This window comes from Chelonoidis abingdonii, chromosome 7 (assembly GCF_003597395.2).
Source record: "Chelonoidis abingdonii isolate Lonesome George chromosome 7, CheloAbing_2.0, whole genome shotgun sequence".
In the NCBI taxonomy this organism is placed as follows: Eukaryota; Metazoa; Chordata; order Testudines; family Testudinidae; genus Chelonoidis; species Chelonoidis abingdonii.
In genome coordinates, this window is record NC_133775.1 from 104,052,921 (window position 1) to 104,179,727 (window position 126,807).

The 126,807-nt window shown below is 43.6% G+C and overlaps 4 protein-coding genes across 11 annotated transcripts in view; 1 reads left to right on the forward strand and 3 right to left on the reverse strand.

The window, feature by feature from the left end:
* The window catches only part of MGAT4B (alpha-1,3-mannosyl-glycoprotein 4-beta-N-acetylglucosaminyltransferase B), a 122,788-nt gene extending 93,488 nt beyond the window's left edge, over positions 1 to 29,300 (reverse strand). For all 3 annotated transcript variants that reach the window (XM_032772261.2, XM_032772259.2, XM_032772258.2), the window contains exon 1: positions 29,138 to 29,300. In XM_032772261.2, the coding sequence (XP_032628152.1) occupies positions 29,138 to 29,234 (97 nt within the window). In that variant the 5' untranslated portion in view covers positions 29,235 to 29,300. The remainder of the gene's footprint in view (positions 1 to 29,137) is intronic.
* A 15,087-nt stretch (positions 29,301 to 44,387) lies between these two features.
* On the forward strand, positions 44,388 to 53,207 carry SQSTM1 (sequestosome 1). Of its 4 annotated transcripts, none has more exons than XM_032772255.1 (8): positions 44,388 to 44,671; positions 47,508 to 47,603; positions 49,458 to 49,702; positions 49,870 to 50,038; positions 50,306 to 50,389; positions 51,270 to 51,517; positions 51,823 to 52,030; positions 52,904 to 53,207. In XM_032772255.1, exons 1-8 carry the CDS (start codon positions 44,491 to 44,493, stop codon positions 53,059 to 53,061), a joined length of 1,389 nt encoding a protein of 462 aa, XP_032628146.1. In that variant the 5' UTR covers positions 44,388 to 44,490; the 3' UTR covers positions 53,062 to 53,207. The 4 variants fall into 4 exon arrangements, with proteins under 4 accessions (XP_032628146.1, XP_032628148.1, XP_074924263.1 ...); XM_032772257.2 differs by having other exon boundaries at positions 49,458 to 49,576; XM_075068162.1 differs by having other exon boundaries at positions 49,473 to 49,576.
* MRNIP (MRN complex interacting protein) lies at positions 51,608 to 62,564 on the reverse strand. Its single transcript, XM_032772262.2, has 7 exons — positions 62,430 to 62,564; positions 59,362 to 59,421; positions 59,164 to 59,261; positions 57,960 to 58,032; positions 57,430 to 57,569; positions 57,077 to 57,179; positions 51,608 to 55,272 (listed from the first exon to the last, which is right to left on the reverse strand). The coding sequence occupies exons 1-7, from the start codon at positions 62,487 to 62,489 to the stop codon at positions 54,598 to 54,600; spliced, it is 1,209 nt and encodes a 402-aa protein (XP_032628153.1). The 5' UTR covers positions 62,490 to 62,564; the 3' UTR covers positions 51,608 to 54,597.
* Positions 62,565 to 65,859: 3,295 nt separating this feature from the next.
* On the reverse strand, positions 65,860 to 111,548 carry TBC1D9B (TBC1 domain family member 9B). 3 transcript variants are annotated; one of them, XM_032772254.2, is made up of 22 exons: positions 111,275 to 111,548; positions 105,854 to 105,964; positions 99,900 to 100,018; positions 97,310 to 97,538; positions 96,346 to 96,604; positions 95,253 to 95,460; positions 92,781 to 92,993; positions 91,319 to 91,480; positions 90,323 to 90,473; positions 89,601 to 89,815; positions 88,669 to 88,786; positions 87,415 to 87,700; positions 85,395 to 85,524; positions 79,732 to 79,830; positions 78,739 to 78,807; positions 77,678 to 77,918; positions 77,312 to 77,377; positions 76,418 to 76,489; positions 75,949 to 75,999; positions 73,370 to 73,423; positions 69,202 to 69,308; positions 65,860 to 68,579 (listed from the first exon to the last, which is right to left on the reverse strand). In XM_032772254.2, exons 1-22 carry the CDS (start codon positions 111,390 to 111,392, stop codon positions 67,881 to 67,883), a joined length of 3,777 nt encoding a protein of 1,258 aa, XP_032628145.1. In that variant the 5' UTR covers positions 111,393 to 111,548; the 3' UTR covers positions 65,860 to 67,880. The 3 variants fall into 3 exon arrangements, with proteins under 3 accessions (XP_032628145.1, XP_032628144.1, XP_032628142.1); XM_032772253.2 differs by lacking the exon at positions 75,949 to 75,999 and adding an exon at positions 104,820 to 104,880 and having other exon boundaries at positions 111,275 to 111,489; XM_032772251.2 differs by lacking the exon at positions 75,949 to 75,999.
* Between the last annotated feature and the right edge of the window lie 15,259 nt (positions 111,549 to 126,807).

Here is a 126,807-nt window from a genome sequence, read left to right on the forward strand (position 1 = left end):
AGCCTTTGCCTCACCCCACTCTCCAGTCATCAGTGAATTCACCCATTTCCCTTTCTTGTCTACACTTCCAGTCAATTCTAGAAGTTTCCTGATAAGTCTAGTAGGCCTAATAAGAGCCCTGCTACCTCATTACTTTCCTTTTAACTTTTTAGAATGAAGTTTGTATTCAGAGTGAAATTACAACCCTATGCTTCTAGCAGCTAAAGTCTTTCAAACACTGTTATGCTCATGTAAGTACTCCAGCATGACAAAGATATTCAAAAGAATGAAAAAAAACCTTTAAGCAGCCCAGGGAAAACCTCTGGTTCATTAAGACATAAAAACCAAGAACAAAGAACTGAGCAACACACATTTTGCTCTGATGATGCAAAACTTAAGATGTGTGCATCAATGCAGTGAAGTCCAGTGAAGAGGGCACTAGAATGGAAGTTGGCAGATTAAGTTTTATTTCCAATTCAGTCACAGATCTGCTACATTTCCCTGGTCACGTAACATCTCCTCTCTCTGCCTCTGTTTCCCCTTCCAAACCTTGTTAGTCTTATTTACAGTATTTAGATTAGAAATTCTTCAGGGTTGAGACTTACTTTTTTTAACACCGTGTGTACCTACAGCTCCTAGCACAATAGAGCACTCGTTGTTAGTTACTGTGATACACAAATAAGAAGGCTGCTATCTTTGGTTCTGATGTTTTAAGGAGAATGAACTGCAAAAGATGGAGAGTCTTGATTAAGAAATCCCTCATATAGAATGTTTACCTTAGATTCCAGCAGTAAACACTGTCCAGTTGATCTTAACTGCCATTAAGGACTACAGGGTCATCATCTTACCTGACCATTGAAGATCACCACCAACACCTTGAACTGTATCTGGAAGTTAACAAGTAGCCAATACAATGACTCACCTTGGACCAAACCACTCAGCGGCTGGGCAGCTAGCTGTGCTAGGTGGAGCTACTATGCTCTACAGCAGAACCTCAGTTACGAAGACCAGAGTTACGAATTGAGCAGTAAACCACACCTCATTTGGAACTGGAAGTACAAAATCAGGCAGCAGCAAAACACACCACAAAACACAAATACAGTGCAGTACTTTGTTAAATATAAACTACTTACAAATAAAGGGAAAGCAGCATTTTTCTTCTGCATAGTAAAGTTTCAAAGCTGTATTAAGTCAATGCTCAATTGTAAACTTTTGAAAGATCAACCATATTTGTTCAGAGTTACAAACATTTCAGAGTTATAAAAACCTCCATTCCCAACATGTTCGTAACTCTGAGGTTCTCTGTAGATAGATTTCAAGGCTAGCCCTAAATAGAGAATATTATAACAGTCTAGGCTGCTAACTCAAGACTATTAAAGAGAAACTGTTAGGTAATTTAGGGTCAAAAACATAGGCTTTGCTTAAAGATTTACAACACAGTATTAAGAGATACACTGGAATTTCTTTTTAATTAAATGAAGTTTAAACAAAGTCTGCTTAGATTTAAAACAGTCCCCTTTAATGTTAGTACCTCAGCACATCAGGTACTATGCATGTGCTGGAATCCACACTGCTAAACTGACTAGCCTAATACAAATTGTTCAACAGAGAATTCATAAGGCAGACCAAAAGAATGGTGAGAAATACATTACATGTTTAAAAAAAATCATTTTTAATACTATAGGAAGTTAACAGATATGCTTTTGTGGACAGGGACTGTGGCTTTCTATTTGGAAAGCACTTCTGCTTTAGATGCAGTCACAATCTAAATAATGACATAAAAAGCTAGATTAATAGAACGTTAAGATTACAAGTCAAACACTCAGAAGTTTGGAAATGGCAGAACTAAGGCTGCTTGTGCAACCTTGTGCCTATGCATTATGATACATTCTGTAGTTGCACCATCACGTATTGTTTAGTCCACAGGACTCCAGCTTCATTCATTGCATTGGGTGGGTGGAACTCACAGATGAGTAGCTACTCAATATTTTATTTCATCTTCATTGTTCAGCGAGCAATCCCATGCCTTATTTTCTGCACACTATTAAACCCTCCTCTGAATGCTGAATTTTTAAATTCTTCATAGTCTCTTCTATGATGCTCATCACCGTAGCATCTGAGTGCTTTGCAAATATTAATGAATTTTGGGTGCCCAATTTGAGATGCCGATTGTCTGATTTTTCAGAGAATTTAGCATTTTATAAGATATTACTGATTCAGAAAATAGCTTTCATGGATTCAGTTGCACTGTGAGTGATTAGCACTTCAGCGAATCAGACTATAGCTGCCTCAAGATTGATGCCCAGAAAATGAAGAACTTACAGATTGCATCAATCTGCAAAAAGTTTAGGTGACTTGCCCAGCTTGACATAGGAACTCTATGGCAGGTATACAATCCTGTTCTCTAGGGCAACATTCAAATGCCTTAACTACAAGAATGTCCTCTCTCTTCCTGCAATTCCCTGCCACGTTCCTACTCACCTTACAGCTTCAGCAACAAAATCAAGCAGGAGTCCTACAGACAACAGTCCCATCAACTACACAACCCTGATAAACTCTCTGAGCACAGTCCACCCTGTGCAATAAATGAGGCAGGGGTCCTTTGGAAAAAAATAATGTGATTACGTAATTAAAGAGTGTTCATATACCTTAAAGTTACAAGCAGCTCTTCAACTACAAGTTTTTACTCTTTTTTTTTTTTTTAATAATCACAGCAATCAAAGATACAAAGAAGGTTTCCAAAACTGGCCTATATGAAATCCACATCACCTAATTTTAATCTCCTGTAGAAAAGAGGACTAGGATAGAGATATCCATCTCTGACTACTCACTGCCAAACCTCTGAGCAATGCACCAATAGTGCCAAAAATGTAACCTCAACTCTACAGATCAATTGCTTTATTTGAGTAATTATTTCTTCAACCTTTGTTTAGACAAGGAAGAAACAAACTGACTCAAAAACTTTGGCTTTGCATGACCCATCCTCAATACAAAGATAAGACATACATGACAAGAACATATTCAGATTAATTGGGACCAACAAGCAAGGGTAATGCAGATGGTCACCAAGGAAAGAGATACAGATCCTGAAGGGAAAATACCCCATTTTAGAAAAAATAAACAGTTAGATCCTGAAAGTATCTTGACAGTTTAACTTTCTATATACTTGAAAGTTGTGTCAAAGCAAGAGCAACCTACTAGAAGGCCACAAGTTAATGCAGCTGAGATAATTATTTGGATCCCTCTTTATCCCATTAGTGGGTTTTATCCATGCCCTGGAATACTATAAGCGGATTCCTCAACTATTATTTGCCCTCTGTTGTTTCAATCCCAATTGGAATTATCTTTATACTCTGGTATCAAGAAAAGATTACACACTTTCCAAGACTAGCTGCAGTGCCCTCTTTTCTGAGATTCCTTTATCGCCTGGGTTCCAAATAATTATCTCAGCTGTATTAACTTGTGGCCTTCTAGTAGGCTGCTCTTGCTTTGACACAACTTTCAGAGATCCATGACACTGAGTACTCAGCTCTATGCAGCCTTGGAGGCAGACCAAACCTGTCAAAGGCAGGGAAGGTGTGGCTCTACCTCCGAGAAACCACCACTTCAGACCCTTCCATAGCCGAGGAAAAACTAAACACTTTATAGCAGTAAGGAAAATTAAGCATTAAGACTAAATAGAACAATCTTTCTACAGAGCAAGGAATGCAATGAACAACAAATGTCGAGTGCCTATTAATGATTAAATATATTTTCCCAATTAACAATGCATTCGGGGTTCTGTGGCCTTCCTTAGTCCAAGAAAGAAATTTTTCAGGTGAGTCATGATTACATTTTCCTATTCTTATTTGTAATGAGGTCCACAGATCCATGTATGATGAACTGGGAATGTTCTTTGAATGCTGAGTGGGAAGTGTTGGCCTGGGAAGGTTGCAGGGGGAGTTTTGCTGGGACTGTCTACATTGGGGATGGGAGACTTTCCTTAAGGGAGGATACCTGAGCACGGAACATGAGAACCCAGGAAGGGGGTTGGAGGCCAGGTGACACCTCTGCCTGGGAAACTGGACAAAGGGTGGGGGAGGAGCCGGAGGAGGCTGAGTGAGAGATTGGAGGGAGTTTCAGTTTGGAGCTGGCTGGGAGAATGGAGGGGAGCTCAGATAGGCCCATCTGGGGGGCCAGGGAGGCCAGAGCTGCACTGGGAGACCAGAGCCCTAACTGAGAGGGTCCTGTTGTCTGTACCTGCAAGGCCTGTCTTGCACTGTGTTCATGTCATCTAAATAAACCTTCTGAATCACTGGCTGGCTGAGAGTCATGGTGAATCGCAGGACGCCAGGAGTGCGGGGCCTTGACTTCCCCCTACTCTGTGACACCATGACACTGGGATTTTTATAGCAGTATCCATTCAGGGGGAGATCTATATAAAGATACTATGGACAGATGCAAAAAGGGATAACCCTTTCCTAATAATTACTGAGATGCTACAGCAAAGAGCATCCATCTGCTGAAGGCAGCATCAGATGATGACTGGATGTGCAGCTTGTAGAGTTCTGAAGGTGGTATGATCAGATGTCTGCTTTACTGATTTTCTTGTATAAGGCATATAATCTTTCTGCCCATTAGGCTGACACGGCTCTGTGGGAGTTAGCTGTGATACTGAAAGATGGAGTTAGGCTTTTTGATTTGTGTCAGACAATATCTCTGAGCCACACAAAAATGGAGGATTTCAAACCCTTTTTTTCTCCCTTTGACACTGGATGAAGCACAAATAAGCCATTTTCTATCTGACCTGAGCTGGGTGGTGAATATACATTTTGAGGGTTCTGCAGACATCCCAAGTACAGCAATCCACAATTTTTCTTTGGGACTGGACAGAAGGATGGAAGAACAGTTTCCTGTGCTCTGCGGAAGATGCAGTTAATCTTGAGTATGAAGGCAGGGTCAATTCTGAATACCACTTTAGCATTATGGAACATACAGTATGGAGGTTCCAGGAAAAGAACTCCCAACACAAACACCCTGTGAACAGACCTGATTTCCCCTCCTGCTCCCCGCTTCCTTTCGCGGCCCCCCCCGGCAGGAAAAGGAAAAAAAAAAGGTATTTAGCAGTTAGAAAGTAAAGAGGCATCCTCACAGGTGGTTCAAATGGAGGGCCTGTTATGGCAGATAAAATCCCATAAAAGAAATGTATGCATGAAAGAAATGTATGCATGTTGGTTGGGAGGTTATAGAAGAGAAGCTGCTCTCATAAGAAAAATGCTGCATTATCTGGGCAGATAAAATTCATTCTTATCTACTGCACAAAGGATGCTTGACCTTTGAGAGTCTGAACTGCCAAGCCTAACCGGAGTCCATTTTGAAGATATTCAAGAATTGGTGATATCATTGCAGATGGGACGGGGAGGGTGGGGGCGAACCCTTGTCCTGGCACTAATGTTCACAGCTCAACCAGGCCACGGAATATGCTGAGTTAGTAGACTCATTTCTGGAAGCTAAAACTGTGGCTATTACCTCTCTGAACAACCTCTTTGGTTTAAGAGGCTCTGTTCAAAACAAGGCAGCTAGGCTCAGAGTATCTGGATTTTGATGCATGACTGGTCCTTGTGATACAATATCTCTTCTAGAAGGAAAAGCAGATGGAGCTCTTTGCACCCTGTCAAGGAGATCAGAGAATCCAGGCTTCCTTGGCCAGAACAGGGATACAAGAATTACAAGTGCTGCTTCTCTCCTGACCTTCTCTAGCATTCTGGTGAGGAGAAGAAATGGGAGGAAAGACTAAGAGCACATTCTGGCCATCTTTGAAACAAGGAATCTATTGCATTGCCTCTGTGATCTCACCAGCAAGAGAGTAACATTGACACCGTGTGATTCAGGTGAAAAGTGAACACGTCTAATTAAACACTTTTTTGTGTACTTCCCATTCTGGATGATCTAACTTTTGCCTGCTGAGCCAATCAGCCGTAACATTCAGTTTTGCTTTAGATGTAAAGAATGAAAACTGACTACAGATCCTCCTTTATCCAAGTCATCAGAAGGTCGGTTTCTCTTTGAAGGACTGTAGATCTTGTTCTCTACGTCTGTTGACATATGACCCAGATGAGGTGCTGTCTGTCATGATCAGCACTTGAAGCAAGTCAAAGCTCTGCTCCCATATCTGGCCAATGTAGGCATTCTGTTACGATGCCATTGTAAAACCACCAAAAAGCTATGATTGACTATACACAGTACGTGTATAACACTGCATCGCCTGTGTTGACCTTAACAGTCCTTCAGTCACTGTCCCATAATGGCCCCAATCTCTACAATAGTGACTGCTCTGGTCACAATTTTGAGCTCCACTGCCTATGGGTCAGAGACCAGAACCCTGCCCCCCACCCTTTTAAAAACGCCATGTGTTTTTTAAATACCTGCTCCACCTCAATGAGCACACCTACCTCCTTACCTTTGTTGTTTGTGTCCAACAACCATGCTGGCTCCACACAAATTATTACTATCCCACAAAACACTGAGACAATACCCAAAAGGGCATTGTGCCAGATGGCAGCATGTGGCACATCGGGATACCTATGATGGTGCACCACACTATTTACATCAAAGCAAGCCTCCTGGTAAGTGTGCACAATCCTGATCCAAGCAGCCAAGTACGCACATGCACAACTGATATAAAAAATTCAGCAGCCGTATGCAGACACAGCTTGAATAACCAGATGTTTGTAGCACAGATATGTTCTGAGCCTTGTCTGCCATGCTGCACTCTGCATCAGTGAGCCGGGAGCAGAGAGAGTCCTAGCAACTGAAGAGAAAGGGAATTCTCTCTACCAATAAAGGCAGACCCTGAGAGTCTGGAGATTTCAAATTTTTTCTTCCCCTCTTGTTTTTCTTTTTTAAATTTGATCTGCAGCAGGGAGGTGCTGATCAACATTCCTACAGCTGGAGAGGGAACAAAATCTAGCTGTTTCTCCAGAGGTAAAGCCTCTGATTTACAAGTCTGGTTTGCCTTCAAGGCTGCATAAAGAAGAGTGCCCAACATCATGGATCTATGGACCTCATTCTGAATAAGAAAGTGATAACACCAAGATAATTCAACACTCAACAAAATCCCCTGCTTCAGGACCTAAGAGACCTGTAGCAATCAGGAAGAGATTCCTCACCCAACTACTTTAACACACAAATGACAAGGTCTCTAGTACAGAGATTAAGTGTTGTTCCAGGTACTGGCCTCTGCATGAGACAGTATGTTCATTCTGCTATCCTAATGACAGATCTCATCTCGCTACGGCTATGCACTGCAGGAAAAACTAGAAGGCAAAACTAAAGTATGTGTAATAGTGAGGAAAGTGTTCCTGAACAACAGGGGGGGAAAAAAAAAAGATCTGTCTTTTTCTCCATCAGAATTATTAGAAACTTGAGAAGTTATGTATGAGACCTCATTTTAACAAGCACAAGTCCTTAAATGATATGCTTTACAGCTCTGCAACTGCTTCCATGGGAGAGCTGTCTTACATAGCTGTATTTACACCATGTTATAAAGACAGGAGATATAGGGATAGCTGGAACCAGTTCTTTTAACTCCCAGTGAAGGATTTTCCATTTCTCAGTTTTCCCTGAAAGCAAGATATGTCACTACTCTAACACACTTCTTTGATAACATACAAATATTGCAGAATATTTCTCATCTCTCCCCCCTTCAAATAAAGATGCTATGCTGCTTCATAACCACCACATATCTGCAGTCCATTTCACAGATTTACCCCATGAGTCTCAACCAGCAAACAATTCTTCAAAGGACAGAAGGTAGAACATTTAAAAAAAAACCAAACCAATTAATCAGCATTTATTCCCCCTCTTATTTTGGTTGTATAGAATCTAGCCATTCCTACTGATAAAAATGTTAGAAAATCTGTCTCTAATTTTGTGTTCCGTTTTAAGATGAAGATACCAACAATAGTTGTTATTCTCTCAAGACATAAGAGCTTTTTAAGATGCCAAATATTCACAAGTAACTAGTTCTAACGATGCAGTACAGCTTCCATTCTGTCAGGAAAACACACCAAGATACTTGTAAAATAAGTAAGTGGAATTTGATCTCTTAAATCATTATTTTCAGAATTAGCAAATAATTAACAAGGCCATAGGAAACCTTATCAACAGCCAAGGTAAAAAGATTGTTTAATCACAAAATAAACACAAGACAGTTAATGCTTGCCACGCAAATGACAAATAATCTAAACACTTCTAGTGACTCTAGATATTTTAGCAACTCACTGGAGAGGTACTTTTAAAAGTAATAAATGAATCGAGTAAGACAGCAGGCAGGGCAGAACCAGATATTAATGGTACACAAACTGACCTATAAGCAGCAAACCCAAAGTCCATACTCTTGTTATGTTCCCTCCCTAAACACCACACTCAACCCTCATCAGCTTTTGCCTATTATCACGCTCAGCCAGAATAGCTACTTCATGTAAGTTTACTGGAACAATAAAGCAGACAAGATTTTAAAGATACAAACCAAGAAGTCTGCACTTCCAATTTTTTTTTCTAAAGAGGATTAACAGAGTAAAGTAAAATACCTGTTTCCAGATATCTGCAAATGTATCTGCCATTAGCACCAAATGACTTCTGTCATTTGCTGGAAGTGCTATTCCCTCGCCCCCACTATTTATCTCAGTCACAATCATGGAGTTATGGGAAACCCTACTCCTCAGAGCCACCTGTCATTCTATAAGCTGGGATGTAGTGCCAGCACCCCACACTCCCTGGCCCAGTTTCATCATGTACATAAAGACCCCCTGCTCTTCACTGACATCAGAGCTTTCTCACAAAGGCAAACTCAATCAGCTGAGCTTTTGTAGAGGTTTGCTCAAAGTTAACAATGTATTCAATATCAGATGTAACTAGCCATCTGTGCACTGAAGCAACATTAAGTTCACTATAGATCAGGTGTGTCCATCTCTGATGAGAATCCCTTGACGGAGTTAAGTTATCTATTTGTATTGCGGCAGGGCTCCATTTTGCTGGGCCCTGTACAAAGACAATCCTAGACAGGAGAAGATTACATTCTAAATGTAAGACAAGACACAAAAAGTGAATACAGGCAGTTGGACGGTTTGGGCACATCAACCATCCCACTATACTCCATAGTCCTTGCGTCAGCTGTTGATGCTCCTCACCATCGTGGCGTTAAGAGTGCATAGCTGATACTACGCAGTGACTTAAACACCCATAAAGAGGATGAGTCAACTGGATTCAGGATTTCACAGCTACCGCAACGGCTATCCCAAGAGGTTGATAGCTCCACTCTTGTTTGAGCATTTGGGTTGGGACTGGAGTCAGAGATTGGACAATGTATATTCGTGTCACAAACGGGCTGTTACCTCCTTCAGTTTAAGGGTGAGGAGCACTCATCAGTTGGAGCAATTGACCTGTTTTGTTAGACTGCCCTAGGAAACTAATGGACCATGAATGTTTCCAGAGGGATCTGAAAGAGAATGCTGCCCTGCCAGCAGCCTATCAATGGTTTGGTGGAATTTTTTAATGCTCTTTGTATTCAGCCATTGATAAGGTGCACACATCCCCGACCATGCACGCTCCATTCCCCCCCCCCCTTCCTGGCTTGACCCTCAAAAGATCATCTTAATTTATGGATGGCCTATGACAATTGAAACATGAAGGAAGACTGCTGAAGTACTGGGGGCAGAAATCTCAGAGCAAAGCTGATTGAGACAAATTCTTTCATTACAGTTCTGCAGGAGGCACAGAAGTGCTTAACTGACTCTCCCCACAGCATCTGCAGAGACTCAATCAGCAGCTTTGTTTTGGGGCTGGCACATAGCACAGGCAGCAAGGATTGGCTACGCATGGTGCCCAAATCAAGTTCCTCCCATTGGGAAGACACTTTGCAAATAAGTAACATTGTTCCTGAAGAGTCACCTGCTTCCATGGGGATGGAGGGAAATATTTTAAGGGGATCAGTGTCATCTTTGCCTGAACCTTACCTAACGTCACTCACTAAGTACTGAGAGTGTTGTACACTCTTTCCAGCCTGTACTTGGGAAGCCTCGTGTCCTTCCTGGCTGCTGAAGAATCATGGGGAAAAACTTGGCTCATTGCTGGAGGAGTCTAGGAGTACATATCTACTGCAGCTGGATGTGTAATTTCCAGCTCGGGTAGAGGTACACATGCTAGCTTTGATCAAGCGAGTGTGCTACAAAACAGCAGTGGAGGTGTAACAGAATGGGCAGCGGCACAGGCCAGCTGTCCAAATACTTATCCAGGATCTGGCACCAAACTGAACTCAGACGGCTAGCTCATGCTGCCACCTGCGCCCCCATGGCTACACTGCTAGTTTTAGCATACTCACTCAGTCAAAGCTAGCATATATACATCTATTTGTGCTGGAAATTACAGCTCCAGCTGAAGTGCACATGTACCCCGAGTGGTATCTAGGCTTCAAATCCATCACAAACTTACTAGCTGGAAGAGGATACAAAAGATAGAGCTCTTGTAAGCGTCTAGAAAGCAATCCTAACACACTTCTCTTTCCCAGAGACAAAGGCTGGGATTAATGTCACTCTTGGGCAGTGTTCCATCCTCACAACATTTTTGGTATGATTTATGGGCTAACAGGTTTATTTCGCTATTAAGTGTCTGGTAAAGTTTCTAGAGTGAGTGAGTAGATGAGAGTGGGTAGGATGATGAGTGAGGGAAAGATTATTGTAATAAATTCAACAAAACAGAGTGATTTTGTGGAGCAGAAGTGGGACAACAAGGGAAATGGAGGGAAGGAGATGGCAGGAGGAGTACAAGGATGGTGGGAGAGAGAAGCAAAGAGGAAACGGACACCAAAGACAGCTCCGGAAAAAAAACATACTTTGATCTGTGGCAGGAAAATTAGCAGAGTTGAGGCAGGAAAAGGATGGAGCTCAAACAAAAGCAAGGAAGTTCAAGTAAGCAGGAACAGTCACACAGATGGTGGCAAAAATACTGTTCAGATTTCACCAATATATTAGCTGAACAGTTCGACAAGTACGTTTGTACGTAGTGTTCACGCATCTCTATGAGAGAGTCAAATACTGCTCAGCAAATACATGTGGAAAACACGGAATAAGATATTAAAGAAATACATCTTCTGCTATTAGTAGTATATAATACATCTTTAAAAACATAATAGAAAGTCAATGACAAATGTTACATTCAATACATTGTACAATTGTTTTATTCTTTAAAACTGCAGGGGATTGTAGGACTGCTCTGTTTCACTCTCTTGAGCAGGAGTCAGGAAAATTTTCCAAGCCACATACGAGTACTGAGAGGATGAGCTGATATTGGTACAGCGCTATGTATGCACTAGGTCAGGGTGGGCAAGCTTTTTGGCCTGAGGGCTGCATCTGGGTATGGAAATTGTATGGCGGACCATGAATGCTCATGCAATTAACAATTCATGTTCAAACAGGGACAACACAAGTTTGTTTCAAAATCAACACTATTAAATAATTCTGTTGAACAATGCAGTATTAGAAAATTACATTACTGGGCTGTTTGTTGATTTTACCACACAATGTTGCTCCTGTCTGAACACAAATTGTATATTAGCTTGGATTGGTCAGGCATCAACTTCCAGTCATTGAAACTCATTGAGAGTCACCAGCCCCTTGCTCTCAGAAATCTCCTCCCATACAGGTCGCAACAGCCCACAATCAAGGCGCCTCTGGGTGCTAGGAAAGTCACCTAAGCCAACAAACAGTAGACACCTGGGCTAGCACATTCTAGGCTCTGGTTGCATATGAGGTGCATTTGGGTTGTGCAGCCGGAGTAACACGTGTGTTCTCACACCCGTAACACAGGAGCACTGGGCAGCTGGAGCAGGGCAGCCCCTGACCCCGCTTCCCGGCAGGCGGGTGGAGGGGGCCAAGCGCCCGATCCCACTCTCCAGCTGGAGTGCCAGGCAGGCAGAGTGCGAGCACCAGAGTGGGGCAATGGAGCTCAAGGGACGGATTAAAAGGCATGACAGGCCAGATGTGGCCCGTGGGCCATAGCTTGCCCATCCCTGCTCTAAGTACTGTATCAACCTGCCTATTTCAAGCAAGGCATCTCACATTGCTGCTATTGCTTCTATGAACACATATAACAGCATTTAAAGGTTGTGCAAATTCCTTGGTGCCATTAGCCCTCACAGCAAATATATCAAGACCTGAAACTCTTCAGAGTTGCAACAAGTAATTTACACAGTACAAAGGTATGACAATTTGGGGACTATATCTGTACAACTTATGCATTCTGGTTAGTATTGTGAAGTTTTTCTTATGAAAATTGCTGTATCACGGCATACGGATAGTCAGCTGAACCAGTGACAGAAGGCTGTTCATGTCCACCTACAAACACTGGGTGTCACACTGTCCCAGTACAAATCTCCAGGTCAGATCTTAGTTTCGGAAAGCTCTTAGCACTACAGAGACCTCTAGAACAGCAATTTCAAGGCAACATTTTGACTGGTGATTCATAAAGTCTGGAGAACAAATTTGAGAAATGCAGGTAACTTATCTTCTGCTATGCCTACTCTGTAGCTGAAATCATGCTGGCCATCCCTTCCCTGTTCCTTATGGTCAAGGTAACCATGGTAGGACTTAGCAGCAAAACAGCAATGCTTAACCAGGTGCTAATACAATGGACAGGGACCAAAAGCAATGACCAGGCTTGATTATGCGAGGAGACTGGAGAAGGTTTCATATATTAGAATTAATGCCCAAATCTACTCATATGAATTTTTTTTTGTGTTAATTTTGCCCACTGTAAGATATTTTACTTCTATTGAAGTGTGTTCTCCTCTTCAGAGCATTGACCGTCTTTTTCTGTTTGTACAGTGCCTAGCACAACAAGGCAGCCGATACCACAATAATCCTATTTTATCTGATCCTACTATGAAGTCACAATGCTGCCTTTGTGACAGCACAGTCATTTCTATAGCAATACACTGATGTCATAAGAACATAAGAATAGCCATACTGGGTCAGACCAAAGGTCCACCTAGCCCAGTATCCTGTCCTCTGACAGTGGCCAATGGCAGATGCCCCAAGGGAATGAACAGATAGGATATCATAATAAAGCTAACAGAAAACGACTGCTTAAGTAGATTTTTTTGTTCTATGGACATTCTCGCTTCAAGTCTGAGGCCTGGTACAAGTTGTCTTTTAATGGCAGTTTAAAAAGACATCAAACTGACCTTTTTAATAAATTTTTTTGTTCTTGTCATATACAAAAACCACAATGGGGCAGAAAATAAATTGCATTTGCCTCTGTTAAAAAGAAATTGGAACAGGAATCTATAATACATCGTTTGGGGTTTTTTTAAATTTAAGAGTTGTGTTTGGTAACTTCTGGGTACCCTTGTCTCTAACAATACAGTTAACCTTCCAGCCCCAGTTGAAAGCTCCCTTTGTTTATTTTAACAGTTTCCATAATTTTTTAATCTGATCAGTAACTTCTGTCTATGCAACAACCTTATTGCCCCTCACCAAGCCCAACTGACCTAGTGGACTTCTATTTGTTAAAAAGTGAAATGCAAAACTAACTGACCTTAACAAATAGCAGCTTAAAAAAAAATTAAAACCGTGGTTTTCCAATACCTCCACGTACATAGCATGTCACCAAGGGATACCAGCAAAGAAACTGCAGTCGACTGCAATGGAACTCAAAGGGTAAGCAGTTGTTTTTGATGCTACACCTGTAATAAAGTTCCTGTCCAATGTTTTGGTGTCTGCTCAGACACCAAATTCCAGAAATGAGCTTTCTAGAATACCCTAGAGTTTGTTTACCCTTGAATTTAAACATCTAACCGACTCTCACATTTACCTCGCCAGACATACAATGGTGAAAACATTTGGCAGCTACTACTTAAGGATTAAAGTTTAGCATTTAAAGCAAAAGAAAGCTCAACATGTTCGCAATGCAACCGTTTAGGCTGCTGCCCATTATTAACTTCCCCTGTTGCCTGTAATGGAAAAAGTGTATAACAGGTTACGTCTTTTTTTCTGTAGTGGTTCTGCCAATTGGTGTTCTGATTTCCTAATGATCTTGCCCATTCTCATTCCAAAAAACTTTGCAGTTCCAGTCCTTTTGTCTGCATTGTAACTCTAAGATTCAGCAGCTTGAATTCTCATCTTAACGTGTAAAGTGGTGCATTGCCTTATCATATTCGCCTCTCCAGGGAAGAAAAAAATACACACCACACCTTTCCTTTTACTTCTATCCAAGACAAGGGCTGGAGGGATAGGACTGTTGATGGAAAAAAAAAAAAAAAAAATAAAAAAAAAAAGACGGAAAGTGGATATTGCATCAAGTTTCCAAAATTTGTTATTGGTGACATCATACTGGGTTTGAAGGATGGGTTTGTGATCACTTATACTTACAACACATTTTCTTCTAAAAGCCTCTGTGTAGTAACAATGCCAATGGTTCAATGTCCGCCTATGGAGAGTTTGCTAGATATGAAGGTGGGACCACTATAAACAGATCTTCTCTCCCCCATCTCCATTCAATTATCTTTCTGATCCGTCAGTGCCAGCTTCTAAAGGGGAAAATTCACCACACTTTCTTGCGCTCTTGTCTTCCTCATGGCATTATGCTGCGCACACCTCCACAGCAGGAATTATTAGCTATTCATCCATCTACAATAAAAATCCACAACTTGTAATGGGATGTGTCTTCACATTTATACCATTCTTCCTTCCCTCTCTGACCAGTCTCTTCTGTGATGGAAACTGCAGTGTGGGGAAATAAGAGGGCGGGGGGAAAGACGCCAACCCTATAATTAGCTCTCTCCTCCTTCCCAGAATCAGGTGTATACTTTACACAATATGCAAGAAAAGTGGTAGGAGAAGAAGCCTTTCAAAATATTGTCTATTCACAGGAAGAGAAGGGGGAAGATAGAATATACAAAAAATGCTATTTTCTTCTCCCACATCTTTAAAAAAAAGAAAAACACAAAAAAAACATACCTGCTTTCCCCTTCAAACACACAGACACTGTTTTAGCCCATTTCTATCTTAGTTCGCTAACACTCCAGAACAGCTCAACTACACTCTCATTTTGCAGAAGAGGATTATGAAGATTTTTAATTTTTAACAAGAAGTGTCTCCAGGGAATTGTGTGCCACCACACAGATTTACTGCATCTTGGAACTCATTTCATATCAAAGCCAAGGCAAAACTCCTGTACAGGAACCCCTCTGCAGTTTCAAAATCTCCAACTTCTACAGGTTTCAGCTTGAAATTAATTCCTCTACACAGCACTGATTTTCTATAGCTGAAAAAAATACTGCAGAAAAAGAGGAACTGAGTAATCTTATCCCCACAAGTTTTACATTTCTTATCATCCTTTCCCTCATCCTCCCCACTCCCATGTTCCTTCTCATTGCTTATTACTCCACCTGCTGCATCTCATCTTACGCCAGGTTTACACTCAAAAGTTAAGCCGAACGTCACTCAGGGATGTGAAAAATCCACAACCCCTGAGTGATGTAGTTAAGCTGACCTAACTCTTGGTGTAGACAGCATTAGGTTGATGGAAGAATTCTTCTATCAACCTAGCTATTGCCTCTCGGAGAGGTGGATTAACAATGCCAACAGAAGAATCCCTCCTGTCACTGGAGTGACTGTCTACACTGAAGCACTGCAGCTGTATCCGTTCAAGTATAGACAAGCCCTTAAAACCCTTTCAAGGCCCCCCAAGAACTACTGTAATGCAAATACTAAGTTATACCATAGAATTGGTATTTGCCATATTTTCCTTACTTAAGTATTTAGATTAACTGAAGGTTTTACTATGAAGAGAATTGGTGCAAAGGTTAAAAAAAATCACTTTGTAATGAACTGTGGTAAATTCAATGGACAAACAAAAGTCTATCTGCAGCAACGTACTGACAGGGTGGATTCATTTAAATTAAAGTGATTTAAATCACCACGTGTAAGGCTTCAATTTAAATCGCCCATTTAATCAACTTTCCATTTATATTTCAGTTATCTTTTAATGAGGTGTATTTTCACTGCTTAATATCCAAAACATGCTGATTTACAACTAATGAGAGCCTTTACACTGGGTTCGGTGCATCTTTTTGCTACATAGGAAGGTATGCTAGGACTATATACATTTGTTTAAGCAATTATAGATCATAATATTTTCAGAGTCTTATTAATTGTAGCTTTTTAGTATGTTAGAAAACGGTGAATGAGATATTGCTTATTTAGTAGATAACTTTTTCCTTATGATTTGTGTCAAGCCGCATTAGGACGGTAACAGGATATAAAATTAATTTTCTTAAACAAACCAAACAAATATTATAGATACATAAATTTCTCTTATCAAAATATGTTTCACATTTACAATTAAATGGTTTATTAAACAGAAGGATTAACTGTAGTCAGTGAACTAAACTGATGATTTCAGTTCAGCCTGGGGAAAATATTTAAATATGCCTAAGTGAAAGTGACCGGAGCTTAAGTTCCTACTCACCTAATTCTCTTAAAAATGAGTCTCCAAAGTTACTTGGGGTGACTGTTGTGCCATATTTATAGAGCTGTGGCCTCAAAAGTTAGATATTTGTCTCCTGATTCTGTCTTTATATAAAACAGCAGCCTTTAATGCAAAGTTTTTGACAGAGGCTCATGGATTCACCATTTATTATTTAAATGTTTTAAGAGATTATAATAAATTTAGGCCTTAACACATTTTGTATTAAATTCAGATTTTATTTTGAACAGATTTTTAAAAAGAAAAAAAACTCTGATTTAAATAAAATCAAAGAATCCGATTTAAATTAAAAATCCAATTTCCTTGACTACTTTTTTTTTTTTAAATCAATTTTCATCCACTCTGCCCACTAGTAGTAACATTTTGGGATAGATCAATCATTTACCACATTTTATTACTAAAGCAGTTAGTTCACAGCTCTGCAGACTTCAAAGCCTTCTGCAGATGACTGGTAGCATTACTTTAATGTAAAACAAATCCATTGTTTGCTAGCTGAAACCAAGTAAATAGTCAATGTCTGTTCAGATATAAGCATAATTCAATGTTTTCTTTTAAATGAATCCAATTGAATCAAATGAAAGAGAAATTGGCCCACTCATAGTATACAAGTACAGGGAAAATACTAAATATATCTTGGTCAGTTTATTACCTCCTTTCTGTATGTTATGATCTTTCCACCTGAGATACATTCCTGGCCCCTATCATCACAGTATCTGAGTGCCTCAATATTTGTTCTCACAATACGCCTGTGAGATAACACTGCCCTATTTTCCCTTTTACAGATAGGGAACTGCGGCACAGAGATACTAAGTGACTTATCCAGAAAATCTGGGACAGAGCAGGGAATTCAGTACAGGTACCCTAATCATTGGACCATCCTTCCTTGCCCCAAAAATTCTCAAGCTCATCAGAATATCACTATAGGAGTAATAGCTGTACCTATAATTCATACAAAAAGGTGTAAACAAAGTACAAACAAGAACGTCCAACTTAAAAACAGAACAAGTTACAGAAGTATAGCTGACCCCAAACAGAGAGGGATCCATTCTGATCAGTGTGTGTGAACGCCACAATGTTGCACATAGTGTTGTTGTAGCCATGCTGGTCCCAGGATATTAGAGAGGCAAGGTGCTTGAGACAGTATTTGGACCAACTTCTATTAGTGGGAGAGACAAGCTTTAGAGCTTACAAAAAGTTCCTCTTCAGGTCTTCTCAGACTGCAATGTATCAGTCCGAGGCTAAGTGTCATCAAATTGTATGCAAAACAATGTGCAAATTCTGCTGCACTCAAGCTATCAATCACATGAGTTATGATAAGCAACATACCATGCAAGAGATGGTTGTCTGACCTGCTCACGCACAGCTTGTTTGTCATGCATTTGAATTATATCCTTCTGCATTCTGCAGTCTCCAGGAAGGAGTTGGCCTCTAGCAGATAATCAGTATGGACCTGGCTCTCTGGGATTTTAGAACCAGGCTTTTGTGTTGCCGTTGTTGTTCTGTGGAACCATTTACATTGGTGAACTCTCAGGCTGTGTCTACACCAGTTTCAAGTGGGATAAAGCTACACCAGTACGAGTCTTAATTTATCCTGTCTACATTGTAGGTTGCACTGGTGCAGCTACACCTGTGATTGGCCAACAACTGTAATTGGGGCAAATCCCCAGCACAGACAAGGCCTCAGAAGAGCATTCACAATTTACATGAAAGGAAACACACACAGGAAATGAGGAAAGTCCTGCATATTGGAATAAGAGATATACCCCCTTATTTAGCGGTACAGCAAGCTCTGATCCTCCTGCCTGTAGAGAAAAGACTGGCTTGCATATTTATACAGAGACTGTCACAGACTGTCATTTTCTTTAGGGACTGAAGCGGCACCCAGAGAGCCTTATTTTTCAGAATCACCTACCAAGCAAGCACTTCAAAACCATACAAGTGTGACATCTAAATCCAGCTTTAGTCAAGTAAACACCATTTCCCCCTCCAACACTGTCTCTAAGCCTGCTCCACTGCAACCTCATTAGAAAGTTACAGTTGGAATCATTGCAATGTTTGTGATACAGTAAGCCAAGCTGCAATACCAATGGTATCAATTAACATCTAACCTCATGAGAGATCCTCTTCACTTTAAGCTTATGGACCACATAGACAGTCACTCAAAAGACCAAGACAGAAGCTGAAAAGGGTCATTATTGGGCGTCAAGTAATTTTGTTTTAAAAATTACTGAAATATTTCACTTAGAGAAACAAGAAATGGAAGACCAACTGCTTCATTCAGTGCCAACTCAGGTGTGTGGCTCCCACTATTTAGTCACAAAGATTCTTTCATATACCTTAAGGCAGCGTTTCTCAACCTTTTTGATACCAGGGACCAGTTTGCTGCCTTCCTAAACTGCACCAGGGAAATCTCAGGGCCCGGCACCTCTCCATGGACCGGTTATTGAGAAACACTGCCTTACGGGACACTATGATCAAGACCACCGAAAATAATCGCAATAATTAACCAGAGATTTATTATTAAATAAAGCAAAAGAAAATATTAAACACCACAAATGATAAACTTGCTACTTGCATTACAATCTCTTCTACATGTCTATGATGCGTTTTTAACAAGTGTTCTCTTCTCTCTGTAAACTAAGAACAAAATATATTCTTTCCCAAAATTATTGTGAATCCATTCGTGAATATGTCCTTACATAAATAAGGGGGTTTACGGATGGGCAAAAGAGCTTTGTTTCAGGGCAGGTGAACCTGTTGGTTATTGCCAACTATAAACTGGCTGGTGATTATTAAAATAAGCAATCTTACTATATCTTAGGTAAACAGGAGAAAATATTTAAATCAGTTATTAGAAGAAGCCTTTTAAGGAGTTGTCTTGAGACAGGCCAATTAACCAATACTAAGAATCTTAAATCCAATTAAATCCCACTACTTCTTTATCAATATTTACCCCCCATCTCCTCTCCAGGAATATATGGTTTAACCACCTAGGGCAGGGGTAGGCAAACTGCGGCACGCGAGCTGATTTTCAGTGGCACTCACACTGCCTGGCTCCTGGCCACCGGTCCAGGGGGCTCTACATTCTAATTTAATTTTACATGAAGCTTCTTAAACATTTTAAAAACCTTATTTACTTTACATACAACAATAGTTTAGTTAGATATTATAGACTTATAGAAAGAGACCTTCTAAAAACATTAAAACGTATGACTGGCACGCAAAACCTTAAATTAGAGGGAATAAATGAAGACTTGGCACACCACTTCTGAAAGGCTGCCAACCCCTGACCTAGGGACTAACAGGAAAAACTGTTAGTCTTAAGTTATTTCAGTATTTCAATATTCCAACAAAATCATTATAAGAATGTTAAATCTAAGCACTTGGCACCATCTCAGTTAACTTCCTCTCATCAATCCACATTAAAGTGGTGAGAAGGATTACTTGGATTGTTTTCTTCTTGAGTCTTCTCTGATTTTCTTATCTGTCTGAGGCAGCTTACCTGTAGAGATGGACAGGATGAGTTGTGGAGTGCTTGCTGTCTAAGCAGAGTAGCAGGGGCTGTGAATATGGGGTGCTCATTTCAGAGTCTTTTATACCCTTCTCTTTATTTTCATTAAATTATAGGAAAAAACACCTCTTTCATGCTTGTTTGGATTCAAGTTGGTTGCTGTCATTCTTATAATTGGCTCCATACCTTTGGGATTGTGTTAATAACATTTTCAGCTCCTGAATATTCAGTTGGTTTAATTAATATGCAACATTTCTTTAACTGCTTTTGTTCTTCTTGTGGCAGGAAAGATTCAGATAACTTTGAAACTTTGTTTCAGCTCCTTTTTATTCAGTCCATTTTCTTCTGAGATATTGTTTCAAGTTTATTAGAGTTTTACAGGAAATTAAATACTGTTTTTAAAATGTCCAAACATTCCTGTTTTTCATAGAACAGGTTTTAGCTCTCAAAACTGTCTTAAAATTAAATACTATAACTCTTAGAATGTATTTAGCCTCAGTTGTTGACTCTATGGGTATACCTGCACTGCAATGTAAACCCAGAGTTAGTAGAACTTGAGTTAGCAGACCCTGGGTTTGTTAACTAGATCTTGAGTATCTATACTTATTTGCAACCCCAAGTTAGGAATTGTTGAATGGATTCCCAACCTGGGGCTCCAGCACCTACACTACATTATGCAGGCCTGAGTCCTGCCACCCATATCCCAAACTTCCTACCTTCTCCCAAAATGTGGCCACCTTAGCCTTTTGTTCATGGTGCAATGAGAGAAAACTTGACTGTCCACCAAACTTGACTATCCAGAGGACAAATAAAGACAGCCCATGGGATAGTGGGATACTTTTGGGTTTTGGCAGACTCCCAGAGCAAGAATGCAGTGGGGCTGTGTCTACACTGCAAAACAATAGGGCTTGAATCCTGGATCTCAGCTTGACTCAGGCTCAGGCCTTCCACCCCTGTGGACACCTGGGACCTAGGGTCCAAGCCCTGGGTTAGCACGATTTGTGTGTAGATGAAGGGGTATTAGGCTTGAGCCTGAGTTCAAACTCTTGGCTTACACTGCAGTGTACACATACCCTACATCAGTGGTTTTCAAACTTGTTTTTCTGACGATCCAGCTGAAGCAAACTGTTGATGCCTGCGACCAAACAGAGCTGGGGATGAGGGGTTTGGAGTGTGGGAGAGGCTCAGGACTAGGGTAGAGGGTTGGGGTACACAGGTGAGGGCTGCAAGGTGAGGCCGGGAATGAGGGGATCAGGGTGTGGGAAGGTGCTCTGGGCTGGGGCAGAGGGTTGAGGTGCGGAAGAGGGTCAGGGCTCTGGACTGGGGGTACAGGCTCTGGGTTGGGCCAGGGGTGAGAGGTTTGGGGTGGGGCTCAGGGCTCGGGCAGGAGATTGGGGCATGGGCTTACCTCTGATGGCTCCCGGTCAGCGGCGCAGCCGGGGTGCTGAGGAAGGCTTCCTGCCTGTCCTGGCATCGCGGACCGTGCTGCACCCTGGAAACGGCCAGCAGTAGGTCCAGCTCCTAGGCAGAGATGAGTAAGCAGCTCCACGTGACTCCCGCATGCAGGCACCACCCCCCAGCTCCCACTGGCCAGTGCCCAGAGCCAGTGCTTGGGGTGGATGCAGCGCTCGGAGTCTTGTGGCCCCCCCCTAGGAGCTGGACCTGCTGTTGGCTGTTTCCGGGGCTCAGTGCGGTGTCAGAACAGGTAGGGACTAGCCTGCCTTAGACAGGCAGCACCACCATCAAGACTTTTAAAGGCTCGGTCAGGGGTGCTGACCAGAGCTGCCGTGACCCAGTCCCTTCCATTCTGTGACCCAGTTCTGGGTCGCGACCCATGGTTTGAAAACCACTACTCTACATAATTTTTTAACAATGACTTTCTTGCCTTCCCACCTTCTGTGAGGGTTTGCTTGCACACTGATGATAGTTAATTAATTCCACATTAACACAAATAGCCTATATTTAATTGACTTCTTACCTTAAAAATTAAGTCTAGCATCAAATGATTCTGCTGTATGTGTACAAAAACATCTTGCCATTCATATAACAATATCAGGCAATTATTATATGAAGGCTTGCAGTTATATACATATTAAAAGAAGCTTATGCCATCCTAAGCATTTGAGAAACAAAGGTTTTTACCCTTAAATGAAACACAAGTTGGAAGTAACCAGCTCTGTTAAATGTTTTCCACCACAAATGTTCTACAAGTTTGAAGAATAAAGACTTCAGGGTGTTTACAAAAGAAGTCCATTTTTAATTAGAATATTTCTAGAATTCTTTGTGTGGGTTTAAACTCCAGTTTTTCTTGGGGGGAAAAAAAGGGGGAGGAGGAAATTGGTTTAGGACTACCTGACTTCTAGATTTATTGCTTGGATAATATAACCATGCATTCCTTTCACAATCATGTTTCTTCCTAAAAAAGTGTTCACTTGGTTAGTCTGCTTGATGTTTGTTTGTATTTGGAAGACAGAAGCAGAAACCTTCTGGAATTTCTTTGATTAGCTTGTCGCAGCAGGTCCGGGGGGGGGGGGGGGGGGGGGGGGAGAAGCGCAGCAGTATTAAAGGACTGCCATGGCATAGGCTTTAATGTCCCTGCCTCTTTTGCGCCCCTCCCCGCAGCCTCCGACAGGAGGGGGGGCGCAAAGGGAGCAGTTGCCCTGGGGCCGATTTAAAAGGGCCTTGGGCTTTGGATGCTGCTTCAGCAGCAGCATCTGGCGCCCTGCACCCCTTAAATCAACACAGGAGTCCCGAGCAGCATTAGCCAGGCAACCTGGAAGGGCTGGTTGGGGGATCTGGCCCCCCCAGCCCTACCCCTTTTGCCCGAGGCCCTGTCCCTTCTGGGAGCAGAGGCTCTCCCCTGGCCCATACCAGTAAGTGCCCTGACTTACATTACAAAATGATAAAGCCAGGAGTGAAAGTAATTAGCTAAACGTGAAATTTTCTATTTCTAAACATTCTAGCTACAGTAGAACTTTAGAGTTATGAACACTTCGGGAACAGAGGTTCTTCATAACTCTAAAATGTTCATTAATTCTGAACAAAACATTATGGTTGTTCTTTCAAAAGTTTACAACTGAACACTGATTAAAATACAACTTTGAAACTACTATGCAGAAGAAAAATGCTGTTTTTAACCATCTTAATTTAAATCAAATAAGCACAGAAACAGTTTCTTTATCTTCTCAACTTTTTTAAAAAATTTCCCCCTTTTTTAGTAGTTTACATTTAGCACAATAATACACAGTTATTTGCACCCCTCCCCCCACCTTTTTTTGTCTCTGCTCCCTGATTGTGTTCTTCTGGTTCCAAACGAGGTGTGTTGTTCACTGGGTGGTTCATAACTCTGGTGTTCTACTCTATAATATTCTGGTATCTATACCTTAATATTCAGTAAAGCAGCAAACAAGTTTATAACAACTTTAAAAAGTTATAATGCAAAAATATTAACAAATGTATCAATATTGAGGTCTCCTCCCAGTAGGATCCTTGACTGGCTCTTGAAAGTCAGGATCAGGAATTAAATACTCCACGAAGCTTTACACTATTTTTCCTAATTGCATCATTGGTGTAAGTGATGCTCAACAGACACCCCTCAAGAAAGAAACTTCAACAACATGCAGGAGTTCCAGCTTTAACAGAGTGGACCAACAAGCTGCTGGAGGAAAGTCTATTAAAAACCACCCATGTTTTCAATTACCTCCGTACACTGTCCTTCTAGAGCAGAGTTTTGGTTCTCCACACACCTCATCTGAAGGCTTACTGCCATTGCCCATGCTTTACCTATTAACTGAAGTAATGATCATTACTGGAATTATCAGAAAGTGACCTAAATATTATTCCTCTTCCCATCACACAGCCTGACACTTCTGTTACTCTAGGATTTAGCCTTAGCCAACAAGGGCGGTCGGTAGGAATAAAGATCCCTTAATCAGCAAAGAAGTGGGAATACTAATCCTGTATGTAAAGGTAATTCTTTATGTGTATTTCTTAAATTTATTTTCAAAATACATTTTCAGCGTTTACATAGGAGAAGTGATTCTCACCATATGTGGCACTGTAAAAGATGGATACTAATTGCTGTGAAAGCATTCTGTGGATATGTCCAAACTTTCAATTTCTAAAAATACCACAAAAGCCTGAAATGAGGATGCTAGACAACTCTACAAGCACTAAATCAAAAAGTAATTTCTTTTCATCATAACAGTAAAAGTAACAGAGAAGTTAGAATTTAGTCTTACATAGAGAATTTGTGCACACACATTGGGCATGCAACCCCAGTCCAAAACTGCATGACTACTCTCTCCTCCAGGAGAGGATGAAAGGATGCCCCTAAGAGATCACCATAAATGCTTCTTTCATTATACACTAGGGCAGAGGTTCCCAAACTGCGGGCTATGGCCCAACGGTGGTCTGCTGGCACAACCATAGGTGAAGTTTGGGGAGGCAACATCCCCTTCCAAACCATGTACATTGATAGTAGGAAGGGACAATTTAGAAGTTCAGCCACCGCCCCCCCGAACAGCATGAGTCATGGCTCCACCTCAGGAAGTCACGCTCCCACCCACAGGGCACCTGGTACCACCCTATCTGACTGGGAAACAGACAGTGCCAAGGAGCTGGATGTCAGCCCCCTGCTGGTGGAGTGGTGGTTGTCAATGGCCCCCACTCATGGCCAGAGGAGACCAGCACCCCGGCACAGGAGGGGAAAGCGGAGCCAACAGGTGCAGGGCGAGGAGAAGGGGCCAACCCTGAGAGGCAGCAGCTCCCAGGCCGGCTGGAGGGTTTGTCTCTGCTCCGAGATGCTGCACCCCACGATCTGTGGCTTTCCGGCCTCCTGGAGTATCAACCCCACAGCCCCCCAGGAACTGGGGCTCTGCAGTGCCACTCTGTTTTTGCCTGGACAATGCTGTATTTGGGACCATCATAGGTAATGGCCAGGCCCAACCCGAGCACCTGCCTCTACCTGGCACTGGCGGCCACCGAGTCCTTCCCCCATTGCCAGGCAGGGGGTGCCTGTGAGGTGTGCCAGGGTGCTGGGTGGATGACTGGGGGAGGCCTTCCAGGTGATGAGCTCAAGGCACTCAGAAGGTTGCTGAGGTGGAGGATGTTGAGGGGGATGGCTATGGCATCTGCCTGGCCCCTTTGTCCTATTATTGGCCCTGGTCCCAGCTAAGTGTGGACACACAAATGCCATTGCAATAGCAGGAAAGCTGCTGCATAGACACGCACTGAACCCTATTACATGTAATCAGCTGGTGGCCATGACACTACTGAGTAACAAAATCACAGTTCTAGCTGGAGCATCAACAGGTCACTAGAGATGGTTGTTCCAAAACAGCACTGAGATACCACAGAACCTCAGAGTTATGAGCCCTCAGGAACAGAGGTTGTTTGTAACTCTGAACAAAAAGCTGCGGTTGTTCTTTCAACAACTAAACATTGACTTAATACAGTTTTGAAACTTTACTATGCAGAAAAAGTGCTGCTTTCCCTTTTTTTTTTTTTTTTTTTTTTGTAAGTAGTTTACATTTCACACAGTACTGTAGCATATTTGCTTTTGTTTGTTTTGTCTCTGCTGCTGCCTGATTGTGTACTTCCAGTTCCAAATGAGGTGTGTGGTTGACTGGTCAGTTCATAACTCTGGTGTTCGTAACTCTGAGGTTCCACTGTACTTTTATGTCTCTTGTGTGGTCAGTTTAGCACCTTATCAAGGACTGGGAAAGAAGGAAAAAGCAGGCACCCTTTTAACATGCCACGACATAAACTAAAACAGTGTCAAGGCTAAATGTATTATCCTAGGGTGACCAGATGTCCAGATTTTATAGGGACAGTCCTGAATATAGAGGCTTTTTCTTATATAGGCACCTATTACCCCTCATCCCCAGTCCAGATAGGAAGTGTAAAAATTCAGTCACCTTATATTATCCTTAAATGAAAGGTAGAATACTGCAGAAAACACCTGCTTCCTTAAACTTAGCAACCACACTTCAGGAAACTCCAGTTACTAATTAGCCATTCTGCTCATACAGTGAGGTGTTTGAGGTTCTTTTAAAATAGCGATCATCATCTGTGTCCATCACAGAAAAGCAGCTTTCCAGACCATTCCTGTACACATACATATACGGGCAAGTTACCCCAGGGTTTGGCATTTTTGGTTGAAAGAATATAACAAAGCAAGTCATGCATTTTTAAAGGGGAAATCTCAAAAGTAATATTCAGACAATGAGACAGTTATAAACACTTCTGCCCTAAAATCATTCTCAACAATCTTGCTATCTGAAGCTCTGTAGGGAGGTGGATATAATGGGATTTAAACCATGCTAGAAACAGTTTGCAGAACCTTTTAGTTGATGAGTAATGCGGAAAAACAGAATAACGTTTCATAAAAAGCCAAAATCAATTTTACAACAATAAAAAAGAATCATCGTTTAAATGGAGGATGAGAGGGAGCAGGGCAACCATTACCTTAGACAGACAGACAGTGCAGACTTAAGGGCTTTTAGAAGAGCAGAGTCACTAACTGAACAAAGGGTCAACTGAGTAAGGAAGGTGCAGTACTCACTAACTAACTCAAAACCAGAGACAGACAGATGCAATTCAGAAGCAATTACAGTAATTTTTCACTAGCCAAGTAAAAAACAAGACTTCGCAGCTGTAACTGACAGGCTGGGGAAAGGTGGCTACTACCTTGTTAGAAAAAAGTAAGGCCAAGCTTCACAGGAGAATCTCTCGTATATGTGTGACTGGAGGCAGAGGGGGGTCCTGTGGTAAATGGAATCTAACTTAAAAGCAGGACCCTGTGTATTCTGCAGTATTGTACTCCATCAGCTAAGCTTTAATTTTTTTAAGTTATATTTCTAGCCCTTATACTCAAGAAAATGTTCTACATTTGACTGGAGCTGGACATCAACAATGTATTACCTGACTGGATTTTAAAACAATCTGAAATATGTGTTCAAAGAGAAAGTGAATAGGGTGTTAATTTTGAAACCTAGTGATGACAATGTAAGTGACTAATACTATTAACTATTTCACTGCTGATCATTTTAGCAAACATTCAGCTAGTGTGCTTATCCCAAACTGCTTCCCGCACCTTTCCACACGCCAAAAGCTCCAGATGTCTCTTTTCCATTTCCAAAATCTCCAGCTTCCCCCCAACCATTTAAACAATATAGTTACGTGTGCTCAATGCAAATTTCAGCACACTTGAAATTAAATATTTAAGGGAAGTGTAAAATAAATTTAATTTGATATCATATTTAATAACACAGGGATTACTGCACTGGTTTTATTATTCATTTTCATATTTAATTCAATACAAAACTCCTTTTTTAAATTTTCTGCAGCTGCTGCAGTATCTACAGTCTGCTGCACTGGAGTGCTGTGAAACTCAAGGGCCTTGCCACAGAATTTAGGTCATGCTTGCCACAGAGCACATACCGCCTTGGTAAAGATGTCCTCATTTGTTGATCCAGGTCCTGACCAACAGGCATTTGCTTTACATCACTTTGCAAAGACTCCTCTCATCAAATCAGCTCCACAGAGCTAGCTCTGCATCCACTTTCCTCAGCCCGCGAATTGTGGCCATGATGGGGAGCAGAAACGTTTGAAAAAGGGGCAAGCCATGACTGAAAAATACTTACATGCTACAACGAAAAAGAAATCCCCAGACCAGCTAACCCACAGATGGACATACTCAGAACTCGGCTACAGGAGAAATAAAGCAGCTCAAGGTGATGACAAGGTAGCAAGGCAAAGGAAAATCTACTCTCCAGCCAAGGCTACTCAGGAATGAAAGAATTAAGTACAGTCTATGATAACGGGTTCCCAGCCAGTTCAGGAAGCTATCAGTTTACCAGACTAAGAACTTGGCTGTACCAAGCATTAACTGCTGCTTGTCATTCAGAACGTGGGATCTAACCCCAAACAGGAGATTTTGCTATTCGAAACACCAGTCTTATCCTTACAGGTCAGAGCACACTTAAACAATGGGAAGTTCATAATGGGGGAGAACAAGAGTTTAGTTCAGAGGGGAGGAAGGGGAACCTACAGCAGGGGTTCTCAACCTTTTTCTTTCTCAGCCCCCCCTCCCCCCATGCTATTTAAAAACTCTATGGCCCACCTGTGCCACAGCTATTTTTCTGCACATAAAAGCAAGGGCCCGTGTTGAAGAGTAGTAATCAGGGCAATTGCCCAGGGGCCCCCGCACAGCTAAGTTGCTCAGGCTTCAGTATCAGCCCCGAGTGGCAAGGCTCGGGGCTCCGGGCTTCAGCTTTCTGCCCTGGACCCCAGCAAGTGTAATGCCGACCCTGCTTGGCAGACCCCCTGAAATCAGCTCACGGCCCCCCAGCAGGTCCTGGACCCTTGGTGGAGAACCACTGACCCAGGGTACCAGTTTAAAAAGCCTGAATTATCATTGGTTGGGAAGCATTGGCCCACCGGATACACCTTTAGAGCTCAATTGTAGGCTGCGGAATTGGTTGCAAACAAAGAATAAACTTCCGGCTGAAGAAGGAATCCCGAGAGAGGAAAGCATCCTGGAATGTGTACGCATACAGCACTGTATCTAGGGGATGCCTGGGTACCCCTGGGGAGGGCAGAGAGGGAACTTCATACTCTGCAGCAGAAAGAAGAGGACTGGCACAGCTGAACACATAGGGGGTAAAAGGAAGGCTGGCAGTTCCAGAGAGCTATTCAGTGCCCAGGTCCCTCTTGCCTTTCTGCCTGATCCATACCCCAAGAACTGGGGAGGGATCTAGGATGCACACCCTGGAGAAAGGAAATACTTGCCAGCCCCTTACTCCTGAGGAGGAGAATGGGTGGTCGGGCCGGAGGAGATCCTTAGACATCCCTTCACTGCAGAAGAGGGCTTGCAAGGGGCTGGCTGCCTTAGGAGGAGTAAGGGAGGCGCGGGGGGGACCCTGGTACTGGGTGCCAGGCTGGAGGGGCAGGAGCTTGGGGAGGGTCCCCCGGCCAGTAACTTGGGGGCTGGGTGCCCAGAGAGTGGCGGGGGAGGGCTCAAGGTCTGCGGTCACTGAAGGCCCTGCCCACGGGTGCAAGGCGAGGGGCCAGACCCCCCCAGCAGAGGAGGGACCCCGGCAATGCCCGGCCGCCCCTTACCTTTGTGCCCGCTGAAGGCCCCGTACCAGGAGAGCGAGAGCAGGGCGCAGAGGCAGCCGAGCAGCAGGGTGAGGAAGGTGCCATTGCGGAGCCTCATCTCCTCCTCCGCGGCGATGGGGGAGGCCGCATGTCCCGGGCGCGGCGCGGCCTCAGCCTCCCGGGCCCCGGCCCCGGCGAGGAGCGGAGGCAGACGCGGGGCCGGAAGGGAACTCGCTCCTCTCCTCCGCCTTCGCCCGCTTGCCCTCATGCACTGGCCGCGCCCGGCCGGGCCGCCAGCTCCAGCGGGATGGGGCTGCCGCGCGCGGCCCCCGAGCAGGGAGGGGCGGCCGCCGGGGAGGAAGGGGCGGGATGGCACCGAGTTAAAGGAGCCGCGCACATGCTGCGGCGGGCGGACGTGCAAGGAAGGGGCCAGTGTGCGTTGTGCAAGGGCGCCGCGCGCTTTCCGGAACAGGTGGCGGCGTATTCACGTGTGCACGCGCAGCAGGGCCTCGTGAGTGTGCCAGGGCGTGCTCGTGTAAACGGGGCCCTGTGCTTGTGCAAGCTCCTGGGCTCATGCGTGCGAGGGCAACCTTGCTGATGTGTGTAATAATTGTGCACGGATCTACTTGCAGATGTGTGTGTGTTCCTAAACACAATGAACAGCGGGATGGTAACTTCTAACACTGCCCCACAAAGGCAGCAAAGCCCTTGGCCGTTGCGATACCTAATCACAGCAAGGCAGGTGAATGAAGGGGGAGCGACTGGCTTTGGGGATTTACTTCATTCTGAATAACGAAAACAAGAATAATATTAAATACAGAGCGTCTTCTCCCATGCAAACGGGCTTCCCTGCAATAATCCCATTTGGGCAGGTGCGGCCTCTACACATTTCGCTGCCCCAAGCAGGACGGCAGGCGCTCTGCCGGTTGCCGGTCCCGCAGCTCCACCTAAGCCGCGCGGGCCAGCGGACCCTCCGAAGGCACGCCTGGGGGAGTCCCTCCCGGCGACCGGCAGAGCCCCCGCTTAGCGTGCTGGGGTTGGACCCCCTGCATTTGGGGTATTCTCTCTCATCCTTTTATGATTAATTCTAAATATGATTTCTCGTATTAAGTAATGAAACATTGGATGATACTGCTAACTCTTATTCATTAGTCGCTGTCCTGTTTGTTTTTCCTTTGATGATTTATATAATAGTGGCTTTTTAATAGCTGTATGAATTATATTCACTCTGCAATAGCCTTTTAACACTTACATTATAATATAAAAAGGAAAATTATGAAACCCCAAACAATGAAAGCAAATATATCACAGCTAGCGAGTAAATAAAACATAATCTAAGTTGCAAGCATCTTATTTACTGCCTTAAATCCTTTATAGTGCCTCATTCTTCATCTTATTAGTATATTTCAGTATGTCAATATTTGTACGTGGTGCAGCTTTAACATCGATGTAGTTTTTCAGCATATGAAGCTGGGGATATTATATTCAAAAGTGTAGCCTTACTTTTCATTAGAGAACGCGAAGCATGCTCACTTTTGTGGCAACTAAAACGTGCTACATGTTGTGGGGGGGGGACAGGGTTATATCCTACAGATTTTGCAGCCCCACTGTATACGGAAAAGACTGCATCATCTACAATAAATTGCCCCCTCAATTCATCTTGAGAACATGTTCTCGATAGAAAAGCTTTCAGAGTGAGGGGATTATTTTTTGTAGTACTTAGAAGTTTGTGGAAATATTTTACGGGACAAAATTTAAAGCGTCATATTAGGGTGGGAAATTTTTATAACAACACAGACATACGTTTAGCTGGAATAGTGCTAGTAGCAGCAACCTATACAAGAAAAATACTGTATCATTAGTAAAAGAACAGGATCCTTGTGGCACCTTAGAGACTAACAAATTTATTTTCAGCATAAGCTTTCGTGGCTACAGCTCACTTCTATGCACCGATGAAGTGAGCTGAGCTCACGAAAGCTTATGCTGAAATAAATTTGTTAGTCTCTAAGGTGTCACAAGGACTCCTGTTCTTTTTGCGGATACACCTGTATCATTAGTATACATCTGATAGCCTCACAGTGGCTCCTACCTGCTAGCAGAAGGCAAAGAAGAGACATTAAAGTAAAAAGACTGCACCATTGGTTGCATTCTATGTTAGTCTGAAGAAGCAGCCTTACAAAAACCAGCATGGATTTTCCCTCTTCCTGATATTTCTCAAGTTTGATTGAAGACACAAAATGCAGTGCAATGGAAGTGATGTGTCCGGACGGCCTGCACTGGGTTCAGCCAAGCCAGCAGCGCCACCTGCTGTTCCCACCATGGCTTTGAGCACCAGAGGGAGACAAGAGAGTGAGTGGTGTTTGTGGAGTCACTGACTATTCTATTTCGGAAACGGAAGTTAAGAGGTGGCCTTGCGCTACCTGGCTATGCTGATGGATGGGGAGTGAGGACGAGACGGAGAGAATGTCTGTGGGCTCTTTTGTAAGGAAGTGGCTTTTAATTAAAACCCCATTATCAAACATTCCCAACACTTAAGGGATTTGGAATCTAAATCCAGATCTAAAATTGAATTTTGCTGCTGATCCCCATCTCTGTAATGGGTCAAACCAAAACCCTGGATCCAGACAGCCCCAAAATTTGTCAGAGAAAGGGGGTATCAAAATACAGATTTCAGATCTGAACTATATATCTCTCTCTGGTCCTTCTCTAGATTTATATTCACAAAGCACTGGTGACACAACACACATTTGTTCCCACTGGGATGAAGGAGAGGAAATGAAGGAACAATGTGCAATAAAGACAGCACAATATATAACAGTTCAGTCCTGTGTTTTCCAACAGGTTTAGTTCTCAAGTCTAATGTTCTAATTTTGTAATGTTATTTTCCAGCATAGGAAACACTAAATATTCCAGAGAAGTAGGATTAAATCCTCTATGTCATAACCTAATTTATCACCCCTCCCACCCACACACCCTTATCATCCAAAGCACATTTCTGAGTGCTTTCTCTAGCTTTCTCCATAGCTCATTGCACTTAGTATAAAAATGAAAATATGCTGCAGCAGTGCAGAACAAAACAGCCTGTCATTGACAAAGGCCCTGCACACCAGAAATATGTTTTATTTCAGGAAGAATAACTAAATCATTATAAATAAATATGCCAAGGATTTAAGAAGGCAGTGTTTGACAACAAAGTGGGGGGGGGGGTAGATTGGCTGTCTTTGTTATGGAGCATGATGGAATATCTGCACTTATTCATGACATTCTGCACTGGTTTATAGTTGTTCCATAACTGGAATTGGAATTATGTCACAAGAAGCTGGCGCTCAGTCACAACAATTCCCCAAAGGTACACAATATGGTCATGAAATTTTCATCATGGGAGCATTGCTACACTTGGACAGATTCTCAAAAAATATATTTGATTAAAATTTTATGAGATGGTTATGTACTGGTTTTTCCCCATATTTCCTTTCCCAACATTGACTTTTACCAAGATATTTCTGTGTAAATGGAGCTTCCCTATTTCTAAACTACTGATTCCTCAACAGGTACTCTGTGATGTGCTTATTTACACAGTGATAAAACTATCATTCCATAGTCCTTACTGAGGCCTTGTCTACTACGCCTTTCTAGCCAAACACCTTTGTGTAGATATAACTGAGTCAGTGTGTTTTGGACTGGTGCAGTTTACCCTAGTTTAAAATTTACCTGATTCCCCTAGCCTGATTCCGTGAGCCACTCCAAACCCCACTTTGCCTCCAGCATTTATAATGGTGTTAAGTATATAACAAGCTGTTTTTAATTTATAAGAGGGTCACACTCAGAGCTTGCTATATGAAAGGGAGCCCCCCTCCCTCCAGCGCTCTCTCCCCCATCCTCACTTTCACCGGGCTGGGGCGGGGGTTGAGGTGGGCTCCGGCTAGGGGTACAGGATCTGGGGTGGGGCCAGAAATGAGTGGTTTGGGATAGAGGAGGGGGCTCCAGGGTTTGGACTGCAGGAGGGGACTCGGCTGGGGCAGGGGGTTGGGATTCAGGAGGGGGTGTGGTGTGCAAGCTCTGGGAGGGAGTTTCGGTGTGGGAGGGGGTTTGGGGCTGGGGCAGGGGTTGGGATGAGGGAGGGGTTCAGGGTGCAGGCTCCGTTGGGTGGTGCTTACCTCAGGCGGATCCAGGAAGCAGCCAGCATGTCTGGCTCCTAGGCAGAGGGCAGGCCACGGGGCTCTGCATGCTGCCTGCACCGCCCTGCAGGTGCCACCCTTGCGGTCCCATTGGCCACAGTTCAGGAGTTGCAGAGCTGGTGCTTGGGGCGGGGCCGCACACAGAGCCCCTGTGCCTAGGGCCAGACATGCTGGCTGCTTCCAAGAGCCAGGGCAGGCAGGGTAGGGAGCCTGCCTTAGCCCCGCTGCACCACCAATCAGACTTTTAGCCGCCTGGTTAGCACACACCAGGGTCCCTTCGACTAGGCGTTCTGGTCAAAACTGGACGCTGGCAACCTACCTGACAAGGTGTTTTCAGTTGCAGGCTGGGTCTGAAATGATTCTGTATTGCCAATCCCAAGTGTTCAGAATCAGAGACTGGCTTAAAAATCATGCTGATTTTTAAAAATTATTATTTTTATCTGCCTTTAGGAGTTTGAGCCTTTGCAGTTCATATTTCAAGCTTTTCTCTTAATTCACGAGAGTTTAATCTTCCTTTAAGAAAAATTAAAGCTGATTGTCTCATATAATCACTGCTTCAGGAGCATGAGGGAAAGGCTTTAAGAAAACACCAATACTGCAAGACTCATGATAAAATTGCAAGAGTTGGCAACACTGCTTTACTCCCCCTGTGTTTTGACAGGCTAAGCCTGGTCTCACTATGGTTTAAGCCGAATTAGCAGTGTTAAACCGATTTAACCTGCACCTGTCACACGACGAGGCCTTTATATCGATACAAAAGGCTCTTTAAACGGTTTCTGTACTCCTCCTCGAGACGAGTAGCGCTGAAATCGGTATTGCCATGTTGGATTAGAGTTAGTGTTGCCGCAAATGCAGGTATTGGGCTCCGGCGGTATCCCACAGTGCACCATTGTGACTGCTCTGGAGCAATCTGAACTCGGATGAACTGGCCAGTAGACACGAAAGCCCGCAAACTTTTGAATTTCATTTCCTGGTTGCCCAGCGTGGAGCTCTGATCAGCACGGTGACAATGCAGTCCCAATCCAAAAGAGCTCCAGCATGGACCGTACGGGAGATACTGGATCTGATCACTGTATGAGGAGACAAATCTGTTCTATCAGAGCTCCGTTACAGAAGACGAAATGACAAAGCATTTGAAAAAATCTCCAGGCTATGATACAGCGTCCACAGCACAGTGCTGCGTGACAAGCATAGGAAGACAAGAATCAAAAGGACGCTCATGGAGGGGGGAGGGACTGAGGCTTGAGCTATCCCCCAGTTCCCGCGGTCTCCAAAAGCATTTGCTTCTTGGCTGACTCCCAATGCCTGAAGAGTCAAAACATTGTCACCAGTATTCAGGGAATATGTCGTCAATTATTCCCCCCCTCCCGCTCAAGAGGAAAAAATCATTTCTCGCCACTTTTCAATGTCACCGTATGTCTACTGGATGCTGCTGGTAGACAGGGTGCTGCAGCACTAAACAGCAGCATGCTCTCCCCTCCCTTCCCGGTGGAGACGGTACAGTACAAATCTGATCGCGTCCTCGTCATCATCCCATGAGTGCTCCTGGCTGGCCTCGGTGGGTCGGCCGGGGGCGCCTGGATAAAAATGGAATGACTCCCTGTTATTCCTGGCAGACGGTACAAAATGCTGGGTAACCGTCCTCATCATAGCAGCTGGAGCTGACGAGCTCCATCGCCCCCCCCCTTTCGTGTCTAAAGAAAGATTCTGTACTCCCTGGACTATCATGCAGCGGGAGCTGCGTTCCTCCCCCCCACTCTTTAATGTCCTGCCTGGACTTCATAGCAGCTGGGGCTGCCTCCTTCCTTATCTCGCTAAAAGTCAGTGTTTCTTATTCCGCTTATTATTTATCACACAACGGGGACACTGCCACAGTAGCCCAGGAGGGGTGTGGGAGGAGGAAGCAACGGTGGGGTTGTTGCAGGGCACCCCTAGAATGGCATGCAGCTCATCATTTCTGTGATCTCTGGGCTCTGACCCGAGCAGCTGTGCTCTCTGGCTCTCTAGTGACTTGCCCATACTCTAGGCAGGACTGACTCTATTTCTAGACAAAACATAAGGAAAAGACCGGGGAGTCATTCCCATTTTCATCTATGCGCCCCGGCCGACCTCAGCGAGGCCAGCCAGGAGCACCTGACGCAGCAGACGTACAAAGGTTGATACCGTCTATCACCATTTCCCAATTGCAAACGGTACAAATTGATTGAAACCGTCATCATCGCCAAATTACAATGGCAGGAAGTCCAATAGTGGTAATCGTCTCCGCTACCTTACAAAGGCAAATGAATGCTGCTGTGTAGCACTGCAATACTGCCTCTGTCAGCGCATCCAGTACACATACGTGACAGTGACAAAAGGCAACACGGCTCCATGTTGTCGCCATGCTATGGTGTCTCCAGGGCAATCCAGGGAGGAAAGGCACAATGATTGTCTGCCATTGCTTTTCACGGAGGAGTGTGACATTTACCCAGAATCACTCGCGACACTGTTTCTGCACCATCATGCATTGGGATCCCAACCCAGAATTCCAATGGGTGGGGAGATTGTGGGGAACTATGGGATAGCTACGGGATAGCTACCCACAGTGCAACGCTCCAGAAATCAACGCTAGCCTCGGTACATGGATGCACCCCGCCGAATTATTGTGCTTTGTGTGGCCGCGTGCACTCGACTTTATACAATCTGTTTTACAAAACCAGTTTATGTAAAATCTGAATAATCCTGTAGTGTAGACATACCCTAAGTGTTGTTGACCTGCATTGTATGGTATAAATCCCATCCACTTATTCAGGCCTTTATGAGGGAAAAGTGTGATTATGGAAATTATAAAGACCTATATCCTGGGCTGAGACCGTAATTATTTGTCTATTAGTAATGTTTGTGTATATACCCACAGAACAGGTAATAGGTGAATTTTACAAAAGTAAAAATAAACAGATTAGATATGATGCACTAAATAGTATTAAGTATTTTTTCTTGATCTCTCAGATGGCAACAAAATCTCAAGTGACATGTGCACGAGCAGACCTTACCTGCTTTCTTCCCATCAAGTTTTCTCCCTTGGCCCTAGCTAAACATATTTACTGCTTCCTGTTTACCAGGTTTAACGTGTATATTTAAATACAGGAGACAGGACCTGATATGGCTTAAGGTTTCAACTATTTTCTGAAGGTGAAAACGCTGCTGCTGGTGTGTGATTGCTGGCTATACCAGCTGTTATGATTTCACATGATAGGTTGAAGGTATCTGCATGGCATTGTTGTCTCGCAGAACAGAACAAGTCAAAAATTGTAGGTATTTGGTATGAGATTAGCTCTTATCACATTCTTGTAAAGCACATTTCACTAAATGGCAGTGTGGACTGGATTTGAACTTGCAACACAGAGATGACAGAATTCAGGAGTTAATGTCTCAATTGTCTTACAAGAGCAATCTTTATTCACTAGAATAGTACCAATGAAGTCAGTGGAATGACTCAGGTAAGTAAGCATCATGTGTGTGAATAAGGTATTCAGGATCAGGCTTCTTTTTTTTAGCCTTGTTTACAAACAAACAAAATCAGTTTCAATATATTAATTTGCTCATCGGCAGTAAAGAAAATGGGTCAAATTAATTCTTTGTGTAACTGTCCCGGCTGATTTAAATATAATAAAAATGACCATATGAACAGACAAAAACAGACCAAATAATTTAAAAATCTGATTACTATTGGTCAACAGCTTGGCAAACAACTTGAGGTTATAACCTTCTAGTTTCAAGTCCTTTACAAATTATGTTGCTTTTCCAGGCAATAGCTACCCTTTGCCATGTTCATCCATCATTGATTTACTCTCAGTAGACATTAGATGCCATTTCCTTTAACTAAGATTAAATGCCTTTGCGAAAATGACATCAAATGTGCACTGCAAAGCCACATTGATCAGGACATATTTCCATATTAAATTTTTCATAAAACTCTGCCAAACACACCTGCAGGGACTTCAGTGACTACATGTATCTGGGCTGCTTGCTTGACATAGAATGATCATTCTATTAAACTTACCTATTCTCAGAACCCACTAAATCAGTGGTTCTCAAACTTTTGTACTGGTGGAGCGAGCAGCGGTGGGGCCTTGGGGCAGGGCAAGGGTGTTCAGTTTTGTGATTAGAAAGCTGGCAACCCTATTGTCAGCAGCCAAGAGAGGTTTAAATCTAGAGGCTGTTATAAAGGTATCATACAAATTAGGGATGGAAAAGATCTATTAAATCTAGAGATAGATTTGAGCAGCAATTTATATCCAGAGTTTAACTTCCTCAAACCTCAGAGGCTTTTGGGTCCCTCCCTGGTTTTGCTTTGGCTCATCCCCTATTCCAGTTCAGGGCTGTTCCAGCCAGTTTATTTGCTATTGTATAACTTTCCCATGACAAGTGACCTCACTTCCTGTTTATTTTGCATGTCAGTGTGCTTGAGAGGCGGGTTCCACAGACTGTTTTACCACTGTATAAAGGTTCTTGAATGATCTTTAGAAAAGCAAAAACAATATTGTAAATAAGGCACTTAAAACTAGCCACATTTGAATTCTTTAATTTAAGGAGATGACCACAGGTAACATTTCCTAAAGGACACACTTTGGGGGGTGTGTGTGTGTGTGTATATATATATATTTTTTTTTCTAGCTCTCTGGTTCTTAAGTTCTTATATTTGTATAACACTAAGAGTGTGCAAGGTGTGTGGTGTCCTCCCCATGCACATTCTTTTGTATCTTCTCCTATGTAGCGTGACAAAAATATCTCCCAGAAGCTTTGTGCTTAAAAACATTTTATGATACTCCAATTAAAACTGGTGAAATGTCAGGATTCTGATGACATGTCCCATGTAAGAATCCTGACATTTCACAGCTAACCTTCAGGATAGGTTTACCTCAAAATATGAAAATAAGGCTGGCTGCCCCCTGTGACCTTGAGAGAGAGAGAAAATCCTTCTACATCCAGTCTTACATAGAGATTTTTTTCTGATTATGGCCATTTACCTGTAGGACCCCAGAAGGCATGCAGAAGCAGGAGATCACTGCATGAGACCTGACACTGATAAGAAGAAAGCAGGAAGAAGAGCTCTGACACAACCCAACCTAACACAGCAGTGAGTAAACGTTTCAGAACTAAACTCCCTGCTATCCCAGCCTGAAATGTTCTCTCTGTGAAATTCTGAATACTCTAGGATTAGGAGAAAGGACTGCCTCCCCCCAGGGAGCACGGTAATTATTTCTTAGACACAGGAGCTGAAGAACTCTGATTCCAGCCTGGATTCTGCAGGCTACAAATCATCCTATACTGACTTGCTCTTGTGCCAATGATGAAGCAAAATGTCTGTGTGTATGTCTGTGGGAGGGGAATGTTAGATCACTGATCCCAAACATTATCTAATCCCCAGTCTATACCTCCCTCCCCAACCTTGGGGAGAAAGGAAAGTGATCATCACGGGACTCAGCTGAGTCACAGGCATCTGACTGAGTGCCTTTAAGTAGTCCAAGAGGGTCCCTCGGGGGGGTTCCAGAAGGCCGACAGAAAATTGTGGGAAGATTTTATGTGTATATATTTCAAAGTTAGAAAAACTCTAGAGGAGCATATTGACATAAAGAAGAAACACAGTGACTCAGCCTAGGTAGTTTTTGGCTTCATGCACAGTTCCTGCTGCAGCTGATCTCAACTCTACTTCCAAGCTACCTGCAGTTCCCACATTTGAAGACCCCCTTCCCCCCATTAAACTAAGGTAGGTGGAACTGGTACCCCAAACACTAGCTCAACACCATGCAGAATACATCATGTCATCATCCTTTTGTGCACATAAACCCTTTGGGGCAGAATTGTTTTGATACAAGAGTCCCTGCTCAGCTGAAAAAGTATCATTATTCCAGGAGCACAAGCATTCTTTGTAGTGCTTTGCAAAGGAGAGATAGTACCTGAGCCAAGGAGTTTATAGTTTTGTACAGACATAAACAAAACAGTCTGGACACACACAGTACATGGCGAATGAGCCTGTGGCATAGAAATTGACTGGTCACTTTAAAAAAGGCTTCCCAGCAGAAGGCAGTTTTTAAGCAGGATTTGAGGGAAGAAAAGAGGAAGACTATAGGAAAGCTGAAACACTTTTTTTGAAATGCTGAGCCCCTTCTCTCCTTCACATAGCTCCAGAATTGTAGATTTTCGTGGAATCAGACAGTGATCCTCCTCGAATGGGAAATCAGTAGTCAGAGCAGTCTTTTACAAAGGCTTCTACACAAAACAAGTCTATCACAAAATTCTGTCCTATTAACCCCCTTCTTGTACACATATATACTGTGCTTTACTCATCATCTGATTGACTGTAACCTCTTTAAGACTTTTAAAAGCTCTCTCTGTCTCTTTTTTTGTTTTCTGTTAGAGTTAATGCTTGTTCAAAAATTAAAACTGCAGCAATTTTCAGGGCAGGTGTCAACCTTATTTAATTACACTTTCTTCCTGGGCTTCCCCACTGAAAGCTTTCATGATAGAAATGCCAAAAATAGCATTCATAAGCAAACATAAGAAAAACTATCAAAGCTCATATGAACCCTAAGATCTCCAGGCCAACTTTAGCCATGTGTTACCCCAAAAGCTCAAGGAAAAAATATGCAAGCTGTGAAGCCAGAAATGTAAGGCCAAGGTTAATCATAGATGCATAAACATAAGATCTTTTCCATTTTTATCATAATTCAGTCTAGTCCCAATGCAGGATTGTTCCCTAAAAAAAACCTTCTAAATAAGTTTCCATATTTCAGAGATACAATCAAAAAGTCCCCAAACCTTAACATTTTCCTGTCTCTGCCCAAACATGAAAAAGACCCTAGAAGGGTCACTACTTTAAAAGCTCTTTGGAAGTTGTTCAGTTAAATAACCATATGAAGTGGACAGGCAGAACAAGACAAATGTTAGATGAAGCCCAGTTAAACTTCCAAAAAGATTTAATCTCTCTCACATCCACCTATTTTTCTGAAACACTCTTTTCTTCTCCAAAAAGATGAGAATAGTCTAGAGGGAGAGAGGACCTTCTATTATAGAGAACATGAAGATTATTCACAGTAATAAGTGAATGTGTCAAACTCAGTTTAGATTCTTAGATGTCATCTTGTTAGCTGTGAAGTTGTCCACATATACACTTCTGTTCCTGTGGCAACACTTAAGTGCAGGGAAAGGGAGCTTTAGCTGGGTCAGATTCCCTATGAGAAGCTCTGCAGACTTTGAGGAGAAAGGACAGTGATATGGGACACAGGTGAATTACAGACAGATAAGATAGGCAAATAACAGTACCCTTTATGAGGCCCCAGAGTGCAAATTCTAAATACTTGCCTTTGTTGTCATGTTTCAGCTAGGAAACTTCTGGAAGGAGCATGATGTCATAAACAGAAGACCTAGCATGACTCAATACACACCAATCAGGATAGGCAAACTTCCTCTGGCTTTTGGCCACCTTTCATATTTGCTAACTGAGTTAAAGTTCACACTAGCCAAATTTAGGTTTGCTTTTTGGTGCAGCTCTTGCTTTTTATGGATGTATAAATTAATCTGGGAGACTGGAGCAACAGTATTTAGCACATCTGTGAGAGGGATGGAGAAGTCCTTACATCCCAAAAGAACTCTATAGGACAAATATTTGTGGTGGGTGAATAGGAATGGAATACACCTCTCTTTCACTTGTCTAAATACTACCCATGTTTTTAATACCAAAAATTGTTAGTGCTTCTGTGTCTGAGGCCAGGTTAGTGCCAATAGAAAGTGAACTGATGTTCTAAGATCATTTTCTAGTAGGGGCAAAGGTCCACCTTCACAAATAACACTAATTGGCGCCACTGGCAATGTCAGCACAGAGACAAAGGACAGAAAGTACATATAGGCCTAGAGGTGAGCCTGCCAGGACATGACTGAGGTATGCTGGCAAAGACAGTGTGAGGAGGGGGATCTTTGTATTGCTGGTGGATATGTTGTATCTATTTTGTGGATAAACAGAAGACTTCAGTCTTCTGTAATGTCAACTCAATAACTTTCACCAACATTTTGAAATAATCCCAAATTTAAATGAGATGAAAAAAAGGGAGGGCTAGTGGATTATGTCTCTGTTTTGACCACAAACCCTTTCATGTTTAGGATCATTAGCCCTATGTACCTGTGTTTACAAACCTAGTAAAATGTTTTATTACAGACACAGCACTATTTACCTGCTCTTGTGTTTAAACAGTAACTCATCACTTCAAGCCAGATCAATGGCCATAAAACATTATTACCAAGCAACTCAAGTGGTTCTTCCGAAGGCAAAAAGGAGCAAATCTGTCTACTATAAAAATATATACTTAAAAAAAAGTCATAATTAATTTAAAATCAACTTGTGTCTTCAAACATTTCATTGATTAATTGGGGAGGCTGAATATACTGTTGAGTCTTTTTTTTTTAATTTCTTCATTCTAAAAAAGAAATAAATCTTTCTCTTAACTTTAAAGAGCATTTAATTCATGACAAGGCCACTCAAGATTTCCCATTAGGTTAAGTATGTGTCACTAAAAATCAGGGAAGCAGGCCCTTAAGGCGAAACAAAATTAACACCAACTGGGTACCTAAAACTCATTGATCCATCTTTAATTATACTTGGAAGGTTCAGACAGCTTCTTCTGCCAGCTGGAGTCTTATCTGACCTCATTAAAGATCCTGTCAACTGTATCTGATCTGCAAATATTGCTGCCAACAAACTTGGAAAGCTTGCAAACATCCTTCTTGATGTCAGCAAGCAGCTATTTTTAGTTCCCAAAAATCCAGATCCAGGAGAGATGATTAGAACAATTACTTAGCTACATTTACTAAGAGGAGAGCAGGTATATGTTACCTATTGAATCTGAGGCAGATCTTGTTTATTAACACATTCACCTTATCAAAGAGTATGGATTTTGGAGCCCCATTCCACTAACCACTCCGTCCTGCCTATCACTGCTCAGTAACATTATGGAAGCAACACAACCAGTCAGGGCTAAAGGGTCTCAGATGCCATGTCTACCATAGAGTGAGGTACAGTAACACTACTATGTCTCAGTGCTGAAAGTCCTGGGATATCATACTGTGGCATAGCAGAAGTTATGCAGGCAGTCATGTCTCCACACCAGAGGTTCTTGGATGCTGTGTTGTAAAATGACAGAAGCATCGATTTCATTTTCATTCCTCAGTGTTGAAATGAATGATGCACAGATATTGTTTTATTTAACTAACCAAGTTTAAAACCACTGACAAGACTCAGATATCAAAACCAACTGGCAGCTGCTGGAGGGTGCTGAAGATTTGTTAAATCACTTTCAGGTGAACTGAATCATATTTCCATTACACTGAGACCTGAAAGACATTAAATATTATCTGTAGTCACTCATTCATTTGAAGCTCTTATACAGAGCTTTAGAGTTTTATATTTTGATTAAAAGAACCGAACATCCTCTTGCTTGTCTCCTACACTTGGAACCATTCATTCTTTTGTGCTGGGAGACAGATTTCCTCAGCACATCTATTGCCAAAAGTGGACTAGTTGAAATCTGAAGGTAGCATGGAGTTAAATAGCCCTGTTAAAGCAGAATCAAGTAAAAAGAAACTGCTGGCTTTGTTGAGAAGAGACAAAAAAGACTGGGATCTGGAAAGAGAATAAAAGGAAGAAAGATAAGAGAAAACCAGAAAAAGGAGAACACACAAGAGGCGTACAAGGATAAAAAGGCACTGAAGGAAGAATAATATGAATACAGTTCTAATGTACAGATTTCTGTATCTTGCAACTTGCCTCACTCCCTGTTGGTATTCAAAACACTTCAGGGAGGGGCAAGAGTCCAACACACAGCAGAATCGGTATTATATTACTTTTTGGGGCCAGCACCATGGATTAAATAGCAAACACAAACTGTCCTTCATTATAACAATCTCCTGTTTCGTCAACAATAGACTTAGGATGGATGGTTAGTAATTTGTACTAAAACAAGTAAAACAATAAGATAGCGTCACAAAAGGTAAACGAATAGTGTAAAGAGTGAGGCATACATTAGGTGTTTAAAATACATTTTTCAGAGCAGTACCATGTCTATATTGTATTTGTATATTACCGAGCACAATGGGGCCCCAGTCCTGACCGGATTCTTTGGATGCTGCCAGAACACAAATACTGTATTAACTCTTGTTATTGATGTTGTAGATAAAAACTTCTTTTTCTAAAATATTGTTTTAAATCTAATTGCATCTTTCTAAATTGTGCTTTAGACTCAATGGGCCAAATTCATCCCCACTATACCTGTATTACAGAAGGATAAACTATTGGTCTTAGTGTGAACATCAGTTTAATTCAGTCCCAAGTCCTGTGGTCTTTCTGACCACCTATGGAGCCACTTGCAAGCAAGACCTTCTGTGTTACCTATTGCTCTGGGGGAGGGCCTGAACCCCACCCAAAACATCAGGTGGGCTTGGGCAGCTAGTGCCAGGCAGGCCTTCCTCACCTCGATCTTCTCTGACTGGAGCAGAGGGGAAAGTGCAGAGTCACGGTTACCTATGGCTTTGACAAGGCGAGTTCCCTGCGGGCTGTCACCACCCACTCGGGATAGGGTATCACTTCCTCCCAGTACCCAGAGCGAAATACTTCCCTCTCCTCAGCCCCCAGCCCCCATGCCAGGCTCTAGCAGCCTGTCCTCCCCTACTCTCTTTTCACTCGCCAGCCCCCTCCCCTGCCCCAGTCTCCAGAGTCCAGACCCCTCCGACCTAGACCCTCGTCTGCTCAGGCTCCCGAGTCCAGACTCCTCCGATCTAGACCCTCGTCTGCTCAGGCTCCCGAGTCCAGACCCCTCCGATCTAGACCCCCGTCTGCTCAGGCTCCCGAGTCCAGACCCCTCCGATCTAGACCCTCGTCTCCTCAGGCGTCAGACCCCCCCCCCCCCCCCCGGGCCGGCTCCTCAGGTTCAAGCCCTGGAGCCGAGCCCGGGCGCTGAGAAGGTGCCCGAGTCGCGCTGGGTCCCGCCCTGCCTTCCCCCTAGCGGGGCTGAGGGGTGGGGACTTTCCCGGCTCAGGCCCGGCCTCCCGCCACCGGGGTATAAGGCGGCTGGAGGGAGCTCACGGCTCCGAGCCGCGCTCTCGACACAGGTTCAGCAGCTGCTGCCGCCTCCCCGCCGCCAATTCGTGCTGCGCCACAGCCCCGCCATGGCCGCGCTGACGGTGAAGGCCTACCTGCTGGGCAAGGAGGAGACGGTCCGCGAGATCCGCCGCTTCGCCCTCGCGCCGCCCGCCCGCTACCAGGCCGTCCGCGACAAGATCTGCGAGATCTTCCCTGGGCTGCTGCGGGCCGGCGCGGCCCCCGGCGCCTTCCAGATGAATTACAAGGGTGAGCGCCCCGCGGGGGTGACCGGCGCTGGGGGGGGTGTCTCCAGGGGAGTGTCGGGGGTGGATCCTAGTGACCGAGGCCCGGGGTCTCCGGTGTGGTGACAGGAGGCGACGGAGGGACACCTGAAGGGTTCGTCTTGGGGCCGCCGCTGCCCGGAGCGGGCTGCTTCCGCGCTCCGGGCTGGGCCCGCCGAACTACCCTGAGCGCGGGAGGCTTGTCTCGAGACCGCTGAGGTCTCTGATGGGGGCAGAAAGGCCTTTATTTCCCCCCCCCCCCCCGTTTGGTCCCACCTTAGCGAGTGCTTGTGAGAGAACAGTAACCCCGGGGGCTCAGCTGACTCGCTGGCGTGACTTCGGGTATGTCTACACTCCACTCCCCGCGGCGGCTCAGCTGATCTTAGGCCCGGGGCGTGGCTTGTCAGGCTCTGTTTTCAGCAGAGATCGCACGCGCAGTAACGAAACTTCACAGGCTTCTTGACAAACGAGCGGTTTGTAAGTTCTAATCTCGGTTCCCTGTCTCAGAGAGGACGGGAGGACACCACTGTATGTCACTAGGAGCTTGATATAATTTCTATCTGATACGAGCTGCCCCCCCTGAAGGAAAACAGGCACATCAGATGGCTCTTGGGACAGTGCTTTGTGCCACAGTCTTGCCTTAAGAGCTGAACTTCCTTACGCAAGTTCCATAAGCTTTTTTTGTACCTGTGTAAATGCTTAAGGCTTGGTATGGTGGCCAGATGTCCTGATTTTATAGGGACAGTCCTGATTTTTTTGGGTCTTTCTTATGTAGATTCCTGTTACCTCCCACCCTCTGTCCTGACTTTTCACACTTGTCTGGTCACACTAAGGCTTGGTCTACACTACAAACGTATGTCCTTATAACTGCATTGCTCAGGGGTGTGGATTTCCACCCCTGAGGCACTTGGTTATACTGATCTGACACTCCATCCCTTCCCCATGTGTGGACAGCCTTATGTGGACTGTTGACATAGCTACCATTTCTCAGGGAGGTGGATTAACCGTGCTGATGGGAATATAGTAGCGTCTTCACTAAAGTGCTGCAATGGCATAGCTGCACTGTTTTAGCACTGTGAGTGAAGACCAGCCTTAGAAGGAAAGTACATAAAATGAGACTTGTCTTAGCTCAAATACAGAAGGAAAAGATCTTGCTGCTGTTCTGTCAACCCTTCACTAACATGAATTGAAGTTCAGTTCACACAGTATCCTTCTCACACTTTATCAGTGTCTTTAGTCTCTAGACCAGCTCTTAGCAAGTTGGCAAAACATTGAGGAGACTTGCCCACTTCTCTCTGAGATATCAAACTTCCTTTAAAGTATTATTCATACAGGGACTTTATGCTGATCAAAGAGCAACATATATTTCAGTGCTAACTATTTAGTTCTTAAGTATCTTACACTCAGAAGCCTGTTTTCTTCAGATGATTAACTTGTTTATTGTGAAATTGCTTCCTTGTAAGATTTTTCTCCGTTCCCACCACTGCCAGTTCTTAAGAACACATACAGTTCTGCAACCTAGCTTCTTCCTGAGAGTTGCTGCTGTGGCAATGTAGTACTGCAGACACAATGAGAGTTATTTAAATACAACTATTGCTGCAGTGTGTGTCTTTAAAACTATACCAGTGTGGTGGGTGTGTAAACAGAAGATACTTCTGTAGTTCGTTTGGTACGGTACTCTCAAGTAGGGAGGCAGGGTGGGTGAGGTAATACCTTTCATTGGACCAACTTCTGTTGGTGACAGAGCTTTTGAAAGCTTGTGTGTCTCACCAACAGAAGTTGGTCCTTATAACCTGGGACTGACTTGGCTACAACAGTATATAGTCAAGTAGGTCAAACTTTAGGTCTAAGCACAGTAAAAGCTGTTTTATTTGGCACTTTATCAACCAGAAAGCTCTATAAACCGTCATTTCTGATCTTCATTGAAAGTCTAGTTTATAGTCCGGTTGACTCCATACCTGGTTCCATGTGGCGCCACAGAAGCAGCGACATATCTCCGCTGCTCTTAGACAGAGGAGCGGCCACAAGGGGTTTGGAGTGCAGGAGGGAGCACAGGCTCTGAGAGGGAGTTCGAGTGCAGGAAGGGGCTTGGGGCAAGAGGTTGGGGCATAAGAAGGGCTTTGGGGTGCTGGATTCAGGCAGTGCTCACCTTGGGTGATTGCCCACAAGTGACATGTCCTGGCTGCTCCTAGGCAGAGGTGTGGCTAGGCAGCTCTGCACAGAGCCCCTGTCCTGAGCACTGGCTCTTCAGTGCCCATTAGCTGGGACCCATGGCCCATGAGAGTTGTGGGGTGGCACCTATGGGCAGAGGCAGAGCTGCCTACTGTGCCTCCGCCTAGGAGCGGAAAGAATAGGCTGCTGCTTGTGGGGAGCCCCCCAAGGTGAGTGTGGCCTGGATCCAGCACCCCAGAGTTCCTCCTGCACCCCAATCTCCTGCCCCAAGCTGCCTCCTGCCCCCAAACTCCCTCCCTCTTAGTTAACTGAAATTTTTGATTTACTAGTACCCCCGCATTTCCCCAACATGACAGATAACAAAGCTTTTACTGGAACTGGTTTTACTGTCCTCTTTTGCCTAATCTGGGCTCTGAGAGTAAGAACCAAGGGCCATTGGTGAGGTGAGGGTAGATAATCAACACTTTTATTCCCTCTTTACTTTAAAAGATTCTAACATTCAAAGCAGTGTGGTGTTGCTTGATTGTTAGTATCCATTCTTAGCAAAATACTAAAGACTACTGAGCATAAGTCACTGTATGAAAACAAGGTTTACCTGCATCTCTTTCTGATTATCACTTCTATCCAGTTTATTAATCTGTTTTCTCCAGATGAAGATGGAGACATGATTGCCTTCTCCAGTGATGAAGAACTCAAGATGGCATTGCCATATGTGAAGGATGGCATTTTTCGTATTTACATCAAAGGTAACATTTTGGTCTTGACAGCTTCTATACCACCGCCAAGAGACGCATGGTTGGCCTTGTGCTTCTGTCATGAGTTACTGAGTATGGCAGAGGTAGTACTCAGAGCTCACCCTTCCTCGGGTACTCTGTATCACACACTGGCTGCTTCAGGAGCAATAGGCAAGGAACCATGCTTGCCCTCCTTTGCTACAAGGATGGCACAGTGATATGGGTCCCTTGAGGGTAAGGTTAACAAAGCATAAAGGGTGTTTATGGGCTTGGAGGAACTCTATTCCATTTTGCTGAGCAGGGAATAAACTAGCAAATCCACTGTCAGATTCTACTGTACTACAAAATTCACACTATTGGATAGTTACTTTAAGAAAAAAATAACATGGCTGGACCTTCGCTAGCACTATCCACCAGTGAGAAGGGGTGTTAGGTTTCATTCTTAATCATGAGTCATTCAGTACTCCTCTCTGGTTTTTACTAGCATTTTAACATACCTCATAGTAGCACTCTGATGGTTAGTCAGTGCTCACATAGCTTCAAAGACTTGACACGTGCACAGTTTGCAGATTTACAGATCACTGCTTCTAGTCCCTCCCATCCTATCTGTTAAACCTGCTTGTTTTCTCTTACTTCTCTGGAAAGTGTTTATATTGATGTTTGCATGATGCCTGCAACAATGGGGCACAAACTTGATGGATCTCTGTAGTGGCAATGGTACAAGTTAAGGAATGGAATAGACTGGAAGTTATAAGGCTGATGAAGTGGGGGGAAATAGTTACCCACTCTCAGCCTTAATGTAAACACAATCTGTTTCTCAAGCAGAGGTATGGGGTGTGAAACTACTTCCTTAATGCACAACTTAGTTCTGAGGACCAGTCCTCTAATGATTCTTGCACTGGACTGATGAGCAAAACTGTAAAAATCCAATCTGGAAAAGCTGGCCCATAACACTTGAGGGGCATTGCTGACATTTGGCTCTGATTTTAAGAGCGGGACACTAGCAATTGCAATATATTCAAAGCACTCCTCTTATTTTAAGACTCTTGCGTGTTTGTTTTAATACCCATTCACATGAGAACTAGTTAGGAGCTATTGACTAGACTGGTCTCAATATCATACTCTGATCCAGATCTATGCTGGCTTTTTCTTGCATATGACTTTAGAGGCAGTATCTTGACTAATGTAGGAAGAGGAAAAATACCAAAAAAAATTGCTCTTACAGACTTGAGGTTGTGGTATGCAGCAAAAGTTGAGGGCAAGAGTATCAATTCTTGTCTAAGCCAAACCTCTAATGCAGTAGTCTAAGATGGAGCTCTAAAAATTTGCCAGACTCGGGAGGGAATCGCATAACCTGCTAAAACTAGGACTACACTTAAATTTTAAAAGCAGCGCTCTTGCCTGAGTGCAGATAAGCTAATGGAAAGATTAAAGCAAATGGAGAACTTTCCACTACTCTAAAAATAATGACTTGAAGACTGATGCCTTATACCTCCCAATTAAATTAATTGGGAATGTGACTCAAACAAATGCTCATCTATTTCAGAGGTAGTAATCCCCTAAAATCCAGTTTGTTTCTGTAACCTCTAAACAGTATAGTAAGTAACATGCATACACACTAATGCCGGGATTCTTAAACTAGCATAGTGCAGACAGCTCCTTCCATCACTTTCCACTTAGAATCCTATTCAATATGATTCCTGTGCATAAGTAGGCATCATGGGCACCTCTGATTAGTAAGGCTTCAGTGACAGAAGCTAGAGCGTGCACATTATGTACTAAAATACATGAATAGAAACTTCCAACCCATCATATTCCTTTAAATACTTAAAATGGCAATCTGCCTGTTTCCTTTGCACTATAAAGGCATTTCCTTTTTAGAGAAAAAGGAGTGCAGACGTGAGCACCGTTCACAGTGCAACCAGGAGCGTCCCCCCAATGTGGTGCACCCCAATGTGATCTGTGATGGCTGTGAAGGACCAGTGGTAGGTGCTCGATTCAAATGCACTATTTGCCCAGACTATGACCTATGCAGCACCTGTGAGGGGAAAGGCATCCACAAGGAGCACAACATGATCATGTTTCAAAGCCCGCTGCCTAATCCATTTGAGGTGAGCAAAACTAACTTCTAGCATGGGGCAAGGCTGGTCTAGAGGGGAATCTGTAGAGGACAGCTAAATGTAAAACTGTAGATGGCAGACAGCGTATCTTGTGGCTTATACTTAAAATAGTCTGTCTAAATATGTGGACTCATGTAACTTTCTTCCCTCCCCCGCAGTGGTTTCCTAGAGGTCGCTGGCTTCGTAAGATGAGACATGGGGTTCCACCCTTTGCATGGATACATGGCTGGGGGCACCCTGGCCCTGCCACTCCTTGTGGAAACTCTGAGCAGGACTCTGGGCAGGCACAAGGCAGTGCTGCACCCGAAAATCCAAACCCTGAGCAAGGTAAGGATGGAATGACTTGGTCAAAGTATTCAAGGTAGAATAACTGATCGCTTTCGGCAGCACATATACTAAAAATGGAGTCTTAAGTTTTTTATACTTTTTATGTATTTTTAAACTAGATTTGCTGAAACGTAATGACTCTTGAAGGTGGGGGTATGATTGGATTGTCTGGTAGAATTACCAAAATTCCTCTTTGAACTTGGAAAGAATAGATGCACAATGTACTCTTAATTTTTGTTAACATGTAGTGATTTTTTTCTTTTAAAGACGCCTTTAACAGTCAGCCGCAGGACAATGTCACCTTTTTAAAGAATGTTGGGGAGAGTGTTGCAGCCATGCTGAGTCCTCTTGGTAAGTGACTTTTTTTCAATCTGCTATCCCAAATCCAGCATTTTACCATAGCTTGTATTAACAGGATCAGTAGCCTAATTCTGCCTCACAGGAGACCTGAGCCATTTCTGGCCACTCCACTTCTCCTTCACTGAGATGTGGTCTGTTCTCCAACAAACATACTAGAGACATTGAGTGTCATTCTTCAGACTGAAGCAAAAGATGAGGCATATGCTACTTTACTGTGGAATGTCAGTATTTAACTGGGAAGAATCAGTGGTGACTCATCTGGCTCTTGTGAGTGTAAATAGTACCCTCCGTCATCCTCTAAATCAGGGGTAGACAACCAGTGGCACGCGAGCTGATTTTTCACTGGCCCTCTCACTGCCCAGGTCCTGGCTGCTGGTCCAGGGAGCTCAGCATTTTAATTTAATTTAAGCTTCTTAAACACTTTAAAAACCTTATTTACTTTACATACAATAGTTTAGTGTTTAGAAGGTCTTTTGAAAAATCTAATATATAATGTATTACTGGCACACACAACCTTAAAGTGAATAACTGAAGACTCAGCACACCACCTCTGAAAGGTGGCCAACCCCTGCTCTAAATGTAGTGAGCAGCACTTTGACATGAGGAGATAAAGCATGTGTACAACAGTATACATGAAAATGTGCACCGAGTTGGTGCTCAATTTGGCACCAAGTGCTAGACTTCTACCTTGAAGTATCCCGGAAGGGATGTGAAGTTGTAGATGAAAACAGAACGGTCTCCTCTCCTCTCTCTCCATTCCCCCTCCCCATTTAAAATAACTCGGATTAATGTGAGATCACTGAAGGAACTTCCAGGACTGTACGCTGGAGACAAGTGTACTGACTCTTCTCCCCCTCAACTGTTTTCCTAGGCATTGAAGTAGATATTGATGTGGAACATGGGGGACAAAAAAGCAAAGTGACTCCCCCTTGTCCAAGTTCACAGAACAGTGATTCTGAGCCTGGAGGCAGTTCCACTAGCCAGAATGGCCAGACCCTGCCAGAAGGGAGTAGTAAAGAACCTCTCACTGAGAGAGAAGATTCTATTACCGAGCAGATGCAGGAGATGGTGATAGAGCCTCCTTCCACAGATATGGAAGACAGCAATTTCTTGTTGCAGGTATGTAAATTCCTTTACTAGATGAGACATGACAAGTTCCTTTTTGCTGTTAGGCACAGTTTATAGTAGTAAGAACCAGTTAAGGCTAAGTAGCATCATTGGAATGGATTTTAATAGCACAAATCAGTGTAGATAGACCTGGGAGTAGCTACTTCTTTTGGGATCTTAGCATTCAAACCCATAAACTCCTCTCACTAAGGGAAAGGAATGAACCTGTTTCATGTTGATGGTAGATAGGATGCAGGCTCTGCTATTACTCTGGAGAATTGTGCAAGACATTGGCTCCTTTTTCTTTATACTTACAGGAACAGGGTGAATCCAGTAGTTCTGCAGGGGGTGATGAGGACTGGACCCACTTAACTTCAAAAGAAGTGGATCCCTCCACAGGTGAACTGCAGTCTCTCCAAATTCCAGAGATACAGGGTCCTAGCTCTTTAGACCCATTTCAGGTTCCCCCTAGACCAGGACCTACAGGACTGCGAGAAGCTGCACTCTATCCGCATCTCCCACCAGGTGAGTAGCTGTATTTTGGTCAACCACTTGTCCCTTTCCAATGAAGCCTAATCTTTCTTGGGTTGCTAGCAGAAAGACCTTAACACTGTCCATCATATGGGTTGTAAGAACAGAGCAGAAAACCTTGTCTATGGCTAAACTACATCTAAGACTACTTTGTTGCCATCTCTTGCAGCATTTCATTGGAGTGGTGGTAGAAGCTAGTTAACTTCAGGGTGTGTGTTTCTGTATTGCCCTGGATGACATGGAGCTTGTCACTTTCACCTCATTTCAGTTTGTATGAAAAATTGCTAGTCAAACTGACCACTGCTGTCAGATGTACTAAATAAAATTGGAAAACACCCAAGATTTATGGGGAATTAGTCAATTACATTTGGGGCCGGGGGCGGGGGGTGCAAGTAAAAGACTCTTAGGAAGGATATTCCACCACTAACTATAAGCAGTTAGCTAATTAAACTATGGTTCATTCAGCCAACTTGAAAAAAGCAGTCAATTAACAAAGCAAGGACAGCATTTCTTAAGGGCAGAGACATTAAGGAGCAGTTCAGAAGAGTAAGATCACCCTTTCTAGAGTGAGCCAGTAATGGAATCTGGGCCATAATAGCTACTGCCTGATTTCCAGCATCTTCACATGAAGAATGGCTAGAGTCAAGTTTGATCGTGCATTTACAATAAGGCATGTGCTGTTGAACTACATGCCATCAAGAATTAAGTTCTGGAGGAAACCAGGTGAAAGGATATAGCCTTGATCAGTAACTAGCTGTACAATACAGTATGATTGCTGTTATGTGGGTACAGAACAAGTTCCATCAGCTTCTTGTTGTGTTTTGTTAAACTGTAATCCCACTCTGTACTCAACTCTTGATTTAACAGAAGCAGACCCCCGCCTGATTGAATCTCTGTCTCAGATGCTCTCCATGGGTTTCTCTGATGATGGTGGATGGCTGACCCGTCTCCTACAGGCAAAGAAATATGACATTGGGGCAGCACTTGATACTATCCAGTATTCCAAGCAACCACCTCGTTCCTAATGGCATTTGTATAGGCTAGAGCACTCTTCTGTGAACTGATGAAAAATTGAACAGCAGTTCTACACTGATGCATGTCTCCCTATCAGAGGTGTCACTGTCTGTCTATTTCCATGTGGGGGGGGGGAATAAAGACAGGAAATATTTTATTTGTTTGTGAAATATCATATTACTCAACTTCAAAATCGGCATGGTAACCTAGCCACTCCAGGGACAAAGTGCAACACACTAATACATCTTGGCTGGAATTTAGTTTAGGAAGAATACCTAACCTGGAAGAACTCAATGTCTTGGGCAAAGTAAAGAAGTTAATCAATGGTCTCTAGAAGCTGTGACTGTTGCTGAGACAGGAACTGAGTCTCATGCTACAGCAACTATTCTGTACCTACAGCAGTGCTGGGTGCTTGATCTAATTGTAGATAAGGAGTGGTGGACAAGAGTTCTAGAAGAGAGTAGGATTAACTTCTCTTTAGAGAGTAGACAAGTGTGGTAGCACCTACTCCAGAACATGCAGCAGCCCTGGATTAGCAGAAGCTTACACTTAGGAGGCTGTCTCATACACAGAGATCCCTAGACTACCCAGCTTCAGCTCTCAGGGCTCTAGCAACCCTCTACCTTAGTGTATCTGTTTAACACAAGTATCAGAGGAGGGTTCTTGCCTTATTTTGCCAGCAACTCAATAGCACCTACTAGTCCTGAAGCAAATTCCAAGCCCTTGGAGAGAATAGCTACACTTCCCACTCACTTAATAAATTCCTCGCTCCCCCCTAGGAATGACTAGCTTGAATCATGTCTGCCCTACAATTAAAACAGTCAATGCAGGAGTGAGGGCTCCTACTTGAGTTGTAGAGAAGTGTGGTAGAACCTGAGGCTGTTTCTGCACACACGTTCTCTTTGTTAATTTGTAATGGAAGAGCAGCAATTGGGGTAATAACACAGAAGCACTTACTTCATGTGTCTCTGGAATTAACTTTTCAAAACATTAGATTGCCTATACAAGAGGGGAGAAACACCCAGGCCTCCCTCAGCAGGGACTAGCAGTGCACTTAGTGAAGTACTGGCTCTCCTAAGCAACACTACAGCCAGTGACAGTTATGCAGCAGCAGGGCTTTGCCTCTGGCAGTATGGGGAAAAGCACAGCTAATGCTTATGGCTAGGCAAGAGCCCACCTTTCAACTTCCTCCTCAAACACACCTGCTAGGAGCATACAAGGCACTACTAGAGGAACCTATTATATTGAAAACAAAATCTGTTTGTTACTTGTGAACAGTAAAACCGCACAGTAATTGCTCTGAACAGTCAGTTACCTGAAAGGAAAAAATCTCAGGTCAGTTTTTCTTCTTCAAACAGAAATGTCAGAGAAAGGTCATGGATATTTCCCTCAGGAAATTCATTCCATGTTAATTCTAACTTTGGAAGAAGGTGAGGAATTGAGATTCTGTCCTTCCCAGTAACATTCAATAGGCAGCTATAGTTGTTAAACTAGGGACATCAACAGGGACCGGGGCAAGAAAGTCAAAGTGCAGAGCCTGGAACTTTTCAAAGATCATCATCAAAATCATCATCTGTGCAAAAGAAGCTGCTACTTGGAGCAGTACGACGCTGAGACACCCCACTAGAGCTAGCAAAAGGATCTGTAGAAGTAAAGGTCACAGCATCCTTGGATAAATAGTTTGCTGGCATCACAGTGCCTGCCAAGCATAAGCTGCCTTCATTGTTCTCTGCAACACCAGACCCTGCCCTACTCAGGCAGTCCTTATATTTTCCAGAAAGCATACCCCCAGTAACTGCATGGCTGACATCAAAGGCAGTCTGCCCCCTGGCAGCCAGTGTGGTGCTATGAAGCTTTGAAGCATATTTCTGTGCAGTTTGCTTACTGTTGGTGAAGCTCTTTTCAGTTTGGGCACCTGGGCCTGGAGATTCAGAATCTTCCTTCTGCTGTGGATATTCATCCGGCATTAGAAAGTTTCCTGCAGAGGCCCTCTGTGTATCTAACTTCCAACTGCTCTTCTGTGCTGCAGGGGTTATGTTACCATTATTACAGCTGCTGGGAGACGGGAGAAATTTTTCCCACTTGGACATGGAGACATTAGCTGACTCTGGAGTTTGTGTATTCTCAGGTACCCAAAACTCATTGATAGCAGGAACCACAACACGGTTACATATATAATCTCCACCGTCCTGGTCAGCTACCGTTGTTGAATCTTTCCTGCTCTGTAACAAGAAAACAAAAGGGCTGTGCTTGCTGGTGCTAAAGCCTAACTACAGTGAGCCTGGTGAACACAGAACTGACAAGTAGTAATCCTGTTCTTCCAACCAGCCTCACTACTATTCCTCATCACTTCACTTTCCAGTGAGAGGTGAAATTGGTACAGAGCCAGCTATTCTGACGTATGGTGAAAAAGAACAGTCATGAAGCAGAACCCACTCTGCCCAGGTCAGCTCTACTGTCCAAAGAATAGGAGGTGTTTTGAAATTGTGTTTCACTAGAGGTTGAGTATATCCAAATATTTCATTTCACTTACACAAAGATCATAAAAATACACATCACTTAATTAGTCACCAGCATATAATCCTAAATATGCAGATGAAAGGGGAACCCTGCTGGTTTGATTTCCTGACCTCTATTGGGCTGTCTCTGCATTATCTTTCTAGGTATTCATCTTGCCCCATCACTGTAGTATCTGAGTGCCTCTCAATCTTTAATGTATTTACCCTCATAATATCCCCAGGGTCAGGGCACTGCTATTATCCCCATTTTACAGCTGGAGAACAAGGACACTAAGTGACTTACCCCAAGGTACCATAGGAAGTCTAGCGGAGCAGGACACTGAACCTGGGTCTCCCATCTCCAGCCTCTTTCTCCTCCCCTCAACGAGGAAATAAGCTGCACCTGGTAAACTGGGGTCCACACTAGCAGTTATGCTGATTTCATTATTTTGCTTAAAAAAAATTCACATTGCTAACTAAAATATACTGGTATAAAATTGTTTACAACCAGGGCTCAGACTGGGAAAGCTCAGAAAACCAGGATATCTGGTGTTTGGGTGTAGCTCAGCAACTCTTCTTTAGCCAGCTGTCCAGGGTGCAGTTTCATCCAATCCCTGGTTTGAAAATGGAGGCCTGCTTGTAAGAATTATGGGCTGGAGGTTGGCTCTTTATTTACCAAAGTTGTATTTCACTTCTCTCAACCAGAGGACAAATGAAACTGAACTAAGAAAGGGGCAGAGTAAAGAATTATTTGTGAAATCTCTTCACTGACTGCATATTCGGCAAACTTGATATTTGTTATCACCACCCTCTCTCTGACTGACTCCTGTACAACAGGGCCAGAGCCACCCACTATACTGTTACTGCTTGATACAACAAGCAGTCACTGCCCAATTGTGGCAAGATCAAGGAAAGCATGATACCAGGAGCAGTGAGGAAGGCCAGCCAAGTCCAGTGCTAGCCTGGGAACTTGGAGACGCAGATTCAATTCCATGTTCCACCACAGACTTCCTGTGTAACCTTGGGCAAGTCACCTAGTCTCTCAGTTCCCCATTTGTAAACTGGGGATGGTTAGCACATCCCCATTCCGAACAAGGGATAAATACATAAGGTTGTGAAGTGCTAGGATACTTACATGTCCCCCCCATTACCATAATATACAAGGTCAATAGGGTAAAGTCAGTAGAGTAGCTGACCTAACAGGAGATTTTGACAGCAGCCCTACGCTATAGCCAACTTACTGGTGAGGAGCATGCAATCACTGCATGCTGTACTGACAGGAGAGTCAGGCAGAGGGGGTTAGTTTACACAAAAACAGCACTATATTTGACTAACTATAACCTTCAGAGATAAACTACTGTCATGCAGATTTAGTCCTCTTGCTTCCTCCCCTCCCCTGAAACAGATGGTTACAAGGAAGGGTGAGGGAAAGGACAGGAAATGACTTACAACAACCTTTGAATGAAGCACATACACAAGCCCAAAGAAAATAATTTAGAGGTAGGAAGCATTTGCTGCAACAAAATACCTCAAAGGTTTTGACTTTCTTGGCTTGGCCAGGGAGCCCATAAATTCTCTTTTCCTCAAAGCACTCCTGAGCATTGTTGTGGCAGAAGCTGGTCTTGCGTTTCCTAGTGGGGGAGCAGAAGATGGGAATTTATAGAGATGTTAGATTAGCTCAGATGGGAAATGTCATAGATTAAAAAAGTGCAGATCTGCCAAGAGGTGAGGTTTTCATCCCCAAGTACCCAACATTCCTCAGATCAGTTTGGATTGGTCACTGCAGCCTCAGCTAAGTTCAGTGAACATGCCCAAAATACTGCCCAACAAATCCTCACCACCAAGCTAAAATAAGCATTATGGAAAAAGTTATTTTTGCACCTTTGTTCTTCCACAATGCTGCTTTTATGGGAGTACATCTGCTCTCTGTCTGTATACACCTCCTCCTCCTGATCTTCACTGTCCTTGTGCAGATACTTATTCCACCGGCTGACCAAGGGAATGAATTCCATGTCTTCTTCCTACAGTGTTGAAGATGACTCAGAATGATTCCTCCAAGGAGCCCCCACAGGTGGAGTCACCACAAAGATACTAAAAGCCCTAACTTTCATTGGCTTCAATAAGAATTGAGTATGCTCAGCACTTCACGGGAAGAGATCCCAAACTGAGCTCTATTAGTGGTTATGTTCCAAAACATCATCATGGAGCAGAGCTTCCACACATCTTTTTCCATTCACACACTGTCCTGGAGCCTCCCCACTCACAGGCTAGTTTCTCCATTTGTTTTATAGCTTGCACACAGCCTTCAGAACAATGTAGAGGAGCACTGGGCACTGCACTACATGGCACCCTCTTTGCTACTTCACAGTTGATTTAGGTTTGTAGATACCATATGTCTCATAGTGTCTTACCTGCCTGCCCACGTTTTCGTCCTGTGGAACCCCTGTGTTCTCTCTGTCATTATTCACTGGTTCCTCTAGACACCTACAAATAAAAGAGTTGGTCTAGGGTTCCTAGGACTTATATCTATATGCACCTAACCATTAGCACCAAGGACAGAGAGCAGGAACAAAAATATGTGGGAAAACAAGTCCACAGACCAGCAGATGCGAACAATAGGATTTGCCAGTGGAAACCGTAAAGCCTGTTTCCCAGATATTTGCAAGTGGACTGGGTGGTTGGCGGAAGGACTCCTTTCTCCTACCCAGTCAGAGTAGTAAGGCTCCTTTACAACTGTCAATGCTCAAATGACCCATTTATTTTTAATCATCATGAGTGATACGGGAGTGTGTCTTTCAGGGCAGCCTGCTTAACCCCACAGATTCTACACTAATCAGGGAAAAAGTCAAATTCTTCTTAGAGCCCATTGAGATCGGAAATCGTTTCCTCCCCACACAGAAAAATATAGAAAAGCCTAATGCTGAAGCACTACACATCCTTCAGCTAGTTTTGACTACTGCAAACTAGCAGAAGGTTCTACTGACAGCTAGGAAGTTTGAGATCAGTCTCCCACAACTGAATTCTATGGTGATGGAAACAAAACCAGTCAGATTTTCCAGCACAGTGGCTATTACACCCAAGCTGCTGACATTAAACAAATCTCTCAGCACTAGCAGTAGGGAATACCCACTGATTCTTAATGGAAACTACTTGAATTCCAACACTGCAAATGAGGTAGCGATTTTCATTTAGCCTCCCAACCTGACAGTACTGGGACTCACCCGTGCACTATTCCAACACTGCTTAACAGCGTCGGCAATAGGTCACCACTCCCACAGTCCGTCAGGAAGTAAACAAGAAGGGCCAGTTTCAAAGATCATCCACTGCATTTTTGCATGTGAACTATGTAAACACAATTTGTGCAATTTATCAACTGAACTTACCCAACAGGACTTCTAGTAAAAACACAAGGTTAGGACAATATGTTCCATGGATCATTTGCCCCTAAGATCTGCTTGACACAACTGTGCTCCACATCTTTGCAACTGTAAAAATATCACTCCCTCCAGAGATCAGCGTAGGTAGTTTCCATTGAGAGGTCTGATATGTTGAGTGCATTCATTGAGACTTGCATATTAAAATAAAGGAACAGTTAAGAAATACTCAATACTCTACCAAGATGTTTCCTCAGCTGCCACCTCCATCCCAGCCCGTAGCAAGTTTAATTTTTGGACATGGCGTCTACAGTCAGACCCAGAGCCTTGGCCATAGGCCTGAAAAGGAAATTAAGACAGAGATGAAGGCTGAGATGCTGGAGAGAAGACCTCGTGCCAGCTCTAGCATGACACAAAGAAACAGTTTCCCTACACTCACCTTTAGCAGCATCTGCTTCTCACCACACACTTTGCAGCTCCATTTTCTGCTCTTTTTAACCTAAGAGAATGATTTGAGGAGAGCAATCAGCACTGAGTGTAATAGCAGGGATATGCCATTCGCCTTCAGGCCCCAACTGCCCAGCACATAGGGAGACATCACCCACCCGTACTGCTCCAGGCCAACACTGGCTGCTGCGGCTTGTCTCCCTTCAGGCGGTCAGATCCCTGAGCGCCTGCAGATCTCTGAGGCCAGAGCACCCCTATAGAACCCCCTTGGCCAGAGCCGCTGCAGGACACCCCCAAGACCTCAACCCCACACCCTAACGCTCCTGGAACCCAAGACCTCACCACCCCCCAGGCCAGAGTCCCATGCAGGACCCCCACGCCAAGATCTCTCCCTCCCCCAAGCACCAATGCCTGGAGGAATTCCGCTCCACTGCGAACACGCAGAATTCACATTCCCTGCAGATTTTTTTCTTGCCTCTGCAGAAAATACATTATGTTGGAGAGGCACTGCAGTTACACCTTTCTCCCACCAGTGGCTGCTCTGGCACCAGAACAGAGGGGAGCTGGCTCACCAGCCATTGCAGCCAGCAGGCAACAGGGAGAAGAGGCTACATTCCTCACAGCGCTCTGCATGCGGGACCAGGTCAGGAGGCATGGGATATGGGGTGGGCAGACAGAGGGGGGCACACAGGGCTGCTGGGAGGGTCACAGACTGGGGTTCAGATGGGTTAGTGCAGGAGGATAGACTGGAATGGGGGGCTGAATAGGTGCAGGCCACAAGGGAACGGGGGCGGCTCAGTGGGGTTGCAGGGACACAAGGGGACGGGAGTAGCTGAGCAGAGCTGAGTGACACAAGGGGCATCTTGAGTAAGTGTGCAGGGACACATGGGGATGGGGGCGGATGTGCCTGACTGAAAGAGAGGCTAGGGGTCAGCCAGAGTTGCATGGGGGAGGCTCCCAACTCCCTAACAATCCCCCACCCAAAAACCCCAGCTGTTCTATACTTCTTCCACCCACACCCAACAACTCTCCAGGTTCACTCCTAGGATCCTTCCCAGCAATTACTTCCCTCTTCCTCAGCTCCTCCATTACCCTGACTTCCCCAAGCCTTTGTACTGCTTCTGAGGGTGCAGTAAATAAGCTACTGTATTGTAGTTTAAAATAATTATTACTCAAAATCTACAACCCTAATTATTGCACTTAACTCACACAATTAACTCAAAAAGATTGAGATTAATCACAGTTTTAATCGCATTGTTAAACAACAGAATATCAATTTAAATTTATTAAATGTTTTTAGATGTTTTTCTATAAAATATATTGATTTCAATTAGAACACACAATACAAAGTATACAGTGATCACTTTATATTATTTTATTACAAAGATTTGCACTATAAAAAAGATAAAACGAAATAGTATTTTTCAATTAATCTAAGACAATATCATAATGCAATTTACAAATGTTTTGGTTAGGTAACTGTACTCAAAAACAAAACAATGTAAAACTTTATAGCCTACAAGTTTACTCAGTTCTACTTCTTGTTCAATCAATCACTAAGACAGACAAGTTTATTACATTTACGGGCGATAATGCTGCCAGTTTCTTATTTACAATGTCACCTGAAAGTGAGAACAGGCCTTCGCATGGCATTGTGTAGCCAGCACCACAACGTATTTACGTGCCAGATATGCTAAACATTCGTATGCCCCTTCAGGTTTGAGCCAGTGTTCCAGAGGACATGCTTCCATGCTGATGATGCTCGTTAAAAAAATAACGCGTTAATTAAATCTCTGACTGAACTCCTTGTGGGAGTTGTATTTCTCCAGTTCCATTTTACCCGCATTCTGCCATATATTTCAAGTTATAGTAGTCTTGGATGATGACTCAGCACACATTGTTCATTTTAAGAACACTTTCACTGCATATTTGACAAAATGCAAAGAAGGTACAATGTGAGATTTCTAAAGATAGCTACAGCACTGCTTTGGATCGTTATAGAAACCCCTCATTAGCATGGACGCATGTCCTCTAGAATGGTGGTTGAAGCATGAAGGGACATATGAATCTTTAACTCATCTGGCATGTAAATATCTTGCGACGCCGACTACAACAGTGCCATGAGAACATCTGTTCTTACTTTCAGGTGACATTGTAAACACGAAGCAGTAGCACTATCTCCTGACAATGGGAGAGGATAGTTCAGTGGTTTGAGCATTGGCCTGCTAAAGCCAGGATTGTGAGTTCAATCCTTGAGGGGGCCACTTAGGGATCTGGGGCAAAAATCAGTACTTGGTCCTGGTAATGAAGGCAGGGGGCTGGACTGTATGACCTTTCACGGTCCCTTCCAGTTCTCTGAAATAGGTCTATTTAAACAAATGTGTTTATCTGAGTAACTGATTGAACAAGTTGTAGGACTGAGTGGACTTGTAGGCTATAAAATTTTACATTGTTTTACTTATGTATAGTTATTTTTTGTACATAAGTGTATATTTGTAAGTTCAACCTTCACGATAAAGAAATTGTATTGCAGTACTTGTATGAGCTGAAATGAAAAATACTATTTCTTTTGTTTATAGCACAAATTGTAATAAAAAATAAATATGAAATGAGCACTGTACACTTTGTTTTCTGTTTTGTAATTGAAATCAATATCTGAAAACATCCAAAAAGTTAAACGCAACGGTGTTCTATCCCTATTTAACATGGTTAACCACAATTAATTTTTTTAATCATGTGACTAACCGTGATTATTTAAGTTGTTCGACAATCCTAGTATTAATATACCTAGTGTGGAATCTGTTAAAAAACATTTTTTTCGTTGTCTGTATTGTTACGGACAAACTTGCTGACAGGTATTTTGAAATGAATTACCTGATTAACTGAAACTCGTCTGATTGCACTGTACAAGTTTTACAAACAAAACATGTAATTTTATAAGGTTGTGTGCAGAATTTTAAATTTTGGGGGGGGGATTCCCCCAGGAGTAAGGACCGACCCCTGATCTCAGCCCCCACCCCCCACTAGAACCCTCCGCAGGACCCCCTCAAACCGTCCCACCTGGTGGACCTGGAAGGTGCCGCAGGAGAAGCACCTCAGCACCTGGAACCGTTGCCCCATCCTGTGGAGCGGCCCCCTCCAGCGCGCGCCGAACCGCCCCCAGCACCCGCCGTTCGCTCCCGGCTTCCGGTCACACACACTACTTCCGGTGGAGAGAGCGTCCCCCTGCCAGCTGGGCGCTCTGTGGTCCAGTCCTCCAACCCCGCCCCCTGGCGGCGGCGCGGAGGAGAGGGCTGAGCTCGGCTCCCCAGCGCTGTTCTGTTTGTACTCGTCTGTCTCCCCGCTTTACTGCCATGCCGCCCAGTGGCTGACTGAGGGACTGCAGCTAAACACCAGCTTGAAAGCAGGGTCGTTTTCACTGCTCAGGTCTATGCCGTTTGTAAAACTGCCTCTTGATGCTTCTACCTCCTTCAGAGCACGGATATGTGAATCAGAGCAGCTGGCTGCTCCAGGCCCCCGTGTCTGTTCGCCTCTTCCCCGCTCCTGCTGCCCTGCATGCTTTCTCCTTCCTTCCCCTGCCATGGCTCTTACCCACTCCCCTTCCTTGCCATGCCTTTCTGCTCAGCACATCCTCCAAACTGAACTCCACTCTAATGTTTGCCATCGCTCTGCCTTTTAATCTATTTTCACTGGACACTCTTTGGGGCAGGGACTGTTTAACTTTGTACAGGGCCTAGCACTAACTGGCCCTATTCTAGGTTAGCCCTAAATTCTACCATTCTGTAATCAATCAGATACCTTTGGTACCTCACAAGAAGCCTTCCCCAACTCAGGCTTCAAGGTTCATCCAGAAATTTTAGTGTTCACAAGCAAGCAGATCTTTCATTTGCTTTTGGGTATATAATGTGAGACACTGGGTATCAAGTGCTTGGCTAAATGGATTCTCTCTTCATCCATTTAGTTCAGGGGTCGGCAACCTTTCAGAAGTGCTGTGCCAAATCTTCATTTATTCACTCTGATTTAAGGTTTGGCGTGCCAGTAATACATTTTAACATTTTTAGAAGGTCCTTCTATAAGGCTATAATATATAACTAAACTATTTGTTGCATGTAAAGTAAATATGTTTTTTAAAACATTTAAGAAGCTTTATTTAAAATTAAATTAAAATGCAGAGTTCCCCAGACCAGTGGCCAGGATGTGGGCAGTTTGAGTGCCACTGAAAATCGGCATGCGTGCCATAGGTTGCCTACTCCTGATTTAGTTTGTAATTAGGCAGTATTCCATGCAGTTCAGTGTTGATGAATCCAATGACCTCTAGATGTTTGGTTACTTTATGGGATTAAGCAGTACAATTTTCTTCCTAAAAGCAGTTCTTAAAACTGCTTTTCTTTACTATTAGCACAGCTCCTTGACTTTTCAAATGCAGTTGTCAGTAGTAAAGTAAGTTTATTTGCTATTTTTTTTAGTATTTGTACTGCTGCAGCATCTTGAAACCCATCATAGAGCAGCACCCCAACATTAATTTCCTTCATATCCCAGCATGTCTCTCCTCCAGGCCGGTTGGTTGGTAGGTGTAAATTTTACAAGAATTCCCAGATCTGCTTTTTTAATCAATTCTCCACCCAAGCTCTTCCTCACTCCCAGCTTTTTTGAAGACAACCACTTGTGGGTGTTTCAATGCTATTTCCCCTCCTCACTATGTAATGACCTCTATTACTCATGAGCACACTAGGAGTTTAAATGCTCAGAATCTGTGTACCCAGAAAGTGTTTGTTTCATAGAAGCAGCTGACATTTTAAAGATTTTAATGAGAAAAAAAATATTCAGGATTTTAAGCTCTTCTATTCCCCCATTTCAGATCACACAGGAGTACACCTTGGTCAATCAAATCCTTAAATATAGATATAGGCAACAAGGAATCTTTCTATAGTACTTACAAGGAGTTATTACTAGAATTTCCAGTTTTAGGAGAAAACCCAGCAGGAGTGGGCTGGAGGGCCCATAAGGCCACCCAGAGTTGCTGGCAACTTATTTCATGTGACTTTGGAAGTTGTTTTTTTTTTTTGTTTTTTTGTTTTTTTTAATGTAAGGGGGCTGAAGGGCAGGAGAGAAACTTTTTTTTTATTTCTAAAAATCAGCCATAAATTTGCCTAAGTATCAAAAAGCGTCCAAAAACCTTTTTGCACAGAATCTCTGACCTATTCAAATAGAAAATCAACAAGTTCTGCCTTGATCTCTCCTCTCTGCCTCTTCTGTCTGTCTTGCATCAGGCCCTTTCCTCATCCCTTGATTGCTGCCATCTCCTCCTCTCTGTGTTTGATACCAGTTATATTTTTCCTAAGTCCATTCAAAATGCTGCTGGCTCTTCTCTTTGACCAGACTTTCCTGGCTTGCTAGCTCTACTGTATTAGATATTCTTGCCTTTATCATGTAGCCCACCCTATCAGATCTAAAGTACTGAGCTGTCAATTACCCCATCTTTGCTCTTGCATTGATGCCAACATCAATTGCCCATGCATCTTTAAGGCACCTCCATACTTTCTTCTACGCCACTAGCTGTGTATTGAAAATCTTCCCATCAAAACATGTGAACTTTATCCTCTTAAGTCCCTCCTTAAAACCTACTTCTGCCCTAAAACATATAAATCACTGCTGGCTGACTTAGGCAAGTGCAAACTGCAACTTTTGTGTTTCTGCTCTTCATGTTATCACGTCCTCCCAACCCACCCCATCCTATTTGTTTGTTCTGTTCACCTTCTGAAGTATGTCCAAGACCTAGACTTGTGAGTTTTCTGGGACAGGGACCATCGTTTGTAACTTGTCCGTACAGTGTCTGGCACAATACAGTGCATCTCTTATACCTGATGGTGGTTCCTTGGAGTTGTAAAATAATCACCCCCTAAATTGTATCGTCTGGATTATTTGCCAAAATTCTTGGTGTATGCTTAACTCAAAAAGCTTGCTTCCATGTGGAAACATCTGATGTATTAATATTCCTAAGTCAATAAAAACCAAAAACAAATATTTAAGTTGTTCCGTGCCCCAGGACTGCTGTAATAGTTGGCAAAGGCTTTTCCACAGAAGCCTCAGACCATGAAAGGTGACCACTGCAATCCAGAGACAAGGGACATGTTTTTGCATCCCCATAGCGATTAATCTGTGTGCAACTGCAGTCTCCTGGCACTGTGAGGGAGATGGGAATTGTGTGGAAGGGATAGGGAGAGAAAAGTGAAACCCTTCTCACACTGGGACTCTCCTCCCACCCCCAGGAGGCTCCTTTGAGTCAGAACATGTACACTGCAATTTTATAGCTCCACAGCCCGAGACCCCTGAGCCCGAGTCAGCTGACATGGGCCAGCCATTGGGTCTACTGCCTTGGGCAACAATCACAGACATACAACCTAGCTATGGAGTGAGGAAAAATAATATGCTCAGACATCCTGAGAGTAAGCAGTGTTCAGCTGATAAAATGAAAGCCAGTCCAGGGCTCTGTGTGTATTCTGGTTCATTTATTGAGCACATGACAGATCAGACATAGACCATGTAAAATCACATGTATTATCTGTACTTAAAAAAAATTACAATAAATTACTGAAGAATTAGTAAAAGCAATTTTACTAGAGCTGCTCTCCAGAGGTACATGACAGAGGAGGCAGAGACTTAAGAAATAATCATGTGAATGTGAATACAGAGAGACCACCACAAAAGGAAGTAACACTGAACATTGCATAAAATGGTACCTTACTAGGGAACATCCATAAGCTGGCTCCAGTCTTTGTCATCCCCATCTGTTCTGAACATCAGCCTGAGGCACCAATGTGGATCACCCTCAGTACTGGCTCTGCACCAGCCACATGCCAACATTCTCGCTCTCTGCCAGTGAAGCACACGCCACTGGAACACAGATGCTTTTGTAATGAGATGAACATGTCTGTATGAAAAGAAATGATAATACTTCCTGGGAGGCGAGACCCTCCCACAGGGTGGTTACCATTCCCAAATGGAGCACCTACTTTCCGCTGGTCCACAGTTAATTTGCAGAGAGTAATCTGTAGCTGCACTCCCTCCAGCTGTATAAGCTTTTAAACTTGCAGGTGAGCTAGTCTGTTCAGATTTCAGCTATCAGAGTGATGGCTGAGAGGAGAACACCACAACCTTCCTCCCGCTTCTGCTTTACTTTTCAGGACTGAGGTGTAAACAGCTCTTTGAACTCCTGTTGTACAGGCAACCTGGAGATGCACAAGCTCCTGGAAAGCACTGTACTTCAGAGAGGCTACAAGGAACAGTCACAAGTGGCACCAGGTGCTCATGTAAGTTTTCTGCCTCATACAGATCAGATCTGCTGTGGTCCTGTCCATAGTGAGAAACTGATCTGCTAAGGTTCTACTAAGGGATACATTTGCTCTGTGATAATTGAGTAATTGACATGGGCTCTGTAAACCTGGATCATACATTGATATTCGACTGATTTATGACAAATTTACTATGGATCTTATTAAAAATTGGATCCATCACTAGTATATTAAAATGAAGTAAATAATTTCCTGGCAATATAATTACATAGATATTTTTCTTTTAAAAGCTAATGGCTGTGATGACAGAAAGGTTGTGAACAAACTAATGTCAGAAGCAACAAGAGTAAAAAAAAACAGATCTGTCTACCAACAGCTTGTAACAACTAGGCTCCAATAAGTTGATTTCCAGTTCAGGACTTCCCTCCTCACTGTATCCATGATTTAACCCCTTGGCAGACCCAACATCTATTACACCACTACTGCTTCTTATGCATCAATGTCAAGGAGCTTGTGGCTTCAGACACAATTCAAAACCACCAATTTCTTACGTCAAAGTGTTAAAAACAGAGGCTTAGAAAACATGAAACTTTCTTGTAAAATGCTGAAAAACCACATGCTACTAGGATGGCAAATCACATCCAATAGAAGCCTCCAGATCTGAGAAACTGCTGCATTCAAATCTCCGGATGCTGGGATCAGTGGGACACAATTGCAATACAAGGTACAGCACAGTATCTAAGAACCTAATAAGACTATTTTGTAGGCCAAGAACCTAGAGCACTTAGACATACTGCTTAGATCACAGAGTGGCAGCCAAAGACGTACAGAGTTTCAAGCTGGGCTGCATCTTTTGTACAAAACTACCCAGGAACCTACAGCAAATGAGGGCAGGGCATGGAGTGGATATTTTTGAAATAAAAGTTAATTAAAAAAAGATACCCAGAGGCAGACATGCATAATTTACAGTGGTAATTGGAAGCCTTAGGGGCTATTAGGTTCTAATAGCTTTCATGCTCTTGAGAATGTAACTTAATTCCACCAAGCAGGGTCTCCAGAGAGGTGTCTATGTTAAACAGCCACTGTGACAAGCCACTTATTCAGCAGAATCTACTGCAGTTGTTGTGTAGTTATTGGTCTTGGTAAAAAACTCCTGCCATCTGCCCAATGTCTATAGCCTCACCCTTTATCATCTGAGACATTACTGCTTTCCTTGAGTTCAGCCTGACACTGAGGAGGAGAGATCATAGTCACTGGACGAGCTGAACTGCCTCTCTACTTTCTTCTGCTCCTTTATCTTCAGGCCAATGTCAACCTTCTTCTCAAAGTAGTTTACCAGGGCTGTCTCTGTAAGCATGGAAGCCAAGACCTGCTCAAAGGAGATAGACCAGTCAGTGTCAATGGTGCTGCCATATCTTGCACCTGAACTGCTAGCTTCACAACCAACCAGGACTGTGTCATCTGCAATATCTTCACACTGCAAGGAACCAGTGCTGACCATGGAGTAGGAAGACATGGACATATCGTCTTTGGTTTCATCATCTGACAAGAGCTGTATAGGAGATCCTGGTCCTTCTCCACCATCCCCATCTCCTGGAGTTTGTTTTTCCTGCTGGGTTTTTCCAGCCTGGATATTGCCAGAAGCTGTGTCTCCTGGGTCAGCTTGGGGTTGCTGCTCCACTGCTGAATTTTGACCGTGTTCAGACATTGGTGACTCCTCTTCACTCATAGCATCCTGGGTATTATTTGCTTTGCAGTCATCGGTCTTCTTCATGGGTCTGTTGGAGAACTTTTTTCCAACCTCCCCAATTCGTAGGAGGAGGCTGGCTACAGTGGCAATGGCATGATACAGCTCTTGCTCCACTGGGTCCTCACTGAACATGTTGTAAAGGGTCTTGCATAACTCTATAAACTGCTCCTTTAAAAACAGAAAATGAAACCACAGGTTAGACTATGAAACCTCCACTAATTCTACAATGGTGGATGAAACTATGAGCCACCTAGTAAGAAACAATGACCCCTATTAGAGATCATCCTGTATTAGATCATGCCCTCCAAGTAGCAGCTTATGTTTTCATGAGGCGCGACACTTACTAATATGCAGTCCAATATTTTGCATAGTGCTCCATCTTCTAAAGTGAGTGGAAACCCTAGGCAGTGCATAAATCAGGGGAATGGCACTGAGGGGATGTTTGACATACACTGCACTAGAGGGGAGCCTTTGTTTAGAGTTCTAATAGGAGAAGGAGGGTTAAATGCACCTGATTTTCACCACTGGAAATATATGTCTTAAGTTTGAAACAAAATTAGTTTAGTTTATAAGTAAAATCTCAAACTAGTCCCCCATCGGATGCACGTCCGTATAATAGAACCACTAGAGTCTGACATTATTAGAACTCTAAATATTGAAACAAAAAGCACTGCTGCAAGTAAGCATTAAAGTGTATTGGCAGAACTCCGAGCCTGCTGTATATCCTGCCTTACTCCATCCCTGCTGTTAAATCGCTCAACTGGAAACACATTCTCAGTTCACTTCCTACCTGGTTCATTCTGGGGAGATCCTTGATGGTTTCTTTCTTGGAATACTTTTCCTTGGCCCACATTTGCAGGTAGTATCTGTAATCCTGGGGGCTGGTACCCTTCTCTTCTGCAAGGCAAAGCCAGATCATTAGAGTCAGGGGTTTAATGGACCGAGATGCCAAACCAACCTAGTTTCCTTCTCTGACAAGGTTACTGACCTAGTGGATGGGGGAGAAGCAGCAGATATGATATACCTTGATTTTAGTAAGGCTTTTGACACTATTCCACATGACATTCTCATAAGCAAAGTAGGGAAATGCAGCCTAGATGAAATTACTATAAGGTGGGGGCACAACTGGTGTAATACTGTACTCAAAGAGTAGCTCTCAATGGTTTCCTGTCAAACTGGTGAGACATATCTAGTTCAGTCCCACAGGTGGGCCCAGTACTATTCAATATTTTCATGACGGTATTGGATAATGGCGTGGAGCGTATGCTTATCAAATTTGCTTATGACACCAATCTTGCAAACACTTTACAGGATAGGATTACAATTCAACACAACCTTGACAAATTGGAGAATTGGTCCAAAATCAACAAGATGAAATTTAAAGCAGCCAAGTGCAAAGTACTACACTTAGCAAGGAAAAGCAAAGTGTCCAAATACAAAATGGGGAATAATTGAGTAGGTGCTAGTCCTGCTGAAAAGGATCTGGGGGTTACAGTGGATTGCAAATTGAATGAGAGTAAATAATGTGATGCAGCTGTAGAAAAGGCGGACATCATTCTTGCAGACAACAGGAGTGTCATATGTAAGACAGGAGATAACTGTCCTGCTCTACTTGGCACTGGTAGCCTCAGCTGGAATACTGTGTCCAATTCTGGGGGCCGCACTTCGGGAAAGATGTGGACAAACTGGAGAGAGGACAAATATGATAAAAAGTTTAGAAAACCTGATTTATGAGGAAAGGTTAAAAAAACTGAGCGTTTGAAAAAAGAAGACTGAGTGGAGCCCTGATAACCGTTTTCAAATATGTTAAGGCCTAAAAAAACGTTGACCAATCCATGTTCACTGAAGGATGGACAAAAAGTAATCAGTTTAATCTGCAGCAAGGGAGATTTAGGTTAGAGATTAGGAAAAATGTTCTAATTATAAGGGTAGTTAAGCACTGGAAAAGGCTTCCAAGGGACGTTGTAGATTCACTGGAAGTTTTTAAGAACAGGTTGGACACACACGTGTCAGGCATTGTCTAGGTTTACTTGGTCGTGCCTCAGTGCAAGGGGGCTGAACTCAATGACCTCTTGACTTCCCTTCCAGCCCTACATTTCCATGATTTTGGCCTGGTCTACACTACGTGTTTAAACTGAATTTAGCAGCGTTAAACCGAATTAACCCTGTACCCGTCCACACAACGAAGCCCTTTATATCAATATAAAGGGCTCTTGAAACCAATTTCTGTACTCCTTCCCGACGAGGGGAGTAGCGCTGAAATCAGTATTGCCATGTCAGACTAGGGTTAGTGTGGCCGCAATTCGACGGTATTGGCCTCCGGGCGGTATCCCACAGTGCACCATTGTGACTGCTCTGGAAAGCAATCTGAACTCAGATGCACTGGCCAAGTTGACAGGAAAAGCCCCGTGAACTTTTGAATTTCATTTCCTGTTTGCCCAACGTGGAGCTCTGATCAGCACGGGTGGCGATGCAGTCCCAAATCCAAAAAGAGCTCCAGCATGGACTGTACGGGAGATACTGGATCTGATCACTGTATGGGGAGACAAATCTATTCTATCTAGAGCTCCGTTACAGAAGACGAATGACAAAGCATTTGAAAAAAATCTCCAGGCTTATAGACAGAGGGCCACAGCACGGAGGCTCAGCACAGTGCTGTGTGACAAGCGTAACGGAAAGCCAAAGAATCAAATGGACGGTTCACTCATGGAAGGGAGGGGGTACGGGGGGGGGGGGGGGGGGGGGGGGGGCCAAACAAGACTTGAGGACCTGGGGGGGGGGGGGGGGCCAGCTATTCCACATCCCACAGTCCGAGTTCTCCAAAAGCATTTCCTTCTTGGCTGAGCTTCCAATGCCCTGAAAGCTCAAAAACATTATCCGGGGTGGTTCAACAGGTGTATCTATCTCATCATTTGCCTCCTCCTTCCCCGTAGACACGATGAAGGGACAAAAAATACAGTTTGCACGACCAATTTTTTCAATGTCACCCATTATGTCTACTGCATGCTGCTGGTAGCGGACGCAGTTACTACGGGCTGAACGGAGCAGCATCCCCTCCCTATCCTTTCCTGATGGCACGACGGTGCAAAATGGTGGAAAAACCGTCATCATCATCCTGTGAGTGCTCCTGGCTGGCTTGCAGTGGAGGTCGGCCGGGGGCGCCTGGGTAAAAAAATGGGAATGACTTCTGGGTCATTCCCAGACAGATGGACTACAAAGGCTTGGTAACCGTCCTCATCATAGCAAGCTGGAGGCTGCAGCTCCCATGCAGCCCACCACCCGCCTTCAGTGTCCTTAAAGAAAAAGATTCTGTACTTCCCTGGAACTAGGTCATAGCAAGTTGGGAGGCTACGTTCCTCTTCCCACCGACCCTTTAATGTCCTGGCCTGGACTATCATAGCAGCTGAAGGCTCCTCCACCATCATTTTATCTCACTAATGTTCAATGTTTCTTATTCCTGCATCTTTATTTACTTTCATCACACAAATGGGGGACACTGCTTACGGCTAGGCCCAGGATGGCTTTCGGGAGGAGCGAAGCAACCAGAGTAGGGAGTTGATTGCAAGGGAAGACCCCTTCCTAGCAGTGGCATGGCAGCTCATTCAATTCTCTGCTGGCAGGATCTCTTGGGGCTCTGAACCTGCGAAGCAGCTGTGCTCACTCTGGTTCTACTAGTACACATGCCCCATATTCTATGGCATGGACTGGACCTATTCTTTACGACAAAACATAAAGAAGAAGAATGACGGGGGGAGTCAATCCCATTCATATTTTGTCGCATTTTTGCCTCCATGCGGCCCTGAACTTAGACCCCGACAGTGAGGCGCATCTATTCTATCTAGGCTCCGTTACAGAGACGAATGACAAAGCATTTGAAAAAATCTCCAGGCTGTGATAGACAGAGGCCACAGCATGGATCCAGCCAGTGCTGTGTGACAAGCTAACGGAAAGCCAAAGAATCAAATGGACGTTCATGGAGGAGGGAGGAGCGCTGAGGTACCTCCATGCTATTCACAAGTCCCCGTAGTCTCCAAAAAGCATTTCCATTCTGGCTAGCTCCAACCTCTGTCAGCAGCATCCAGTACACATACGGTGGCAGTGACAAAAGGCAAAACAGGCTCCATGGTTGCCATGCTATGGCGTCTCCCAGGGCAATCCAGGGGAAAAAGGGCGCGAAATGATTGTCTGCCGTTGCTTTCACGGAGGAAGGATTGAGTGACGACATTTACCCAGAATCACCCGCGACACTGTTTTTGCACCGCCATGCATTGGGATCTCAACCCAGAATTCCAGTAGGCAGAGGAGACTGCGGGAACTATGGGATAGCTACAGGATAACTACCCACAGTGCAACGCTCCGGAAATCGATGCTAGTCTCAGTACATGGAGTCACACCGCCGAATTAATGTGCTCAGTGTGGCTGCGTGCACTCAACTTTATACAATCTGTTTTACAAAACCAGTTTATGTAAAATCGGAATAATCCCGTAGTGTAGACATAACCTCTGTGTTGGCAAGAATACTGTTTTAGAGGGTTTCACTGACAAGACTCGGGAGATGAGACCTACAGGAAAGGGCACTCTGCTTGTAGACAGTTTTTCTGATGTGATGCAGAGGAGCACAACTAACACTGCTGCAATCAGCTTGGGAGTTATGAAATAAACACTGCTCTTCCGTAAATGTTGCAGTTCTGCAGTTCATGGCTGGTGAGTTAAGGCCTCCCTAGCACATCAAGACCCTTTCAGGAAGGATGTCACAATACCAGAATCAGCAAGGCATAAAAATTCCCTTGACCACATTACACTGTGCCTCTTTCCATGAGCAAAGTCTTGAGAGGTTTCCCATGCTAAGGTAAAGGGGTAGGAGTTAAAAAACTTGACATTACATGTATGACAAAACTGGGAAATGCCAGGGAGGCTACTACTTGTCCATATAAGGGAATAGTTAGTTAGTTAGTTACCTTTTTCTTTGGAATCCTCATTTCTCCCTCCTCTGTCTTCCTGAGCAGTTGCTTCTAAACAAACATTGATATTAGAAAAGTGACTCAGCGAATATCCTATTTACTGCACAGTATGCAATGAATACAAGACAGCTTACATGTCCACTATGGTACTCGACTGAGCACTTTTAATAAAATTAGGGCTAGTTTTCCTACACCATTCCCCTACAGCAGACAGCAGGACTGAAAGAGCCACAACTTGAAAAATCTACTTGCACACAATAAGTAGGAAGCTTTTCCAAGTGAGTATCAAGTTTGCAGAATGTGAGTTTACATTTTACAAAGTTCATAAGCCTGATGGTTCCAAAGGTTACTTGTTACTCTTATTGGGAAAGCGAAGTCCTTGGGTTGTGTGAGGTGTCTCCTAAAATTTCCAAGCCTTATGACATTGTCTAAAATAGCAGTTTTCTTAATTTTTTCCACCGGTGCAGCTCAACAGGTGGTAGATGTGACGCTGGCAGACTAGGTGCCAGTTCATGCCAAGGTCCCTGGTTTCAGCTGAACACTGACAAATACATAACTAGAACCAGTCTGGCTCACCCATGTGTTAGTGAGTTAAAATAGGCCTTAGTTATAAAAATATGTTTAGACTTTATGGAATGCTTGTAAACTGCTGCATGCATTAATCTCACTTATAATATCTATATCCTATGTCATAAGATAATACATACGTAACTGTAAATTACCAGTCAGGAGAGAAGCAATACCAAGTGTGAAATACAAGCTTGCAACAGGAGGTGTTATCTCCTGTCCAACAAAAGAAGGCCCATAAACACTAGACAAACCACTGTGGAACATCAGAGGACAAAATACTGTTGATTGCTCTCCTCATCCCCAGCTGAAGAGTACACATGCAACTGAATTCCTCCTAACAGCTAAACTTGCAATGTGAAGCAGAAGCGGGGGGAAGCAATAAAAGGTGGTAAAAAGGAGCAACCGTATCTTTTATGCTGCTTAGACTCTGAGGGAGCAAGTACTAGTAAGCATAAGCAAAAGATCCCCAGTGCTTGGCCTGGGTGAGCCCTACGAGACATATAGAACTTGCATATTATAGAAGCTTCAGTTATCTTTTGAAACAGTGGAACTCATTTGTGTGAACGTGTTTACCTGCTTTAACCTTGTAAATAACTTTCGTTTCCTTCTCCTAGTTAATAAATCCTTAGATGGTTTATTACAGGATTGGCTACAAGTGTTGTCTTTGGTGTGAGATCTAAGGTGCAACTGACCTGAGGTAACTGACTGGTCCTTTAGGACTGGGAATAACCTGAATATTGCTGTAGTACTTGGTGTAAGGGACCATCTATCACAAAGGTAAGCTTACCTGGGTGGCAAGATAGAGCAGACTGTCTGTGACTCCAGGTTAAGGCTGTATAGTGCTTGAGGAGTTCACACTTGATAATAGGTTAGTGAAATCTAAGTGCAGAACTCACAACCAATTTGGGGTTTCTGCCCTGCTTCTTAACAGTTTGCCCTGAGCTTGTTATTCATGTGCTTGAGCTACCACAGGACAGCTTGACATTAGCAATGGTAGAAGTTTGAAGAAAAGTGTTAGCATATACACAGCCTGTGAATGAATAGGGGTGAGCAGGGGCAGGAAAGGAAAGAGGGAGAAGGAGAGACTGATGGGAAAAGTGGGCAAAGAGAAATATGGTACAAAGGGATAGGTAAGAAAAGAGCACAATATGGGGAAAGGAAGAGAGAGAGATAAGAATGAGATGAAATAGACATGGAAGTTAATTAAGCCCCATGATCTATTATAGGAAAGAAAAAGTGGAATGAGACACGGGAAAGGAAAGAAGATACAACAAAAGAAAGAGAAATTAAATACACAAAGATGATGGAACATTATTAGATAAATATATTATTCAAATGTCAGCAATGTTATTTGAGTAATTTATTTGACATAGTTATTCAACCAGCTCTGTAGAGGGTCATACCTTATTTGGCTAATAAATTAGTAAAATTTATCAAATAATATACTTAATCCTTTTATTCTGCTATTTGATCAGCCATAGTAGTAAGTTAATTTTAAAAAGCGTATTAAATAGAAAGTTGATTGACAGTGCTATAGCACACATTAAATAGTAAGCAAATCTTTTTTCCTTTAAGCTGAAAGGCTCTGGAGACGGCCTGGTGAAGGCACTGGTATCTTTACATTGGCTAGTAGACTTCGTTCTCAGTCTAGTAGGTATCAGGTAAATTTTTCAATGTCTGGGAATAGCCATTACCAAATTCCACTGGGGGAACTATAGGTCAAACTTTTTCTCAAGGCCAAAGCCTCTAATTAAAATTAGTCATCTTTGGTTATAACAGAGATGTAACGCAGCTGACAGAATAAAGACAGATACTGAAAGGCATCTAAAATGCACCTGAGGCCAACAAACAAAGTGCTAGGTATAGCATTGCATGTATAGAGGGAGTGCAAGTGGAAAGCAGCAATAAAATAATTTCATAGTATTTTAAATGGAGCTTCAGTGCTGGCAGATTATTTTAGCATAATAACAAAGAGCTCAGTGTGTGCACAAACCCTACAGACTGACCTTGAGACTCACAGTGCAAGAAGAAATCCAGCTCTGAGACAAAAGGAGATACTGGAGCAGCAGAGAGAGAGGGTTTGAGGGCAGCGTAAATCCAACGGAAAACAGAGAGAGTGGGCCAGACACAGAGACACACATAAAGGAGGGAAAGGGAAAAAAAAAAAAAAAAAGACACAGTGAGACTCCCTGAACTTGGAAACAGGAAAGACAGGTTGGTAAAAGCAGATAGCATCATTAATGATCCTAACTCAGCAGTCTCTGTGAGAGTGTTTCACAGCACGCTGAATTCTCTTCTAGAAAAGCAGAGATTAAACAGCACATCAACTGACTCATCTCCCCCACGTAACAATGAGAAGCAACCCTAAACACTTCTACTGATCAACTCTGCTTTGGAGGGTCACCATTCAAACTGCACAGACTTGTGCAACACTTGAAGCCTTCATCTCTTAGGTTAGAGCAGGTGTTATGTTACCTTCTGTCGAGATATCCTCTGTGAAATAACTTGTGGCCTCCAGAGCAGACTCAGCCTCTTCTGAGATCAGAGCTGTACATGCAGAGAGAGAGATGATCAGGTTACTGAGGCACCTCCCCCTTCCCATTTGCCATCATGTAACATCCCTGTGGAAACTATAGCAATTACTTACATTGATAATTCAGATATATTAATGTTTTGGGTTTTTTTAAATATTTAGCTGTCCTTCAGTGCAATTTAGTAGCTAGAAATGAGGCTGGTTATGTAACTAGCTTTCTGCAGATCATCCACAAATTCTTCATAAATCAGTTTGAGAACTACTGAGGTAGGATATCCACTCATTCCCCTCAGTAGGTGGAAATAAACAAAAAAGCTTTATTGAAATATCTAGCAAAACACATAAGGATCCTCTTCAGCCAGTGTGATAGCTACCATTGGGCGTCTGAAAGCCAGGGCCGGCTTTAGGCCTATTCCACCAATTCCCCTGAATCGGGCCTCGCACCCAAGAGGGCCCCGCACCCAGTGAGAATCCCTTCCCTGGCTAGAGGTGCCTTTTTAATTTTTACTCACCAGGCGGCGCTTTGGGTCTTCAGCGGCACTTCGGCGGCAGGTCCTTTGCTTGCTCCAGGTCTTTGGCAGCGGGTCCTTCACTTGCTCTGGGTCTTCGGCACCACTGAAGACCTGGAGCGAGTGAAGGACCCGCCACCGAAGGGCCGCCGAAGACTCAGAACACCGCCTGGTAAGTACAAGTCCCACGTGTTTTTTTACATGTGTGTTTTTTTTGGGTTTTTTTAAGTTAGCCCTGCTGGGGCCCTGTTGAAACAGTTTGAACTGGGCCCCGCACTTCCTAAAGCCGGCCCTGTCTGAGACAAGGAGGGAGAAGAGATCACTCACCTGGAGGCAGGTGCAATTTGTAAAGTAGTTTAAGCTTCTCAGTCAGGTCACCATGGTACATCCCACCTGTGTGGGAAAGGATGAGATAAACAGCCTTTAGTGTTAAGAGTCACTGATAGCTGACAGGATCCACCAAACAGACCCCTAGAGTTTCCCATACAAGCAAGGGGAAGCTGAAAAGTTCTGCAGCTACAGCTCCTGTACAGAATGAAATCTGTGCTGTGTTTAGCAAGAAGGCATTTCTCATTCTGTAATGACATTGTACTCCCTCCTGGATGAATTCCATTGTCTCTCTACGGCTATGTGCTTGCAACAGTGGAAAACTTTGCTAAAACATTCCACAGCATCTCTAGAAAAGACACTTACTCATCCCTGTAACAAACTCCTTGAAGTTAATGAGAGAGTCCCTGTTCTCATCTAGAAGCCGGAACATTCGCCCTGCCAGCACAGGTGTGTGGAGGCCACAGGACCAGAGGGTTAGACTGTCAAACAGCTCTCTGAACTGCTCCAGGTCAATGCGATACTGCTCCAGGTAGGGCAAGCTCTGATCTCGGTGGGCGGCTGCAGTGCGGCTGCTCCCCCAATAACAGCTTGTCAAGTGTTTTGCCTTTGAGGGGAAAGGGTTAATAGGTCAAACCATTAATAGTTACACAAACCTTCATGCTTAGAGACTCAGTTATACCTCACAGACAAAGACACTGCGTAGCCAGAGAAGAAACTTTTGCTCATACATCTATTTTTCTCCACCCCTTATTTATTCCTAAGGTCATGCGTGGTCATGGCTGAACTCTGAGAAATGAAGGAAGAGGATTTGATCAAACTAGAAAAAGACTAATTTCAAGGAGAACAAAAGGCACTATCAGATTTGGATGAAGACTCAGGCAGAGATTTGAGTACACAAGACTTGTCACAAATCGAGAATGAAAGTTTTATGAATAAGTCATACCATCTTACTTTGGTAAATACATCTTGCAACTGAGTACTTCAAAGGCATCACAAACATTGAGTCTGATTGCTCTCTGAGGTAGGGAACTATCATCCCATTTCTAAATATGGGCTGAGGCACAGAAGGGTTAAGTGACTTGCCCAAGATATCAGAGCAAGTCAGTGCCGGAGCTAGGAATCAAATCAAGGATGTCTGAATCCCAGTCTCCTACTCCAGCCACTAAACATTCCTTTCCAACATTGCCAGCATCTCTCCCTGAGGAATATCATTTAAATGCTGTCAACAGTCTTCCATCATCTTTGTAAAAAAATAATCAGACATACTAGAGCCAGTAGCCAGAGCCCCACTTCTGCTTCTGACAGATCAGATTCTGGATAGAAACACAATGCTATTACTTCCCCATCCACTCAATCTTGAATATCTTTCTGTGTATCAGAGGCAGAGTGACTAGGACACATTCTTCCGCATGCCAGGTTCCTACCTTGAACACCATATAAAGCTCTTCTAGTTCTTCCATCGAAAAACCAATGTCACCAGATATAGCTCGGACCTAAAGTAAGAGAGAGAAACAGAATGAACATTTCTTTATTGCTCCTAAATTGTAAAATTTATTCACTTATTATATGAAACAATATTTTTTATACCATGAAAAAAGGCAAAGAGACTTGACTAAGGTACAGGGGAGGAAGGAGTGTTGTGATTTTGAACTGAAGGAAAACAGTCTCACATCTCTGAGTTGCTACGACAGGAAGATGCCAGCAACTGCTAACACAGAAAACAGCTGTACCCGCCTTGAATAAGGAGGGTAAACACAATAAAAAGCTGCTCAAAGTGTTAAATGTTTCCTGCTCTGACTGCACTGTAATTGGAAGTGAGAACAAGCAACACATCACCTCAGTGCCTTTGTTTCACTTTGTGGCTTTCCAATGCACCTATTATCAGACATCTATATCGGGTGCTACAGTGAGAGGGGCAAAGGAAACAGGTTTCACAACTTGCACAAACAGAAGAGTAAAGTGGCAGTAAGATGCAGATGCTTCTCCTCTGCCCCAGTCCTCTGTGGGTTCCCAACATCATAGTACACACTTTGGGTGGGAAGGACATTAGTATCTGCCATCTTGCAACCCTCAAAGAACCAAGATGAAAAGTAACAAATACAGGCAGCTCTAACCAGTGGAAAGTGTTACAAGGCCTGTTGTGGTTCACACTGGCAATGATTTGCCTATAATTCTACCAGGATCATGTCTTAGTACTTCAACTGTTTCCTCTGCTCTTCAACCCAACTTGTTAGACTAGATCAAAGAGAGAGAAATTGAAGTTATTCAAGTCACCAGATACATTTTCCACATTAACCATCATCCCTTTAGTCACCACATCCTGGGTTTGCTACAGAGCAGATTTTCAGAGGACTCAAAGCAAAATCTGCTGCATTAACATGCCAACTGGTAGCTCATTTAATCTGGGTGTTACATACCACACTCCTCTTGGCTGTGTCCTCCAGGGACTGGATCACCTTCAATCTTTGCTTAAAGCGCATCTGCTCAATGTCATCTGCCCTCAAGTTGCTGAATTTCTATAGTAAGGAAGGAAAACAAGTGGGTTACCCCCATCTACCCAGGAGACAAGTCTCATATTCAGTGACATATTAATAGACAGCCTCCGTGCTGTTGAGGAGGAAGAAAGGTCCAGGGAAACAGAGCAGTCAATGGGAGCAGAGGGAAACCTTCCCATAGTTGGGACCCTCCTTCCAGATGGGGCTGGGGTTGCCTGTCGGACTGAGGTTACCTCTCCGGGGGGAGGGAACTCCAGTTGCCAGGAAAAGGCAGGTGTTAGTAATGGGAGATTCGATCATTAGAAACACAGATAGCTGGGTTTGTGATGACCGGGAGAACCATATAGTGACTTGCCTGCCTGGTGCAAAGATTGCGGATCTCTTGAGGCATCTAGACAGACTTATGTGTAGTGCTGGGGAGGAGCCGGTGATCGTGATACATGTAGGTACCAATGACATAGGGAAGGGTAGGAGAGATGTCCTGGAAGCCAAATTTACGCTGCTAGGGAGGAGACTGAAATCCAGGACCTCTATGGTGGCATTCTCAGAAATGCTCCCAGTTCCACGCTCAGGGCCAGGTAGGCAGGCAGAGCTTCAGAGTCTCAATGCGTGGAAGACGATGGTGTGAGGGAGGGGTTTACGTTTCATTAGAACTAGAGGAAACTTTTGGGAATGGGGGAGCCTATACAGGGCTCACCTAAACAAGGGGACAACCAGACTGCTGGCACGAAAACATTAAAAAGGTTTGTAGAGCAGTTTTAAACTAGGAGATGGGAAAGCGACGCTGCAGAGGAGCATGGGAGTCGGACACAAGACTTCTCTTAGGGGAGAGTCTGACAATAGGTGAATTCAGGTTATTAAGTCCAGGAACAGAGGACGGAGAGGATAATGTAAGGGCCGGATCAGATGAAACAGTCACATAAAAATCTGCACATCAGATAAGGGCAGACAAATAAAACAGGGACAAGTTTATTAAAGTGCTTGTACACAAATGCTAGAGTCTAAAAAAATAAGATGTGTGAACTAGAGTGCCTTGGTGATAAAGGAGGATATTGATATAATAGGCATCACAGAAAACCTGGTGGATGAGGACAATCATGGGACACAATCATCCGGAGGTTACAAATTATACCGAATAGGAAGAACAGGGTTCGTGCAGGGGAGGAGTGGCACTATATGTGAAAGAAAATGTTAGAATTCAATTGAAGGTTAAAATCTTAACGCGAATCACATATTCCATAGAATCGCCGTTGTGGATAGAAATTCATGGCTCTAATTAAAAATATAACATAGGGACTATTATCGCCCACCACCTGACCAGGACAGTAATAGTTGAGATGAACTGCTAAGGGAAGAATTAAGAGAGGCTTATCAAAATTAAGAAGCCCAATAATAGTGGGGATTTTCAATTATTCCCTATATGACTCGGGAACATTTCACTTCAGGATAAGAAATGAGAGATAACATTTTTCTCATACTTTAAATGACTGCTTCATGGCAAGCACTGGTACTGGGAAACCCTGAGAGGCAACTCTAGAATTTAATCCTGAGTGGAGCCAGGAGCTGGTCCAAGAGGTAACTATAGCAGAACCGCTTGAAATAGTGCGACCATAATACAACAGCATTCAACATCCTGTGGGGGAAGAACACCTCAACAGCCCAACACTGTGGCATGTAATTTTCAAAGAGGGACATACAAAAATGAGGGAGTTAGTTAAAAAAAGGTTAATAAAGGTACAGTGACTAAGTGAAAATCCCTGCAAGTTGCATGGGCCCTTTTTAAAACACCAATAATAGAGGCCCAACTTTCAATGTATATACCCCAATTAAGAAATACAGTAAAAGGACTTAAAAAAAGAGCCACTGTGCTTAACAACCATGTAAAGAGCGTGAGAGGATAAAAGACTTTCCTTTAAAAAGTTGGAAGTTCAAATCCTGTGAGGTAAATAGAAAAAGGAGCACAACACCTGCCAGCGATTAAGTGCACAAGAGTGTTAATAAGAAAAGCCAAAGAGGAGTTTGAAAGAATAGCTAGCCAAAAACTCCAAAAGTAATAATGAAATGTTTTTAAGTACATCAGAGCAGGAAGCCTGCTAACAAGCCAGTGGGGTCCCCTTGTATAACGATCGAAATACAAAAAGGAGTCGCTTAAGCGATTAAATCATTGTGGAGAAACTTCAATGGATTCTTTTCGCTTCGCAGTCTTCACGGCTGAGGATGTTAGGGAGATTCCCTAAACCTGAGCCGGCTTTTGTCGGTGACACTCTGAGGAACTGGTTCCACAGATTGAAGTGTCATAGAGGAGGTTTGGAATAATTGATAAACTCAACAATTAACAAAGTCACAGCAACCAGATTTGGCATTTTCACCACCAAGAGTTCTGAAAGAACTCAAATGTGAAGTGCGGAACATTAACTGGTTTGTAACCTGTCCTATTAAATCGGCTTTGGAAACCCAATGACGGGAAGTTTAGCTAATGTTAACGCCAAATTTATTTTAAAAAAGGGCTTCTAGGGTGATTCCGCAATCTACAGACCGGTAAGTCTAACGTCCGGTACAGCGGCAAATTAGTCAAACAATAGTTAAGAATTAAAATGTCAGACACATAGAAAACATAACTGTTGAGCAATAGTCAACATGGTTCTGTAAAGGGACATGTCTTTACTGAATCTATTAGAGTTCTTTGAAGGGGTCAACAAACATGGGAGCAAGGGCGATCTGGTGGACACAGTGTACTAGATTTCCAGAAGCCTTTGACAAAGGTCGCCTCACCAAGGCTCTTACGTAAATTAAGCCTGTCATGGGATAAAGGGAAGGTCCCTTTTCATTGGACTGAGAACTGAGTTCAAAAGCAGGGACCAAGGGGGAAGGAATTAATGGTAAATTTCTCAGAATGAAAGGGGTAACTAGTGAGTGTCCCCAGGGGTCAGTCTTAGGACACATCCTATTCGATTTATTTCATAATATGATCTGGAGAAAGGGGCTAAAACATGAGTTGGCAAAGTTTGCAGACGATACTAAACTACTTAAGATTAGTGTAAGACCAAAAGCAGATTGTTGAAAAACTTCAAAAGATCTCACAAAAACTAGTGGATTTGCGGCAACAAAATGGCAAATGAAAATTAATGTGGATAAATGGTAAAAGTAACGCACATTGGAACAATAACCCCAACTCTATACATACAATTATGATGGGGGCTAATTTAGCTTACAACGAGTCAGGGAAAGATTTGGCATCAATCTGGATAGTTCTTCTGAAGAATATCCATGCAGTGTGCAGAGGCGGTTTTCAAAAAAGAGAACAGGATTGTTAGGAATCATTAAAAGAGAGATAGAGAATAAGACAGAGAATATTTATTGCCCTGTATAAAATCCATGGTATCCCACATCTCTAAATACTGTGTACAGATGTTGCGCATCCTCACCTCAAAATGATATTCTTAGCACTAGAAAGAGTTCAGAAAAGGGCACTAAAATGATTGGGGTTTGGAAGGGTCCCATATATGAGAAAGAATTAAAGAGGCCAGGGCCTCTTCAGCTTGGAAAGAGGGAGACTAAGGGGGGATATGATAGAGGTATAATAAAATTCAAGAGATGATGTAGGAAAGTGGATAAGGAAAAAGTTATTACTTTTCCCATACACAGAAACTAGAAGGTCAACCAAAATGAAATTAATAGGTAGAGGTTAAAACAAATATAAGGAAGTTCTTCTTCATACAGTGCACAGTGCAACTTGTTGGAACTCCTTACCTGAGGAGGTTGTGAAGGCGTGGGACTATTACAATGTTTAAAAGGGAACTGGATAAATTCATGGTGGCTAAGTCCATAAATGGCTATTAGCCAGGAAGGGTAAAGAATGGTGTCCCTAGCCTCTGTTCATCAGAGGATGGAGATGGATGGCAGGAGAGAGATCACTTGATCATTGCCTGTTAGCTTCACTCCCTCTGGGGCACCTGGCATTGGCCACTGTCGATAGACAGATACTGGGCTAGATGGACCTTTGATCTGACCTGGTACTGCCGTTCTCATGACATATTGTTCAGCAAATCAGGAATCACCTTAGAAGTGGCCTGAAAGGGAAAAAATGCCTTTTTGTCAATAGAGATGGTCTGCTAAGACTCTTTTGTTAGTGGTGGGTGGGAAGTATAAGAACATGTGATGAGATGTGCTAGGAGTCATTAGGAATCCATGTTCAAATTGAGTGATGTACCTGTAAGGAGGCCGGGCTTTTTCTCAACAGCACTAATCAGACAAGTAAAATGATTTGGATGCTGCTGCTTTAACAAGGAATGAAAAAGAAGGAATGGACAGTCAGAAAGAGTAGTGCTTTGAAGGAAGAGAGTGCAATGACAGAAACAGAATTTCCTTGAGCAGACAAACAGGCACAAGTTAGTGAGAAACCGAGATTAGAAAGCAACGTAAGGTGCATGGGAAGAATAGCATAAGGATGAGCTGAAGAGAGAGGAAACGGACAATGACAGAAGACAGAGAGAAAGAGAGCAGCAGAGAAAAGAAATCCACCTGAAAAACTAAGTCTTTTCCCAATTTTCCTCATTGCATTGAGGGAGAAGACGTGTCAAGTGTGCACTGATGACTGCCCTGGTAATTAAACATAAAAATAAGCTATTTTCTCCCATGTAAATATACTGTTGTCATCATCCATGAAGAGTTACTTCTGGAAAAAGTGTAGTTGGGAACCAGGGAGAACTCCTCCTATTTCTGTAATATGGCATATTGCATTCATGGCTGCTGCTGCCACCACTCCCAGGTTAGGATACTCCAGGTCATCTAGTTTTCATCACAACACAGACACCGCAGAATAGGATTCATGGGCATGCCAAACCTGGCACTGTGAGTTTGGTGCAGATACATTACTCACAACTCTCCAAAAGTTTATCCCCCAAATATTCCTTTTTCATTCCAATATTCAGTAATTAAGTTACCTCCACAATTACCTGGCATTGGCTAACCCCATATGCAAAATAACAGTCTAAAGCTTTTCTCCACAGAGTGGAGGGAATCTCTGACCTATCAGCTTTAGTAGGCACTGAGAATCAATTTTCAATTTTAGTTAGCATGGTTGGTGAGATTTCATGGAATCTGAAAAGAAGAACAACAGAGTTGAAGTCCCCTCATATTTAACATGAAGACTAGTGGCCCTCTCCTCCATTCCTTGCATAATCCATATTCCTAGGCTTTGTCTACACCACAGGGAAAATTCGATCTAAGCTCCGCAATTTGAGTTATGTGAATAGCGTAATTCAAATCAACATAGCTTAGATCTACTTACTGCAGGGTCCACACTAAGTGATGTCAACAGGAGAGCATCTCCCGTCAACTCCCCCTGTTCTTCTTGATCCAGTGGAGTACAGGAGTCACCAGGAGTGCAATCTGTGGTTGATTTAGTGGGTCTTCGCTGGACCCGCTAAATCGACCGCCAATGCATCGATCGCTGCAGCGTCAATCCTCTGTTAAGTGTAGACAAGCCCCTTGTAAAGCCAATGAGTCTTGGCTACACAAGGAATTCAGGACTGGGCCTTATGAGGCAAAGATCACTCAAGTAAAATATTAATCTCGCCACTGACCTCATAAGATGTTCTGATGAGTTCAAAGATGTCAATTTCAAGCGGTGGCTCATCTCCACTTGTGAGTAAGGCATGAAGGTGTGGAATAGGTGGGGAAATACTTTGTCGATTAATTACATTGTCTAGGTACCTGTGAGGATAAACAAAGAACAAAGGCAGGGCTCTAGGTTAACACAATCTCAAGAATTAACAAAAAAGCAAGAAAGATCTTAAACATACTACTTCCACTTCCTTTGGACAGTCAATCTCATTGGCTGGAATAATTTATTTCTTCCCAGCTAGCCTGCCTAGCTCCACTAATATCTCTTTCACTCTAGTACAATCAGTTTTCATTTCATTCTTCAGAGCACCTGTTTTTAATGAAGTTTCAGAAAAATAAGGTGCAGGTGGTGGCATGTTTGGAATTGTTCAACATTTCACTTTGCTACAGGAAGCCTTCTTACATTTGCTACATTACAGAAAGATTTGCCTCACCAGGTTTAGGAGACTCCTTCCATTAGAAGCTGTTACTGACAGTGAATCAGTATTCTCCCTAGATTTGGTACTAGCAACCCTTCAGATTTCAAACTCAAGCTAGACAACAGGGATGTATCAAGACAGGATATATATATGTATCAAGACAGGATATATATTTGGGAAATATGATGGAACTCTTCAGACTTTAGCTTTCTATCATGAGACCCCATTTTTTGGATGCAGTAGAAGGAAGTCAACTGAATGCTTTTGGATTCCTGAGGGTAGGACAGAATGGGTCTTTCTTTGTGGTGTGATGCTGTATGATTGAATATGACTATTTATATAATTGATATTGCCACTGTTATACAACTGCAACAAATCTTGTACAAAGTATGTCATGTAAGGTATCGATGGAAAAATTATGATTTGCTAAGTTATGATTATCCTGTTTACATGCAAGTATCATTTTTGTATCTGAAGTTATGAATATTGGCTATGTATTGGCATCATACATATGTGTTATATTCCTGGGTAACACCCACCAGGTAAAACTTACATTAAGGCCAAACAGCCATGTATTGATGGCCCATCAAGGACATGTAGCTCTCTCAATGGGCCACAGAAGAAATTCACTCTGCCCAGGTAGCTCTTTCTGTGGACACCTCAGCAAGAATACAGGCAATGGTTACCCTCTGAGAGTCATCAAGCCATGTAATGACATACGATATGCTCATGTGACCCTGGACTCCATCTTAGACCAGTAACTTTCCACAAACAGAGAGTGTAAATTTCCAGGCACATGGCAAAGGAGATCAAAGACCCCTAAACTATTTCCATTTTGCCTCTTTCCTGCCTTGATTCTCTGGACTGTGGATTTACAACTAAAAGGAGCATTTTGAACTATGGACTGAAGACCTTCCAATCTTTCAGAAGTTATCAGAGAAATTTTACAAACCAGCAGTCTATTCCATCACTGCTACAAACCTGATATAAGGATTTTGCAATTATTTGTATGTATAAGATCAATTAATGTTAAAAACTCTTTTTCTCTTTTATTATTAAACCTTTAGTTTTAGTTAATAAAGGATTGGCATCAGTGTGATTATTGAGTTGAAAGATCTGAGTTATATATTGACCTGGCTAAATGGCTGATTTCTTGGGACTAGAAGAATCCTGTATTTGATTAAATTGGTTTTCATTAACTACTCATCAGATGGTGTCTGGGTGGGGAGATAAGGAATGGAATGCCTAAGGAGGCTGAATTTTTGACTTCCTGTTAACGAGCGTGGTGAGACAGAAGTTTACTTTTATTACTGGATTGGTATTATCTAATGTTAGAATAACCTGCGGTTTCGGGTGAGTCTGCCTTATTTCTCAGTTTGTCCTGAATTTGGCATCCTCAGCTGTGACCCACTGAGACACAGTGACATCTAGTAAAGACAGTTCGAACTGCTAAGCAATGAAGATTATGAGAGCATGAAAAATATTAAGGATTTTACACCAGAGTGGAAGGGCGAGTACCCCTGCCGTTCATTTAACTATAAAGAAGAGTAATGAGGGCTACCTGCCCAGGACAGTCATGGCTTCGCCTTCATCACAGCAGTTTAGCAGCTTCTCCATGTTGGCATCCAGGATGGCCAGAGACACCTGCAAGATAAGCTTGATACCCTCGTAGAAGAAGCAGTCAACAATGACCACAGCACTCTCAAAGGGCATGACGCTGAGGAAGAGAGTGAGGAACCAGGAGAGAGAAATGGTGGAAATCACTCCCAGCTCCTGCATCTTCTCTGACAGCTGTGGAAGGTAGTCTCGCGTGAGCTCCTCAAAAATGCCTTGGTCCACTAATGCACCTGAAAAGACAAGGGGGAAGTGACAATTTGGTATCACAGGACTGAGCACAAGGTAATGTAAATCTATGCTAGTTGGATAAATATTGATTCTAGTCACAAACCAGCCAGTTTTCAACAGAACTGAAATCAAGTAAGGTTTGGTCATATGTATTTCCTGGTTCCCTCTTTAATATAACTGAAGAATTCTGCATACACATGTGAATATCACGTGATCTGCTACTGTAAAGCCTGAGTGAGCAAGTCATTAATTGAGCTGTATACACCACCAGACAAAAGAGCGGTGGGGTGAATGATTATTATTCTAAAAAATAATGTCATAAAGCAGAGAGATTAAAATTGAAGAACTGTGTGGGACAATCGCCTACAGCACATACTTTAGTGCTTTATCCAGTCTAATTTTAGAAGTGCCAAGCAATGGGGTTCCGCAACTTCCCTTGGGAGATTATTCTACAACCGAATTGATCTCACAATGAGAAAGTATTTGATAGGCTATTTTCTTTTTCTAATTTCATCCCATCATTCCTATTTATACCCCCATGTACCAACCTAAATAACTCCTGCCACCATTCCTTTGTGTTTACACCCTTCAAATACTTGGTAGACTGTTATGGCCTTCCCCACCCTCTAATCATACACACATTTAGCTCTCTTAAATCTTTCCCTGTAGTCTAGCCCTCCAGCTCCCTCCCGTTTCTGATTCTCTTTTCTGTCTTCCCTCCAATTAATAGCTGTCTGGTCCTGAATGGTTAAGAACTGAATTATCCCAGGGAGAATAACTGGATATTTAGAATTTGCAGGAAATTCTTTATACATCACTAATGAGGACAAAGCTTTCGTCGGCTCATGTCCCACACTCTTTCAAATGCGCTGTGTTTAATGGTCTGTAAATAAATATGACTGTCTTTCTTTCCTGCTGATTGTATAGTAGAAAGAAATGCCAGCCCCCATGATGAATTTGACAGACTCACCAACTACCCTGGAGTTGTAGTAATCTGGCAGCATTCGCTCACACAAGGCCACCAGGAGCCAGAAAGCCTCTTCCTCATTGCAGTACAGCAACAGTACCGATGTCACGATGTTCATGGCCTACAAGCAGGTAGAGCGACACAAACATGCATGGAAAGGAAAATACCACATTAGCTGAGGATGTTCAGGAAGGTAGTGGGATACTATAAATGTGAGATAAATGTGGTTAAAATACTATGCTCCTATGGATAAGGTAGGGGACTGAGAGTCAAAAGATCTATTTCTGTTTCCAGCTAAGCACTCTAGACCTCAGCTCCTGCAGCGGTGAAATGGGGATAACTCCACGCATCCTTGTAAAGCACCTTGATCCATGGATGCAAAGTATTAGTATTAATTAACCAGGTTACTAAAAACCTGAAAATGGTATTTATACTGAAAATGCAGAGAACAGAGCAGTGTGAAGGGGGCTGTAAATATCCAAAGGATACACAAAACTATTCAGTTTCTACATACTCTGGATATTCTATAGCAGTTTACAAATTAATGAATTTGATGCAGGCTGTGTACAGTCAATACAGCTGTTTTCATAATCTCAGCCAGTTCTCATGGACTACTTAGGAAACTAGAAGGTGCTTTTACTGAGCGAGGGAAAGTTAGCCAGGACACTGGGCCTCTCCCCAGTCTAACAGTCACTGGAGATAGGGCCTCTCCCCATTAGCTCACAGTCACTGGAGATAGGCTGAACAAAGTGATTTATCATCACATCCAAAGGACACTTAAAGTTTTACAATACAGCAGCCTCTGCCTTATTGCTAGAGTACAAGAGCATCATCAAGGAGGATCCCAAATTCCAGTATGAAACGTCTTTAAAATGGGGGTTTGGCTCTCAGTAATGTCCAAAATGTGGGGTGGCTAATTTATACTCCCTTCTTACCTGACAGTACCCGATTGTGGGGTTTCGGAATGCGTAAGCTGTCAGGACCCTCCGAAGGGCAGCGATCCCCAACTCATTCTGAAAGGCAGGGTGCTCTGGCATGGAACGGTGCAGGTCTCGCTCAATTTCCTCTGTGGCAAGGCTGTATTTCCCCATTGACTTTTCCACTAGCTCTGCATAGTACCCAGGAAGCGTCACCATCTCATTCCAGGCCCCTACAATGACAAAAGCATTGCTTCACTCGCTTGTTCCCAAAGTTTCAGTGAAGGGGCAGATAGGGGATGGTACACAGACTCAGATGAATACAAGCAGATCTCAAGGTTCAGAAACAAATCTGCAGTTAAATCAGATAATTCCCCAGCTTCTGAAAGTCACAATCCTGACAAAGATTACTATGTATAACCTGGGAGAAGAGGGAATTTAGAATATCCTGTCATTATACTGTCATTCAATCCTAGCAGGCAACAGATCATAATCTCTTCAAAAGCACCTGCTGGTATATTGCATACAAATTGTGAGAGAAATTGGGTCTCTCAAAAGCTTCATGCAGATGGAGTACACCTGGGAGTACATGATTAACTTAGAAATAAATGTGATCCATTTAGATATGACCATTTAACTCTCCCAACCTCGGAAATTTTCAGAAGGCCTGATATTTGTTAACTGCAGAAGGGCTACCCGTTAACTGGGAACTGTCTTGAGTGTACAGTAGAGCCTTTTACCTGAGAACAAGAGCCACAACTCTCCACGAAGATTCTCTGGGATCCCTTTTAATACCAGTTCACGGGTCTTGACTGTGCGATACATACACATTCCTCGCCCATACTCAAAGAAATGAATATTCCATGACTCTTCCTTCATCTTCTCCTTTGCCTAAAAGGGAAAAACAAAAAGAGCCATTTGGATTGATTACAGCATTTTCATCAAGTTCACCTAAAGAATGGGAGGTTTCATAATACTCAAGCCTGTACTGACAAAGAAAATACAGTGCCACATCTAAACTGTTCCTTCTTTCTTACTCTATGATGTGCTACATTCACTATGTACATAATTTATGAACAATTGATCATCTGTATCAAATTTCTAAGTATTCACTGCCAAAATGTGCAAGCAGGTTGAAACGTGACATTGACACAGCTTTTACTTGAATAAAGAGAGGCACCAGCTGAGGAGGTGATGGATGGCACTGCAGTCATGATACACTGCCCTTCATCTCAAAGATCTGATTTTAAAAAGATCACAAGTGAAATGAGTTTGGTGGCCTCAATCAACATTTAATGTCTCATCTACAACACAAACGTAACCAACTCAGGCCGTTCTCTTACTACATGGTTAAAATTACCATGTCCCCGTACCCAGGCTAAAGCTCTTGGAAATCTCAAGTGAAAGCGAAACTGACTCAATGTGTACTTGTCAATATCGCAAAAGCACAAGAATTTAGCACAACTGGCAGTCTTTGCTCAAGTGGCCCACGACTGGAAAATCAAGATAGTGCCTGGGTTACAGCTAAGATGCATTTCCAGAGCTGTATGGGAGCCTAGCAATGGAACTGCAGCTGGTGACACAGGTCAGTGGGGAGATGCACTGATGGAGCTTTGGAGTATAGAATGAAGAACAAGGAAGCTTTCACTATCCCTGCCTGATCTAGTCAGCACTTCACTTTAACACCAAACTCATTGCAATAGTTATTTTGCATTATATGTAAGCAGCCTGCATACCCCTTTGGGTCCCAAGAGCTCCTCGGAGTCTCTCCTGAAGAGTTTGAGTAGCCCCTGGGAGGCCGTTGGCACCTCCCCTGTACAGAAGCTGACCAACTGGTTGGTGAGAGTAGAGGTTGGGCTGACTGCAGGTGGACTGCAGGAAGAGAGCTCTGGAAACTCCTGAAGAACAAAAATATATAATCTGAAAAAAAGCATAATAAGCTTCTACTGTTTATTTTGCAAGCACATTTTGTGTGGTCAAATACTACACTGAAGACCTCTCTACAAAACATGCTGACTTCTCCCTGTTGCCCAACCAATACACCACAACCCAGCCCTTGCAGGACTGCTGCCTAGAGTAAAAAGGAGCTCAGTCTCCAAGCCCATTCTATATTTCCGCTTTCTATTCAGACTAACGAAGGTGCCAGCTGTCATGTGGACACCTGCCAACAAAGATTAGATGGAGATGGCCAACAGGCTACCGAACAGTAGTAATGCCACTTCTGGCCACTAACCTAAGAGTAAAAACTTCTGTATCTCATCAGCAGTCCCCAGAGCTATGCATTACTTAGCTTTAAGAACTATTCTACGATCTTCACCGATAATCCATGAATGTATTAAGATTTATTGTCTTGAGCATCCTTAGGAGACCTATTGGGCCACATCCTCCGCTGTAACAATGAGGAGTCCGGTGGCACCTTAAAGACTAACAGATCAGTTAGTCTTTTAAGGTGTCACCAACTCCTCATTGTTTGTGTGGATATGGACTAACACGGCTACCCCTCTGATCCTCTGCTGTATCCAGATCTCACTGACTGTAACAAATAGGAGTCACTAGAGGCTGCTCCAAACTCTGCCAGCTGGGGATTACCAGAGCATATTTAGCACTGGCCACTTCCCCTGCCCACCCTGAAATGTCCCCCACACCAGGGGTCATGGAAAGGGACGCTTTACACTTCCTAGGGACTGTCCCATGCTGAGGGTATCCCCGGCATAGGATTTAGGAGGTTTCTGCTCCCTTTACGCTGATTGACTGTGCAGAAGGGCACAGAGGATCAGAGAATCTAGTCTGATATTTTCAGCCTCTCTTTCTCTTCCCATGCCTTTCAAAGCAATAGATGTTGCCTACTTCCTTTCCCCATGCCAACAGCACTCCCCCAGCATAAACACCATTTTCTCTGTGAGGCTCAGGCTCACAGGAACTAGCTTTCTTTATCTTGAGAAATTATAATTCAACTCTAACCAATGAAATGGGTAACTTCCCTAATCTGCAGAGAACGGTGACACAAATGAGAAATTGATGTAAATAGGTCTTATTCCTATTGTTCCTCTTTATAAAGACCTGAAATGTCTGAGCTTAGTCAGCCTCCAGCTTTCAGAGTAGCAGTCTGATAGGAAGATGCCATTTGCTGGAGTAGACAATGCAACAAACATCTCTTTGGAAAGGTGGAAAGCCCCCTCCAGAACTCTGCCCTAGTACCTCACATCCAGTGTTACTGAAGCTCCCCTTCCACTTTCTGCCAGAGCCATCCGATTTCTTTGATGGCGTTCTCTGCAAGAAGTCAGAGATTCTCTGTACCAGGAAATCTCGGTCCTTCAGGTTGGCAAAGAGAAAGGTCATTTTACTTTTGGTGCTGATGGAGAGAGGGCGGGGCAAGACACTGGAGCTGTCTGCTTTCTCAACAACTGCCACCTGGAAAAGAGTCACAGGCAATTTGAATATAGCAGGATTCCATCATTTCCATTTTATCATTAAAAGGGACTCCGAGACGCAGGGCCAAATTTAACTTGCTATAAAACATTTATAACCTGGATTACCTGGATTATCCTTCCGGTATTAATTTTTGCCAACATATCAACTCCATCATCAAGACATTTAACAAGACACATGCAAGCTGGTCTCAGCCAGCAGCCTCTGCTGTAGCTGATGTGGTTTTTACAGGGATGATAGTGGTGGCTGGTGTGGAAAGAAGGGGGAGAAAATTGATGGAGTACCCCCACAAAGAGGAGTTTACTTTGCTTTTTAAACACCTGCTTCCTCATGCCTGCCATGTGCTCTGGTTTATACAGAAAGATTGGAGGGCTTTCCTCAGTTTCCTCAGCTGAAGGACAGACTTTTCACTGCCCCCCATCAAGATGCTGAGTCCCCTTTTAAATTGAAAGAATAAAAACATAAGCAATGTGAATAAGATTTTACCTTTTTTCCTATTCACAAAATTGAGTGTATAAACAAAATAAGAAAATACAAGAGCTTGTTTAAAAAAATGCTACTTTTCTAGAACAGGAGAGAAAATGCCAAGGCTGAAAAGTGTGCTCACCTGCACTGCGAGCAAACAGCTGTGCCTGATTCTCTAACAGTAGCCCTATCTCCACTACTACAGAACAGAGCAAGACACCCTGAAAGCTTTTTTCTTCATAAGAGCTACACAAAAAATATTTTGTTGTTGTTCCCCCTTCCTTCCGGTACAGGTAGTTAACAAGTGCTATTGAAGGAGCTGCGCAGTTTTAATTAATGATGGCACACAAGCAAAATGCATTTCAGCTTAATTAAAAATAGAAGAAAAAAATCTCTTTGCCAAATGGGAATGGACAAGGTAGCACAGGGGAAAATGCTACATTCAAGATGCTAAGAGGTCTTTCTTTTACAAGCAAGAGACAAAAAACAAAATCTAAAATGTAAAAAAAACAAAAACCAAAGCACAAGAAAGCCAACAGTCACAATGTCATAGGGTTGGAAGGGACCTCAGGAGGTCATCTAGTCCAACCCTCTGCTCCAAGCAGGACCAATCCCCACACAGAATTTTACCCCTGTTCCCTAAATGGCCTTCTCAAGGATTGAACTCACAACCCTGGGTTTAGGAGGCCGATGTTCAAACCACTGAGCTATCCCTCCACAGACATTGTTAAACACTGAAAGTTTGACTTGTCTCTCTGTGTTTTCTACCTTTGCTTCCTTCCCTGTTACTTGGGTTTTGGAGACATATTTCTCTTTCAATAGGAATAGATTTCAGTCTTTTGCTAGAATCATTGCCCATTATGAAAGAATCCCCCAGTACCTAAATAAACTGCCATTTCTTTTGAAACTGTTTGGGAATCATTAGGTAGATAGATAAGATGACAGAACACATCATATTGCCTCTCTCTAAATTCTTGGAATGCCCACATCTTGAATACTGTGTGCAGATGTGGTCACCTCATCTCAAAAAAGATAAACTGGAATTAGAAAAGGTACAGAAAAGGGCAACAAAAAATATTAGGGTTATGGAACAGCTTCTACATGTGGAGATATTAATAAGAATGGGACTTTTCAGCTTGGAAAAGAGATAACAAGGGGGGATATGATTGAGGTCTATAAAATCATGACTGGTATGGAGAAAGTAAATAAGGAAGTGTTATTTACTCCTTATATCACAAGAATCAGGGGTCACCAAATTAAATTTATAGGCAGCAGGTTTAAAACAGACAAAATGAAGTGTTTTCTTCACAAGTCTCTCACAGTTGACCTGGGGATCTCTTTGCCAGAGGATGTTGTGAAGGTCAAGATTATAATAGGGTTCAAAAAAGAACTAGTTAAATTCATGGAGGATAGGTCCATCAATGGCTATGAACCAAGATGAGCAGGGATGCAAAACCATGCTCTGAGGTGTCCTTAGCCTCTGTTTGCCAGACGCTGGGAATGAGCGACAGGGGATGGATCACTTGATGATACCTATTCCGTTCATTCCCTTTGAAGCACCTGTCATTGGCCACTGTTGGAAGACAGGATACTGGGCTAGATGGACCTTTGGTCTGACCCAGTATGGCTGTTCTTAAGTTCTTAGCCTATGGATTAACCTACTGTGGTCAAGAGTCAGGATTCACAACCTGTAAGCACCAGAAACACCCAAAAGCTAAAGACCAAAAGCTTGCAGTCCTGATGGATAAGTGGCTTTTCATTCTAACAGGTTCCCACCTCCCTGAGTGGAATGATGAGGTGACAGGCCTCCTCTGCCTTGCTGGCAAAACAGATGTAATTGTTGGAAACAAACATCTGGCCAGGGATGTGCATCTTGTTAAATGGAGTCCACAAGGTGCAGTCTGTATGTCCATCCAGGCGTTCATCCTTGGGCAGCCGGAAGGTGGCACGGTACCAATCACTTTTGGCTCGAGCATCCAGATCTCTGAGGGGGAAAAAGAGAGAAGGGTAATCCCCACACTGGGAGGCATGAATGGCCTTACCCTTCATCCTCAAAATCCTAAGAAGGAAACACCACAACCAAAGGTTCATTCCAGTCACAGCGTGCAGGAATGCCTCTCATCTTCTCACTGTTTACTTTTCAGACTGAGATATACCACAACAGCCACACATTTTCTGGAGCACAAGTACTTAAAAGATAAAACAAGGCTTCTCTCGGGTGCATCTCATAAACATAAAATATATCTTACTCTCGTAGATAAATACTTTGAGGGAAATCATCACAAGGTTGAAACAGATGGATTTAAATGACTGTGCAACCTTCCACCCCAAAACAGTGGTACTATTAAAATTTGTACAACACTTTGAAGATGTAAAATGCTAGAAGCGTACTATGATTTTTTAAAAGACCCTCACCTTTTAATAAAAGGAGATCAAAGCAGAGGATTGGGGGGCAATATAGGGATCCTGAAAGCATGCTTCTAAATAGTTGCACTTGGGGAAGGCATGCATTACTGTACCAAAGCAGAAGGCATTGTAGATTAAGTCATCTCCAATAGAAGCAAATTCTGCTTACATGATTATTTTCAGATAGGGATCATTGAAAGTTCAGTCTATGCCTTCATGCACACGGGGAAAACTGAACTTGTCTAAAAAATAGATGAATGGTACTCAGGACAAAAACGAGCATAAGTACAAGGGGGGAACGTCAGAGATTATGTAGCACCTAAAGTAATCAAGCCTTGATTCAGATTTGGGCCTAGGTGCTAATCAATATCAATATTACCAAATAATGTACACCTATTCTTTGACTTTCCTGCTCCCCTCCGCTTCCCTTGTCCCCATTTCCACTGCTGGAAGAGACACACACCTTTTGAGTGCAGAGATGTTCTTTAGAGGCTTGCTGGGCTTGGGAAGGGACTTGTCCTCCAGGAAGCCCTCGTTGTCCAATAGCTGTCGCATGGCGATATTAGCCAGCTGTTCCATCAGCTTGAAGGTCTCATTGATGTTGAGGAACATGGAGAAGTAAAGTTCACTATCCCTGGTACTCACTTTAATGCACTCAGGGAACAGCAGTGTGGCGTTTTTTTCCAGCTGTGTCACGTCCACCCACTGGACTACCAGGGTCACTAAGGAAGCACCCAAAGTAAACCCACCAATTACAACGTGATGCAAAACACACACAGCCAATAGGAGAAGAGTCAAAGTAGCAAGCAAGACTTGCTATTTCTTTTCCCATTGTTGGGCAATTTTTTTTTCTTCCCAAGTGCTTCACCATAAAGGAAGCACCGTCTGAGAATAACCAGTCTATGAAACAATACTGGATCCCACCTGAATATTGCTGAATCAGTGCATACTCCTAATTAAATCTTCTCAGGTTTTCATATCTCATCCATAGCAGATAACTACGGACAACGGAGTAACTCCTGAGACAAATGCCATCAAGATCTGAAAACTCCAATAAAGAACCCCAAACAGGACTACATTAATGCGAATGAGGAACCTTTCAGTTTTTGCTCTCAGCATCCACTTGGGGGAGTTACAGTGCAGCACTTGTATGTGCACTGTTCACACCCCCATATTCTGAACTGTAGGGCAGTGCAGACATAGCCACAGGCTTCTAGATCACTTTAGGTGCTTTTGAGAATTCTACCCATAAAGTCACGAGAAAGCTAGATGACAAGTGTAAGTGGAACCTGAAGGCTGTGTGCTGGGGCTAAAAGAGGATTTCTATGGGGAAAAAAATATTAAAACAGCCAAAAAAGCCCACACCAATGATCAACTATATCAAGGGAGGAGTGGCAGACAAGAGCATGTAGCAAGTGATAACTTACCTTCTTTGCCCAGCAGAAAGGAGTAGAAACAGAGGTGATTGACAGTCAGATACAGCCAGCCCTGCCTTGGAACACGCCCTTTCCAATAGCTGCAAGAATAGTAATTGACTAGCTTCTCCACCTCAGGCATTCCAAACTGTTTCCGCATCTTCAGTTCAGCCTCCTTAAATTTACCTGGATCCTCTTCACCCTGAGGCTGCTGATTCTTGTTCTCTTCAGCAATAATACCCTGAAGGGAGAAGAGAGGATGATAGAAAGTGGAAACATTAGTACTGTCTTCACTTACAGTGTTAAAGTGGCACAATCTCAGAGATAGGGAGGAAGAACATGGTGAGGGACTCCACACCAGATCCAGGTTAAAGGCAAAACAGAGACGGTTAATAAGAACAACAAATCAGACAGCTTGGAATCCTGTTAAAGGTGAACCTATGCCTGAACACACACTTAAAGCTAGTGTCCCTAAATTACATTGCAGTGACCTTCTCCTGGCTTGGTAACTCATTAGCACTCTATGCTGCCATGCAGGAGACCGGAGGTCAATTCCTGGTACTGTTGAAGAGTGAGCATGCTCCCTAGAGGGCTTGGAGTTCTGCAGACAGCACGAATGGACACTAGAGAGAGCTCTGTCCTATTCTGTTTAACCAGAAGCAAAGGACTGCCAGTAACCCAAGAGTTGTGGGAAACAGGCAAGGAACCTGATGGAGATACAAAGGAGTCTCAAGAAAAACAATTTTTCACAGTCACAACTCACAGTGATGTCTTAATGTTTTGTTTTCTAGATTACAGAACAAGTCACTCCTACTTTATGGAGATTTTTATCTCCCCTTTCAATACCATCTAAAAAACTACCATTGATTTACAGTGTCTCTGAAAATCAGACCCACAGTGTCAATAAGCAACTACAACTTACATAACTTCAATGGGAGTTACATGTCCTCAGGACCTCAGTAAAATAGACCCTATCAGCCTTGATAGGTTAAAATATAAAGAGTTCTCCTTGACAATGGTCCACAACTTGCACTTCCTATCCTGAAAATCAAGTACTCCCCCCCTTTAAAAAATTCAAATTCAACAGCTAAGATGCTGAAAAAGAAGCTGCCTCTGTGTTACCAATATCCAGGAGCACACATCAATTTGTGATTCAAAATGTGTGCTATTATAATATTTCTATTAGAAGGATTTTTTTGGAACATTCACAGATCTATTTTAAGGATAGGAGGACTTTAAAAATAGATCAGTTTCTTAGCTTATCAGAGCGTAGAGTGTCCTTTTCAGCAAGCACAGATGCCCTTCTCTGTTAGAGACAGCAGCCTTGATGGCAGAGCCATTGCATGGGTAGTGCTACTGTTTCCAAGCTGCCCACTTTAGTTATTTCTTGCTCTTATCACCTCCATCTCTCTAGAGGATGGATCATCACATTAGCTCCTAGCATCATTCTCAGATCTACAGTCTAGTTTATAAACAGCTTGATTTTCAATTTTTAGAAGTGTGGACACAACCGTGTCTATGGTTGCATCTACAACTATGCCTCCATCTACCGAACCAAACTATGGATAACATATTCCAGCCTAGACTTCAGGCAAAGGCCGAAATATGTCAGGGGAGCTTTGCACCGCTTCCAAAGCTTAGCTTTGGGCACTACCAGGACAGCAAAATCCAGAGTTAAAGGCCCTTCACCAAAAATGCCAGCAACCCATAGTCATTTGGATCTAGGGACTGACAGTGAAGGTACATCAGCCAAGTTTCAACTGTTGCTATAAAACACAAGAGCAAGTATCAGAAAATGAGCACCCAGATCATCTAGGAAATTAATAATCTATATCAACATGCTGAGACAAAAGCACTGTTTCTGACATTCTTAGGCTGTCTTTACTACTATAATATTCCTAGTGAGAAACTGTCAAGCATTCAGAGACCTGGTCCATCCACCTCCTTCACTGTCTCTGCTAACTGCGCAACAGCTGACTCTACCCTCATCACACCAGGAGGGCAAGATTACTTACTCAGAGTCCCCAAAAAAATCAAAGGCCCCACCCACTTACATTTCAGACGGATTCTTTCTTAGTTAACCCCTCAACCAGCAAAGCTGCTAGTATTTGTTTGAAACAGAGCATTGTGGGAATTAGGATACAGTCACCTTACACCAGAGACAGATTCTGGATAGTCCTAGCAGGGGAAGTGCATTGTTTACAGGCTAAATTATCTGGCGACAAACATGGGGGAGGTCAGAGCAGTGCAATGTGGTCCTCTTGTTTCTTTCTACCAAAGATACAGCTCATTGGGATGATATCAGACGGGAAGAAGGTTTTAGTGAGGTTATTGCACCAGGAGAATTCTCAAAGGCAGGTTGCTCTTTGAGATGAGCTCTTTTCACGTGATTTCTACTGCAGTATGTATTAATCCTGAGCTATTCCAGCAATAATATAGTACTGATAAAAACAGCATAAGTTATATGAAGATCTGAAGCATACCTATGTCCAGAGAAGGGTGAAGATGGAAATATCTATAGGAAAACTTTTTCCCCTCTCCAAAAGGTAAAAAATTTCAACACCACCTCCCCATGACCTGCAGGGAAACATGTGCCCCTTACATGTATCTTGCCCTTGACAAAAGTGGTGATGTCGTCCTCATTATCAAAGATGGAGAGAGTCTGCAGCAAGTTATTCTCTAGCCATTCCCAATGCTTTGTGATCTCCTTACGAGATGAGCCTAACAGGGGGACAAACAGGAAATAGTCAGAACACCATTCTTCTTGCAAGTTCACAGTAGAAAATCAATAAAAGCATCACTGCAGAAAACATTGGGCAGGGCACCTGTAACCAGTCAAGTACACCCATGCTGTGGAGTCATTTAAAAAAATAATATATTGAAAATCAAACTCTTGTTGACACTGTCAGGTCCTCCTAGTGGCAACAAGCAGCACTTTCTATTGACAGCCATGCACACTATAGGTCAGCCTGCCTGCAAATGTACAATAAGTCCTATTTTTCCCCAAATCATAGAATATCAAGGTTGGAAGGGACCTCAAGAGGTCATCTAGTCCAACCCCCTGCTCAAAGCAGGACCAATCCCCAGACAAATTTTTTTTTTACCCCAGATCCCTCAAAGGCCCCTCAAGGATTGAACTCACAAACCTGGGTTTAGCAGGCCAATGCTCAAACCACTGAGCTATCCCTCCCCCTCCTCCCTTAATCACACAACTTGGAAAGGTTTTCTTAATTCTTAATTATTATTTCACACCCTATAGAATATTAGGAAAACTTTCTACAAACTAATTTCAGAAAAATAGGGACTTGCTGGATCCCTGCAGTTTGACACTATTCTCCAATACTGTGCATGACAGCCAGGAGAGAGCAGATGGACCTGAAATAAACAAACAAGGCAAACGTGAAACATTCACATTTGAAATGCTGCTGTCCTGTTTATTTGGGATGTTTGGCACAATTTATTTCTTTCAAAAGAAGCTTATTTGTCAATCACTTTAATACTACATCAGCAAGTTTCAAGTCTTAAAATCCCCTTTCATGTTGGAGCAAATTAGGAGAGGACATTTCTACAGAAAGGGTAGCTGGCCTGTGGTTTTGTTCCTTTAGCTATTTATTTCAGAAATTTACATTTCAGTAAGAGATTTCTCCCTTTCCATCCAGGCTCAACTTTGCATTCAAGTCAGAAACATAGAGTAATGGAAACGGTTATATCAGATATTCATTGTTATAGCTTCAGAGCAGTATGAAAGCACAGAAGATAAACAAAAACCTTTACCGAAAAACTAAGAACTTTGGTAGTTAGCAGATAAAGTAAGAAATATAATGAAATGCAACTGAAAGACGAATCCATTTATGTTTAAGTCTAAAATGTTGTAAACTTCGTCCTCAATTAAATTCCAGTAAGTTCTAAAATCCTACTTCAACTATGTACAGGACTCACTCCCAATTGAAAACAGTATAGAAATGGGCTTCCTAAAAACGTGTAGGTGAACATTTCAATTGCTTTAATGACACAGCATCCATCCTACCAAACAATTTCTATGAGGGCATAGAAGCCCCTGCACCAGGGCTGATGAAAGAAAGGAGGAGAAGGGGAGACAAGGGAAGATACAAAGCTCCCTGAAGCTCTTACTCTACACCAGGCTTATTTCTTACCTTGTTAAGAGGCAACCTTGGCAACAAATGAGTCACGGCTGAAAGGTCTATAGTTGACAACTAACAATGAAACTACCCCAGCTTGTCTGTGGTTACACAAACCAAAATAACCTCAAGATCTGAAACCAGAAACTAGAATCAGCAATAAATATTTCAGCCTCAGGGGACCATGAATTGTGTCTTCACTAGGTCAATGGAGTACAGACAAATATACTCAAAGTCAGGAGGAAAGAAGTTTACCTGCAGCCTAACCTTAGCCATTGATACATGTTTTCAAACTACAAGGATCAGATAATCTTAAATGGCCTATTCTAAAGGCACCTAAGTATCTGCTTGGTGCTTTGGACTTGGAGGAAGTATAGTGTTTTATAACATGGGAATGAATCTGGAATTCTGTTTTTTTCCCTTAATTATTGTTTGAGATCTTTCTGTGAAAGACACTAAAGTCATGCAGAGTATTATTGTTCCATATGTACCACTATGTTACAAGAATGTTAGGACTTTACAGTTAATCACTCAATAGTCAAGAAGGACAAAAGTTGAAGTTGCATATACAACTATAACTCTATCCACTCATACTTATACAATATAACACAAGCTGTAAATGCACAGCCACATGATATTTCAGTCTCAACTAGAGCACCTTATACATACTATTTTTACAACCTTAAATACACATATGTAATAACATTTTGTAATTTTGTTCATTCTTTTTTCTTACATCAAAATAAAAATCCATTAATAAAGATTAGTGTTCTCTCTAAAGCAGGGGTCGGCAACCGATGGCACACGAGCCAATTTTTAATGGCACACGGCTGCCTGCTGGGACCCCGTGTGTCATTAAAAATCCTGCCGACGCGGCAAGCCGTGGGGTCTGCGGTCCTGCGCCAGAGCACTGGCCGAGTGCAGTAAGCCACTGGCCTCTCCCCCGCCTTCCCCCAGAGCCCTGCCGCCGCCCACACAGAGCTCTGGGGGGCTGGGGCTGTGTGCTCCCGTGGGGCAGCGTTTAGCTCCGTGGGGAGGGAAAGATGCTCCCCACTCACCCAGAGTCCTGCTGCCATGCGCACAGCGCTCTGAGAGGCGGGGCGGAGCAGGGCTGCGCGCTAGGGGGGGGTGACGGCGGCAGGCTCCAGATGAGCGAGGAGCCTCATGGTAAGGGGGCCAGCTCTGGGGCTGGGTGGGGGCAGTCAAGGGACAGGGAGCAGGATGGGGGTGGCTAGGGGTGGGGTCTCTGGAGGGGGTAGTCAGGACAAATGGGGGGTTGGATGGGGCTAATAGCCCCGGGGTATGTTGGGGGGGGTGATAGGGTTCAGGGCAGCCAGGGGACAGGGAGCAAAGAGGGTCCTGGGAGGCAGTTAATGGTGGGGGGGATCTCTGAGGAGGGTGGTCAGGGGAACAAGGAGCTGGGGGGGGTTGGAATGAGTCCTGGAGTCTGGGGGACTGCCAGGGAGGTAGGGGTGTGGAGAGGGGTTGAGGCAGGGAGGAGAGCGGGTGGGGGGGTTTGTAATGGGTCAAAGTTACTGGGGAATCCTGTTCCAGGGGGCGTGGAGCAATTAGATAGGCATGGGAGTGCCAGGGGGGTCCCGTCTGGGTGTGGAGGTGTGGATAAGGGGTTGGGGGCGTAGTGGGGACAGTGCAGGGGGAGGATGGCCTGGGGGGCAGTCAGAGAATAAGGGGAGGGAGGCTGTAGATAGGGGGTTTGAGTCCCCGGAGGTGGCGTTCAGTCAGGCAAGGAGCAGGGGCGTGGGGGTTTTTGGGGGTTTCAGTCCCCAGCCCTCTGGCCTGAGCCTGAACCCCCCCCCACACAACACCCAGCCCTCTCCCCTGAGCGCGTGCACCCCCTCCCCCCCAGGCCCCTAGCCTTGAGCCTGTACCACCCAGCCTCTGTGAACGTCCCGACCCCCCTCATGGACCCAGCCCTGACTGGCCACCCCACATACCCAGCTCCCTCCCTGACACCGTGCACCCTCCACATCGCCCCTAGCATCTGCCCTGACTCTGCACCCCAACATCCCAGCCGCCCCCCCCATCCCATTGCCACCTGCACACCACCCCCACCCGAGCACAAAACGAGGGAGCTCCTGCACCCTCACTCACATCCACCTGCACCCTCACAGCCACACAGAAGCTGCCCAGGTAAGTGCCCCCACACCCAAACCTCCTGCCCCAACCCTGAGCCCCCTCCTTCATTTTAGCTCCTGGCCAGACCCTTCACCCCCAGCCCTGTGCTCGGTCCACTCCAACTTTCAGCTCAGTGCAGAGAGAGGAAGAGAATGGGCCAGAACCAGGGAGAAGGTAGGTACTCACTGTCTGTGGGCAGGGCCGGGACCCCAGACCGGCACTGGGCTGAGTGGGTCCGGCAGCCGGGATCCCGGCTGGCAGGAGCCGGAGGACGGAACCCCTGAGCGGCAGTGAGCTGAGCCACACAGCCCACAGCCGGTCTGGGGTCCCGGCCACCAGCCCCACACAGCCCGCTGCTGGTCTGGGGTTCTGGCTGCCAGACCCTTCCCAGCTGGAGTCCTGGCCGCAGCCACACTCACCCCACTGCCGCTCTAGGTGAACAGAACCCGAACATTTTAGTTAAGATCAACATTTTAATTTATTTTTAAATGAAGCTTCTTAAACATTTTGAAAACCTTGTTTATTTTACAACACAACACTAGTTGGTTATATTACATATAGACTTGTACAGAGAGACCTTCTAAAAACATTTAAATGTATGACCGGCACGCGAAACCTTAAATTAGAGTGAATAAATGAAGACTCAGCACACCACTTCTGAAAGGTTGCCGACCCCTGCTCTAAAGTATATATTTTAATAATTTTATAAGCAACCAAATACTTGCTATATATTTCCTTTTAGTGCACAGTGTAAGATCCAGACTACCAATTGATTTAGGGGTAAGCAACTTCTGGACTAGGAGAAACCCGATGTGGTGTGTTTTTTTGGTTTTAATAACTTTTTATCACAAAGTTCAGTTTGCCTGCATGGCAAGACAGGCTGGAGAGGCTAAGGGGACTGACTGTGACTCCACTGTAAGACTGCTGCAATGATCCAGGAGTTCACATTTTTTAGCTTAGTGACATCTTATTCTAGAACATACCACCAGCGCTGGGGTGTCTGCCCTTGTTTTCTGACAGTCTGCCCTGAGATAGTCACTCACAGTAGTTAGGCACTCCAGACAGCGTGATATTAATGTTGTTGCCCATGCACTTTACATTCTTCCTTAGGAGCAGGGCTCCATGCATAATGAGATTCTGAGGTTAGTTACACCATTTACTGTTGTCACACTGCTGTATAAATCCCAATTTGCATCATGTACATCCATAAAAATACTGCTTCCTTCTGCTCTGAGCTTCTCACCCACCATTCTGCTTTCCTGCTTTCTTCCTGTGTCTTCTTCCCCACAAATGGGAGTTGATGGGTTTCTGTGGAGGAACGCAGCAGTTCTAAGCTTCTCCTCTCCTGTAGGCTTTAAGCAGCCCTACAGGAGAAACTGCGTGGCCATCTGGAGGAAGGAGGGGAACAGGGGCAGAAACTGATATTTGTGGGATCAGAGGGAGATTATTTTTAGGCTCACATTTTACTTCCCTTCAGCAAAGATTTCCCATCACACACTGGTCACTCTGACCCATAAGGTTGAATTGAATACAATTTTCTCCTCATCAGTGGGTAGGACCAAAATCCTCCCAATGACTAAACTTCTCTATCAGATATTAAAAGGGCATATTACCCAACTCACACCTGGCCTTGTGCAGTAAGGAAGGCTAAGAGTCCAGTACAGCAATGGTGCTTTACAAATACAAGGGATGCAAAGCATATGTGGGGCTGGAGTTCTCATTACATTTTGTTAAAGGAAAAATCACGCACTAATTAGGCTGGAAAGGACTAAGCCATGACAATATAGTAAAGAGATAATCATGGGTATTGATCAGCACTCTGAATAACCTTCATTTTCCCATTTTTGTACATGTTCCTATTTTGTGCTTTGCTACCAATGAGTATATCAGAGCACAGTAGTTGCTCTGCCACAGGAGTCCTTAGTAAACCCAGTTAAATTCTCCAAATTATTGCTCCTGCATACATACATGCACACCTCAGAGGAGGGAGAATCCACACAACCCCTGCAGAAAATAAAGCTCTTGCTGAGAGTCCACTGGACCTCAGATTTTAGAGCTCAGACAGCTTTAGCAACCCATATTGCTTGGAAGTTTGATTTAAGATCTGTCCAAGGTTCTTAATGAAATTAGTTCACCTATTATCATCACAAAAAAGCTGTGGACACATTAAAAATCCATAACTCCTGTGAGAGTTGTAACATTCAGCCTTAGTATAACTGACCATTTGAATGGTGCAGTAATATATATGTAGCCACCTGCCAGTAATCACAGTAGTACCTACCAGATGCCACTGCCCAATAGATTTGCGAGTCCTGAGTCTGGTGCAGGATCCGGTAAGGGGCGACTCTAGCACTGGAATCCAAAACCACATCGAGGGTTCCCACAAGCAGACCTAGGAAACAAAAGATTTGAAGATAAAAAGTGAGCCATTGATAAGAAAGTTGGGATAAGGAGAAATGTAGCCTCAAATGGATGATGGAAGCAATACGCATGGCACTTGGCATTCCTAGGGGACAGGTAAGCAATGGTGTCTCAGTCTTGGAACTTTGGAAGAGGGTGTGGTGAACATCCAGTCACAGGAGCAAACAAACTATCTGTACTGAATAGCTACAGCTCACTGTTAATAAGTGAGTTAATAAGTCATTGTTAAGGCTGCAGTCAGATGTCCATTATAAGCCTCAAGGTGACACTCTTCCTTTAAACCTTCTTTGGAAGAAGATGTTCCTATGAAAGTGTTTGTAATGAACACACAGGAAAGAGTTTTTTGGAGATATTCAAGTCTAAGATAAATACTGTTCAAATGGCAAGCACTCAAATCATAAGCCCTCTTTGAAAAATATAAATAAAGTTTTTAGGGGTTGAGACCAGTTCCCAACACAGATAATGCTTTTGGGTAGTTCCGGGGAGTTTTCATTGATGTACCTAAAACATTATTAGAAGAACCAAAAGTTATAGACCCTACAGATTTCATATTCTTATAAAATCAGGAGAGATTTTAACAATGACAAAATCCAAAAATAATACAGCAGAGGATTTTTGTAGGCCACAGCTCTCAGTGCCACCTTTGCAAAGAGCAGGTAAGATGATATACTCAACCAGAGCAGAACCAAATAGAGAGAAATATCTGAGCAAATACTAGCAAAAGCTGATGTTCGCAGCTCTCAGTGACATTTCTAGAAGGCAAATTTGATTAATCACTTCTTAAATTGGCAGTTTAGATGGGAATGGGATCAGATCCACAAGCAGAGAAGTCTTTGGTCTGAACAGTACGAAACTGTATTAAAATAAGGAAAGTACTTTTGGAACTAAATATTGATAATACTGGGGATAGCAGCCATAAAGGGGGGAGGGAAATGAAACCTGTTTGTTTTTGTGGTTTGGTTGTTTGTTAAACTGATCCTAAATCTAAATGTTAAGGGTAATTCTCTTTCTATCAGAAGATGTTACAGAATTCCCTTGCAGGTTACAGAGGGATCAGGAGCCTAACAACTTCCCTTTCTCCTATCACAAAAAAAGAATGAATCCTCAGGCTGCAAGGCAAAAGAAAACTTCCTTTTCTTGACTTACAGACTCCCACCCAAAGGATGTGGAAGGAAATTGCCACAATTCAAAAAAAGCACATAAGCACATGCTTAGTTCCACCCCTATTTAGAACACTTAAGCACATGTTTAAAGTTAAGTTCTTGCTGCAGTGTTGTCCTGAATATGGATGCTTTCCTGAACTGGTCACTTTATGCTGATCAAAACAGATTTTATGGAATTTTCATTTCCTCCTAACTTAGAGTGAAATTTCAAGCCAAAACATTTATCTTCTGGGATATAAAAATCAGCAAATCATTTTTTTGAAAATGATTGAAGAGGATAAATTGAAACTCTCTGAGAACTTTGATACTGATTCAAAAGATTGGATAATGGTTAAATTTTATCTCCCTCAATGCTACTAAATATCACTAAGCTGGTTTATCACTTATTCTATTACATATAACCAGTACAAGAGGCTTCAGAGTTTGTATTTTTATACTATTCATTTTTGATAGCTGTCAGTCTCCCAAGCAATATATACACCTCTACCCCATTATAATGCCACCTGATATAACACGAATTCGGATATAATGTGGTAAAGCAGCACTCAAGGGGGGGAGCTGTGTGCTCCGGCAGATCAAATCAAGTTCGATATAACGTGGTTTCACCTATAACGTGGTAAGATTTTTTGGCTCCCGAGGACAGTATTATATCGAGGTAGAGGTGTACTACTAGAGTACAGAAAGAAATATAACCCCTCCCCCCCCCAAAAAAAAACTAGAGAGAAGGCTCATTTAAACACAAATTCTAAATTAGCGCCCACAAGCTCTGTATTTGAAAACATAGTTAATGGAAATTGTTTTGGGTAATTTTTTAATCTGCTGATCACTAGATACAAATCTGTAGTGCTAATGAGGCCAATGGAATCAAGGTGGATGTCACCCATTTCCAGCAGTTGACAAGATGTGAATATCGGCAGAGGAAAAATTACTTTTTGTAATGACCCATCCACTTCCAGTCTTTATTCAGGCCTAATTTGATGATGTCCAGTTTGCAAATTAATTCCAGTTCTGTAGTTTCTTGTTGAAGTCTGTTTTTGGAGTTTTTTTGTTGAAGAATTGCCACTTTTAAGTCTGTTATTGAGTGTCCAGGGAGATTGAAATGCTCTCCTACTGGTTTTCAAATGTTACAATTCTTGATGTCTGATGTGTGTCCATTTATTCTTTTGCATAGAGACTGTTCGGTGTGGCCAACGTAAATGGCAGTGCATGTATTGGGAGTGAATGGATCACTACAAAAAGTAATTTTCCCTCTGCTGACACTCACACCTTCTTGTCAACTGTTGGAAATGGGTGATGTCCACTTTGATTGCATTGGCCTTGTCAGCACTACAAAAGTAATCAACTGTTGAGAATAGGCCACTTCCACCTTAACTGAATTGGCCTCGTTAGCACTGACCCCCCCAATTGGTAAGGCAACTCCCATCTTTTCATATATATACTGTTTACTGTACTTTTCACTCTGTACATCTGCTGAAGTGGGTTTTAGCCCATGAAAGCTTATGCCCAAATAAATTTGTTAGTCTCTAAGGTGTCACAAGGACTCCTCATTGTTTAATCTCTTCTCTCAGTTCCCCATCTGTAAAATGTAGATAACAATACTTCCCTTCTCCTACGCTTTGTCTGTCTTATCTATTGAGGCTCTGATCCTGCAAGTGACAGGAAAGAGTAGACCATTAGGTTCACACATGCTATCAACTGCAAGATTAGAGCCTTATCCTATAAGCTCTTTGGGGCATGCACAGTTTCTTACAGTGCATACATACAGTACCTAGCACAACGGGTGCCTGATTTTGGTGTAGATGCTTTCCATATATTTGTACAAATTGGTTAACAGAATATTAGTTTTTAAAATAAAAGACTACTTTCTCTAAATACCTGCCATGATTGAGTGCCAAGTGTGTACAATTTACACATGGCATATTGGACTGAAAACATTAAATGCTATTGTGCTCAAACTTTTAAGGGCACAAGTACTTAACTGACTCAGTCATAACCCTTTGTTCTTCTACTCCACCAAAACATTAAGACAGACTGAACAAGGACAGTGCCTATCTGTAGCTTCTAGCGGTCTAGGACTTCAAAGACAGCCACTATCCTTTTTAGATGTTAAAAAAAAGTTTGCACTGGAACCAAATTGGCTTTTAGGTTCAGTCACTTAATTTCTCTAATTTAAATGTTAAAACTTTCAGGAGATCCACAGCACCAGAGAATCATCTCTTCTTATACCTTTTTTTTGAAAACAGGAAATTCCAGCATAAAAAAAATTATAATTAAGATTCTTCAAATAACTGATATATACTACATAAACAGAATAAAAACCCCTTGCCTTTAAAAATTGTGGAAAAATGCACAACTACGGCAATTTATGTAAATATTACATCATCTTATATTGAGTACATTTGATTAACAAGTGTTGACATATAAAAACTGACTATACTGTACATTTCACAAACTAGCTTAAATGTGACCTATACATTTTACAATATTTACATAACTAATTCTGCATTTCACATAAGGAAAGTTGTATGTATTCTATTAAGAGATGTTTTGAAAGTGATTGCAAACATTGGTTTTTGATCACAGTTAAACCCTTTATGATCACTTCCCTCACTATGCTTTATACCTAAAACTGGCACACATAAAAAGTGAATAATTCTCACTGACCAGCAAACAACTTCAATTTTGTCACTGTAACAAAATATTCATAACTATAAAGTCTAAACCAACTGCATCCATCACAAAACACTCTCTCATACGTGCACATTAAAACTATAATACCTTTCTCATACTCATACAAAGGTTGCCAATCATATAAATCCACAAAAAGGAAGATACTTTAGCAAGTCAAGACTATATGAATATTATACAAACAACTATCTTTTCCCATACAGAAAAACATAATTCCATCTACTTCTATTTTATTTATATTGTGGTAGCATCTAGAAGCCCCAGTCATGACCCCATTGCACTAAGGCCGTGTACAAACAAAACAAAAGGATGGTCCCTGCCCCGGGGAGGTTCTAATCTAAGTATAAGAGACAATGCATGGATACAGACAGAGCAGCACAAGGAAACAATGAGACTATATTGGTCAGCATGACTGGCAGTGGTCTCAGCAAACCAGTGGCCTAACCTTTATCATGATTTTTGTAGGTGTTAGTGCAAAGGAGAGTTTTAAGGAGGAAGAAGGGCAATGAAATGGCTTGGCAGATCTTTACAGGGATCTTCTCCCAAGCGTTATTGCCATCACAACTTACCAAAAATATATGCAAAAGCTAGATGCATTTCATCACAAATGTCTGAGAAGAATATTGGGAATAACACATAGGGATAAGAAGTCAAATGAAGAAGTCGGAAAAATTACTGAACAAGGTACCCTCTCACAAATAATCTACAAAAGAAGACATCAGTGGCTGGGACATGTACTGAGCATGGAAAAAGCGCACTTACCAAATACCACCCTTGAATGGAAGCCAGAAAATGCAAGAAGAAAGAGAAGAAGATGGCGAATAACATGGAAACGAACAGTTCTGAACGACATCAAGCACCTCAACACGAAATGGGAAAATTTGGAGAGAAGGGCAGTTGACAGGCAAGGATGGGAAACGTGGGTAGCCCAATGTGCGGCAAAGCACCTGAGGGACTGAGGTCTAAGGTCAGGTCTCCCAAGCCCGAGGAAGGGCAGCAAAAGAGAATGCAGGAAGGTGCCCGTTTAGAAATATAACAAGCTATCCATGCACCTTGGCCTACCTGCCCTACCTAGCTGGGGATGGGGCCCAGCCCCTAAGTGCACACTGGGGATCGCTGCTGAGCACAGGTCATGTCAGCCTTGTCGCTCACCAAACACACGCCCCTTGCACGCGAGGGGAGCCGGACCTGGGATGCTTATGGCCACCAATAAAGCAGCGGGAACCCTCCCCATGGGGACCCTCGCCCTGCCTAGGATCCTTATGGACGGGGAAGGGGCGAAGAAGGGCCCCCTCACCCCGCCTGGGGGCGCCCTGGGTTCCCTTCCCAGCTCAGGCCAGGCCTGGGTCCGGCTCCCGCCCCGCCCCCTCAGCTACAAGCAACCGTAGGGGGAGCCCCGGCCTCGGTCCCGGTCCCGCCCGGCCCCTCACCCGTCAGGCCGCCGCCCTTGCCGTGGCCCCGCCGCCGCTGCAGCAGGAAGAAGGGGTTGGCCCGCTCGGTGACCCAGAGCGCGTTGGCCAGCAGCACCTCCTCGGGGCCCAGCCACATGGTGCCGGCTCCGCGCCGCGCTGGGCTGGGCCAGGCCGCCGGCTTCGTAGTGGAGCGGGCTGGGCCAGGCCGGCGCACGGCGGCGAGTCACGGGGGCGCCGCGCGCGCGGCCCGAGACGACTCAGCTCAGCCCGGGCAACCGAGGGGGCGGCGCCCTCCTGGCGGCCCGCCGGCTCACGGCAGCGGCCGCCACCACGTCCTCTCGCCGGGGGACGGGAAGGGAAGTTGTCCCCCTCAGGCGCCGGCTTCCAACCGACCGAGCCCAGTGGAACGATCGCCTCTGGCCCCGTTGCCGCAGAGACAACCACCCCCGCAGGATACGGAACCCTCCAGTGCCGTACAGAGGACCCTCCCTCCGCCCCCTGGAATGGGACCCCCCCCGTGTCCGGGGAACGGACCTCCCCCTGGATAGCCACAGAGACAACCCCCAGGGAGGGTCTCCCTACAATCAGCGTCACCCAACAGAAGAAAACAAGAACTCACAGCTAGGGGCCGCTAGAGACCCCCCGGGGAACGGACCCGCCCCGTGCCACAGAGACCACCCCGGGGAATGGACCCCGTGCCCGGGGAACGGACCCCCCCAGGACATCGGGACCCCCCGTGCCACAAGAACCCCCCCGGGAAAACGGAATCCTCCAGTGCTAGCAGGAGACCCTCAACCCCGCCCGGGGGAATGGACCCCCAAGAAACGGACACCCCCCCACCCCTGGGTGCCTACGAGAGGACCCCCACGCAGGAAGGGTCCCCCCGTGCCACAAGAGACCCCCCCCCGGAACGGACCCCCCCTGGTGCCACAGAGACCCCCCCGGGGAATGGACCCCCCCGTGCCGCCAAGATCCGCTCCAGGGAATGGACCCCCCCAGTGCTGCAGAGACCCCCAACCCTGGGGAACAGACCACCCGCCCGTGCTGCAGAATCCCTCCTACTCCAGGGAATGGACCCCCCCCCCATGCCACAGAGACCCACCCCCCTGGGGAACAGACCCCCACCCCATTGCCACAGAGACCCTCCTGCAGGGAACAGCCCTTCTGCCCTGTGACACAGACACCATCCTCCCACCCCTTGGGGGGAATGGCCCCTGCCCCTAATGCCAAGACAGAGATCACCCTCAGAGGAATAGCCTCCAAAGTGCCACACAGAGATTGCCCCCTCCTGCCTCCATCCCCTTATAGGGGAATATCCCTTCCCCCAGTGCCACAACAGAGGTCACCCATGGTTGTGCCAGCTCCACCTTCCCCTCCCCCACGAGAATAGGGAGTGCCCCACACAGCCTCCAGCTCCTAAGCCCCCTCCTTCCTTCCCTGCTTAATGTTGCCTAAGCACTTAAATATTATGATTTAGCCCCCTGCCATCATTAATGTTGTTCATAAAATAATCAGGGTCCTTAATACAATATTTGCATTTTGGTGCCTGAACCTGGAGCTGGGGCTTCAAGCAAAACACCAAATATTGTGAGACTTGTGACATGAGAGTGGGCACCACTGGAATAGGACACACCCTCCTTCCCAGTGCTCCTCCACTCCCCCTGCCAAAAAGCAGGGAGAGCCTTTCTCTCCTCCTGGGGAAATGGGAGTATGCTCTGCACCAAATATAACCCTATTCCCAGGAAATGACCCTCTGGGAATGGGGGTAATGCTGCCTACCATAGACAAGGAGCATCACTTTTGTGCTACCTGCAGCCTCTGGGCAACAAGAAACAGTTCCCATGTCCCAGCCCTCTTTGGCAAAGGAACCCCTGAGAACTTAGCTTGGAAGGGAACCCTCTGCATTCCACCTACCCCCCCTACAAAGGGATTAGGGAGGGCTCCTCCTCATGCTGTCTTCACCCAGATGGTCCCCGGAAAGTGAGCTTCCCTCCTTAACAAACAAAAGTCTCATCTTGCTGTGAGAACAGGTTGTGGTGTTCCTTCCAGCATTTGCCAGATTATGGAGAGTATGCATCTTCCCCCATGCCCAGGCCCTTAGGAACATGAAACAGTATTTGCCCAAACATTTCCTGTGCCCCTGAGGAAACAGGAAGCATCTCTCCCCTGTCCCCCCTAGGGAGGTTGTGGTATCTCCATCATTGGAGATTTTTAAGAGCAGATTAGACAAACGCCTCACAGGAATGGTCTAGATCAGGGGTAGGCAACCTATGGCATGTGTGCCAAAGGTGGCACTCGAGCTGATTTTCAGTGGCACTCACACTGCCTGCGTCCTGGCCACCAGTCCAGGAGACTCTGCATTTTAATTTAATTTTAAATGAAGCTTCTTAAACATTTTAAAAACCTTATTTACTTTATATACAACAATAGTTTAGTTATATATTATAGACTTATAGAAAGAGACCTTCTAAAAACATTAAAATGTATTACTGTCATGCAAAACCTTAAATTAGAGTGAATAAATAAAGACTCGGCACACTACTTCTGAAAGGTTGCCGACCTCTGGTCTAGATAATACTTAGTCCTGCCATGAGTGCTTGGGACTGGACTAGATGACCTCTCAAGGTCCCTTCCAGTGCTATGATTCTGTTTTGGGCTTCTGTTCTCAGGCTAATGGCTCATGAGAGTAGTCTAAGGATGATGCTTAGAGAGGCACAAAGATGGTGATAACTCCTTATGTGCATTTGAAGGAAGGGGTCAAAGAGGAGATGGCCAAACAGGTTGTGTGGGATAGGAGAGAGCAGCCCCAAACTGGTTTGAGATGATTTAACTGAGTGCCTGGAAGGAGGCCCAGGACTGATAAAGCATAGTTACCATGGACTAGAGGGACAACTTGGTGGGGCAGTGTGGAGACCAAAAGGCTGACATCTGCTGAGGTAGAGACAAGAGGGACAGAGGAAAGGTTTTTCATCACTCAGTGTCCCTGGTTCCTGGCCTCCTTCCCCTCACATCTACCATCTAGAGCAAGGATTGTCTCCTATTATGGCTCCCTCATTCAGTAGCTGGAAGAACAGGGATAGGACCAATAAGCCCTTCAGCCCAGAGGAACAGGAATCATTGCCCTAATTTTTTTCTCCAGTCATGTCTCCCTCTTTGCTCAGTTGACCCCCAAAGCTATCAGCTACAGCCCTCAGGGAAGGAGCCAACAGCAGCTTCATAGCTAGAGTGAGGTTATTTTATATTCATATTTTGGCAAGCTAATTCTGAAAACATGGGTGCCCTTCCCCCCCTCAGTCTTGTTCCTTCATTTGTGGAGTCAGCCTACACAATGTGGTTGCAGCAAGTTACTTTACAAAAGGCATTTGCTGAGCTCATGCCGATTTCCTCTTTTGCACTTGAATGTCCTTTCCAGCAGAACTATAATTTGCCAAAGAAATGCACTTTTATGGTAAAATTTCTGGCAGCCCCCTTGGGGTCCACTGAAGCTGACATTAACTACCACTGGTTTAAATGCTCTTTCCCGTTGTCTGCACTGCTATTTAATGGCAGGGAACATCAAAAGCAGTGTTGTAAGTGGCAAAGGCCTTCTTGTCAAACTCCCACTCCCAGCATTTATTCTGGTCCCTTCTCTTGTTTTCATAGAGCAGCTACAGACCCTAGAAACAGGAGCATGTTCAGTTTCTTCTTGGCTGTGTGGAATGGGTTCAGAGCCACTGCAAAACCTGGACTCTAGGGGAGTCAGCTTTCCCATTGCAGTATGTAACCCAGAAACTCAGTGTTTACATTGTGAGGGCCTTTCTTAGAATTTATTATACAGGTCTAGATTATTCCTGTATCAGCCTTTATCTGCTCCGCTGAGCATTTAGGAAGATATTTCATACTTCTATCTGAAAGGTACACATACCACCTCCACTCTAGCCCTTCAGCTTTGACACGCCAGCCTTTTTAGAACTGTTACGCACTTGGTCAGGCCTGTGGAGCTTTCATCCTAACTCCAAACATTTTCATGTGTTAAGGCATTTCTGGCAACAACACTGTGAAGGACAATCTTTGTTTCAAAGCAGGAAAGGTGATTAGGATAGACTGATATTTCCCCTCTGTTATCTGCAGAGAACTTTCATGCTCAGTTGAGTTTCCCTTCATATTTTTATAACTGTTACTTGAGAGAATTTCTTCAGATTCCAAAAGTGGCATGAAGGAAAAACATTGGCACTCACTTTCTCACATTCTCACTAGCAAACCACACAGGAAGAAGGCAGTGGCATACCTTCTTTGGGCAATGTTACGGCTTCAAGGCAGGGATCATTTATTTTCTGTGTTCATATAGCTATCCATGACAAAAAATATTTATTAATATTAGAAACAAGGTAGCCTAAGCCTAGACCCTAGTATTGCACTGGAATAGAATGAAGAGGATTCTGGATGTTGGCATGTGCATGAGTATGTTAAGTAACCTGCTTTGCCTCAATTCCTTTATTTTTGGGTGAAAGGTGCCAAATCGATGGTGCTGAAAACCAAAATCCTCTATTTATTCACAGCACTGGTACTGCGTCTACAAGATCAGTGCAGGCTTCTCCCACCCTGCCCCAGCAAACTGCTTCAACCCTGACCTAGAAGGATAAACTCTTGGGTTAATACCAATGCAGTTCTACCAGTACAAGCAACAGTGGGATGAGTAGTCTTGCAGCCAGCATTTAACTACCACATCTTCTAACCCTGCTTATTGATAACACTTCTAACCACCTGCTCTGGCACCCAGGAGCGGCACCAGGGTTTTTGGTGCCCTAGGTGGGAGTCCTTCCGCGCTCCCGGTTTTCGGGGCACTTCAACGGCAGGTCCTGGAGTGAGAGAAGGACCTGCTGGAGAATTTACGCTGAAGACCCGGAGTGCCGAAGAACCCCCCCACCGCCGAATTGCCACTGAGGGTGGCAAAATGCCGCCGCCCCCCCAAATCCTGGTGCGCCTGGAAGCGCCGGTCCTGCTGGCACCTTGTCTACACTAGTGCTCTCACTGCCGCTGCTACTAACATTGCTGAAGCTGTGATAGCAATAGAGGGAAATTTCTGGCCCAAAAAGCAGATGAAATCTTGGTGTTGAAGGGTATGCTTGTGTACATTTTGGATCAAATGTGGTTTGCAGGGTGCTTATGCATAGGGAAGCATGCTGTGGCTCACCAGCCTAGGAACATTCTAGAGAAGGCCAGGGGGAGAGGGGTGAGCTCAGCATGTGGAATGGAGAACTATGAGCATGTGATAAACAAACCCATATATGGAAAGGTTAACTCTGACTGGTTAGAGGTTCATGTTATGTAAGTGCCATGTGCTATAACATAGCAAGGGGAGGGGCTCCTTGCTGGAGGGACTGTGCCTGATTTTTCTTACCAGGAGCTCTCCTTGTGCACATATTGAATAAAGCCTTGTTGAACTGAATTGTATCGAATCGAAGTCCCTTGATGCTACCCAGCATCAGACTCACTGGGAACCGCAAAATCCCAACAGTGTGAATGGAGGGTTCATGCTCTCATGTAGTCCTTAGCCTCTACTTAAAATGTCAGCAGTTCGTGACAAATGAAATGGCTTTGTGAAGTGGCTAGGGATCAGCAGCCTGTTTCACAGTCAACCCCATAGAGATTTTTGTATTGGAGAGGATTTACAGAAGCCATGAAAGGATTAAAATAAAATAGAAGCTAACAGGCAGTTCAGGAGAGCCCTTTCAAAGGAAACATTCTGTTGACATTTAAACAAAAATAAGATTTAAGGTCCCAAACACCTAGCAGAACATGTGTAGATTTTGCAAGTTGGGGCCACTCAGTGCTTCATAGGAGAAGTTTAGTGCCTTGCCCCATTGCCCAGAGAGATTGAGATTTCACTGGCCCTTAAAGCAGGTGATTTTGGTTAGGCCACGTTTAAACTGTTCTGATACTAAAATATTATATATTTAGGTATATGGATATATTAAATATATTTAAAAAACCCACTTTGTTTGTAAGTTTTAGGAAAGTTTGGCCTATAAGGGCCTGATCCAAAGCCCATGCAAGTCAATGGGAGTCTTTCCATTGTCTTGTGTTGGCTTTGGATCAGAACTGCCAAAAATGTGGTCAAACACGAGACTGTAAAGGTTTGATTTACTTTTAAAGTTGCTCAAAGTAACCTCCTCCCCCTCCCCCTGTGAAAGGAAAAAGGACCTCCATTTATAAAGAATGTTTGCTTTTCTTGGAACATTGCATTGTAATCCACTTTTAATGCTGGACAGCCAATGGTAATGGTTAATGATAGCTGTATTCACTGGCAGAAAATATATATATAACAGTATTTACCGAAGCCCTAACTAATCTAGAACCAGTAGTGCCAATTTCATACTCTGCCATTTAGCTACAGAGAACAGTCAGAAAGATGCTTTTTCAAATGACACAGTCCAAGCTGCTATGCAATGGAGACTGCTAGTTTTAGGAGCTGTGGCACCTGAGAGTGCAGGAAGCACCATCAGCAAGAACTATGTTCCTTTTAAAAATGAGGAAAGACACAAATGACTATGCTGATTCAACTGTACTGTTAAACTTCCAACCCACATGCACCTGAGAGGTTTTGGAGATGAAAGCAAGAACTAATTCCCCTTCTTTCCTTACTACAGGTACCCCTTGATCTGTATCTCAATCACCAGTAGTGATCCCCCACCAAGTAAAGAATGGAGAAATAAATGGGGTGCAAACAACAGTAGGATTTATTAGAATGACTCGGTAGTTAACACAAATTTGACATGAAGTTAGGGCCCCAAATTATAAGTGGATTAAAGATAAAACTGTACATCACCATGTTCACTAAGACACAAGGGAACAGAGACACCAACAGGACTGGACCAGAAACAGGAGAAGACACTGATCGGGAACACCACTGACAGGATTACGAGGATCAGGAAAGACCAGGAACAGAATCAGGACCACATTCGGGAACAGATAAGTCAATCTTCTTAATGGTATGGCAGGCAGTGGGCTGCCACTGGGTCAGATAGCGATCTTCATGGCATGCAGGGATTTTATACTCTCCTGTTACTAGGCAGATTATCCCTAAGTCACATGACACAATTTTCCCGCCCTAACGGAAAACGTTGATGGACAAGAAGTGGGGGGACAGGGAGAAACAAGAACAATGCAGACAAAATGGTGAAAACCAAAACAAGCCCTACATTAGCAGATGTGCCAGGGTTTTTAACTTGTTTCACAGGGACCAAGTAAAATTTACTAGAAAAATTGTGAAACCATCAATTGTTCGACAGTGACATTTTATTACCTTTACAGCACCTATTGCCTTGGCAGCCAATTGCTGTGATACAGACTATTAACATCATATGACTAACACAGTGCTGCCCACAACCGACAGAGAAACTTTCCTTGCACTCTGGATCAGCTAATTTCAATCACAGAGCAATTTTGTGCAGGGGCTCTATGTGGTCTGATAATGACTAGACAAGTGGTGAGCTGTGATTACTGGCACTGATTAGCTTAAAATTGCATGCACAGCTAGTCTGTGCTAAAACATCCCATATTTGTTACTTTCAGCTTTCCCCCTCACTGCCTGCTTATTTGCCTCATCAACCTGTAATGTCTAGTCTTTTAGATTGTAAACTCTTTGGGGATAGGGACTACCATTTCTATATATTCATACTTCACAGTGGAGCTTGAGACTTATAGCATAATCACAATATAACAAAACAATAATTTCCTATATAGAGAATAAAACCAGTTTTGCCAGTGGATCTTCAACAAGATGTGTCAGACTGTTTCATAAACTTCTGGGACTCCTGTCCAAGGGTAACGATCTCATCCTCCCAACATGCATATGTACACACCTTTCTGAAAGACGCTAAGCTGACACCATTTGTATTTTAAATAGCTTTTTATTGAAATGTATTACATTAGCAAATCCTAAATTATAGGTATACACTATTAACATATTGGCATATACCACATAGCTACAATACAGTATTATATTTGCATCAAAATATGTTGACCAAAAGGTTTTGCTGCTGTTGAGCTACACTTTCACAAGGGCTTGAAGGATCTGATTGTCAAGAGGCTAACATACCACCTCATCATGCCAAGGTTCTAAACAAGGCCATGGTCCATTTCACTTTGCAAAACCTGTGGTAGTTTACTTGCAGTTTTAGAATATATATCCATACTGATACAGACCACTCTGTGGCAAACAAATTGAAATGCACAGAACCTGTCTTTTTATTTCATGCATACACAAATCATTAGATTTTTTTCTTACTACTTTCAGTCCCCAGATCCAAAAGAGCTTTCCTCTCTGTGGTTACAATGAAATAATTCCCACTCAGCTGGTTCTGTGGATAGTTAGCCCTGGCCTATAACAGGTGATCCCGATAGAGACAGGGACACAAAAGTTATTTTTTATTATTTTACTTCTAACTGCTGCAGGTTCGACTAGACAATCAGATTAGAAATCATTTCACTTCACTTGTGTACATGGCTAAGATGACGGGTCTCATCACCCTCGTGACTTACGTATAAATGAATAAGATAATCACCAGGTGGGATGTTTCTGTTTTGGTTGTAACATTTCTCTTTTGGCATCCAAGCATGGGCTTTCCACATGTTCCTTCCAGTGTGCATACACGCAAGGATCTGGATCATTTGTCAGGGAAGGATGGGGAGAACACTTCTTCCACTGGCCATTATCATCTAGCCAGCTATCTCTGAGGCAGATGCTATTATAGTATTCCAAGAATCTGCACATATCAAGCCTCTCTTTCCCAGAACTGCAGGGATGCTGTTCCCCATATGTACTGTGCTAACCTTTACCGGCCTTGGAAGCAAGTGAGCCAAGGTCATTTCCAAACCCCACTTTCCAGTGCTGGAGTATGAAGCAGTTGCCAAGACACTCAGCTGGCTAAGCGAAGTCTATATTCCCTAACACAGTGCAACCTCATTAATTCACATGCTGGTCATTTGCAAACTTGACAGTCTGCAATGACTTTGGATCAATGCACCGTTTACTGTCTGACACATCCTGGCATTGTCCCCGGTTCATCCTCAGGATACATAAGAGGATTTTTTTTTTTTTGCAATCAATTAATTAATTACATTTAGCATCATTCAACTGTTGACAAAGTTCAGTAATTAGCAAACCGGCTTCCAGTCTTGGGTGAGGTTCCTCTGCATCCAGTGTTGTGAATATTCCAAAAGAGTTAGTCTAGAACAACCAGAGCCAAGCAACCAAAGTGACAGAATACGTAGAAAGCAGCAAAGAAAGGCAAACTGTGCATCAGAGTAAACAGATAAAACAGATCACAAGTCATAGCTAAAATTGATCACAGCTCCTGAGTGGCCAAAGTGTAAAGTAGGCTGAGGAGAGATGAAAAAAGATAAGCAAATAGGTTGTGACCTGCTCCACCAAGCGCAAATGACAAATAAATCTATGCACTTATACAGCACCTTCCATGCAAGGAGTTCAATGCACTTTTACAGATATTACTGAAATAAGCCTCACACCGTTCTGTGAGGTAGCTATCACCCCCATTTAACAGATCGGGGGCAAATCAGACTCTGTATCTCAGTTTCCCTAAGTCTGAGAGAGAGTCAGGAATTTCTGCTTACACAACTCTTGGCTTCTAGGCTGATGTCCTAATCGTATGACTATCTTCTTGTTTCTCATTGATGAAAAGAATCTAGGTCCCTACCATACTTCACACCTTACAACCGGACAGGTGTACTGCAGGGCAACGTGCCAATACAAATCGTGCCAACATTAGCAGTCTCAGTACCCAGGAAGTTCTATTCCAGGTGGATTATTATTAAACTTCGGTTTGAGGAGCCTTTTTTTTAGTTGCAAGGTTCCAGATGCTATCTAATGTTTCACTACAGAGCCCTCAACTGTGCCTGCCGCTAGGGAAAGTTTCTGCACAAGAGCCATGCCTACTCTATTTAAATTATAATCTTCTGGGGGCAGGAACTCTCTTGTATTACATACCTGTCCCGTACTTAGCACAATGGAGCCCCAGTCACAGCTGGGTACTATTCCGGATACTACAGTAATACAAATAAAATATTAACTCAGCTATGCAACAAAACTCTTCTGCAGTCTCTAAACAGTCACAATTGAACACATCAAAATTAAAAGTTCATTCTTACATTGTAAACTCTTTGGGGCAGAGACTACCTTTCTGCTCTGTGTTTGTATAGTGCCTAGCAAAATAGGGTCCTGCTCCAGGAGTAGGGCTGGCAGGTACTACCACAATACAGATAATACATTTGAAAATTTTGCAGTCTTAAACTTCAAATCCCATTCTATTGTAGTATTCATTTTGGGTTCCTCTGAGATCAGAAGGAAAAGTGAAAGGTTAATAATCTGCATAAATGAGTGTCTTGCAAATCTGGGTCACATTATCCATTTAATAACTTTACAGAGAATGACAAGGGATCACTCTACCTTCCACTGCACCAGTATTGCTGTTTCCACATGGAGGGTTAATTTTCTTTAGAGAGAGCAGGCAGTGTGGGGAAGGGAGCCAGCAGGGGATAAGGCAGGCTGAGAGAAACCTGACAAAGCTTGTTAAATAAAATAGCTGATTGGGAGGAAAGCACATGGATTGTTTCACTAAATACTCAATGTCAGACATGGCTAAATCTGTTTGTCAGATCTGAACAGTCCTGGCATCAGACTGACAGAGAACTGAGTGAATGGTGTCTTTATTGTCCTAACAAGCAGGGGGGAAATATAGAGAAGCTTCTTATCTGACCTTGGGAGTTGACCCACTCTGCCCTCCCCACTAGATGTCACTGCACGCAACTGAAAATTCACCACAGCTTCATTTGGTGAGCCAGACCCCACTGGTCAGGAAGAGGCTGCAGTTGTCTTTTCTCTCCTTTTGAATCATCCTGCAGGCTGCTCAGATGGCAGTAAAAGAAAGCAGCCTTGCTGGCAGTAAAGGGTTTCTCAGGTATTCAGACCTAGCAGCCTTTGTTACTGCAGACATGACAGAAGTAACATGCTTGTCCAGTCACTGACAATGAAATACCCCAGAACAGCAAGCACAGGCTCCAAGAGGCAGACCCAGACCCACTTCAGCTGCCAAATAGGCAGTACATGTTCTGAGCACAAGAAGTGGCTCTGTCATCAGAAAGTCATTGAGGGTCAGAGACTAGTAGCTGACAGATGTCCAGAAGGAGGCAAAATGATCCTCTCATCTGTCAGAGAGGTCAGGTTTCCTCTCCAGACTTCCATCTTGGATGTCTTTCCCCACTCTATTGTCTCTTTAGTTTGGGGTTATTTTTAGTTGTATTAGGTTTTATTTCCTTCTGACAAAACACAGTGAAACAGCAGTCACTGGAATCAGTTGATATTGACCACTGCTATGTGATGGGGTAGTCATCTTTTGTAACCTTAACCCATGACAGATGACGGGGGCCAGGAAGTGAAGTCCAGTCCCTTACTAGTTCTTCTACTTGTCACAGCTTCATTACAGACTTCTCCATTTTGCAGGAGAAAAGAGACTATGGGTAACATTTTCAGAAGTGCATAAGGAGGCTTATGTCCCATTGCAAGTCTAGTCTCTTTGGCACTTTTAAAAAACTATACCAATTTCTCTGAAGAGGAGGAGGAAGCAAGTGGCAACCGACAGAGAGCTTATGCATTCTTGATTCTTCCCATTGAAACACAGTGGCAGAACTAAGGACAAATCCAGTCCCTGGCCTCTCAACTAGCCATTAGTAAGTATGAGAGAGGAGTTGGATACTTTGTTTTCTTTTGATTTTACAAGACATATTGACTCTGCATCACACTCACTCCCCACCCTACAAACATCATTTTTTTCTTTATAATCTGACATTTTCTGCATTTATTAAATAGGAGCATTATACATATGCACAAAGCTTAATCTTTTATATTCCTCTTTAAAACACTTGCAGTGAAAAAATAACACACCTGGTGTATGGTGATCAAAGCCCATGGGGCCAAGGTTTCACCCTGAATGTATGTAAAAGCTGTATTTCCTCAATCCCCTCTCATACAATAGTAGTCCCCACTTTACTAAACCCAGCATTGAAGAAAAATGGCAAGGTTATTTAAAAAAAAACAACTATGTGTGTGTGTAAACTCTTTTCAGATACCACCAATTCTTCTGTATTAATAGGTTGGAGATTAAGAAACACATGGGAGTTATAACAGAGAGGGTAAAAACCTACAGTTAAAGCTTCACCTGTTTAATTTTCATTTTACCAGGACGTGTAGTTCAGAGGAACACATCGTTTATTACTCAAGTTCTAAGGCTACACACTGCCCTGCAAGCTGATTGACTGTATGAATAAGTAACATCTAAGGAAAGTTTTGACAGAACACATTCCCCCCTCCACTTTTCTGTGGGAAAGTAGTTTTCTTGCCTCCCTAGCTCTAAATGCTTTCCTCTCTTTCTGTAAACACATCAGCAGGGGCAGAGAACCCCACCTACGGTGGATTAGAGCCTAGCATATACATTCATTATTTGGCACCAAATGACTTGGTTTCTGAGATGCCACATGACTTCTTTGGTTTTAAAAGCAGACAAAGTACTCTCTAAGCAAAAAATTCACAAGTCCCACAATTAATTGTACCCATTCACCAGCAAGCAGATTGCACAGAGCTGCCTTAGGGAAACTCCAGCTAGATTTCTCTGTCCTTGGACCCCAACTCCATCCTCAGGCACACAGTGGTGATATAGCCTCAAACACAGATTGTGGTTAAAGGCATACCAGAGCATTAACTTTGCCCCTGGAGCACTCTTACTGCAGCATATTAGAGTAGCTGTCCCTGTGTCTAACTTTGTGGTTAAAGACATTTGTTCTCCCACGCTTTTCAAATGGTTTAAATGAGCACTGCTGTTTTGATCACCTCATTTTTTCAGATACTTCTTGCAGAAGTGTAGGTTACATCCATTTTTTTTTTTTATAAAGCACATGGGGATGCTCAGCCAGCCAGTCAGATCACTTAGCTAAGTCTTTGGTACTGAAGAGCGATGTTGACTTGCCCATTGAAATGGGTCAGACTACTCTAGTGTTGTTTAAACAAGGAAGAAAACACAGAAGTGTTTCATAATATATTCATAAGCACAGCGAGCATTTCTTTCACTATTACACAATTGTTTCAGTTTCCACTTAGCCAAGGTGGTGCAGTCTTCTGACATTACAGAATCATAGAAATGTAGAGCTGGAAGGGACTTCGAAAGGTCATCTAGTCCAGCCTCCTGCTCTGAGGAAGGACCAAGTAAACCTAGACCATCCCTGATAAGCGTTTGTTCAACTGGTTCTTAGAAACCTCCAGTGATGGGGATTCCACAATCTCCCTTGGAAGCCTATTCCAGAGCTGAACTCCCCTTACAGTTCTGAAATTTTTCCTAACATCTAACCTAAATCTCCCTTGCTGCAGATTGAGCCCATTACTACTTGCCCTACCCTTGGGGGGATGTGCAGAACATTCAGTCCCCATTCTCTCTGTAATAGCCCTTAACATATTTGAAGACTTATCAGTCATCTTCTCTCAAGACAAAACCTGCCCAGTTTTTAGTTTTTCGTCATAGTACATGTTTTCTAAACCTTTTATAATTTTTGTTGCTGTCCTCTGGAGACTCAAATTTATTTACAGTTTTTTAAAAAAAGTGTGGTGTTCAAACTGGACATAATACTGGCCTCACACCAGTGCCAACTAGAGCAGGACAATTAGCTGTCCATCTTATATATAACACTCCTGTTAATACCTCCCATGGTATTAGCCTTTTCCATAAATGCAGCGCACACGTGCCTCATTCTCAGTTTGTGATCCACTATAATCCTCAGATCCTTTTCGACAGTACTGCCATACAGTCAGTTATTCCCCATTTTGTAATTGTGCATTTGATTTTTGCTTCCTAGGTGTAGTACTTTGCACTTGGCTTTAGTGAATTGCATCTCGTTGATTTCAAACTAATTCTCCAATTTGTCAAGATAGTTTTAAATTCTAATCCTGTTCTCCACAGGGCTTGCAACCCCTCTCAACTTGGTGTCATCTGCAAATTTTATAAGCATACTCTCCAACTCGCGCTATCCAAGTCATTAACAGGAAAATTTCTACTACACAACCCAGGACAGACCCCTGCAGGATCGCACTAGAGTAAATTCCCCATTAACAGAGAGCCATTGATAATAACAGCAACTCCTCACTTAACAAGTATGTTCCGGAAAAATGCATTAAAGTGAATGTGATGTTAACAATCATTTCTTGTCGTGCAAGTGCAATTTACATATGTAGATTTTTGTTAACATAACTGCGCTCAAAACAAAACAATGTAAAACTTTCAGAGCCTACAATCCAGTCAGCTAACTTCTTGTTCAGCCAATCAGTAAAGACAAAACACAAATTATTTCAGCAGAGTTTCGGAGCTAACGCTCATCTTTGGATGCATAGAAGGAACACACAGCAGGAGATATTACACATACAGAGAACATGAAAAGGTGGAAGTAGCCATACCAACAGGAAGAGTCTAATCAAGAGATGAACTATCGTCAGGCGGCCGGTGCAAGAAGTTTCCGCCCTAGGCAAAACTTCCACCTTGCCGCTCCCCAGCCTGCAGCAGCTCCCCTCTGCCCGAGGCGCCCGCCCCTATTGGCAACCCCCGCCCAGGCCCGGGAGCCTCTGCAGTACCTCCTACCCTAGCTCACCTCTGCTGCGCATCCTCTCCGGCACGCTGTCCGGCTCTAGTTCTCCTCCCATTGCAGTGCAAACACTACCCCTGATTGCGCCGCAAGCCTGGGAGGCGGGAGAAGCAAAGCAGCAGACTGCGCGGTAGAATCCCAGGCTGCCAGCAGCGTACTGACCCAGGGAACCCTGGGCTGCAGGCTGCCGGTGGCAGCGCGCTGACTCCACGAGAACCCCTGGCTGCCGGCTGCGGCCCGTACCAGAACTGGCCCGCGTGGAGCTCAGACTCCCTGTCCTCCCAGGGCAGTGGCCGCTCAAACACTAAAAAAAAATGGAGGGTGCGCTTTTGGCGACCCCAAATCTGGTGCCCTAGGCAACCGCCAGTCGCTAAATAGTAGCACCGCCCTGTCGGCAGGAGAAAAAAAACTTTTGAAGAAGAATGAGCATAGAGGTGAGGAGAACGTAACATAGGGAAATAATTCATAGTGTAATGACCCAACATCCAGTCCTGTTAGGCCTGAGTAATATAGCTAATTTGCATATTAATGAGTGAGCAATCTCTCTTTGGAGTCTGTTTTGAAGTTTTTTTTTGTGTAAAACTGCCACCTCAAGTCGTCAGATGATGGTAGAGAGGTTGAAATGTCTCTACTGGTTTTTGAATTTATCATTCCTGATGTCAGATTGTGTCCATTATTCTTTTGCGTAGAGACTGTCTGTTGTGCAATGTACATCAAAAATCAGTGGAGAACACTAACCTCTCTAACTACAACAGTGCAGATCGAAGGTGGGACATTTTACAACAGAAGAAAACTTCAAAAACAGACCCCTCAAAGAGAGACTGCTGAACGCGAATTAAGATGCAAATAGATAATTAACGTCAGGCTAAACA

What these genes read in the sequence shown, in the direction of transcription:
- MRNIP (XM_032772262.2), bottom strand. Translation starts at nt 62,489, where the DNA reads ATGGGGCAACGGTTCCAGGTGCTGAGGTGCTTCTCCTGCGGCACCTTC. An exon ending in AGCATTGTGGAAGAACAAAG is followed by an intron (nt 57,180 to 57,429) that starts GTGCAAAAATAA and finishes CTCCCCCACTAG; the next exon opens with GAAACGCAAGACCAGCTTCT. An exon ending in AGAAAGTCAAAACCTTTGAG is followed by an intron (nt 55,273 to 57,076) that starts GTATTTTGTTGC and finishes TTCTTGTTACAG; the next exon opens with AGCAGGAAAGATTCAACAAC.
- SQSTM1 (XM_032772255.1), top strand. Translation starts at nt 44,491, where the DNA reads ATGGCCGCGCTGACGGTGAAGGCCTACCTGCTGGGCAAGGAGGAGACG. An exon ending in CTTCCAGATGAATTACAAGG is followed by an intron (nt 44,672 to 47,507) that starts GTGAGCGCCCCG and finishes TGTTTTCTCCAG; the next exon opens with ATGAAGATGGAGACATGATT. An exon ending in ACAGCAATTTCTTGTTGCAG is followed by an intron (nt 51,518 to 51,822) that starts GTATGTAAATTC and finishes TTATACTTACAG; the next exon opens with GAACAGGGTGAATCCAGTAG.
- TBC1D9B (XM_032772254.2), bottom strand. Translation starts at nt 111,392, where the DNA reads ATGTGGCTGGGCCCCGAGGAGGTGCTGCTGGCCAACGCGCTCTGGGTC. An exon ending in GCCATGACTGTCCTGGGCAG is followed by an intron (nt 85,525 to 87,414) that starts GTAGCCCTCATT and finishes TTATCCTCACAG; the next exon opens with GTACCTAGACAATGTAATTA. An exon ending in ATCTCCCCAGAATGAACCAG is followed by an intron (nt 68,580 to 69,201) that starts GTAGGAAGTGAA and finishes CTGTTTTTAAAG; the next exon opens with GAGCAGTTTATAGAGTTATG.